This window comes from Salmo salar, unplaced genomic scaffold (assembly GCF_965601325.2).
Source record: "Salmo salar unplaced genomic scaffold, fSalSal1 ptg000136l, whole genome shotgun sequence".
Lineage (NCBI taxonomy): Eukaryota > Metazoa > Chordata > Actinopteri > Salmoniformes > Salmonidae > Salmo > Salmo salar.
Genome location: NW_027675321.1, coordinates 1,867,597 through 2,011,775, shown reverse-complemented (window position 1 = coordinate 2,011,775; position 144,179 = coordinate 1,867,597). Strand labels below are relative to the sequence as shown.

The following is a 144,179-nucleotide window of genomic DNA, read 5'->3' as shown; positions in this document are numbered from 1 at the left end:
AGAGGACATTTCTCCAAAATGTACGATCTTTGTCCCCATGTGCAGTTGCAAACTGTAGTCTGGCTTTTTTTATGGTGGTTTTGGAGCAGTGGCTTCGTCCTTGCTGAGCGGCCTTTCAGATTATGTCGATATAGGACTCGTTTTACTGTGGATATAGATACTTTTGTACCTGTTTCCTCCAACATCTTCACAAGGTCCTTTGCTGTTGTTCTGGGATTGATTTGCACCAAAGTAAGTTAATCTCTACGAGACAGAACGCGTCTCCTTCCTGAGCGGAATGGCGGCTGTGTGGTCCCATGGTGTTTAGACTTGCGTACTATTGTTTGAACAGATGAACGTGTTACCTTCAGGCGTTTGGAAATTGTTCCCAAGGATGAACCATACTTGTGGAGGTCTACAAATTTTTTTCTGAGATCTTGGCTGATTTCTTTTCATTTTCCCATGATGTCAAGCAAAGAGGCACTGAGTTTGAAGGTAGGCCTTGAAATACATCCAAATGATGTCAATTAGCCTACCAGATGCTTCTAAAGCCATAACATAATTTTCTGGAATTTTCCATGCTGTTTAATAAAGGCAAAGTCAACTTAGTGTATGTAAACTTCTGACCCACTGGAATTGTGATACAGTGAATTATAAGTAAAATAATCTGTCTGTAAACAATTGTTTCAAAAATTACTTGTGTCATGCACAAAGTAGATGTCCTAACCGACTTGCCAAAACTATAGTTTGTTAACAAGAAATTTGTGGAGAGGTTCAAAAACACGTTTTAATGACTCCAACCTAAGTGTATGTACACTTCCGACTTCAACTGTATGTGATTGACGATTAAAAATTAAATTCTGATGATGCCATGATTAAGAAAAATCATGAATGAATCATGAATCAGAATGAGTGAGAAAGTTACAGAGGCCACAACAAAACATGCTAACCTCTCACCATTACCAATAACAGAGGCTACAACAAAACATGCTAACCTCTCACCATTACCAATAACAGAGGATACAACAAAACATGCTAACCTCTCACCATTACCAATAACACAGGATACAACTAAACATGCTAACCTCTCACCATTACCAATAACAGAGGCTACAACAAAACATGCTAACCTCTCACCATTACCAATAACAGAGGCTACAACAAAACATGCTAACCTCTCACCATTACCAATAACAGAGGATACAACAAAACATGCTAACCTCTCACCATTACCAATAACAGAGGATACAACAAAACAGCTAACCTCTCACCATTACCAATAACAGAGGCTACAACAAAACATGCTAACCTCTCACCATTACCAATAACAGAGGCTACAACAAAACATGCTAACCTCTCACCATTACCAATTACAGAGGCTACAACAAAACATGCTAACCTCTCACCATTACCAATAACAGAGGCTACAACAAAACATGTTAACCTCTCACCATTACCAATAACAGAGGATACAACAAAACATGCTAACCTCTCACCATTACCAATAACAGAGGATACAACAAAACATGCTAACCTCTCACCATTACCAATAACAGAGGGGGTTTGATCTTTGTGCCTCCGTTTCTCATTTATCATCATTCACGATTCATTCATGGTTATTCATAATCATGGTAGCATCCACATGAATGTAGAAGTCACTGACAATAGAAGTGAAGTGACTCCAAAATGACAGGACATTATTTACTAATCAGTATCCATTAGGAAAAACATCATCCAAAACACAACCAAGACCAACTGCAAATGAATTCAACAAGTTAGTAGAATCACAAGCCTCACTGCAGGTGTCAGGAATCCCGCTTCCTGAGTCTGTTTCTGCCTGAGCTGACTGTTTTCTGTTTGGAGTCTAAGGGTGCGTTCAGAAACCTATCTGGTTGCCAGGCGACGAAGTTAGGCGGGAGATCTAGTGATATTATTACCCTATCTGGTTGCCAGGCGACGAAGTTAGGCGGGAGATCTAGTGATTACCCTACACCTGCATCTCATCAACCTTCTGCACACCTGGTCCTGATCATCACCTCTTCATAAGCCCTGAGCTGACATCCATTCCCTGCTGGATCGTTAGCAACGAACAGCCTCATGTTTCCTGAGCTAGTCTTGTTGTTTTGTTCTTGTTACTGGGACAACATGCTAAACTTATGCTAAACTTATGCAACATGCTAAACTTATGACTACTTTAATACACTATAAGTAATATGTCCGAATAATTACGACGTTTTCAAATGGGAGAACTACATGCATAAAGTACTTTCATATCTGATAATACTGACCTCAGAGTCTCCAGTTTACAGTGGGGATTCCCCAGTCCAGCAGAGAGCAGCTCCACTCCTGAATCCTTCAGGTCATTGTTACTTAGGTCCAGATCTCTCAGGTGTGAGGGGTTTGAACTGAGAACTGAGGCCAACACTTTACAGGATGTGTCTGTGAGTTTACAGCCAGTGAGTCTGCCAACACAGAAGAAATACAATGACAGACAGGTTGTATTAAAATGATACGCTTAGCTTCCTCTGTTTACGCTGTTACCCATTTACAAATAATGTGTTGGGTTTGACCACAGAGCTGAGACCAGAGAAGCACAGCCTTCCTCTGTGACTCCACAGCCTGACAAAGAGATCATGACTTCAAACACATTGTTAATTTAGTGTAGAAGGACAATGGCAGATGCATTTGGTTAATTCTCCTAAACAACATATATATTCTTCTTCTGTGTCCTAGAATTGTATGGTCATATTGTTATACTAATGTGAAAATCAATGCATTTATTCACACACACACACACACACACACACACACACACACACACACACACACACACACACACACACACACACACACACACACACACAGCATATAACTTTGTCCAAGTGGTGGTCAGAATGTTTGTATTACCTAGCCTGAAAAGTCAAACATGTCTGATATGAACATTGACATAAACCCTCTACATACTTGAGTTTCTCCAGTCTGCAGTGTGGATCCTCCAGTCCAGCAGAGAGCAGTCTGACTCCTGAGTCTCCTGGGTGATTGTAGCTCAGGTCCAGCTCTCTCAGGTGTGAGGGGTTTGACCTCAGAGCTGAGACCAGAGAAGCACAGCCTTCCTCTGTGACTCCACAGCCTGACAGCCTGCAACGAGATCATCATGACTTCACAAACACACTGTTAATTTAACACCAGTAGTGTAGAAGGATAATGGCAGATGCATTTGGTTAATTCTCCCAAACAACATATAGATTCTTCTTCTGTCTCCTAGAATTGTATGGTCATATTGTTATACTAATGTGAAAATCAATGCATTTATTCAATGTTTTCAATATAATATTATACACATATTATAATGCATATTTTTCTTTAACCTGAATATTTCTTCCTGATGATTAGATTTTATATGTCATTTTATGTACTCACAGAAATGCACTGGAGGCTTTGAACACTGGCAGCAGCCTCAGAAGACCTTCCTCTGATCTGGAGTATTTCTTCAGGTCAAACACATCCAGCTCCTTTTCTGAAGTCAGCAACACAAAGACCAGAGCTGACCACTGTGCAGGTGACAGGTTGGGTTTTGAGAGACTTCCTGAGCTCAGGTAGCTTTGGATTTCCTCCACTAGAGAATGGTCATTCATTTCATTCAGACAGTGGAACAGATTGATGCTCCTCTCTGGAGAGGGATTCTCCCTGATCTTCTCCTTGATGTACTTGACTGTTTCTTCATGGCTCTGTGAGCTGCTTCTTGTCTTTGTCAGTAGACCTCGTAAGTGCTTCTGATTGGACTCCAGTGAGAGGCCCAGAAGGAAGCGGAGGAAAAGGTCCAGGTTTCCCGTCTCACTGTGTAAGGCTTTATCCACAGCACTCTTGTAGAAAGTAACTTCAGGGTTGTCTTTTGTTTTCAGTTTGTTCATTAGATTCTCATTGTTGTTGATGAATGAGAGGAACACATATACAGCAGCCAGAAACTCCTGAATGCTCAGATGAACAAAGCAGTACACCTTGTCCTGGTACAGCCCACATTCCTCTTTAAAGATCTGTGTGCACAATCCTGAGTACACTGAGGCTTCACTGACATCAATGCCAGCCTCCTTCAGGTCTTCTTCATAGAAAATCAGATTGCCATTCACAAGCTGTTGAAAAGCCAGTTTTCCCAGTGACAGAATGCTCTCTTTATTCCAGTGTGGACCTGTCTCTTCTATCCCAAGATACTTTTCATTCTTCTGTTTGGTATGAAACACCACAAGGTGTGTGTACATCTCAGTCAGAGTCTTGGGCATCTCTTCTCTCTTATGTTTCAGCATGTGTTCGAGGACTGTTGCAGAAATCCAACAGAAGACTGGAATGTGGCACATGATGTGGAGGCTCCTTGATCTCTTTATGTGTGAGATGATTCTGCTGGCCAGGTCCTCATCACTGAATCTCTTCCTGAAGTACTCCTCCTTCTGTGGGTCTTTGAACCCTCGTACCTCTGTCACCTGGTCAACACACCCTGAAGGGATCTTATTGGCTGCTGCAGGTCGGGTAGTTATTCAGAGGAGAGCAGAGGGAAGCAGATTTCCCTTGATGAGATTTGTCAGCAGAACATCCACTGAGGTTGACTCTGTGACGTCCCAACAGATCTTGTTCTTCTGGAAGTCTAGGGGCAGTCGGCACTCATCCAGACCATCAAAGATGAACAGAACTTTGTACTTGTCGAAGTTGGAGATTGTTGATTGTTTGGTTTCCATTGAGAAGTTATTGAGAAGTTCAATGAAAGTATTTTCCCCTTTCATCAAATTCAGCTCCCGGAAAGGGAATGAAAATACAAATTGGACATCCTGATTTGCTTTTCCTTCAGCCCAGTCCAGAATGAACTTCTGCACAGAGACTGTTTTTCCAATGCCAGCGACTCCCTTTGTCAGCACAGTTCTGATAAGTTTGTCTTGTCCAGTTAAGGGTTTGAAGATGTCGTTACATTTGATTGCAGTCTCTGGTCTTGCTTGTTTCCTGGTTGTTGTCTCAATCTGTCTCAGCTCATGTTCATTATTGACCTCTCCTGTTCCTCCCTCTGTGATGTAGAGCTCTGTGTAGATCTTATTGAGAAGTGTTGGGTTTCCTTGTTTAGCGATCCCCTCAAATACACATTGAAACTTCTTCTTTAGATTAGATTTGAGTTCACGTTGGCAAATCACAGCAAGCTCATCTGAATCTAGAAATAACACAGAGGATATTAATATTACGTCTGTTTTAATAACTACAGTATTGTAGGACTGTTATAACATTTTAAATTAAAATCATTTATTCTCTTAACTGAATGTATAAATGTGTAAATGTTTTCATAATGCATTCCAGACTGGTGTGACTGATTATATTATTATTGGTATTATTGATGGTATTATTAATGTTGTCTCTCTCTGTCTCTCTAAATTAATCAACACAACACATCCCTTCTGCTACTTGATGAGGTCACTAGGTGTTGTGTTAAGGCTGCTACAATATCATTGAGTTACACAGCTACTTTAGCTGTACTTTAGCTACAGCTTTTAAATGTTATAAAACAGCATTCTACATGAGGCAGACAGATCTTACATTTCTCCAGTGTGTCAGCAAGCTCCTTCTGGTTCATTTTCCTCAGGACGTGCAGTGTGATCTTCAGAGCCCCCTCTCTGGCACTGCTCTCCTGCCTCTCATCTTCAGCGTCCACCACTTCCTTATCCTGCTTCTGACTCTCAAAGCCTTCTGGGAGTTCTGGACGAAGAATCCTCTTGAACATCTTCAGCTCGTTCTTCACAAATGTCATCATTTTCTCTTCAAGCATCTGAAATAAATCATGTAAATAAGTTAAGCAAGAGAAGAAATGCTTTCTCATTAACACATTAATGAATAATTGACAGATCAACTTTACTTGAGGTAAACAAAATCAAATGTTCATAACAGGATCACATACACTGAATATAGAGTCCAGGTCTGTTTGATGACTCTGGGAAGACTGACCACTGAGAATCTCTGACTCTGATCTCTCCTGTTGGTTTCTGTGGACAAAACATGAGATTACAGTACACACACACACACACACACACTGTTTTAGGACTATGAACATGGACTAAAGTAGGAGAAATGACTAGAGACAGTGTTGTTTAACACACTGACCATGACCCATGAGTTCTTCTTACCTTTGTTCAGTAGAAAAGTCTCCCTCTCTAAAGGATATAGGAGGCGCCATAGACTGCTCACTCTTCATGGACACACAGCTGGGTACAGGGGAGGCTGGTCTCTCCTGCTTGATTGGTCTTCAACACAACAGAGACAAACATTACATCTCTCATCTACTCTGATCTCAGATGGGAAACATAAGAAGAGTTTTATTCCAAAACGCTACATTTCACTTTACAGAAACGTTTGTAATTTGCCTTTATTGTTTAAAGAAATTATGAAAGAGATTGTTGTGTTTTTTCACTATCTAATCATGGCATGGGGTTGTTCAATGACAGACATGTATTTGTTTAAAATCTATCACTTGATGGTTTCATTTCAGAGAGACAAATAATGTTTTTTGCTAAATGCTATATATCTGCCTCACTCTCAGAGAAATCAGTAGTACTGCTAGGTTTAATACAGTAATAATATATATCTGCCTCTCAGAGAAATCAGTAGTACTGCTAAGTTTAACACAGTAATAATATATATCTGCCTCACTCTCAGAGAAATCAGTAGTACTGCTGGGTTTAACACAGTAATAGTATATATCTGCCTCACTCTCAGTGAAATCAGTAGTACTGCTAGATTATACACAGTCAAATATAACATAGTACTACATTTTTAATAAAGATATGTACAAATGATACATTTGTGACATCAATATATATATATTTAAAAAAATATTCAAGAAATGTATATGTGATCTGTTTGTAAAACATTTACATTTGACACTTTTGTCATTTAGCAGATGTTCTGGCAGGTTTATGGTTCCCCCCTAGACTCTCAGGAGTTAAAACACTCAGGTCAGGGAGAGTTGGAGAGGCAGGTTTATGGTTCCCCCCCTAGACTCTCAGGAGTTAACACACTCAGGTCAGGGAGAGTTGGAGAGGCAGGTTTATGGTTCCCCCCCTAGACTCTCAGGAGTTAACACACTCAGGTCAGGGAGAGTTGGAGAGGCAGGTTTATGGTTCCCCTAGACTCTCAGGAGTTAACACACTCAGGTCAGGTAGAGTTGGAGAGGCAGGTTTATGGTTCACCCCTAGACTCTCAGGAGTTAACACACTCAGGTCAGGGAGAGTTTTAGAGGCAGGTTTAGGGTGTGTTTGTATGTGTCTTTTGTGGGAGATTGTTTGTGTGCACTGCGTTTGTTTGAGCCTGCCACACTGTTGCCGTTGTGAGTATTGTTTATTGTTTTTGTTTTTTCCTGTGGATGCCTTTCGTTTTTTTCCAATTAAAAGAATGAGTATCCACATACCCGCTGCATGTTGGTCCTCCTTTCCTCAACACAACGAAATCCGTGACAGAATCTCCCACCAAACCAGGACCAAGCAGCAGAGGATCGAGGAGGAAGGATGGACGCGGGCAGAGATAAGAAGGAGCGTTTCCAGGGCTATGGAAGAGTTTAGTAAACTCGAGAGGCAGCCCCAATAATTTTTTGGGGGGGTCACAAGGGCAGTTTTGCGGGGCAAGAATGGAGCCCCAGGCAAGCTCCCCGCACTAGCATGGAGGTGCGTGTCTCCAGGCTGGCACGTCCAGTACCAGCCCCACGCACAAGGCATCTAGTGCGTAAACCCAGCCTCGCCAGTCTAAAGTTGCCAGAGCTGCCCTTCAGTCAAGAGTCGCCAGAGCTGCCCGTCAGTCAAGAGTCGCCAGAGCTGCCCGTCAGTCAAGAGTCGCCAGAGCTGCCCGTCAGTCCGGAGTCGCCAGAGCTGCCCGTCAGTCCGGAGTCGCCAGAGCTGCCCGTCAGTCCGGAGTCGCCAGAGCTGCCCGTCAGTCCGGAGTCGCCAGAGCGGCCAGACTGCCCGGATCTGCCCGAGCGGCCAGACTGCCCGGATCTGCCCGAGTGCCCCGACTGCCCTCCGGGTCTGCCAGAGTGGCCCGACTGCCCTCCGGGTCTGCCAGAGTGGCCCGACTGCCCTCCGGGTCTGCCAGAGTGGCCCGACTGCCCTCCGGCCCAGCCCGAGTGGCCCGACTGCCTGGAACGGCCAGAACCGGAGCCACCTCCGGATATAGGTGGGTTGGGGAGGGGGGGTGTAGCACAGTGCCGTCGGTGACGGCAGCCACCCTCCCTTCCCTCCCTTTAGTTTAGGGGGATTTTTTTTGTTGTTGTTTGGGTTTTTGTTCTTCTTGAGGTGCTTCCGGGGTTAGCACCTTTAGGGGGTGGTACTGTCACGTCCTGGCCAGTAGAAGGGTTCATTGTTATTGTAGGTTGGTCAGGACCTCAACACGACGAAATCCGTGACACTCAGGAGTTAACACACTCAGGTCAGGGAGAGTTGGAGAGGCAGGTTTATGGTTCCCCCCTAGACTCTCAGGAGTTAACACACTCAGGTCAGGGAGAGTTGGAGAGGCAGGTTTATGGTTCCCCCCTAGACTCTCAGGAGTTAACACACTCAGGTCAGGGAGAGTTGGAGAGGCAGGTTTATGGTTCCCCCCCTAGACTCTCAGGAGTTAACACACTCAGGTCAGGGAGAGTTGGAGAGGCAGGTTTATGGTTCCCCCCTAGACTCTCAGGAGTTAACACACTCAGGTCAGGGAGAGTTGGAGTGGCAGGTTTATGGTTCCCCCCTAGACTCTCAGGAGTTAACACACTCAGGTCAGGGAGAGTTGGAGAGGCAGGTTTATGGTTCCCCCCTAGACTCTCAGGAGTTAACACACTCAGGTCAGGGAGAGTTGGAGAGGCAGGTTTATGGTTCCCCCCTAGACTCTCAGGAGTTAACACACTCAGGTCAGGGAGAGTTGGAGAGGCAGGTTTATGGTCCCCCCCTAGACTCTCAGGAGTTAACACACTCAGGTCAGGGAGAGTTGGAGAGGCAGGTTTATGGTTCCCCTAGACTCTCAGGAGTTAACACACTCAGGTCAGGGAGAGTTGTAGAGGCAGGTTTATGGTTCCCCCCTAGACTCTCAGGAGTTAACACACTCAGGTCAGGGAGAGTTGGAGAGGCAGGTTTATGGTTCCCTCCTAGACTCTCAGGAGTTAACACACTCAAGTCAGGGAGAGTAGGAGAGGCAGGTTTATGGTTCCCTCTAGACTCTCAGGAGTTAACACACTCAGGTCAGGGAGAGTTGGAGAGGCAGGTTTATGGTTCCCCCCTAGACTCTCAGGAGTTAAGACACTCAGGTCAGGGAGAGATGGAGAGGCAGGTTTATGGTTCCCCCCCCTAGACTCTCAGGAGTTAAGACACTCAGGTCAGGGAGAGATGGAAAGGCAGGTTTATGGTTCCCCCCTAGACTCTCAGGAGTTAACACACTCAGGTCAGGGAGAGTTGGAGAGGCAGGTTTATGGTTCCCTCTAGACTCTCAGGAGTTAACACACTCAGGTCAGGGAGAGTTGGAAAGGCAGGTTTATGGTTCCCCCCTAGACTCTCAGGAGTTAACACACTCAGGTCAGGGAGAGTTGGAGAGGCAGGTTTACTGTTCCCCCCTAGACTCTCAGGAGTTAACACATTCAGGTCAGGGAGAGTTGGAGAGGCAGGTTTATGGTTCCCCCCTAGACACTCAGGAGTTAAAACACTCAGGTCAGGGAGAGTTGGAGAGGCAGGTTTATGGTTCCCCCTTGACGATCAGGCTCTGGTTGTGGGGGATGTTCAGCTTGGGGTTGTGAGGTGCTGATAACAGTCACCCGTATGGAATTCGTAAAAGAGCTGTTTCCCAAAACCATTAATAACGTTGCACTTGGAAAATGCTCGTAATCTAACACCTGCCTCAGACCACTCGTAGAACAGCTGAGTGAGTCGTTAGATGCTTTTTTACCCTCCCGCGTGACTTTATACACAGAAGATCTCAACTAAACATAGAATCACATGGTTTATCAGTCTCTCTGACCACCGATAAATTCACAACAAAGTTGTCAATGTCTTTGCAATTTATACAAACAAGCGACATATAAAATGATGCTTAAAATGAAAACCTGAGATGACTGCATTAAACAGCAGCTATAAGCCTCTTTCAAACATATTGACATACATTTCATGTTCAATCAGTTGAGTTCTGTTTTGCTACATGTAGGCTACTGTGTAATTTGGCTCAACCAACGTGAATAGAGGTGCAACCAAAAAATTCAATTGTTGAAAAGAAAAAGTTTAGAAATATTAATGTTTCAGCTTTCAATGGCCTTCCTCAGAATAATGACACAAAGGGAATGGACAAGTTCATGTCGGGCATGGGGAAGACAATTAGGGAGAAACTCTCTTCAGCTGGTGGCGCTAATGAGAGAGGGTGTGGTAGCCTATACACCTCTGGCCTGCTCGCCTCCCTACCTCTGAGGAAGCACAGTTCCGGCTCAGCCCAGTCAAAACTGTTCGCTTCTCTGGCACCCCAATGGTGGAACAAGCTCCCTCACGACACCAGGACAGCGGAGTCAATCACCACCTTCCGGAGACACCTGAAACCCCACCTCTTTAAGGAATACCTAGGATAGGATAAAGTAATCCTCCTAACCCCACCCCCCCACCCCCCTTAAAAGATTTAGATGCACTATTGTAAAGTGGTTGTTCCACTGGATATCATAAGGTGAATGCACCAATTTGTAAGTCGCTCTGGATAAGAGCCTCTGCTAAATGACTTAAATGTAATGTAAATGGTCCTCAGGGTGAGGGCTACTGTGGGCAATGTCTCCTCCTAGTGGTCAAATACAGTAATGGAACCTGTACAACTATTTGGGAGACAGGGCAAGCATAACTCAACTGCAGTATCTATAATTATTGTAAAACATTGCCATGTAACACATGTCCAATATATTAGGTATTGGAAAATAAACAAGTTCGGAGGGGTGGATATTTCAAGTGCCGTAGATATAACTGATTTAAAACCATTACTATATAATAAACAGGTCTAACACAACTGGTTTGGACAATAGTGAGCTAGTAACCTTTTCCGTCAACGAACAAGAAGTACATTTGGCTCCAAAAGCCAAAGTATGACCTTTAACAAAAACATACTATAGTCCTTCTGTAGGTTAAGACCTCTGGGGACTGAAGTATCCATAACATACTATAGTCCTTCTATAGGTTAAGACCTCTGGGACTAAACATACTATAGTCCTTCTATAGGTTAAGACCTCTGGGACTAAACATACTATAGTCCTCTAGGTGAAGACCTCTGGGACTAAACATACTATAGTCCTTCTATAGGTTAAGACCTCTGGGACTAAACATACTATAGTCCTCTAGGTTAAGACCTCTGGGGACTGAAGTATCTATAACATACTATAGTCTTTCTGTAGGTTAAGACCTCTGGGACTAAACATACTATAGTCCTTCTATAGGTTAAGACCTCTGGGACTAAACATACTATAGTCCTCTAGGTTAAGACCTCTGGGACTAAACATACTATAGTCCTTCTATAGGTTAAGACCTCTGGGACTAAACATACTATAGTCCTCTAGGTTAAGACCTCTGGGACTAAACATACTATAGTCCTTCTATAGGTTAAGACCTCTGGGACTAAACATACTATAGTCCTTCTATAGGTTAAGACCTCTGGGACTAAACATACTATAGTCCTTCTATAGGTTAAGACCTCTGGGACTAAACATACTATAGTCCTTCTATAGGTTAAGACCTCTGGGACTAAACATACTATAGTCCTTCTATAGGTTAAGACCTCTGGGACTAAACATACTATAGTCCTTCTATAGGTTAAGACCTCTGGGACTAAACATACTATAGTCCTTCTATAGGTTAAGACCTCTGGGACTAAACATACTATAGTCCTTCTATAGGTTAAGACCTCTGAGGACTAAACATACTATAGTCCTTCTGTAGGTTAAGACCTCTGGGGACTGAAGTATCCATAACATACTATAGTCCTTCCATAGGTTAAGACCTCTGTGGACTGAAGTATCTATAACATAATATAGTCCTTCTATAGGTTAAGACCTCTGTGGACTGAAGTATATATAACATAATATAGTCCTTCTATAGGTTAAGACCTCTGGGGACTGAAGTATCCATAACATACTATAGTCCTTCTATAGGTTAAGACCTCTGTGGACTGAAGTATCTATAACATAATATAGTCCTTCTATAGGTTAAGACCTCTGTGGACTGAAGTATCTATAACATAATATAGTCCTTCTATAGGTTAAGACCTCTGGGGACTGAAGTATCAATAACATACTATAGTCCTTCTATAGGTTAAGGCCTCTGGGACTAAACATACTATAGTCCTTCTGTAGGTTAAGACCTCTGGGGACTAAACATACTATAGTCCTTCTATAGGTTAAGACCTCTGGGGACTGAAGTATCTATAACATACTATAGACCTTCTATAGGTTAAGACCTCTGGGACTAAACATACTATAGTCCTTCTGTAGGTTAAGACCTCTGGGGACTAAACATACTACAGTCCTTCTATAGGTTAAGACCTCTGGGGACTGAAGTATCTATAACATACTATAGTCCTTCTATAGGTTAAGACCTCTGGGACTAAACATACTATAGTCCTTCTATAGGTTAAGACCTCTGGGACTAAACATACTATAGTCCTTCTATAAGTCAAGACCTCTGGGACTGAAGTATCTATAACATACTATAGTCCTTCTGTAGGTTAAGACCTCTGGGGACTGAAGTATCTATAACATACTATAGTCCTTCTGTAGGTTAAGACCTCTGGGACTAAACATACTATAGTCCTTCTATAGGTTAAGACCTCTGGGACTAAACATACGATAGACCTTCTATAGGTTAAGACCTCTGTGGACTGAAGTATCTATAACATAATATAGTCCTTCTATAGGTTAAGACCTCTGGGGACTGAAGTATCCATAACATACTATAGTCCTTCTATAGGTTAAGACCTCTGGGACTAAACATACTATAGTCCTTCTGTAGGTTAAGACCTCTGGGGACTAAACATACTATAGTCCTTCTATAGGTTAAGACCTCTGGGACTAAACATACTATAGTCCTTCTGTAGGTTAAGACCTCTGGGGACTAAACATACTATAGTCCTTCTATAGGTTAAAACCTCTGGGGACTGAAGTATCCATAACATACTATAGCCCTTCTATAGGTTAAGACCTCTGGGACTAAACATACTATAGTCCTTCTATAGGTTAAGACCTCTGGGACTAAACATACTATATTCCTTCTGTAGGTTAAGACCTCTGGGGACTGAAGTATCTACAACATACTATAGTCCTTCTATAGGTTAAGACCTCTGGGACTAAACATACTATAGTCCTTCTATAGGTTAAGACCTCTGGGACTAAACATACTATAGTCCTCTAGGTGAAGACCTCTGGGACTAAACATACTATAGTCCTTCTATAGGTTAAGACCTCTGGGGACTAAACATACTATAGTCCTTCTATAGGTTAAGGCCTCTGGGACTGAAGTATCTATAACATACTATTGTCCTTCTATAGGTTAAGACCTCTGGGACTAAACATACTATAGTCCTTCTGTAGGTTAAGACCTCTGGGACTAAACATACTATAGTCCTTCTATAGGTTAAGACCTCTGGGACTAAACATACTATAGTCCTTCTGTAGGTTAAGACCTCTGGGACTAAACATACTATAGTCCTTCTATAGGTTAAGACCTCTGGGGACTGAAGTATCCATAACATACTATAGTTCTTCTATAGGTTAAGACCTCTGGAGACTGATGTATCCATAACATACTATAGTCCTTCTATAGGTTAAGACCTCAGGGGACTAAACATACGATAGTCCTTCTATAGGTTAAGACCTCTGGGGACTGAAGTATCTATAACATACTATAGTCCTTCTATAGGTTAAGACCTCAGGGGACTAAACATACTATAGTCCTTCTGTAGGTTTCTGTGGACAACACATGAGATTACATCTCCTCGTGCAGGGAGTACACACACACACACAAACACACACATACACACACACACACACACACACACACACATACACACACACACACACAGGGAGGGAACGTTGTGTTTGTTTAATATTGTTTTAGGACTATAGAAATGGATAAAAGGATTAGCCTATGGATTACGAAAACAACAAAAAGAAATGTGAAAATGGGAGAGGAGAAATGACTAGAGACAGTGGTGTTTAACTCACTGACCATGACCCATGAGTTCTTCTTACCTTTGTTCAGTAGAAAAGTATCCCTCTCTAAAGTGATTAGGTTCATTCATAGACTTGTCACTCTTCATGGACACACAGCTGGGTACAGGGGAGGCTGGTCTCTCCTGCTTGATTGGGCTTCAACACAACAGAGACAAACATTACATCTCTCATCTACTCTGAGCTCAGATGGGGAAACATAAGAGTTTCATTACAAAACGCTATAAATCACTTTTCAGAAATGTTGGTAAATTATCTCATTGTTTAAAGAAATGATTAAACCACTACAAGGCTTTATAAAGACTTTTAAAGTGGGTAATTTCCACATAAAATGCACATTTGCTGTTATTTTCCCGACGTGAGAAACTGGGTCGAATTAACATGGCATCTGTAAGTGAATTCATCTTTAGATATCTAGGTGAGACAACCACATATCACAGTCAGATATACAGGATACAAATATTCCATTCCTGCTAAACAATGGATAAATAGATATCTAGGTGGATATATAGATATCTAGGTGGATATATAGATATCTAGGTGGATATATAGATGTCTAGGTGGATATATAGATATCTAGGTGGATATAAAGATGTCTAGGTGGATATATAGAATATATAGATGTCTAGGTGGATATATAGATATCTAGGTGGATATATAGATATCTAGGTGGATATATAGATATCTAGGTGGATATATAGATGTCTAGGTGGATATATAGATGTCTATGTGGATATACAGATATCTAGGTGGATATATAGATATCTAGGTGGATATATAGCGTTTTAGAAAAAAACATATTTTCATACAGATCTAAAATCTAGAACAGTTATATAGAATGTCCCCATTAGCAATCATTTCTGAATAAAAAGCATTTTAGAACATACATTCTTAAACAATATTGTCAGCTCACCTCTTAGTTTTGGTGTCATGTCCCCCAGAGACACTCATTTTAGAGGCGGGCCCCCCCTCCTCTCTCTCCCCAGAGAGACTCATTTTAGAGGCAGGGACCACCTCCTCTATCTCCCCAGAGAGACTCATTTTAGAGCACTGAGCCCTAAACAGAGAAACAGAGATCCAACATGTTGGTTGTGGTCAACAGTGACCCCTAAACAGAGATCCAGCATGTTGGTTGTGGCTAACACAGTAACAACTAAACAGAGATCCAGCATGTTGGTTGTGGTCAACACAGTGACAACTAAACAGAGATCCAGCATGTTGGTTGTGGTTAACATAGTGACAACTAAACAGAGATCCAGCATGTTGGTTGTGGTTAACACAGTGACAACTAAACAGAGATCCAGCATGTTGGTTGTGGTTAACACAGTAACAACTAAACAGAGATCCAGCATGTTGGTTAACACAGTGACAACTAAACAGAGATCCAGCATGTTGGTTGTGGTTAACACAGTGACAACTAAACAGAGATCCAGCATGTTGGTTGTGGTTAACACAGTGACAACTAAACAGAGATCCAGCATGTTGGTTGTGGTTAACACAGTGACAACTAATTATTTTATTCATTATCTCTTAGAAATAAAACCGTTTACAGACACATCCAAACAGTCAGATGATTTAATGCAATTACTTTTTCTAGCCCAATGACTACTCAAAACCCTCCCACAATGCCTGAAAACTAACTAATAGCCCCTGATAGGCCTACATCTTATTTTGGGGTGGCAGGTAGTCTAGTGGTTAGAGCGTTGGGGTGGCAGGTAGCCTAGTGGTTAGAACGTTGTGGCGGCAGGTAGTCTAGTGGTTAGAGCATTGGGGCGGCAGGTAGCCTAGTGGTTAGAGCGTTGGGGCGGCAGGTAGCCTAGTGGTTAGAGCATTGGGGTGGCAGGTAGCCTAGTGGTTAGAGCGTTGGGGCGGCAGGTAGCCTAGTGGTTAGAGCGTTGGGGCGGCAGGTAGCCTAGTGGTTAGAGCGTTGGGGCGGCAGGTAGCCTAGTGGTTAGAGCGTTGGGGCGGCAGGTAGCCTAGTGGATAGAGTGTTGGTGCGGCAGGTAGCCTAGTGGTTAGAGCGTTGGGGCGGCAGGTAGCCTAGTGGATAGAGTGTTGGTGCGGCAGGTAGCCTAGTGGTTAGAGCGTTGGGGCGGCAGGTAGCCTAGTGGATAGAGTGTTGGGGCGGCAGGTAGCCTAGTGGTTAGAGCGTTGGGGCAGTAACCGAAAGGTTGCAGGATTGAATCCCAGAGCTGACAAGGTAAAGATCTGTCGTTCTGCCCCTGAACAAGGCAGTTAACCCACTGTGTTCCCCAGTAGGCCATCATTGTAAATAAGAATTTGTTATTAACTGACTTGCGAATTAAATAAAGGTTTAAAAAAAATTATGTGTTAACCTTCAGTAGCTGTAGTATAATACTATGGTAATGAACTGAAGAGGTCTATCTAATATTAATACTATGGTAATGAACTGAACAGGTCTATCTAATATTAATACTATGGTAATGAACTGAACAGGTCTATGAATCTAATATTAATACTATGGTAATGAACTGAACAGGTCTATGAATCTAATATTAATACTATGGTAATGAACTGAACAGGTCTATCTAATATTAATACTATGGTAATGAACTGAACAGGTCTATGAATCTAATATTAATACTATGGTAATGACCTGAACAGGTCTATCTAATATTAATACTATGGTAATGAACTGAACAGGTCTATGAATCTAATATTAATACTATGGTAATGAACTGAACAGGTCTATCTAATATTAATACTATGGTAATGAACTGAACAGGTCTATCTAATATTAATACTATGGTAATGAACTGAACAGGTCTATGAATCTAATATTAATACTATGGTAATGAACTGAACAGGTCTATGAATCTAATATTAATACTATGGTAATGAACTGAACAGGTCTATCTAATATTAATACTATGGTAATGAACTGAACAGGTCTATGAATCTAATATTAATACTATGGTAATGAACTGAACAGGTCTATCTAATATTAATACTATGGTAATGAACTGAACAGGTCTATCTAATATTAATACTATGGTAATGAACTGAACAGGTCTATGAATCTAATATTAATACTATGGTAATGAACTGAACAGGTCGATGCTTGTCAACAACAGCCAGTGTTTTATTACCTGTAGCCTAATCTGACTGTTACCTTCAATCTAATGCATTCTAACATCTTACCATGGTCACACTTGATAACTGTCACGACTCCTACCGAGGGTGGCCCCTCTCCCTGTTCGGGTGGCGCTCGGTGTTCGTCGTCCCCGGGCTACTAGCTGCCACCGATCCCCTTTTCGTTTTTCTGTTGGTTATGTCTTTATTAGTTGCACCTGTGTTCATTTAGGTAATTAGTGGTGTTATTTAAGGCCGCCTCCCCACCTGTTCTGTGTGTGGGCTTGTTACGTTTTGTTTCACTGTGTTTGTGTAGTGGATCGTGTTTTGGACTTTGGGTTTTGTTACGCCCTGTTGTTTTTGGGCATTTTCTCTTTTGTGGTACTTATTAAATAGTATTGTACCAAACATTTTTCTGCCTACTGCGCCTGACTCCACACCCACAACGTCCAAGCGTTACAATAACTTCCTACTGAATTAACTCAACATGGACATTAATAGTTGCATAATAACACAAGGCTACAACAACAATAAACTGAAGTTATAGGCTATTTATTAAATCCATTTACCAGCTCCAGGTAGGCTACACAAGTGACACAAAATGATTTGCAACAACTCCTGTCATTTCAACATATTTATAGTATTAAATGGTAGGCTACAATAGCCTAGGTAGGCATAAAGATTAATAGGCTACAGTAGCCTAGATAGGCATAAAGATTAATAGGCTACAGTAGCCTAGATAGGCATAAAGATTAATAGGCTACAGTAGCCTAGATAGGCATAACGATTAATAGGCTACAGTAGCCTAGATAGGCATAAAGATTAATAGGCTACATTAGCCTAGATAGGCATAAAGATTAATAGGCTACAGTAGCCTAGATAGGCATAACAATTAATAGGCTACAGTAGCCTAGATAGGCATAAAGATTAATAGGCTACATTAGCCTAGATAGGCATAAAGATTAATAGGCTACAGTAGCCTAGATAGGCATACAGATTAATAGGCTACATTAGCCTAGATAGGCATACAGATTAATAGGCTACAGTAGCCTAGATAGGCATACAGATTAATAGGCTACAGTAGCCTAGATAGGCATACAGATTAATAGGCTACTTGATGTTCAACAGATGTTTAATTCTCCACATTTAATGTCAGTTTCATTTTGGAGTTTTTCTCATAACAGAAGCACATGATGGAGTTCCAGAACTTTCATTTCTAATTTCCACTCCAGAGACCCAATAACAGAGCATGAGTAGAAACCTCCTCATGATATGGTTTTCCATCAGCAAAGTCACATTATAACGCAGTTTAAACCACCTGCAAGGCAATTTATCTAACGCTCTCTAGAGAACCTAAAGTAGTTTTCCTGTGTTTTGTCCCCTTATCTCTAGAGAACCTAAAGTAGTTTTCCTGTGTTTTGTCCCCTTATCTCTAGAGAACCTAAAGTAGTTTTCCTGTGTTTTGTCCCCTTATCTCTAGAGAACCTAAAGTAGTTTTCCTGTGTTTTGTCCCCTTATCTCTAGAGAACCTAAAGTAGTTTTCCTGTGCTTTGTCCCCTTATCTCTAGAGAACCTAAAGTAGTTTTCCTGTGTTTTGTCCCCTTATCTCTAGAGAACCTAAAGTAGTTTTCCTGTGTTTTGTCCCCTTATATCTAGAGTCACTACAGTAGTTTTCCTGTGTTTTGTCCCCTTATCTCTAGAGAACCTAAAGTAGTTTTCCTGTGTTTTGTCCCCTTATCTCTAGAGAACCTAAAGTAGTTTTCCTGTGTTTTGTCCCCTTATCTCTAGAGAACCTAAAGTAGTTTTCCTGTGTTTTGTCCCCTTATCTCTAGAGCCCCTAAAGTAGTTTTCCTGTGTTTTGTCACCTTATTTATTGATGCGACTCAGTTCTAGAGAGTAAATATGTTTTATGGAAAAAGGGTTGTAAAATAGGTGTCTCCATAATGACAATTTAAATAGCCTACCTTATAACATGCAGGGCTACTAATTAGTTTCCACTTTTAAAACTGCTTGTTACGGAGTCTAGTTGATAGGTAATCGACTCCCCGGACTCCGTGTGTCGGGACATGAACAAGGATATTGAACTTGACATTTGTGTCTGTCTTTATTATTTATCCAACATATCATACTGAAACACTGCTGTCTATCAGCAACTCAGCTCAAGTAGCAGTTCTACTAACTAGTAATATCTCATTCCAGGTATTCATTCACATACTCTGTCCTTTAGAATAGATTATTGTTCAGAAAACTTACTTTATTTTTCAGTAATATCCATATAGTGTTTTCTGCTCTGTCATCTCAAAATGGATCCTTTACAAAATAACAAATGGACATTCTGTTCCACCCTGACAATAGTGTTTTATTGGTATCTTCCACTAGATGGCAGTAAACACCTGCTGTAACTAGACTTTTCAACAACAGTGACCACGTTTACATGCACACCAATATCCCGCTTTTATTCGGGGTACTCAAATATTCTGTTTTTAAATTGATGCATGTACACATCTTACCCATTTACTGTTGTTTCTGCTGTCTGCTCAGGCTGTTCACATATTATGTTTTCATCTGATTGTCAAAAAAATCTAATTCAAAAAGTAGGCTACCTGTGCGGTTTGATACTCTGTACTGGACTGTATAGCCTGCTGGCTACAATTTAGATACATTTCTGCTTATCATTTTCAACATTTCGTAGGCCATTTGTTTGTCAATTATAGTTTGATACATGCAGCTTCTCTTCTGGCATAAATTGTTGCCCCAGAAGACTAAATAAAGTAGTTCTCTCCAGAATAATGTTTTACATTGATAGACTAAATAAACTAGTTCTCTCCAGAATAATGTTTTACATTGATAGACTAAATAAAGTAGTTCTCTCCAGAATAATGTTTTACATTGATAGACTAAATAAAGTAGTTCTCTCCAGAATAATGTTTTACATTGATAGACTAAATAAAGTAGTTCTCTCCAGAATGATGTTTTACATTGATAGACTAAATAAAGTAGTTCTCTCCAGAATAATGTTCTACATTGATAGACTAAATAAAGTAGTGCTCTCCAGAATAATAATTTACATTGATAGAATGAATGCATTAGTTATCTACTAGTTAACACTAGTAAAATTGACGTTTAGTTTAGGGACCGGGGAGAAAACGCAATAACTCCAGAACAGTGGAAAGATTGGTCCTGTGCAAAATGTCCATATCTCATCAGTCTGAAGGGTTTTAAGGAAATGAAAAGCTGAGAAAACGATGAAACACGTTTCTGATAAGGTTGAAAATACTGTCTGCTTGCATCATATTGTAAAAGATAACACCTTACACTCTCATTCACATTATCTCAAGAGATACTGAAATAAATAATATTTATCCACCCCTAAATTATCATTTGTTGTTTCATTTAAATTCAAGAAATGCATAATTCTACAGTTAATATTATATTAGATTATAGACCTACAGTCAGTGTCCAGATTTCAGTTCATATTTTATTAGATTATAGACCTACAGTCAGTGTCCAGATTTCAGTTAATATTATATTAGATTATAGGCCTACAGTCACTACAGTCAGTGTCCAGATTTCAGTTCATATTATATTAGATTATAGGTCTACAGTCAGTGTCCAGATTTCAGTTCATATTTTATTAGATTATAGACCTACAGTCAGTGTCCAGATTTCAGTTAATATTATATTAGATTATAGGCCTACAGTCACTACAGTCAGTGTCCAGATTTCAGTTAATATTATATTAGATTATAGGCCTACAGTCAGTGTCCAGATTTCAGTTAACGTTACTATTTAATTTAACCCATTTGAATTGAAATGAGGAATATTCTGTTTATTTATGGCTACAGGGATACTCGTGAACGGGATATCTGAGAACACCGCAGTTCCGGGAGAGTAGTGGGGGAAACCATTCACCTCAGAAAGAGGGGTGATATTAATAACGTTTCCTTTCATTATGTGTTGTCGAATTCATAAAAAAATATTTTCTGCCATTGTAGTAAGGTTGTTAATACGAGAGGTCTTCAGACTTACCATTTCTGTATTATTTTCCTTGAAAGAACAAGTAGAGGGTTTTGAGTGCTTCTCCCCTATTTGGAAAGTTGGTCTGCCTGCTGTTCAGTCGGAGATATTCTGACAGGACGTCTCCTTCTGCTGGACATAAAAACTGTTTAAAACTGTATAACACTATAGTGTATCTGGAACACTGGTTCATATATCACAAAGTCAATAGTGAGTGTGACTATGTATATATTTATTGTGTATTTAAAGCATATTTCTGCAAGTTTATCAAGTGTCTGCTAGCTTAGCTAGCCATGTTAATGACGAGTTAACCAGCACCGTCAATCAGTGCACTGTAATGTCACGCTAGCTATTGCTAGCAGGGGATTTATTGGTAATTCAAGACTTCTTTATTGAAATATTAAGTCAATGTTTATTTTTTTACTACCTTAAAAGGTTTATATAAAAAGGGTGGTACTTGTGCTCTGTATTTATGGTTTAATGTCACTTCACATTGAGGGCATGTATCATTACTGTTGTTCCTATCTAACAGTTATCTTGTGTTCTACCTAACCATGTATCATTACTGTTGTTCCTATCTAACAGTTATGTTGTGTCCTACCTAACCATGTATCATTACTGTTGTTCCTATCTAACAGTTATCTTGTGTCCTATCTAACCATGTATCATTACTGTTGTTCCTATCTAACAGTTATCTTGTGTCCTACCTAACCATGTATCATTACTGTTGTTCCTATCTAACAGTTATATTGTGTCCTACCTCACCAGTGAACGTGTGGCTGTGACCGTCCTGTCAATGCCTGTCCTGGTGACTCATTTTACATTTTAGTCATTGAGCAGACGCTCTTATCCAGAGCAATTTAAAGTTGGTCCTGGTGACTCCTGGGCCCTAATTCATAAAGGAAGTGTCTCAGAGCTGATCTAGGATCAGGTCCTCCTCTCCATGTAATCTGATTCATTATGATCTAGGATCAGGTCCCCCCTCTCCATGTAATCTGATTCATTATGATCTAGGATCAGGTCCCTCCTCTCCATGTAATCTGATTCATTATGATCTAGGATCAGGTCCCCCCCTCTCCATGTAATCTGATTCATTATGATCTAGGATCAGGTCCCTCCTCTCCATGTAATCTGATTCATTATGATCTAGGATCAGGTCCCCCCCTCTCCATGTAATCTGACTCATTATGATATAGGATCAGGTCCTCCTCTCCATGTAATCTGATTCATTATGATCTAGGATCAGGTCCCCCTCTCCATGTAATCTGATTCATTATGATCTAGGATCAGGTCCCCCCTCTCCATGTAATCTGATTCATTATGATCTAGGATCAGGTCCCCCCCTCTCCATGTAATCTGATTCATTATGATCTAGGATCAGGTCCCCCTCTCCATGTAATCTGATTCATTATGATCTAGTTGTCAGAGCTAGAGTGGTGTTTGTCAGACCATGAGACATCCTGAAAATCTGTCTTCTCACAAAATCGTATGTAGAGTCTGAATGGTTTGGCCAACAAACTATTATGGTACCTCTATTGAAAGCTGAGATTCGTATGGACATGATGGTGTTCTCCGTTTCGCTCTAGGAATTACAACAAACTAACAGGGTGTAAGTCATATTAGGGGGACACAGAAAAACTTAAATTAAATAATATGAATGAAAAATGAATGAATGAATGACATTTTATTTTTGTGTCAAATCGCCAACTGGCAACCCATCCCTTATGGGGTTAATTGCCACATAAATAAACATTACAATAATTGACTGTGGTAATTAAATGATAATTCATCTTCAGTGCTCTCTGAATTGAGCATCACATGAAGAATGAAAACAACGTAAGGTAAAAATCAATACATAATAGTAAATAAGGTGATGCAAACAATAATTATATCCCTAGAGCAGTACAATAATATACACACATACATACACACTGTATATATACACATCACATACATACATACATACACACTGTATATATACACATACATACATACATACACACTGTATATATACACATACATAACATATACACTGTATATATACACATACATACATACACACTGTATATATACACATACATAACATATACACTGTATATATACACATACATACATACACACTGTATATATACACATACATACACACTGTATGTATACACATACATACATACATACATACATACACACTGTATATATACACATACATACATACATACATACATACACACTGTATATATACACATACATACATACATACATACACACTGTATATATACACATACATACATACACACTGTATATATACACATACATACATACACACTGTATATATACACATACATACATACACACTGTATATATACACATACATACATACACACTGTATATATACACATACATACATACACACTGTATACATACATACATACACACTGTATATATACACATACATACATACACACTGTATATATACACATACATACATACACACTGTATATATACACATACATACATACACACTGTATATATACACATACATACATACACACTGTATATATACACATACATACATACATACATACATACATACACACTGTATATATACACATACATACATACACACTGTATATATACACATACATACATACACACTGTATATATACACATACATACATACACACTGTATATATACACATACATACATACACACTGTATATATACACATACATACATACACACTGTATATATATACACATACATACATACACACTGTATATATATACACATACATACATACATACACACTGTATATATACACATACATACATACATACACACTGTATATATACACATACATACATACACACTGTATATATACACATACATACATACACACTGTATATATACACATACATACATACACACTGTATATATACACATACATACATACACACTGTATATATACACATACATACATACACACTGTATATATATACACATACATACATACACACTGTATATATATACACATACATACATACACACTGTATATATACACATACATACATACACACTGTATATATACACATACATACATACATACACACTGTATATATACACATACATACATACATACATACATACACACTGTATATATACACATACATACATACATACACACTGTATATATACACATACATACATACATACACACTGTATATATACACATACATACATACACACTGTATATATACACATACATACATACACACTGTATATATACACATACATACATACACACTGTATATATACACATACATACATACACACTGTATATATACACATACATACATACACACTGTATATATACACATACATACACACTGTATATATACACACACATACATACACACTGTATATATACACACACATACATATACACTGTATATATACACATACATACATACACACTGTATATATACACATACATACATACATACACACTGTATATATACACATACATACATACACACTGTATATATACACACACATACATACACACTGTATATATACACATACATACATACACACTGTATATATATACATACATACATACACACTGTATATATACACATACATACATACACACTGTATATATACACATACATACATACATACACACTGTATATATACACATACATACATACACACTGTATATATACACACACATACATACACACTGTATATATACACATACATACATACACACTGTATATATATACATACATACATACACACTGTATATATACACATACATACATACACACTGTATATATACACATACATACATACACACTGTATATATACACATACATACATACACACTGTATATATACATACATACATACATACATACATACATACATACATACACACTGTATATATACACATACATACATACACACTGTATATATACACATACATACATACACACTGTATATATACACATACATACATACACACTGTATATATACACATACATACATACACACTGTATATATATACACATACATACATACACACTGTATATATACACATACATACATACACACTGTATATATACACACACATACATACACACTGTATATATACACATACATACATACACACTGTATATATACACATACATACATACACACTGTATATATACACATACATACATACACACTGTATATATACACATACATACATACACACTGTATATATACACATACATAACATATATAGTTTCATTCTCTATTTATTTGAGGTCACAATAGTTACATACAATTTACTGGAAACCAGGTTTAGTTGGGGTTTTTTATCTCCAAAATATGAGTTACTGTAGGACTATAATAATTGTTAACAGATCTACCAAACCCAAAAGGTTTTAATTTGAGAATGTTCATTTGTATGCCTCAAATATTAAACTGTCTTAAATATTTAATGATTAGTTGAATCAGGTGTGTAAGTGCTGGTAAGAACAAAAGGATGAGAAACCCTGAGATAAACATAAAACCATATAATGTAAAAGCTCCTCCACCATCTTTACCAGACGTTTTACTGATAACATGTAGACCTACTGATTAGTTTCCACTTTGAAAACTGCTGTCTGTCAGCAACTCAGCTCAAGTAGCAGTTCTACTAACTAGTAATATCTCATTCCAGGTATTCATTCACATACTCTGTCCTTTAGAATGTATTGTTGTTCAGAAATACTTACTTTATTTTTCAATAATCTCCATATAGTGTTTTCTGCTCTGTCGTCTCAAAATGGATCCTGAACAAAAGAACAACTTTACTTTCTGTTTCAGCTCAGCCACCTCCCGAGTGGTGCAGTCCCGCCTCTTGCGTCACTGCAGTACAGTTAGAGTCCAGGCTGCATGACTGGGAGTCCCATAGGGCGGCGCACAATTGGCACAGCGTCGTCAAGGTTTGGCCGGGGTAGGCCGTCATTGTTAATAAGAATTTGTTTTGACTTACCTAGTTAAATAAAAGTGAAATAAAAATAAAATATCTTCCACTAGATGGCAGTAAACACCTGCTGTAACTAGACTTTACAGCAGTATCAATATGATATAATAAGCTAAACTGATCCGAGATCAGCTCTCCTATGAATACTGTCACAGGTTTACAGCAGCTGACAGTTGCTACTTCATCGCTACTAACTCAAACTACCTTGGTTTAAATAAAGACAATATATGTAAAGATTAAAAGGTATATAACTTATAAATCATGAGCCTCATCTTGAGGAGTATGTGATTGGATGTTATAGACCCCCATCTGAACAGTTTCTTTCCCATGCTGTGGCCCTCAATAACTGGCCACCTGGTCCATAGAGACTAAAGGACTATGCTGTGGCCCTCACCAACTGGCCCATAGAGACTAAAGGACTATGCTGTGGCCCTCACCAACTGGCCACCTGGCCCATAGAGACTAAAGGACTATACTGTGGCCCTCACCAACTGACCATCTGGCCCATAGAGACTAAAGGACTATGCTGTGGCCCTCACCATCTGGCCCATAGAGACTAAAGGACTATACTGTGGCCCTCACCAACTGACCATCTGGCCCATAGAGACTAAAGGACTATGCTGTGGCCCTCACCATCTGGCCCATAGAGACTAAAGGACTATGCTGTGGCCCTCACCTACTGGCCATCTGGCCCATAGAGACTAAAGGACTATGCTGTGGCCCTCACCATCTGGCCATCTGGCCCATAGAGACTAAAGGACTATGCTGTGGCCCTCACCATCTGGCCATCTGGCCCATAGAGACTAAAGGACTATGCTGTGGCCCTCACCAACTGGCCATCTGGCCCATAGAGACTAAAGGACTATGCTGTGGCCCTCACCATCTGGCCCATAGAGACTAAAGGACTATGCTGTGGCCCTCACCAACTGGCCATCTGGCCCATAGAGACTAAAGGACTATGCTGTGGCCCTCACCATCTGGCCATCTGGCCCATAGAGACTAAAGGACTATGCTGTGGCCCTCACCAACTGGCCGTCTGGCCCATAGAGACTAAAGGACTATGCTGTGGCCCTCACCAACTGGCCATCTGGCCCATAGAGACTAAAGGACTATGCTGTGGCCCTCACCAACTGGCCATCTGGCCCATAGAGACTAAAGGACTATGCTGTGGCCCTCACCATCTGGCCATCTGGCCCATAGAGACTAAAGGACTATGCTGTGGCCCTCACCATCTGGCCATCTGGCCCATAGAGACTAAAGGACTATGCTGTGGCCCTCACCAACTGGCCCATAGAGACTAAAGGACTATGCTGTGGCCCTCACCAACTGGCCATCTGGCCCATAGAGACTAAAGGACTATGCTGTGGCCCTCACCAACTGGCCATCTGGCCCATAGAGACTAAAGGACTATCCTGTGGCCCTCACCAACTGGTCACCTGGCCCATAGAGACTAAAGGACTATGCTGTGGTCCTCACCATCTGGCCATCTGGCCCATAGAGACTAAAGGACTATGCTGTGGCCCTCACCACCTGGCCAACTGGCCCATAGAGACTAAAGGACTATACTGTGGCCCTCACCATCTGGCCCATAGAGACTAAAGGACTATGCTGTGGCCCTCACCAACTGGCCATCTGGCCCATAGAGACTAAAGGACTATCCTGTGGCCCTCACCAACTGGTCACCTGGCCCATAGAGACTAAAGGACTATGCTGTGGTCCTCACCATCTGGCCATCTGGCCCATAGAGACTAAAGGACTATGCTGTGGCCCTCACCACCTGGCCAACTGGCCCATAGAGACTAAAGGACTATACTGTGGCCCTCACCATCTGGCCCATAGAGACTAAAGGACTATGCTGTGGCCCTCACCATCTGGCCCATAGAGACTAAAGGACTATGCTGTGGCCCTCACCAACTGACCATCTGGCCCATAGAGACTAAAGGACTATGCTGTGGCCCTCACCATCTGGCCCATAGAGACTAAAGGACTATGCTGTGGCCCTCACCAACTGGTCCTCTGGCCCATAGAGACTAAAGGACTATGCTGTGGCCCTCACCAACTGGCCATCTGGCCCATAGAGACTAAAGGACTATGCTGTGGCCCTCACCATCTGGCCCATAGAGACTAAAGGACTATGCTGTGGCCCTCACCAACTGACCATCTGGCCCATAGAGACTAAAGGACTATGCTGTGGCCCTCACCATCTGGCCCATAGAGACTAAAGGACTATGCTGTGGCCCTCACCATCTGGCCCATAGAGACTAAAGGACTATGCTGTGGCCCTCACCATCTGGCCCATAGAGACTGAATGACTATGCACTCTACGCTGCACACCGCATCAACGGGGATGTGGTGGAGGGTAAACCCACGTAAACGCACTTACGCACCTTTTATTTGTAAAATAGCGTTTCCTCAACACTGTATTTTGTTAATGATCATTTACCACTTATTATGCGTGTCCAGCGTTAAGTCTAAATTCTATCGCGGAAACCGGGCCCAGGTTGGTCAGCATGATAAAGAATCATATCTCAAGCCTACTCTGTCTATTGAATGTCTGACTACGACCTAACTTTATAATAGTTATATGTAGCCAAGACTTACCAGAGTCTGTACGTCTGTCCTTCAAATCAACACATTTATCCTACTTCTAATGTTGCAGAGAAATGTGCGCTACAGTTTCTACAGTCAGTTTGTAACGGCGTAGACTACACCCTTACTTTCACTTTATATAACAATATTAACCAGAGGGTGGCGCTAACAGTCAGTTGCATGTGACATCAGTAACTCGTGACATTGTACCGAATCTTGCTTACATTTTTTTTTATAGTCCTTCTTTGAGACATCTCTCTTACATTATTTAAGCTAAACTTATCATTTACTCGAAACCAGGTTTAGTTGTGTTTTTTTTTAATCTCCAACATATGAGTTACTGTAGGACTATAATAATTGTTAACAGATCTACCAAACCCAAAAGGTTTTAATTTGAGAATGTTCATTTGTATGCCTCAAATATTAAACTGTCTTAAATATTTAATGATTAGTTGAATCAGGTGTGTAAGTGCTGGTAAGAACAAAAGGATGAGAAACCCTGAGATAAACATAAAACCATATAATGTAAAAGCTCCTCCGCCATCTTTACCAGACGTTTTACTGATAACATGTAGACCTACTGATTAGTTTCCACTTTGAAAACTGCTGTCTGTCAGCAACTCAGCTCAAGTAGCAGTTCTACTAACTAGTAACATCTCATTACAGGTATTCATTCTCTTACTCTGTCCATTAGAATAGATTATTGTTCAGAAATACTTACTTTATTTTTCAATAATCTCCATATAGTGTTTTCTGCTCTGTCGTCTCAAAATGGATCCTGAACAAAAGAACAACTTTACTTTCTGTTTCAATCAGCCGTCTCCCCACCCTGAAAATAAAGTGTTTTATTGGTATCTTCCACTAGATGGCTTTATAACTAGACTTTACAACTATGTGTTCGGTTTCATACAGGCAGTGTCCCAGAGTTGGATTGCTGATCTAGGATCAGGTCCCCCCTCTCCATGCAATCTGATTCACTATGATCTAGGATCAGGTCCCTCCTCTCCATGCAATCTGATTCATTATGATCTAGGATCAGGTCCCCCTCTCCATGTAATCTGATTCATTATGATATAGGATCAGGTCCCCCCTCTCCATGTAATCTGATTCACTATGATCTAGGATCAGGTAACTCCTGTCCATGTAATCTGATTCATTATGATCTAGGATCAGGTCCTCCTCTCCATGTAATCTGATTCATTATGATCTAGGATCAGGTCCCCCTCTCCATGTAATCTGATTCATTATGATCTAGGATCAGATCCCCACTCTCCATGTAATCTGATTCATTATAATCTAGGATCAGGTCCCCCCTCTCCATGTAATCTGATTCATTATGATCTAGGATCAGGTCCCTACTCTCCATGTAATCTGATTCATTATAATCTAGGATCAGGTCCTCCTCTCCATGTAATCTGATTCATTATGATCTAGGATCAGGTCCCCCTCTCCATGTAATCTGATTCATTATGATCTAGGATCAGGTCCCCCCTCTCCATGTAATCTGATTCATTATGATCTAGGATCAGGTCCTCCTCTCCATGTAATTTGATTCATTATGATCTAGGATCAGGTCCCCCCTCTCCATGTAATCTGATTCATTATGATCTAGGATCAGGTCCCCCCTCTCCATGTAATCTGATTCATTATGATCTAGGATCAGGTCGCCCCTCTCCATGTAATCTGATTCATTATGATTCATCATTATGCTTTGTTTGGCTACTTGTTGTCCATTGTCTGAATAAGCCTATTGTGGTGAAATGTCAGGAACACATTTTTTAAAATGTACTTTTAATCGTTTTAGAAACGTTTAAATGAACCACATGGATTCTAACTGGGGATTCAGCTAAAACTTGTATTTTTGGGATGAAATAAATTGATACCAACAGTGGACAATTCCCAGCAAAAGCCTGGGGCTACAACTGTCAAGAGGAGAATAGGGGGAGTATTCCCCTTGGAGAACCCAGAGTGCAACACTGAAGAAAAACCTATTGGAGAATAACAACAATCTCAATCTGAAGCTCTAAAGAAAAAATAGGAATTGTGAAAATCAGGAACACCATTCTTCCTCCTGTCCACCTATTGTCCCTGTATGAATCAGGACCACCATTCTTCCTCCTGTCCACCTATTGTCCCTGTATGAATCAGGACCACCATTCTTCCTCCTGTCCACCTATTGTCCCTGTATGAATCAGGACCACCATTCTTCCTCCTGTCCACCTATTGTCCCTGTATGAATCAGGAACACCATTCTTCCTCCTGCCCACCTATTGTCCCTGTATGAATCAGGACCACCATTCTTCCTCCTGTCCTACCTATTGTCCCTGTATGAATCAGGACCACCATTCTTCCTCCTGTCCACCTATTGTCCCTGTATGAATCAGGACCACCATTCTTCCTCCTGTCCACCTATTGTCCCTGTATGAATCAGGACCACCATTCTTCCTCCTGTCCACCTATTGTCCCTGTATGAATCAGGACCACCATTCTTCCTCCTGTCCACCTATTGTCCCTGTATGAATCAGGACCACCATTCTTCCTCCTGTCCACCTATTGTCCCTGTATGAATCAGGACCACCATTCTTCCTCCTGTCCACCTATTGTCCCTGTATGAATCAGGACCACCATTCTTCCTCCTGTCCACCTACTGTCCCTGTATTAATCAGGACCACCATTCTTCCTCCTGTCCACCTATTGTCCCTGTATGAATCAGGACCACCATTCTTCCTCCTGTCCCACCTATTGTCCCTGTATGAATCAGGACCACCATTCTTCCTCCTGTCCACCTATTGTCCCTGTATGAATCAGGAACACCATTCTTCCTCCTGTCCACCTATTGTCCCTGTATGAATCAGGACCACCATTCTTCCTCCTGTCCACCTATTGTCCCTGTATGAATCAGGACCACCATTCTTCCTCCTGTCCACCTATTGTCCCTGTATGAATCAGGAACACCATTCTTCCTCCTGTCCACCTATTGTCCCTGTATGAATCAGGAACACCATTCTTCCTCCTGTCCACCTATTGTCCCTGTATGAATCAGGACCACCATTCTTCCTCCTGTCCACCTATTGTCCCTGTATGAATCAGGACCACCATTCTTCCTCCAGTCCCACCTATTGTCCCTGTATGAATCAGGAACACCATTCTTCCTCCTGTCCACCTATTGTCCCTGTATGAATCAGGAACACCATTCTTCCTCCTGCCCACCTATTGTCCCTGTATGAATCAGGAACACCATTCTTCCTCCTGCCCACCTATTGTCCCTGTATGAATCAGGATCACCATTCTTCCTCCTGCCCCACCTATTGTCCATGTATGAATCAGGACCACCATTCTTCCTCCTGCCCCACCTATTGTCCGTGTATGAATATTAGTTGGCATCTAATTGAAGAACATACTGCTTTATAGATCCCAGCCTGACAAACAATTGTCTGGACCTTACTTTGAGCACTTGCACTGGGCCTCCATAGAGTCTCCATGTGTCAAGCAGTACAGAGAAACCCCCTCTAGATGACAGCAGAGGCTCTTGGATCTACCCTGTCTATCCACCAGTTTAGTGACCTTGTTCCATCAATATGTCCATACTACTTCACAACCCATTTGAGGTCTTGACCAGCAATGTCCCAATGGGCTCAACCAAGCCGAGAGTGAGGTTCTAGAAAGAGGACTGACTTTCATACCAACTCCTAAACAGGTGGACTGACTTTCATACCAACTCCTAAACAGGTGGACTGACTTTCATACCAACTCCTGAACAGGTGGACTTTCATACCAACTCCTAAACAGGTGGACTGACTTTCATACCAACTCCTAAACAGGTGGACTGACTTTCATACCAACTCCTGAACAGGTGGACTTTCATACCAACTCCTAAACAGGTGGACTGACTTTCATACCAACTCCTAAACAGGTGGACTGACTTTCATACCAACTCCTAAACTGGTGGACTGACTTTCATACCAACTCCTAAACAGGTGGACTGACTTTCATACCAACTCCTAAACAGGTGGACTGACTTCCATACCAACTCCTAAACAGGTGGACTGACTTTCATACCAACTCCTAAACAGGTGGCCTGACTTTCATACCAACTCTTAAACAGGTGGACTGACTTTCATACCAAGTCTTAAACAGGTGGACTGACTTTCATACCAACTCCTAAACAGGTGGACTGACTTTCATACCAACTCCTAAACAGGTGGACTGACTTTCATACCAACTCCTAAACAGGTGGACTGGGAGGAGCTCCGGAGGGGATCTACACGTCTATCATAGAAGATTGAAGTTATCAGATCATTGTGAATATGAAACAGATTTTCCTCAGATACTATTTCCAAACCCCTCACATTGGGAACCTCAGTTGGAGTCAGAAACTATACAGACTCTGATACGTAGGGATGTGGCTCCCTTTTCACTATTCAGAACCAGACCTGTTTATCAGCTTAACCTTACAAATGGTTAAAAATCAAGCTCTAGAAATATAGTGATTAAACCAGCAGATAAGGGGGCTCAGATTGTTGTAATGGATAAAGTGAATATCTTCTTGAAGCCAATAGACAATAGGATCATGTTAAACACTATGTTCCATTGTCCCACTCAACACAACCGGAAAACACAAAGATTAATCCAGGAGATAAACTGTATGAGGATAAGTACATTACAGATAAACAGATGGTCTGTCTTTTTGGGCCAGATTCTCCAAGGCCTAGGCAGTTTTACTTACTGCCTAAAATACATATCTCCTGAGACGTGGGTGGTTCCCTGCGGCTGACCAATAGTAAATGATTGTGTCTCAGAGACGTGGGCGGTTCACTGCGGCTGACCAATAGGAAGTGATTGTGTCTCAGAGACGTGGGCGGTTCCCTGCGGCTGACCAATAGGAAGTGATTGTGTCTCAGAGACGTGGGCGGTTCCCTGCAGCTGACCAATAGGAAGTGATTGTGTCTCAGAATCTTACTGTATTGCTGAATATATAGACTTTTATTGCTGAATATATAGACTTTTATATCAACCCTCTACCCCAGAAACAGCCAGCTATGTTCAGGATACTGATGAATGAAGGGTTTATTACTATTGTAGTACTGACTTTAATATCAACCCTCTATCCCAGAAACACCCAGCTATGTTCAGGGTACTGATGAATGAAGGGTTTATTACTATTGTAGTACTGACTTTTATATCAACCCTCTATCCCAGAAACACCCAGCTATGTTCAGGGTACTGATAAATGAAGGGTTTATTACTATTGTAGTACTGACTTTTATATCAACCCTCTATCCCAGAAACACCCAGCTATGTTCAGGATACTGATGAATGAAGGGTTTATTACTATTGTAGTACTGACTTTTATATCAACCCTCTATCCCAGAAACACCCAGCTGTGTTCAGGATACTGATGAATGAAGGGTTTATTACTATTGTAGTACTGACTTTAATATCAACCCTCTATCCCAGAAACACCCAGCTATGTTCAGGGTACTGATGAATGAAGGGTTTATTACTATTGTAGTACTGACTTTTATATCAACCCTCTATCCCAGAAACACCCAGCTATGTTCAGGATACTGATGAATGAAGGGTTTATTACTATTGTAGTACTCTTTTTATAAACTTAGCTACTGACTTGTTCTATTGTTGTTGCATTGTCAAGAAGTTAACCTGCAAGGAAGCATTTCAGTACATAATACTTGTATTGTGCTTTATATTATTATAGATATTTTAGGGTTGCCATGGATTTCAAGCAGACAATGCCATCAGGTCCAAACCCCAAACAAGGAAATTGTAGGAGACAGGCGTGTTGGGGTTTCCTGCCAGCATGACCACCCGCTTCACTTCCTGAACATGAAAAAGGCTGAAAGGTGGGATGCAGTAATAAGGAGTTTTTTTCAGTTTCTTTTTCAGTATTTTATTTCAGTGTTGATTAATTTAGTTAATTTAGTAAATTGTATTTAGTTATTTAGTGCAGATAATGATGTACTTCTTCTGTAGTTTGTCAAATGCAGTGAACCTGCAGAGAGATGAAGGAGGGGATGAGAGGCCAGACCATCAACCTCATCTTCTTGGAGGACATTGATGCCAGATGCAGTGTCACCTGTAACTTATAAATCATCTCGAGGAGTCACCTGTGACAGTATTCATAAAGAGTAGGAGAGCTGATCTAGGATCAGTTTAGCCTTTTAGATCATAATGAATCAGATTACACAGAGAGGATTGACCTGATCCTAGATCATAATGAATCAGATTACATGGAGAGGGGGGACCTGATCCTAGATCATAATGAATCAGATTACATGGAGAGGGGGGGACCCGATCCTATATCATAATGAATCAGATTACACGGAGAGGGGGGACCTGATCCTATATCATAATGAATCAGATTAAATGGAGAGGAGGGACCTGATCCTAGATCATAATGAATCAGATTAACTGGAGAGGAGGGACCTGATCCTAGATCATAATGAATCAGATTACAAGGAGAGGGGGGACCTGATCCTATATCATAATGAATCAGATTACATGGAGAGGGGGGGATCTGATCCTAGATCATAATGAATCAGATTACATGGAGAGGGGGGACCTGATCCTAGATCATAATGAATCAGATTACATGGAGGGGGGGACCTGATCCTTGATCATAATCAGATTACACGGAGAGGAGGGACCTGATCCTAGATCATAATGAATCAGATTACACGGAGAGGAGGACCTGATCCTAGATCATAATGAATCAGATTAACTGGAGAGGAGGGACCTGATCCTAGATCATAATGAATCAGATTAACTGGAGAGGAGGGACCTGATCCTAGATCATAATGAATCAGATTACATGGAGAGGATGACCTGATCCTAGATCATAATGAATCAGATTACATGGAGGGGGGGACCTGATCCTAGATCATAATCAGATTACACAGAGAGGGGGGACCTGATCCTATATCATAATGAATCAGATTAAATGGAGAGGAGGGACCTGATCCTAGATCATAATGAATCAGATTACATGGAGGGGGGGACCTGATCCTAGATCATAATCAGATTACACGGAGAGGAGGGACCTGATCCTAGATCATAATGAATCAGATTACATGGAGAGGGGGGACCTGATCCTAGATCATAATGAATCAGATTACATGGAGAGGGGACCTGATCCTAGATCATAATGAATCAGATTACATGGAGAGCCGGATATATATAATATACCCTACTATTTTTTTATATTTAATATGCCATAAACTATTGTTTTTTTTAACAGTTTCATTAATTCATTGTAATTAACTTAATCATTATGACACACCCCTCTCTATTGTCATTGGTTGCACTAATTGCACTGTTTGTCTACATAACCTGGTTCAAGTATTGATGACATCACCCTGAAGAAGGCACAGTGATGCTGAAACGTTGGTAAATACCCAATAAATTACTGGGAGTTTATATATGGAGTGTGGGACTCTCTTTATTTTGATAGTTCATAACTCTTATGTATTTGCCATCTTTTTGTGTTTTTCAGGCAGCCTGGGAAAGAACTGAAAAAACTCACTAAAGAGTCAAGACAGAGACACCAGAAAGACCCAAGAAGACTTGGATGCAGCATCAGAGGACAGAGAGGGATGTTCAGAACTCACTCAGTCTGGTCAGTTGGTGAGGGTAGACTTGGAGGCTGCTTACCTGACATGGAGGAAGTCCCCTCTCCTCTCCCCTACCTTCCAAATACCCCCCTCCTCTCCCCTACCTTCCCTATACCCCCTCCTCTCCCCTACCTTCCCTATACCCCCTCCTCTCCCCTACCTTCCCTATACCCCCTCCTCTCCCTACCTTCCCTATGCCCCCCTCCTCTCCCCTACCTTCCCTATACCCCCTCCTCTCCCCTACCTTCCCTATACCCCCTCCTCTCCCCTACCTTCCCCTTGCCCCCTCCCTTCTCTCCCCTACCTTCCCTATACCCCCCTCCTCTCCCCTACCTTCCCTATACCCCCCCCTATTATGTTGGACCATCATGTTTATTTGTTTGAATCTTGTCTTTGTTTGTGATCAGGTTAGAAGAGAATGACTCCTCAACCCAAGAGGCCCTGGAGCAGCTGTGATCAGGTTAGAAGAGAATGACTCCTCAACCCAAGAGGTCCTGGAGCAGCTGTGATCAGGTTAGAAGAGAATGACTCCTCAACCCAAGAGGCCCTGGAGCAGCTGTGATCAGGTTAGAAGAGAATGACTCCTCAACCCAAGAGGCCCTGGAGCAGCTGTGAGAGAGCAGCAGTGTGGAAACATTTGGGGAAATTTAAAGAAGGTTTCCTGGAAAAGAGGTTTGACTGTTACGTAAAGGGTCAGAGCCACTGAGTGAACAAAATATTAAGGATACCTTCCTAATATTGAGTTACGCCTGGTCAGTTTGTCATGGAAAGAAAAGTGTCCTTAATGTTTTGTGTAAATTGCACAATAATTATACATTTATGGATTGTTTTATGTAGCCTATTGTTTTCTATTTATTCAACCTGCCATCTACCCACCTGGGGACTGAGGGTTATGAGAGAACCCCCACATCACTAGCTTCTCTTTATTCAACCTGCCATCTACCCACCTGGGGACCGAGGGTTATGAGAGAACCCCCACATCACTAGCTTCTCTTTATTCAACCTGCCATCTACCCACCTGGGGACTGAGGGTTATGAGAGAACCCCCACATCACTAGCTTCTCTTTATTCAACCTGCCATCTACCCACCTGGGGACTGAGGGTTATGAGAGAACCCCCACATCACTAGCTTCTCTTTATTCAACCTGCCATCTACCCACCTGGGGACTGAGGGTTATGAGAGAACCCCCACATCATTAGCTTCTCTTTATTCAACCTGCCATCTACCCACCTGGGGACTGAGGGTTATGAGAGAACCCCCACATCACTAGCTTCTCTTTATTCAACCTGCCATCTACCCACCTGGGGACTGAGGGTTATGAGAGAACCCCCACATCACTATCTTCTCTTTATTCAACCTGCCATCTACCCACCTGGGGACTGAGGGTTATGAGAGAACCCCCACATCACTTGCTTCTCTTTATTCAACCTGCCATCTACCCACCTGGGGACTGAGGGTTATGAGAGAACCCCCACATCATTAGCTTCTCTTTATTCAACCTGCCATCTACCCACCTGGGGACTGAGGGTTATGAGAGAACCCCCACATCACTAGCTTCTCTTTATTCAACCTGCCATCTACCCACCTGGGGACTGAGGGTTATGAGAGAACCCCCACATCACTAGCTTCTCTTTATTCAACCTGCCATCTACCCACCTGGGGACTGAGGGTTATGAGAGAACCCCCACATCACTAGCTTCTCTTTATTCAACCTGCCATCTACCCACCTGGGGACTGAGGGTTATGAGAGAACCCCCACATCACTAGCTTCTCTTTATTCAACCTGCCATCTACCCACCTGGGGACTGAGGGTTATGAGAGAACCCCCACATCACTATCTTCTCTTTATTCAACCTGCCATCTACCCACCTGGGGACTGAGGGTTATGAGAGAACCCCCACATCACTTGCTTCTCTTTATTCAACCTGCCATCTACCCACCTGGGGACTGAGGGTTATGAGAGAACCCCCACATCATTAGCTTCTCTTTATTCAACCTGCCATCTACCCACCTGGGGACTGAGGGTTATGAGAGAACCCCCACATCACTAGCTTCTCTTTATTCAACCTGCCATCTACCCACCTGGGGACTGAGGGTTATGAGAGAACCCCCACATCACTAGCTTCTCTTTATTCAACCTGCCATCTACCCACCTGGGGACTGAGGGTTATGAGAGAACCCCCACATCACTAGCTTCTCTTTATTCAACCTGCCATCTACCCACCTGGGGACTGAGTGTTATGAGAGAACCCCCACATCACTAGCTTCTCTTTATTCAACCTACCATCTACCCACCTGGGGACTGAGGGTTATGAAAGAACCCCCACATCACTAGTTTGCATGTTCTGCAGCCTTGTAAAGATAAGGAAGGGACGACTGGGAGGCAGGTTGGCATTTATTGTCATGAATCTTGCCCTGGAGGCAGGTTGGCATTTATTGTCATGAATCTTGCCCTGGAGGCAGGTTGGCATTTATTGTCATGAATCTTGCCCTGGAGGCAGGTTGGCATTTATTGTCATGAATCTTGCCCTGGAGGCAGGTTGGCATTTATTGTCATGAATCTTGCCCTGGAGGCAGTTCATCAAAGTGGTTACTAGCTGGCACAGGCACAAAGTAATACAATCCGATTTTAATCCTAACCTCAACCCTAACCACACTGCTAATCCTTCCCTTAAATTAAGACCATAAAACAAAATTATTTTCCACAGCCAATTCTGACTTTGCAGCTGACATATCTAGAGGAAATCGCACAGTTCTGCCTCCAGGTCAAGATTCATGACAAACGTCAACATGAGACAGGGAGAAGTAATGTAAAAATCAATAACAAAATTGTTTTCACAATTAACATGCTTTTTCTTGTTTCAAGTATGTTTTATTATGAAAAGTACAATATAACCATGTATACTTGTACAACTATGGAGCGTATGTCCACATATAATTGTACAATTTGTTTTTCCAACATAAAAGACAAAAAATGATCACATTGGTATTTTAACAGTGTTATTGTAAGAGTTTAAATGTTTAAACAGAGGATACATCTAAAACAGGATAAAACAAGTGCAGTATGTTGTGAGAATGTTACTTTAACGTCGACTCATAACGTCACACTATAACTTCATGGGAGTCTTGTGGAAAGACTGCATGTTGTTTTGGGTGGATTGAGTGACGGCTTCATCAACATTTTGCTGAATATTCCGGTAATATTTTCACCTCGTCGGCTGCTGACATTCATAAGGAGTTCCAGTAGTTTGTCATTTGCAGGTATTAAAAGTAATACATACATTGTAATTCCTTGTTGGATCTCTCTCACATACAGGACAGTACATACCAGTGGAGGCTGCTGAGTGGAGGACGGCTCATAATAATGTCTGGAACAGAGTGAATGAAATGGAACACATGGAAACCACGTGTTTGATACCATTCCACTTATTCCACTCCAGCCATTACAAGCCTGTCCTCCCTAAATAAGGTCCCACCAACCTCCTGTGGTACAAACACAAACAGTAAAATATATCATAAAAAATGCAAAGTGGTAAAAGATCAGAAAATATTACAAGCCTGTCACGTGTGAGTGTTCAATGTGTGTTTGTCCATTGTGTGTGTCAGTGTTTATGTGTGTGTCAGTGTGTGTGTGTTTGTCCTGTTTGAGCAGGTGGCCAGCGTGTGCCTAGTGTGTGTGTCTGTGTCAAGTGTGTGTGTGTTCAGTGTGTGTGTGTTCAGTGTGTGTGTGTGTTCAGTGTGTGTGTGTATGTCCAGTGTGTGTGTGTCTGTGTCCAGTGTGTGTGTGTGTGTGTCTGTGTCCAGTGTGCGTGTGTGTGTCTGTGTCCAGTGTGTGTGTGTCCAGTGTGTGTGTGTGTGTGTCTAGTGTGTGTGTGTCTAGTGTGTGTGTGTCCAGTGTGTGTGTGTCCAGTGTGTGTGTGTGTGTGTCCAGTGTGTGTGTGCGTGTGTGTGTGCGTGTGTGTCTAGTGTGTGTGTGTGTGTGTGTCTAGGGTGTGTGTGTGTGTGTGTCCAGTGTGTGTCTAGTGTGTGTGTGTCTAGTGTGTGTGTCCAGTGTATGTCTGTGTCCAGTGTGTGTGTGTGTGTGTCTGTGTCCAGTGTGTGTGTGTGTCTGTGTCCAGTGTCCGTGTGTGTGTGTGTCTGTGTCCAGTGTGTGTGTGTCTGTGTCCACTGTGTGTGTGTGTGTGTGTGTGTGTGTATGTGTGTCCAGTGTGTGTGTGTCCAGTGTGTGTGTGTGTGTGTGTGTGTGTGTGTGTGTGTGTGTGTGTCCAGTGTGTGTGTGTGTCCAGTGTGTGTGTGTGTCCAGTGTGTGTGTGTGTGTGTGTCTAGTGTGTGTGTGTGTCCAGTGTGTGTGTGTCCAGTGTGTGTGTGTGTGTGTCTGTGTCCAGTGTGTGTGTGTGTCTGTGTCCAGTGTCCGTGTGTGTGTGTGTCTGTGTCCAGTGTGTGTGTGTCTGTGTCCAGTGTGTCTGTGTCCACTGTGTGTGTGTGTGTGTGTGTGTGTCCAGTTATTATTTCAAGTACACTGAAGAGCCAATATAATGAACCCAAAACCCTGGATAGAGGGGCTCAGTGACTGTGGAGGTGAATGTGATCAGGTGGGTCAGTGTGTCAGAGGAGGCTCTATAGAAGGACAGAGTGCCGGCTGGCCAGTCCAGATACACTCCTACTCTGTGGGACCTGGAGGGGCGGACGGCTATGGTAGTGAGATTATTATTATGCCAGGCAGAGTAACTGTTGTCAGAGCAGAACAGACACCAGGACTTGTCATTGAATCCAAGCCAACAGTCATCACCCCATCCTCCCCTGCTGATTTCTTTATATGTCACTCCTATACCAGCCCCCATTATCCCACTCCACTCTACCTCCCAGTAACAGCGCCCAGTCAGACCCTCTCTACACAGCACCTGTTTAAGGTCCTCAAATCTCTCTGGGTGATCAGGATACGGCTGCTCCTCTATCCTCCATGTCACCTTTCTGTTCTCCTCAGACAGAGAGAGGAGTCTGTTTACTGTGTTTAGGTCCAGTGTGAGATCACAGACATCTGATGGATGAAACCAGACACAATATTAGAAATCATCATCATTCACATTAGAATGTTAATAACTCACTTTTCACTAATTAATTTAATGTAGATGTTTCTAGGTATCAAAAGGAGAAGTTAAGGTAACTGGAGACTTGTTGAATGATCATATGTTATTATGTACGGTAATATAAAACACACTTATTCACAATAATTACACACACACACACACACACACACACACACACACACACACACACACACACACACACACACACACACACACACACACACACACACACACACACACACACACACACACACACACACACACACACGTTGTCAAAGCAACTCTTTGTAAACGTTGGTGTCCCTGATTTGTGCTTCTGTAGAACTACAGATGATATTTAATATGACCAAGTCAGTAATGATGGTGGTCTTTGACTTAACTTGAATTAAGACTTATTCTTACTCATATTATTCATATAAAACACACTTATTCCCATTAACCTGTTGGGGGTAGAGGGCAGTATTGACACGGCCGGATAAAAAACGTACCCGATTTAATCTGGTTACTACTCCTGCCCAGTAACTAGAATATGCATATAATTATTGGCTTTGGATAGAAAACACCCTAAAGTTTCTAAAACTGTTTGAATGGTGTCTGTGAGTATAACAGAACTCATATGGCAGGCAAAAACCTGAGAGGATTCTGAACAGGAAGTGGCCTGTCTGACAAGTTGTTGTTCATCTTGGCTCTTTTTATTGAAGACTGAGGATCTTTGCTGTAACGTGACACTTCCTACGGCTCCCATAGGTTCTCAGAGCCCGGGAAAAAGCTGAACAATATCGAGGCAGCCCCAGGCTGAAACACATTATCGCTTTTGACAAGTGGCCGATCAGAGGACAATGGGCTTAGGCGCGTGCCCGAGTCGACCCCATGCTTTATTTTCTTTCGTCTGTTTACCTAAATGCAGATTCCCGGTCGGAATATTATCGCTTTTTTACGAGAAAAATGGCATAAAAATGGATTTTAAACAGCGGTTGACATGCTTCGAAGTACGGTAATGGAATATTTAGAATTTTTTTGTCACGAAATGCGCCATGCTCGTCACCCTTCTTTACCCTTTCGGATAGTGTCTTGAACGCACGAACAAAACGCCTCTATTTGGATATAACAATGGATTATTTGGAACCAAACCAACATTTGTTATTGAAGTAGAAGTCCTGGGAGTGCATTCTGACGAAGACAGCAAAGGTAATAACATTTTTCTTATAGTAAATCTGACTTTGGTGAATGCTAAACTTGCTGGGTGTCTAAATAGCTAGCCCTGTGAAGCCGGGCTATCTACTCAGAATATTGCAAAATGTGCTTTCACTGAAAAGCTATTTTAAAATCGGACATATCGAGTGCATAGAGGAGTTCTGTATCTATAATTCTTAAAATAATTGTTATGCTTTTTGTGAACGTTTATCGTGAGTAATTTAGTAAATTCACCGGAAGTTGGCGAGGGGTATGCTAGTTCTGAACGTCACATGCTAATGTAAAAAGCTGTTTTTTGATATAAATATGAACTTGATTGAACAAAACATGCATGTATTGTATAACATAATGTCCTAGGGTTGTCATCTGATGAAGATCATTAAAGGTTAGTGCTGCATTTAGCTGTGGTTTGGGTTTTTGTGACATTATATGCTAGCTTGAAAAATGGGTGTCTGATTATTTCTGCCTGGGTACTCTGCTGACATAATCTAATGTTTTGCTTTCGTTGTAAAGCCTTTTTGAAATCGGACAGTTTGGTTAGATTAACGAGAGTCTTGTCTTTAAAATGGTGTAAAATAGTCATATGTTTGAGAAATTGAAGTAATAGCATTTCTAAGGTATTTGAATAACGCGCCACAGGATTCCACTGGCTGTTACGTAGGTGGGACGATTTCGAAGTTAACTACACACCTGTATGCATCATGAACACAATCACACATTTCTAATATAATTTCTAATATAACACAAACGCACCACACACACACACACACTGTCAAATCAAGTCTTTGTAAACGTTGGTGTCCCTGATTTCTGCTTCTGTAGAACTACAGATGATATTTAATATGACCAAGTCAGTAATGATGGTGGTCTTTGACTTAACTTGAATTAAGACTTATTCTTAGTCATATTCTTCACAGCAGTCAACACTCACATTTTCTAAGTCCAGGTTTCATTCTGTTCTCTCCACCATGTTCCACACTGTAGCGGTAAGCAGAAAAACAGACAGTCATTGAGGGATACACCTGAACACACACACACACACACACACACGCACACGCACACGCACACGCACACACACAGTCAGCATATAACTTTGTCCAAGTGGTGGTAAGAATGTTTGTCTTAACTAGCCTGATAAGTCAAACATGTCTGATATGAACATTGACATAAACCCTCTACATACTTGAGTTTCTCCAGTCTGCAGTGTGGATCCTCCAGTCCAGCAGAGAGCAGTCTGATTCCTGAGTCTCCTGGGTGATTGTAGCTCAGGTCCAGCTCTTTCAGGTGTGAGGGGTTTGACCTCAGAGCTGAGACCAGAGAAGCACAGCCTTCCTCTGTAACTAGACAGCCTGACAGCCTGCAAAGAGTCAAATCATATTAAAATCACACTGCTATTCTTTGGTGGTGAAAATAGTGGCAGTATATTTCTTCAACATATGAAACCTTCCATATCTATTCATAAATTAATGTATCATATTATAAATTACAAATTATCAACGTTTTGCCTGCAGATAGAAACATGTATAGTACAAATATTTGAGTAGACTGACCAGACCAGTTTAAAAGCAGTATCAGTCAAAAGACAGACAGTGAGGTATCAGATTTAGATTGTATTGAGCATACAGTCCACACCATATCTATTTTGACAGTGAAGATAACATTTTAAATGTGGCTCTAAACTCCAACATTTTGGATTTCAGATCAAATGTTTCATATGAGGTGACAGTATATAATGTCACCTTTTATTTGAGGATATTTTCATACATATCTGTTCCACCATTTAGAAAAAATGAAAGCACTTCATGTATCTAGTCCCCTATTTAAAGAAGTCATATGTTTTCTGACCAATTCACTCATAGTGGCTTAAAGTAGTCACAAGTTGAGTATTTGATCCGATATTCCTTGAACGCAGCGACTACATCAAGCTTGTGACTCAAACTCGTTGATTGATTTTGCAGTTTGTTATCGTTGTGTTTTGGGTTGTGTTTTGTCCAATATTAAAATGGTGGATGATGACTGGATAATTTTCTGTCTAAGTGAGTAGATAACATGTTTCTAAACACTACTAAATTAATCCTGATGATTCCATGAATAAGAAAAATCATGAATGAATCATGAATAATAATGAGTGAGAAAGTTACAGAGGCTACAACAAAACATGCTAACCTCTCACCATTACCAATAACAGAGGATACAACAAAACATGCTAACCTCTCACCATTACCAATAACAGAGACTACAACAAAACATGCTAACCTCTCACCATTACCAATAACAGAGGATACAACAAAACATGCTAACCTCTCACCATTACCAATAACAGAGGCTACAACAAAACATGCTAACCTCTCACCATTACCAATAACAGAGGCTACAACAAAACATGCTAACCTCTCACCATTACCAATACCAGAGGCTACAACAAAACATGCTAACCTCTCACCATTATCAATAACAGATGCTACAACAAAACATGCTAACCTCTCACCATTACCAATGTATTTATTTATAAGCACCTCACATTGTGGTTACTCACTACATGGTAGATATTCCCTCAGCGAAGTATGGCAGTTCCATGCAGGTTTCCTCACCAAGTCCAAGGCAGCACAGCGACCCATGCAGACAGTACTCCTTAGTAACTGATATCCCCATGGCAACACGAACTCGTTTAGCTTCCCAAGCAATTATCTCCCGGTGTCACACGATGCTAGGCTAACCTCAAGGCTGGCTAATACCTCCACGACGAGACGGTAGCTTCAGTCTTTACTAAGTTTTAACTAAATTATAACAACTCTTTTATTAAATAAAACATGTATTTCCCTTCATGTCTTAGTAGCTATGGGTTTTGTTGTAGTTCTGTCGTCTTCTTTTATAATTTTTCTTCACCAACCGTCCTGAGGTAAAACGTCCATCCTTTCATCAACGTCTTTTTCCCTCCCGTTAACCAGGTCAACTCCCATTGGCCACAACTTAACAAGCGACCTTATTGGTCAAAACGTAAACTTCAAAGTAAAACAAACTATTCACTTATACATTAAATAAATATTTCTTCAAAAAGCATAATGCATTAACAACATTACAGTTTAGGAGCAATTCAATCATCTTTTAAATATAATACCAATTAATTATAACAAATAAACTCAATACTTGGTTCAAACAAGGGTATTACACAAACATACAGTCAATAATACAGGAGAAAAATAAGTCTATATACAATGTGAGCAAATGAAGTTAAATAAGGGAGGTAAAGGCAAAAAAAGGCCATGGTGGCAAAGTAAATACAATATAGCAAGTAAAACACTGGAATGGTAGATATGCAGTGGAAGAAAGTGCAAAGTAGAAATAATGGGGAGCAAAGGAGCTAAATAAATAAATACAGTAGGGGAAGAGGTAGTTGGGCTAAATTATAGATGGGCTATGTACAGGTGCAGTAATCTGTGAGCTGCTCTGACAGCTGGTGCTTAAAGCTAGTGAGGGAGATAAGTGTTTCCAGTTTTAGAGATTTTTGTAGTTCGTTCCAGTCATTGGCAGCAGAGAACTGGAAGAAGAGGCGGCCGAAAGACGAATTGGCTTTGGGGGTGACCAGAGAGATATACCTGCTGGAGCGCGTGCTACCGTTGGGTGCTGTTATGGTAACCAGTGAGCGGAGATAAGGGGGGACTTTACCTAGCAGGGTCTTGTAGATGACCTGGAGCCAGTGGGTTTGGCGACGAGTATGAAGCGAGGGACAGACAATGAGAGCGTACAGGTCGCAGTGGTGGGTAGTACAGTGGGGGGGAAAGTATTTCATCCCCTGCTGATTTTGTACGTTTGCCCACTTACAAAGAAATGATCAGTCTATAATTTTAATGGTAGGTTTATTTGAACAGTGAGAGACAGAATAACAGCAAAAAAATACAGAAAAAACGCATGTCAAAAATGTTATACAATTATTTGCATTTTAATGAGGGAAATAAGTATTTGACCCCTCTGCAAAACATGACTTAGTACCTGGTGGCAAAACCCTTGTTAGCAATCACAGAGGTCAGACGTTTCTTGTAGTTGGCCACCAGGTTTGCACACATCTCAGGAGGGATTTTGTCCCACTCCTCTTTGCAGATCTTCTCCAAGTCATTAAGGTTTCCAGGCTGATGTTTGGCAACTTGAACCTTCATCTCCCTCCACAGATTTTCTATGGGATTAAGGTCTGGAGACTGGCTAGGCCACTCCAGGACCTTAATGTGCTTCTTCTTGAGCCACTCCTGTGTTGCCTTGGCCGTGTGTTTTGGGTCATTGTCATGCTGGAATACCCATCCACAACCCATTTTCAATGCCCTGGCTGAGGGAAGGAGGTTCTCACCCAAGATTTGACGATACATGGCCCCGTCCATCGTCCCTTTGATGCAGTGAAGTTGTCCTGTCCCCTTAGCAGAAAAACACCTCCAAAGCATAATGTTTCCACCTCCATGTTCGACGGTGGGGATGGTGTTCTTGGGGTCATAGGCAGCATTCCTCTTCCTCCAAACACGACGAGTTGAGTTGATGTCAAAGAGCTCTAATTTGGTCTCATCTGACCACAACACTTTCACCAGTTGTCCTCTGAGTCATTCAGATGTTCATTGGCAAACTTCAGATGGGCATGTATATGTATTCTTGAGCAGGGGGACCTTGCGGGCGCTGCAGGATTTCAGTCCTTCACGGCGTAGTGTGTTACCAATTGTTTTCTTGGTGACTATGGTCCCAGCTGCCTTAAGATCATTGACAAGATCCTCCCGTGTAGTTCTGGGCTGATTCCTCACCGTTCTCATGATCATTGCAACTCCACGAGGTGAGATCTTGCATGGAGACCCAGGCCGAGGGATATTGACAGTTCTTTTGTGTTTCTTCCATTTGCGAATAATCGCACCAAATGTTGTCACCTTCTCACCAAGCTGCTTGGCGATGGTCGTGCAGCCCATTCCAGCCTTGTGTAGGTCTACAATCTTGTCCCTGACATCCTTGGAGAGCTCTTTGGTCTTGGCCATGGTGGAGAGTTTGGAATCTGATTGATTGATTGCTTCTGTGGACAGGTGTCTTTTTTTACAGGTAACAAGTTGCGGTTAGGAGCACTCCCTTTAAGAGTGTGCTCCTAATCTCAGCTTGTTACCTGTATAAAAGACACCTGGGAGCCAGAAATCTTTCTGATTGAGAGGGGGTCAAATACTTTTTCCCTCATTAAAATGCAAATCAATTTATAACATTTCTGACATGCGTTTTTCTGGATGTTTTTGTTGTTATTCTGTCTCTCACTGTTCAAATAAACCATTAAAATTATAGACTGATCCTTTCTTTGTCAGTGGGCAAACGTACAAAATCAGCAGGGGATCAAATACTTTTTCCCCCCACTGTATATGGGGCTTTGGTGACAAAACGGATGGCACTGTGACAGACTGCATCCAATTCATTGAGTAGGGTATTGGAGGCTATTTTGTAATTGACATCGCCGAAGTCGAGGATCGGTAGGATGGTCAGTTTTATAAGGGTATGTTTGGCAGCATGAGTGAAGGATGCTATGTTGCGAAATAGGAAGCCAATTCTAGATTTAACTTTGGATTGAAGATGCTTATAGTGAGTCTGGAAGGAGAGTTTTCAGTCTAACCAGACACCTAGGTATTTGTAGTTGTCCACATATTCTAAGTCAGAACCATCCAGAGTAGTGATGCTGGACAGGCGGGCAGGTGCAGGCAGCGATCGGTTGAAGAGCATGCATTTAGTTTTACTTGTATTTAAGAGCAGTTGGAGGCCACGGAAGGAGAGCTGTATGGCATTGAAGCTCGTCTAGAGGTTAGTTAATACAGTGTCCAAAGAAGGGCCAGAAGTATACAGAATAACACCAATAACAGAGGGGGTCTGATCTTTGTGCCTCTGTAACTTTCTCATTTATCATTATTCACGATTCATTCATGATTATTCATAATCATGGTAGCATCAACATGAATGTAGAAGTGTTCAGAAACATCTTCTATTCTTACTGACAATACAAGTGAAGTGACTCCAAAATGACAGGACATTATTCACCATTCAGTTTCTATTAGGAAAAACATCATCCAAAACACAACCAAAACAAACTGAAAAATGAATTCAACAAGTTAGTAGAATCACAAGCTTGATGTAATCACTGCAGGCATGGAACATGGGACTAAATACTAAACTTATGACAACTTTAATACAATATAAGTACATTTGTCCAAATAATTAAGACTTCTTCAAATGGGAGAACTACGTACAGAAAGTGCTTTAATTTCTAAACGGTAAAACAGATATGTATGAAAATACCGTCAAATAAAAGGTGACATTCTGTAAGGTCACCTAATATGAAACATCTCAAATCCAAAATGCTGGAGGATAGCACCAAATGTAAAACTGTAAGCTTCACTGTCCAAACACATATGGTGTGGACTATGTGTCCCTGGTAAACACATGTGGATCTGGTGAACAGTTATCACTTGTTGACCAACTACAGGAATACTGACCTCAGAGTCTCCAGTTTACAGTGGGGATTCCCCAGTCCAGCAGAGAGCAGCTTCACTCCTGAATCCTTCAGGTCATTGTTACTCAGGTCCAGCTCTCTCAGGTGTGAGGGGTTTGACCTCAGAGCTGAGACCAGAGAAGCACAGCCTTCCTCTGTGACTAGACAGCCTGACAGCCTGCAAAGAGTCAAATCAAATTAAAATCACACTGCTATGCTTTGGTGGTGAAAATAGTGGCAGTATAATTTTTCAAAATTTTTCAGATATCAGTGTCCTGAAACCTGCCATATCTATTCGTAAATTAATGTATCATCATTAAAAATGACAAATGATCAAAGTATTGCCTGCAGATAGAAACATGTATAGTACAAATATTTGAGTAGACTGACCAGACCAGTTTAAAAGCAGTATCAGTCAAAAGACAGACAGTGAGGTATCAGATTTAGATTGTATTGAGTATACAGTCCACACCATATCTATTTTGACAGTGAAGCTAACATTTTAAATGTGGCTCTATACTCCAACATTTTGGATTTCAGATCAAATGTTTCATATGAGGTGACAGTATACAATGTCACCTTTTATTTGAGGGTATTTTAATACATACAGTTGAAGTCAGAAGTTTACATATACCTTAGCCAAATGCATTTAAACTCAATTTTTACAATTCCTGACATTTAATCCTAGTAAAAATCCCCTGTGTTAGGTCAGTTAGGATCACCACTTTATTTTAAGAATGTGAAATGTCAGAATAATAGTAGAGAAAATGATTAATTTCAGCTTTTATTTCTTTCATCACATTCCCAGTGGGTCAGAAGTTTACATACACTCAATTAGTATTTGGTAGCATTGCCTTTAAATGGTTTAACTTGGGTTAAACGTGTCGGGTAGCCTTCTACAAGCTTCCCACAATAAGTTGGGTGAATTTTGGCCCATTCCTCCTGAAAGAGCTGGTGTAACTGAGTCAGGTTTGTAGGCCTCTTGCTCGCACACGCTTTTTCAGTTCTGCCCACAAATTTTCTATAGGATTGAGGTCAAGGTTTTGTGATGGCCACTCCAATACCTTGACTTTGTTGTCCTTAATCCATTTTGCCACAACTTTGGAAGTATGCTTGGGGTCATTTTCCATTTGGAAGACCCATTTGTGACCAAGCTTTAACTTCCTGACTGATGTCTTGAGATGTTGCTTCAATATATCCACGTAATTTTCCGCCCTCATGATGCCATCTATTTTGTGAAGTGCACCAGTCCCTCCTGCAGCAAAACACCCCCACAACATGATGCTGCCACCCCCGGGCTTCACGGTTGGGATGGTGTTCTTTGGCTTGCAAGCCTCCCCCTTTTTCCTCCAAACATAACGATGGTCATTATGGCCAAACAGTTCTTGTATTGTTTCATCTGACCAGAGGACATTTCTTCAAAAAGTACGATCTTTGTCCCCATGTGCAGTTGCAAACTGTAGTCTGGCTTTTTTTATGGTGGTTTTGGAGCAGTGGCTTCGTCCTTGCTGAGCGGCCTTTCAGATTATGTCGATATAGGACTCGTTTTACTGTGGATATAGATACTTTTGTACCTGTTTCCTCCAACATCTTCACAAGGTCCTTTGCTGTTGTTCTGGGATTGATTTGCACCAAAGTATGTTCATCTCTAGGAGACAGAACGCGTCTCCTTCCTGAGCGGAATGGCGGCTGTGTGGTCCCATGGTGTTTAGACTTGCGTACTATTGTTTGAACAGATGAACGTGTTACCTTCAGGCGTTTGGAAATTGCTCCCAAGGATGAACCAGACTTGTGGAGGTCTACAATTTTTTTTCTGAGATCTTGGCTGATTTCTTTTCATTTTCCCATGATGTCAAGCAAAGAGGCACTGAGTTTGAAGGTAGGCCTTGAAATACATCCAAATTATGTCAATTAGCCTACAGATGCTTCTAAAGCCATAACATGATTTTCTGGAATTTTCCATGCTGTTTAAAGGCACAGTCAACTTAGTGTATGTAAACTTCTGACCCACTGGAATTGTGATACAGTGAATTATAAGTGAAATAATCTGACTGTAAACAATTGTTTCAAAAATTACTTGTGTCATGCACAAAGTAGATGTCCTAACCGACTTGCCAAAACTATATAGTTTGTTAACAAGACATTTGTGGAGAGGTTCAAAAACACGTTTTAATGACTCCAACCTAAGTGTATGTACACTTCCGACTTCAACTGTATGTGATTGACGATTAAAAATTAAATTCTGATGATGCCATGATTAAGAAAAATCATGAATAAATCATGAATCAGAATGAGTGAGAAAGTTACAGAGGCCACAACAGAACATGCTAACCTCTCACCATTACCAATAACAGAGGCTACAACAAAACAGCTAACCTCTCACCATTACCAATTACAGAGGCTACAACAAAACATGCTAACCTCTCACCATTACCAATAACAGAGGCTACAACAAAACAGCTAACCTCTCACCATTACCAATAACAGAGGCTACAACAAAACATGCTAACCTCTCACCATTACCAATAACAGAGGTTACAACAAAACAGCTAACCTCTCACCATTACCAATAACAGAGGCTACAACAAAACATGCTAACCTCTCACCATTACCAATAACAGAGGTTACAACAAAACATGCTAACCTCTCACCTTTACCAATAACAGAGGCTAAAACAAAACATGCTAACCTCTCACCATTACCAATAACAGAGGATACAACAAAACATGCTAACCTCTAACCATTACCAATAACAGGGGCTACAACAAAACATGCTAACCTCTCACCATTACCAATAACAGAGACTACAACAAAACATGCTAACCTCTCACCATTACCAATAGAGGCTACAACAAAACATGCTAACCTCTCACCATTACCAATAACAGAGGATACAACAAAACACGCTAACCTCTCACCATTACCAATAACAGTGGGGGTATGATCCTTGTGCCTCTGTAACTTTCTCATTCATCATCATTCTCCATTCATTCTTATTCTTACTGACAATACAAGTGAAGTGACTCCAAAATGACAGGACATTATTCACCATTCAGTTTCTATTAGGAAAAACATAATCCAAAACACAACCAAGACAAACTGCAAATGAATTCAACAAGTTTGTAGAATCACAAGCTTGATGTTATCACTGCAGGCATGGAACATGGGACTAAATACTAAACTTATGACAACTTTAATACAACATAAGTGAATTTGTCCAAATATGTTCAACTTTTTCAAATGGGAGAACTAAATACATAAAGTGCTTTCCTTTCTTAACAGTAACACAGCTATGTATGAAAATACCCTCAAATAAAAGGTGACATTCTGTACTGTCACCTAATATGAAGCATTCTAAGTCAAATCCAAAATGCTGGTGCATAGCACCACATTTAAAACTGCAAGCTTCACTGTCCAAACACATATGGTGTGGACTATGTGTGTCTGGTAAACACATGTGGATCTGGTGAACAGTTATCACTTGTTGACCAACTACAGGAATACTGACCTCAGAGTCTCCAGTTTACAGTGGGGATTCCCCAGTCCAGCAGAGAGCAGCTTCACTCCTGAATCCTTCAGGTCATTGTTACTCAGGTCCAGCTCTCTCAGGTGTGAGGGGTTTGACTTCAGAGCTGAGACCAGAGAAGCACAGCCTTCCTCTGTGACTCCACAACCTGACAGCCTGCAACGAGATCATCATGACTTCCCAAACACACTGTTTATTTAACACCAGAAGTGTAGAAGGACAATGGCATTTGGTTTATTCTCTCAAACAACATATAGATTCATCTTCTGTCTCCTAGAATTGTATGGTCATATTGTAATACTAGATTGAATATCTGATTCAATATGTTATTCAATATAATATTATATACATATTATAATACATATTTTCTCTAAACATAATATTTCTTCCTGATGAATACTTCTTATATGTCATTTTATTTACTCACAGAGCAGCTCTGGAGACTTTGACCACTGGCAGCAGCCTCAGAAGACCTTCCTCTGATCTGGAGTATTTCTTCAGGTCAAACACATCCAGCTCCTTTTCTGAAGTCAGCAACACAAAGACCAGAGCTGACCACTGTGCAGGTGACAGGTAGGTTTTTGAGAGACTTCCTGATCTCAGGTAGCTTTGGATCTCCTCCACTAGAGAATGGTCATTCAGTTCATTCAGACAGTGGAACAGATTGATGCTCCTCTCTGGAGAGGGATTCTCCCTGATCTTCTCCTTGATGTACTTGACAGTTTCATCATGGCTCAGTGAGCTGCTTCTTGTCTTTGTCAGTAGACCTCGTAAGTGCTTCTGATTGGATTCCAGTGAGAGGCCCAGAAGGAAGCGGAGGAACAGGTCCAGGTTTCCTGTCTCACTTTGTAAGGCTTTATCCACAGCACTCTTGTAGAAAGTAACTTCAGACTCGTCTTTTGTTTGCAGTGTGTCAATTAGATTCTCATTGTTGTTGATGAATGAGAGGAACACATATACAGCAGCCAGAAACTCCTGAATGCTCAGATGCACAAAGCAGTACACCTTGTCCTGGTACAGAACACATTCCTCTTTAAAGAGCTGTGTGCACAATCCTGAGTACACAAAGGCTTCATTGACATCAATGCCAGCCTCTTTCAGGTCTTCTTCATAGAAAATCAGATTGCCCTTCACAAGCTGTTGAAAAGCCAGTTTTCCCAGTGACAGAATACTCTTTTTATTCCAGTGTGAACCTGTCTCTTCTTTCCCAAGATACTTTTCATTCTTCTGTTTGGTATGAAACACCACAAGGTGTGTGTACATCTCAGTCAGAGTCTTGGGCATCTCTTCTGTCTTATGTTTCAGCATGTGTTCAAGGACTGTTGCAGAAATCCAACAGAAGACTGGAATGTGGCACATGATGTGGAGGCTCCTTGATGTCTTTATGTGTGAGATGATTCTGCTGGCCAAGTCCTCATCACTGAATCTCTTTCTGAAGTACTCCTCCTACTGTGGGTCATTGAACCCTCGTACCTCCGTCACCTGGTCAACACACCATGAAGGGATCTTATTGGCTGCTGCTGGTCGGGTAGTTATCCAGAGGAGAGCAGAGGGAAGCAGATTTCCCTTGATGAGATTTGTCAGCAGAACATCCACTGAGGTTGACTCTGTGACGTCACAACAGATCTTGTTCTTCTGGAAGTCTAGGGGCAGTCGGCACTCATCCAGACCATCAAAGATGAACAGAACTTTGTACTTGTTGTAGTTGGAGATTCTTGATTGTTTGGTTTCCATTGAGAAGTGATTGAGAAGTTCAATCAAAGTGTTTTTGTCCCCTTTCATCAAATTCAGCTCCCGGAAAGGGAATGAAAATACAAATTGGACATCCTGATTTGCTTTTCCTTCAGCCCAGTCCAGAATGAACTTCTGCACAGAGACTGTTTTTCCAATGCCAGCGACTCCCTTTGTCAGCACAGTTCTGATACGTTTGTCTTGTCCAGTTAAGGGTTTGAAGATGTCGTTACATTTGATTGCAGTCTCTGGTCTTGCTTGTTTCCTGGTTGTTATCTCAATCTGTCTCAGCTCATGTTCATTATTGACCTGTCCTGTTCCACCCTCTGTGATGTAGAGCTCTGTGTAGATCTTATTGAGAAGTTTTGGGTTTCCTTGTTGAGCGATCCCCTCAAATACACATTGAAACTTCTTCTTTAGATTAGATTTGAGTTCACGTTGGCAAATGACAGCAGGATCATCTGAATCTAGAAATAACACAGAGGATATTAATATTACATCTGTTTTAATGTCTACAGTATTGTAGGACTGTTATAAAGATTTAAATTATCATAATTTATTCTCTTAACTGACTGTATAAATGTTTTCATAATGCATTACAGACTGGTGTGACTGATTATATTATTATTGGTATTATTGATGGTATTATTAATGTTGTCTCACTCTCTGTCTCTCTAAATTAATCAACACAACACATCCCTGCTGCTACTTGTTGAGGCCACTAGGTGTTGTGTTAAGGCTGCTACAATATCATTGAGTTACACAGCTACTTTAGCTGTACTTTAGCTACAGCTTTTAAATGTTATAAAACAGCATTCAACATGAGGCAGACAGATCTTACATTTCTCCAGTGTGTCAGCGAGCTCCTTCTGGTTCATTTTCCTCAGGACGTGCAGTGTGATCTTCAGAGCCCCCTCTCTGGCACTGCTCTCCTGCTTCTCATCTTCAGCATCCACCACTTCCTCATCCTGCTTCTGACTCTCAAAGCCTTCTGGGAGTTCTGGACTAAGAATCCTCTTGAACATCTTCAGCTCGTTCTTCACAAATGTAATAATATTCTCTTCAAGCAACTGAAATAAATCAAGTAAATAAGTTAAGCAAGAGAATAAATGCTTTCTCATTAACACATTAATGAATGATTGACAGATCAACTTTACTTGAGGTCAACAAAAACAAATGTTCATAACAGGACCACATACACTGAATATGGAGGCCAGGTCTGTTTGATGACTCTGGGAAGACTGACCACTGAGAATGTCTGACTCTGATCTCTCCTGTTGGTTTCTGTGCACAAAACATGAGATTACATCTCCTCATCCAGGGAGTGAGTGAGTACGGACAGACAAACAGACAGACATAGACAGAAAGCGGGACAGACAGTCAGAGACAGACAGACAGAAAGAGACAGACAGAGACACAGACAGACAGACAGACAAACAGAGATAGACAGAGACAGACAGAGACAGAGACAGACAGACAGACACAAACATACAGACAAAGAGAGACAAACAGACAGAAAGCGGGACAGACAGTCAGAGACAGGCAAAGACAGACAGAGACAGACAAAGACAGACAGAGAAAGACACACAGACAGAGACAGACAGAAATTAGAAAGACACATAGAAAGACAGAGACAGACACTGAAACAGAGAGACAGACAGACAGACAGACAGACAGACAGACAGACAGACAGACAGACAGACAGACAGACAGACAGACAGACAGACAGACAGACAGACAGACAGACAGACAGACAGACAGACAGACAGACAGACAGACAGACAGACAGACAGACAGAGACACACAGCCAGACACAGAGACAGATAGACAGACACACAGAAACAGACACACAGAAACAGACACACCGACAGAGAAAGACACACAGACAGACAGAAAAACAGAGACAGACAGAGACAGACACACAGACAGACAACAGACACACAGACAGAGACAGACACAGTGAGACTCAGAGACACAGACACACAGACACAGACATGCAGACACAGGAACAGACAGACAGACAGACAGACAGACAGACAGACAGACAGACAGACAGACAGACAGACAGACAGACAGACAGACAGACAGACAGACAGACAGACAGACAGACAGACAGGCAGACACAGACACACAGCCAGACACAGAGACAGATAGACAGACACACAGACGGACAGAGACAGACACACACAGAAAGGCAGACACAGACAGAGACAGACACACAGACAGAAAGACACAGAGACAGACACACAGACAGAGACAGACAAACAGACAGAAAGACACAGAGACAGACAGACACAGAGACATACACACATACATAGACAGACAGACAGAGACAGAGACAGTGAGACAGACAGACAGAGACAGACAGACACACAGACAGCGAAGACACACAGACAGAGAGACAGACACAGACAGAGACAGACACAGAGACAGAGAGACAGACAGAGAGAGACAGACACAGAGAGAGACACAGAGACAGTGAGACGGATAGACAGACACACAGACAGCGAAAGACACACAGACAGACAGAGACAGACAGACAGACACAGAGACATACAGACACACAGAAACAGACACACCGACAGAGAGACAGACAGAGACAGACACAGAGAGACAGTGAGACAGAGACACACAGACAGGCAGAGACAGAGTCAGACACACAGACAGAAACAGACACAGAGAGACACAGAGACACACACAGACAGACACAGAGACAGTGAGACAGACAGACAGACAGACAGACAGACAGACAGACAGAGAAAGACACACAGACAGACAGAGACAGACAGCGAAATACACACAGACAGAGAGACAGGCAAAGAGACAGAGAGACAGATAGACAGACAGAGAAATACACACAGACAGACAGAGACAGACAGCGAAATACACACAGACAGAGAGACAGGCAAAGAGACAGACAGACAGACAGACAGATACACAGACAGAGAGACACACACACACACAGGGAGGGAATATTGTGTTTGTTTAATATTGTTTTAGGACCATGAAAATGGACTAAAGGATTAGCCTATGGATTATGAAAACAACCAAAAGAAATGTGAAAATGTGAGAGGAGAAATGACTAGAGACAGTGTTGTTTAACTCACTGACCATGACCCATGAGTTCTTCTTACCTTTGTTCAGTAGAAAAGTCTCCCTCTCTAAACTCTATAGGTTGACGCAAAGACCGGTCACTCTTCATGGACACACAGCTGGGAACAGGGGAGGCTGGTCTCTCCTGCTTGATTGGACTTCAACACAACAGAGACAAACATTACATCTCTCATCTACTCTGATCTCAGATGGGGAAACATAAGAAGAGCTCTGGATCAGACAGACAGACAGACAGACAGACAGACAGACAGACAGACAGACAGACAGACAGACAGACAGACAGACAGACAGATACACAGACAGACGGAGATAGATACACAGACAGACAGACAGACAGACAGACAGACAGACAGACAGACAGACAGACAGACAGACAGACAGACAGATACACAGACAGACGGAGATAGATACACAGACAGAGATAGATACACAGACAGACGGAGATAGATACACAGACAGACGGAGATAGATACACAGACAGACGGAGATAGATACACAGACAGACGGAGATAGATACACAGACAGACAGACAGACAGACAGACAGACAGACAGACAGACAGACAGACAGACAGACAGACAGACAGACAGACAGACAGACAGACAGACAGACAGACAGACAGACAGACAGACAGACAGACAGCAAAATACACACAGACAGAGAGACAGGCAAAGAGACAGACAGACAGATAGACAGACAGACAGAGAGACACACACACAAGGAGGGAATATTGTGTTTGTTTAATATTGTTTTAGGACTATGAAAATGGACGAAAGGATTAGCCTATGGATTATGAAAACTACAAAAAGAAAATGGGAAAATGGGAGAGGAGAAATGACTAGAGACAGTGTTGTTTAACTCACTGACCATGACCCATGAGTTCTTCTTACCTTTGTTCAGTAGAAAAGTCTCCCTCTCTAAACTCTATAGGTTGACGCAAAGACCGGTCACTCTTCATGGACACACAGCTGGGAACAGGGGAGGCTGGTCTCTCCTGCTTGATTGGACTTCAACACAACAGAGACAAACATTACATCTCTCATCTACTCTGAGCTCAGATGGGGAAACATAAGAAGAGCTCTGGATCAGACAGACAGACAGACAGACAGACAGACAGACAGACAGACAGACAGACAGACAGACAGACAGACAGACAGACAGACAGACAGACAGACAGACAGACAGATACACAGACAGACGGAGATAGATAGACAGACAGACAGACAGACAGACAGACAGACAGACAGACAGACAGACAGACAGACAGACAGACAGACAGACAGACAGACAGACAGACAGACAGACAGACAGACAGCAAAATACACACAGACAGAGAGACAGGCAAAGAGACAGACAGATAGATAGACAGACAGAGAGACACACACACACACGGAGGGAATATTGTGTTTGTTTAATATTGTTTTAGGACTATGAAAATGGACAAAAGTTTTAGCCTATGGATTATGAAAACAACCAAAAGAAATGTGAAAATGGGAGAGGAGAAATGACTAGAGACAGTGTTGTTTAACTCACTGACCATGACCCATGAGTTCTTCTTACCTTTGTTCAGTAGAAAAGTCTCCCTCTCTAAACTCTATAGGTTGACGCAAAGACCGGTCACTCTTCATGGACACACAGCTGGGTACAGGGGAGGCTGGTCTCTCCTGCTTGATTGGACTTCAACACAACAGAGACAAACATTACATCTCTCATCTACTCTGATCTCAGTTGGGAAACATAAGAAGAGCTCTGGATCAGACAGACAGACAGACAGACAGACAGACAGACAGACAGACAGACAGACAGACAGACAGACAGACAGACAGACAGACAGACAGACAGACAGACAGACAGACAGACAGACAGACAGACAGACAGACAGACAGACAGCAAAATACACACAGACAGAGAGACAGGCAAAGAGACAGACAGAGAGACACACACACAAGGAGGGAATATTGTGTTTGTTTAATATTGTTTTAGGACTATGAAAATGGACAAGGGGGAGGCTGGTCTCTCTTGCTTGATTGGTCTTCAACACAACAGAGACAAACATTACATCTCTCATCTACTCTGATCTCAGATGGGAAACATAAGAAGAGTTTAATTCCAAAACGCTACATATCCATTTTCAGAAATGTTGGTAAATTAGCTTTTATTGTTTAAAGAAATTATTAATGAGATTGGTGTGTTTTTCACTATCTAATCATGACATGGGGTTGATCAATGACAGACATCTATCACTTAATGATTTCATTTCAGAGAGACAAATATTAATTGTGTTTTTATGTTGGATAAAAGTAGAGACTCAGAGCTAGAAAATGGTATATCAGACACTACAGTTGAGGAACAATGGAAAAGTCATTCTGCTTTGAATGATGATCAACTTGTAACATCACTTTTGAGAGAATGTCCTTTGAATGTTTTGGTACCTACTGGAGAGCTCTTCTTTGTCTACAGGGCTGTTACTTTGGCAGATAATGTCACCCATCTAAATAAATAGTTGGTATATATATAATTAACTAAATGTATGGTGTTTTTGTTTTATGTCAGTTTAATTTTGTTATGCTATAAACATTTTATTTTATTATAAGTGGTAAAAGGAACTAGAAAATGTTATATTTTGCAATTCTCAGTAATTACTACTTTAGTAAAGAATTACACATTATTCAGTACTACTGCAGTTGCTACATAATTCCAATAGATGGCAGCATAAGACCACAAATGATATTTCAGAATATTAGTTTAGTTTTCTCCCTGGATGCACCACCACTCCCCCTCACAGGAAAACTCCTGTGTGAGCTTCTTTCTGTCCCATTCCACACTGCTAATGCAAGAGGAAGGACTGAAAAAGCATTTAACAGATTACTGTGAAGTAATATAATGATGATTCATGTTTATTATTACCTGTTTTTATGCTCATGTTTGAAATTATACTTCATTACTATAACGATTATCAATAAGCCTGAACATTAATTCAGACACCTCTGGTTGAGAAAAACGTATTTTCCTGGTACATTCATTGTCAAATTCATCAACCACCATCGAGCCACTCTGTCTTCTCTCTCTAGTAGTCAACTCAGCCCCAGTAAAAAGCTGGTGTCATCACTCTGCCTTCTCTCTCTAGTAGTCAACTCAGCCCCGGTAAAAAGCTGGTGTCTTCACTCTGCCTTCTCTCTCTAGTAGTCAACTCAGCCCCGGTAAAAAGCTGGTGTCTTCACTCTGCCTTCTCTCTCTAGTAGTCAACTCAGCCCCGGTAAAAAGCTGGTGTCGTCACTCTGCCTTCTCTCTCTAGTAGTCAACTCAGCCCCGGTAAAAAGCTGGTGTCGTCGCTCTGCCTTCTCCAGGGGCATGTTGAGGTAAATTTACTAACCGAGAGGGTTGAATTATGTAATTTATTGGTGGGCTGGAAGGCGCACTCTTGTCTTTTCTATTCCGAGGTTGTTTACTCGCAATATCAGATATTAAGATTACTTTTTATAATGCATGTATACTGAGGTTGAGGTTCTGACTAGTGATAATTTACCCGGGGTTCAATACCTGCTATAGTCACTATTATTTTGCTCTCCCAAAAGCAACACAGCCCTAAAACGAGATATATAGCTAACTAAAGTCATGTTAATGAGTGACCATTTTAGAAAATCATGGGACATATAGTCTGTGGTTGCATGCTATTTTATGTCAATCATACAGCTGCTTGTAGCCTATAACTGATGCTTTGTGGTCTTATGCTGCCATCTATTGGAAATATTTAGCAATTAAAAGTTATTAATGCACATTCAGACATTGGTGAGGCAGCTGAGAATTTAAAAAAAAAATGGAATGTGTCCAGCCTACTTGAGGCGCCCCGAAAATAATATTCAAAAGTTTAGTCATTGGATACAGAGGGGTTAAACACTAAAGTTACCGTCCATCTAGTGAAGAGAGGAGAACCGGACAGAGGTAGCCAGCATCCGTCAACGAGAGAGGGAGGATAGGATAACTAGGATGCTGCTGGTAGAGTAGCTAGCTAGTTTACCTGCTGTACCGACTAGCTAGGATAACTAGGATGCTGCTGGTAGAGTAGCTAGCTAGCTTACCTAGCTGTACCGACTAGCGAGGATAACTAGGATGCTGCTGGTAGAGTAGCTAGCTAGCTTACCTAGCTGTACCGGCTAGCTAGGATAACTAGGATGCTGCTGGTATAGTAGCTAGCTAGCTTACCTAGCTGTACCGACTAGCTAGGATAACTAGGATGCTGCTGGTAGAGTAGCTAGCTAGCTTACCCAGCTGTACCGACTAGCTTGGATAACTAGGATGCTGCTGGTAGAGTAGCTAGCTAGCTTACCTAGCTGTACCGACTAGCGAGGATAACTAGGATGCTGCTGGTAGAGTAGCTAGCTAGCTTACCTAGCTGTACCGACTAGCTAGGATAACTATGATGCTGCTGGTAGAGTAGCTAGCTAGCATACCTAGCTGTACCGACTAGCTTGGCTAGCTAGCAGGACGTTCATCTGTCGTTTGTCTCGATGATGATGACGAATCCGGTGAACCACAAAATGAAACAAGGATAGAGAGTGAAAAGGATCTGGCTACACTCATACTGTCCCTGACCGTAAACCAAAAGCAAATTGAACAATAAACTTCGGTGTCTCAACACTGTAACAAACTCTGTCATTATTCCCCAAGATCACCTCAGCCAACTCTGCACGTAACCTGACAATATGTTTGGCGCCACACAGTATGGGGACGTGGACAGTTCTGTACGGGGACGGGGACAGTTCCAGAACGCGGACAAGAGCAGTGCCACACAATCAACTAAACCCAGTCTTTACAGTGGGTTACATTAGTAATATTCATTTTTCTCTATGTTAAACAAACATTTATTGCAACAATATTTTGAGATCTGGGCCCATATCCACAAAGCGTCTCAGAGTAGAAAATTGGTCGTATAAGTGCTGAGAATACAGACATTTTACACTTCTGGGTATAAATTAAAGCTATGCATGAAGTCTCTACTCCCACCTAGTCAGCAGATATTTAGGACACCTCGTGAGCTGTCCTAAGTAGTTAAGAGTTAACAGCAGGTGTCTTGATAATACTATAGAATAATGCAGCGAGTCAGTGGTTCCTGCACCACATGTAAATACTTTGGGGTAGTAAAAATATTGTTTTCTATTTCTATATGATCAATCCATTAATAATATAGACCTACATGCAACAGTATGTCTTGTGCTTTTGGAAATTATTTATGAATAATATGTATGTGTAATATTTATTTATAATATTTATGTATAATATTTATGTATGATATTTATGTGTAATATTTATGTATAATATGTATGTATAATATTTATGTATCACAAGTGATACCATGTATGTCTGCATAGCATTTTGTCTTCATTTTGGCAGATTAACTCATGCTTATTTCTGAAGATTATCTCTGGTTTTCACCCAGAGGCTAAGGAGTTGGAGCTGTGGCGGGATTTGAACCTGTGTTTGAAAGGTGGCTGGTTCGAATCCTGGGCCGAGTGCTGAAATAAACAGGTGGAATTGATCTGACCACTGGAGGGCTGCTGGGTTCACATCCTCAAAACAATCACCATTCGTTGATCAGAACTCTAGAGATTCTTCTTCACTGAACCCAAAAATATATATAACTTTTAGTGATTCCATATATTAAGGAAGTGATAGAAGCCTTTTTGGTTCTATAAGGAACCTTCTTTTCTAAGAGTGTATAATAAACACATAAACATTTGATTATTTAATTTTCTACATCATGTTATTTCAAGTTATCTCTTTGGAGCGCAACATCACGTTGTTAAAAAATTATCCTAAATTAGGCATCTCGGGTGTTCCAGCTAAACAATGGATGTATAGCGTTTTGCAATACAAAAATATTATACACAATCCTAAGCTATTAATTAAAAATCTGAGAACAGTAATATTGAAGGTACCCATTAGCAACCATTTCTGATTTAAAAACAAACGTGAACATTTTTGGAAATATCATTTTTGAAATAAACTATTAATAATTCTTAAACAAAATTGTCATCTCACCTCTTAGATTTGGTGTCATGTTCCCCAGAGAGACTCATTTTAGAGGCAGGGTCCCCCTCCTTCCTCTCCCCAGAGAGACTCATTTTAGAGACAGGACCCCTGAACAGAGATCCAACATGTTGGTTGTGGTTAACACAGTGACAACTAAACAGAGATCCAGCATGTTGGTTGTGGTTAACACAGTGACAACTAAACAGAGATCCAGCATGTTGGTTGTGGTTAACACAGTGACAACTAATTATTGATTGTCAATTGTTCTCATGTATTCATTATCTCTTAGAGAAATAAAACATTTACTAACAGACATAGAAACAGTCAGGTGATTTAATGCATCACATTAACATGTTGTTGTGACATTTCATCTCCATGGTAACTGTCAATAATAATAATAAGTCACTGTTTGTTAAGGTAGTTATACACAGAACAACAACAATAATAATAATAGTAATAATAATAATAATAATAATAATAATAATTCACTGTTTGTTAAGGTAGTTATAGACAGTACAGCAACAATAAATATAATAATAATAATAATAATAAGTCACTGTTTATTAAGGTAGTTATAGACAGTACAGCAACAATAATAATAATAATAATAATAATAATAATAAGTCACTGTTTGTTAAGGTAGTTATAGACAGTACAGCAACAACAACAATAATAATAATAATAATAATAATAATAAGTCTCTGTTTGTTAAGGTAGTTATAGACAGTACAGCAACAATAACAATAATAATAATAATAATAATAACAATAATAATAATAATAATAATAATAATAATAATAAGTCTCTGTTTGTTAAGGTAGTTATAGACAGTACAGCAACAATAATAATAATAATAACAATAATAATAATAATAATAATAATAAGTCACTGTTTGTTAAGGTAGTTATAGACAGTACAGCAACAATAACAATAATAATAATAATAATAATAACAATAATAATAATAATAATAATAATAATAATAATAAGTCTCTGTTTGTTAAGGTAGTTATAGACAGTACAGCAACAATAATAATAATAATAATAATAATAATAATAATAACAATAATAATAATAATAATAATAACAATAATAATAATAATAATAATAACAATAATAATAATAACAATAATAATAATGACAATAATAATAATAAGTCACTGTTTGTTAAGGTAGTTATAGACAGTACAGCAACAATAATAATAATAATAATAATAATAATAATAATAACAATAATAATAATAATAATAATAACAATAATAATAATAATAATAATAACAATAATAATAATAACAATAATAATAATGACAATAATAAGTCACTGTTTGTTAAGGTAGTTATAGACAGTACAGCAACAATAATAATAATAATAACAATAATAATAATAATAATAATAATAAGTCTCTGTTTGTTAAGGTAGTTATAGACAGTACAGCAACAATAATAATAATAATAATAATAATAATAATAATAATAATAAGTCACTGTTTGTTAAGGTAGTTATAGACAGTACAGCAACAACAACAATAATAATAATAATAATAATAAGTCACTGTTTGTTAAGGTAGTTATAGACAGTACAGCAACAATAATAATAATAACAATAATAATAATGACAATAATAAGTCACTGTTTGTTAAGGTAGTTATAGACAGAACAGCAACAATAATAATAACAATAATAATAATAATAATAATAATAATAATAATAATTCACTGTTTGTTAAGGTAGTTATAGACAGTACAGCAACACAAGGCCATGTCTCACACGTATTTGTATTCACTAACAGTTGACTATTTATTGTCTTTCAATCTGTTCTTTTCTAAACGTATCTGAGAATGTAGACAGAAGGGCTAAAACAGACATGATTGATCCGAGGAGGAAATTGTTGATCCTTTCAGAAAGGTTTTTTGCATCAAGTGAGAGAGGTTATATTATGTAAAGTAGACTAGGTTATAATGCATAATAGCAGTTTGTTAGTGATATGCAGATCAAGGTCTATACCTCGGCTATAGCCTACATATCATAGATGACCAGTCTAAACCTGTTCAGATCAACATAATGTTATAGTCCTACCAGTAGCAGGACAGAGAATGTACTGTATATAACCTACATATCATAGATGACCAGTCTAAACCTGTTCAGATCAACATAATGTTATAGTCCTACCAGTAGCAGGACAGAGAATGTACTGTATATAACCTACATATCATAGATGACCAGTCTAAAACTGGTCAGATCAACATAATGTTATAGTCCTACCAGTAGCAGGACAGAGAATGTACTGTATATAACCTACATATCATAGATGACCAGTCTAAACCTGTTCAGATCAACATAATGTTATAGTCCTACCAGTAGCAGGACAGAGAATGTACTGTATATAACCTACATATCATAGATGACCAGTCTAAACCTGTTCAGATCAACATAATGTTATAGTCCTACCAGTAGCAGGACAGAGAATGTACTGTATATAACCTACATATCATAGATGACCAGTCTAAACCTGTTCAGATCAACATAATGTTATAGTCCTACCAGTAGCAGGACAGAGAATGTACTGTATATAACCTACATATCATAGATGACCAGTCTAAACCTGTTCAGATCAACATAATGTTATAGTCCTACCAGTAGCAGGACAGAGAATGTACTGTATATAACCTACATATCATAGATGACCAGTCTAAACCTGTTCAGATCAACATAATGTTATAGTCCTACCAGTTGCAGGACAGAGAATGTACTGTATATAACCTACATATCATAGATGACCAGTCTAAACCTGTTCAGATCAGTTCACAGAGACCATCAGGTTTGTCGGCATGATAAGTGATCATAGCCTTATAATAGTTTGTAGGTAGTCTAGACCAACAGTACGAGAGTCTGCCCGTCTTTCCTACATACCAACACATTTATTCAATGTTACTGAGAAATATGTGCCACAGTTTCAACAGCCATTTTGTAACTGCGTAGACTACACACTTACTTTCACGTTCATATGAGGAAATCACAAAACTTCTGACAGTCACTGGTGCAGCCGCCTGTTTTCTTGCAGATGAAGTAGCTTTCACAGGCAGCTCATTCAACCAGCCTAAACAACAGTAAATACAAGATGTCAAATGGTCAAAAGTGAATCTCAATAGAGCCATATACATTAGAGAGAGGTATATTGCTGCAGATGTTGGATCTTAATTTGAGCCAGTTTGCTACACCTGGAAAATAATCCTGCAGAAACAGGACATTTGAATTATTGTGTGGATTATAATTAATGAACAGTTTTAAAATGGAAATGTGGAATTTATCATCTTCAGAAACCTTTTCTAAAGTTTAATTACACTCAAATACACTACAAGTTTAGTTTTTCTGCAACAGGGTGATCAAATTAAGATCCTACATCTGTACAGAGTTTATGTCTTTATCTGAAAAGGGCAGTTTGAGTTATTAGCAATAACATTGCAACTGTCAGCTGATGTAAACCTCTGTGATTGGATGTTATAGACCCCCATACATATCCCCATGTACAATTATGTGTACAGATGTAGGATCTTAATTTGATCACCCCCCACTGCAGAATAACTTTCCAGCAATGCAGGAAATGTAAAACTTGTAGTGAATTTTAGGTTTAAAAAGGCTTCTGAAGTTTGTAATTTCCACTTAGAAATTTCAGACTTGAGTTTTCTGTCTCAGTAGTAGTAGACTGTTAGGAGTGTTTTACTGTCATTCACTATACTAACATTACACCAACCTGTCTCAGTAGTAGTAGACTGTTAGGAGTGTTTTACTGTCATTCACTGTACTAACATTACATTTAATTTATCTACACACTTTACAATAATCCCTGGCAGGATTCTCACCTTGAAACTTCATTGCGATTTTTTTCTGTTCTGTTCTGAATATTCTGATGGGTGAGGCCTGAGCTGGAATGTGAAGCTAACTGAAGCTGGCTAGCTTTAGAAAACCAGTATATCAAGCCTGTATCATAGTATACCCCTCAGGCTACGTTCAGGTTTCAGCAAGAGGCAGGTATCAACATGTCGAGTTGTAGGCAACAACCTGGGTTGTATTCATTAGTTTACTCCACAGCCAACAGTTTTAAGATGTTAAATAAAACATAAACCGTTTACTCTAAACGCTGTACAACGTGACCTAAACGGTTTCTGTTGCGAAAAGTTTTGCTACGGTGGGCACTAATGAATACACACAACCTGTTTTTAGGAAGTGTAAGTTGTTGTTAGTCTCTCGAACAATATTTATTAGTCTCTCTTTCACACAACATACCTTCCTGAGTGAAAGGAGTTAACTGTAGATTATAAAGAGAACATGTTTGTTTGTTACTTGTTGTGTTTTAAGCCTGTTTTGAGAAGACAAGTCTATAGACCTATGATACAGTACACTCTTAGAATAAAGGGTTCCAAACGGGTCCTCCGGCCGTCCCCATAGGAGAACGCTTTTGGGTTCCAGGTAGAACCCTTCTGGCTTCCATGTAGAACCCTCTGTGGAAAGGGTTCTTCACGGAACCCAAAAGCGTTCTACCTAGTGCCAAAAAGGGTTCTACAAAGGGTTCTCCTATGGGGACAGCCAAAGAACCCTTTCAGATTGTAGATAGTGTAGGAGCGATCACCCTGGGGCACACAGATGGGCACAGAACGAATTCACCCCACGCATCTAATTTATATCCAAAACATTTTAAGGAGAGTAGGACTATTATAACACTGTCCCCCAAAAATATCATCAACTATATGAATACACACAACAATATCATCAACTATATTAATACACATAACAATATCATCAACTATATTAATACACACAACAATATCACCAACTATATTAATACACACAACAATATCATTAACTATATGAATACACATAACAATATCATCAACTATATTAATACACATAACAATATCATCAACTATATTAATACACATAACAATATCACCAACTATATTAATACACACAACAATATCATCAACTATATGAATAATACACATAACAATATCATCAACTATATTAATACACATGACAATATCATCACCTATATGAATACACACAACAATATCATCAACTATATTAATACACACAACAATATCATCAACTATATTAATACACATAACAATATCATCAACTATATTAATACACATGACAATCGTCGTCTTACCTTTTATCTCTCAATAGAAACAGAGTCTGAATGATCATTCGGTCGTTGAAAGTTGCTTTCGTTTGCTCTGCTCATTTACATATCAGGTTCTACCTGTTCTCTCTCCGAGTCCCTCTCTCTTTACAACTCTTACAATGAGCCTTGGCAAACATTCTACAACTGTCTGGAACTCTATTGGAGAGATGTAACACCATTCTTCCACAAGAAATTACATCATTTGGTGTTTTATTGATGGTAAGTTTTCAATTGTGTTGAGACTCTGACCTGTCCAATGAGCCACATTGATTAAAGAATCCTACAGTACCAAAACACCCTCTCACACACACACACACACACACACACACACACACACACACACACACACACACACACACACACACACACTCACACACTCACACACACACACACACACACACACACACACACACACACACTCACACACACACACACACACACACACACACACACACACACACACACACACACACACACACACAATGCAGTAATTAGAATCCCAGTCTACTGTACACTCCCATCCTCTGCCTCTCTCCATCACTTTCTCTGTGTTGTCTGTTGCTGTCTCTGTTGGTGAGGGTTAGGCCTACTACAATACAACATTCACAACATGACAACACAACAACATAACACCATTAAATACAGTTGGTTACTACAATACAACATTCACAACATGACAACATAACTACATAACACCATTAAATACAGTTGGTTACTACAATACAACATTCACAACATGACAACACAACTACATAACACCATTAAATACAGTTGGTTATTACAATACAACATTCACAACATGACAACACAACTACATAACACCATTAAATACAGTTGGTTACTATAATACAACATTCACAACATGACAACACAACTACATAACACCATTAAATACAGTTGGTTACTACAATACAATATTCACAACATGACAACACAACTACACAACACAACTACATAACACCATTAAATACAGTTGGTTACTACAATACAACATTCACAACATGACAACACAACTACATAACACCATTAAATACAGTTGGTTACTACAATACAACATTCACAACATGACAACACAACTACATAACACCATTAAATACAGTTGGTTACTACAATACAACATTCACAACATGACAACACAACTACATAACACCATTAAATACAGTTGGTTACTACAATACAACATTCACAACATGACAACACAACTACATAACACCATTAAATACAGTTGGTTACTACAATACAACATTCACAACATGACAACACAACTACATAACACCATTAAATACAGTTGGTTACTACAATACAACATTCACAACATGACAACACAACTACATAACACCATTAAATACAGTTGGTTACTACAATACAACATTCACAACATGACAACACAACTACATAACACCATTAAATACAGTTGAGGGTTACTACAATACAACATTCACAACATTACAACACAACTACACAACACCATTAAATACAGTTGAGGATTACTACAATACAACATTCACAACATGACAACACAACTACACAACACCATTAAATACAGTTGAGGATTACTACAATACAACATTCACAACATGACAACACAACTACATAACACCATTAAATACAGTTGGTTATTACAATACAACATTCACAACATGACAACACAACTACATAACACCATTAAATACAGTTGGTTACTACAATACAACATTCACAACATGACAACACAACTACATAACACCATTAAATACAGTTGGTTACTACAATACAACATTCACAACATAACAACACAACTACATAACACCATTAAATACAGTTGGTTACTACAATACAACATTCACAACATGACAACACAACTACATAACACCATTAAATACAGTTGGTTACTACAATACAACATTCACAACATGACAACACAACTACATAACACCATTAAATACAGTTGGTTACTACAATACAACATTCACAACATGACAACACAACTACATAACACCATTAAATACAGTTGGTTACTACAATACAACATTCACAACATGACAACACAACTACATAACACCATTACATACAGTTGGTTACTACAATACAACATTCACAACATGACAACACAACTACATAACACCATTAAATACAGTTGCTTACCACAATAGAACATTCACAACATGACAACACAACTACATAACACCATTAAATACAGTTGGTTACTACAATACAACATTCACAACATTCACAACACAACTACATAACACCATTAAATACAGTTGAGGGTTACTACAATACAACATTCACAACATGGCAACACAACTACACAACACCATTAAATACAGTTGGAATGTAGTTAGAACTCTCAAACTGTTTCCATCAAACAGAAAACAACCAGAAAGCTGGATCAACACCTTTAGATTTCTAGATGCTGCACTTTGCTTTTTCATTACCCATACAGCTGTTTAAGGTCCTACAAAGGCAGAGTGCAGTATCAGCATTTTAAGGGTCATAGGTCAGATCAGTGGTCATGGTTGATATGCATGGACTAGAAAACAAACTTTAAAGTCATTTTTCTCAGATTCACTGTTTGTGTAGATGCTGTTTGTCTTTGTAGGGCAGTAGTTCAGGTGGCTGTTTGTGTAGATGCTGTTTGTCTTTGTAGGACAGTAGTTCAGGTGGCTGTTTGTGTAGATGCTGTTTGTCTTTGTAGGGCAGTAGTTCAGGTGGCTGTTTGTGTAGACTGCCCCTTGTCTTTTCTAGGACAGTAGTTCAGGTGGCTGTTTGTGTAGATGCTGTTTGTCTTTGTAGGACAGTAGTTCAGGTGGCTGTTTGTGTAGATGCTGTTTGTCTTTGTAGGACAGTAGTTCAGGTGGCTGTTTGTGTAGATGCTGTTTGTCTTTGTAGGACAGTAGTTCAGGTGGCTGTTTGTGTAGACTGCTGTTTGTCTTTGTAGGACAGTAGTTCAGGTGGCTGTTTGTGTAGATGCTGTTTGTCTTTGTAGGACAGTAGTTCAGGTGGCTGTTTGTGTAGATGCTGTTTGTCTTTGTAGGGCAGTAGTTCAGGTGGCTGTTTGTGTAGATGCTGTTTGTCTTTGTAGGACAGTAGTTCAGGTGGCTGTTTGTGTAGATGCTGTTTGTCTTTGTAGGACAGTAGATCAGGTGGCTGTTTGTGTAGATGCTGTTTGTCTTTGTAGGGCAGTAGTTCAGGTGGCTGTTTGTGTAGATGCTGTTTGTCTTTGTAGGGCAGTAGTTCAGGTGGCTGTTTGTGTAGATGCTGTTTGTCTTTGTAGGACAGTAGTTCAGGTGGCTGTTTGTGTAGATGCTGTTTGTCTTTGTAGGACAGTAGTTCAGGTGGCTGTTTGTGTAGATGCTGTTTGTCTTTGTAGGACAGTAGTTGGCTTCCCTTGTACCTTAGTCTGCCTCCTGTCCCTCCTATCTCCATGGGTACACCTTCCTGAAAACAATGACTCCATACTTTGCTGAAACCTGTTCTGCCAGATCATGTCCTTAAAGACTAGAATGTTCCATTGTGGTTACCCACAAAGATGACAAGATAGTTCACACATTCATCATCCAGGGTTACTGTCAAACATATATGTTACATTTCTGGTTTGTCCATAACTTGTTTCCTGCTTGTAGCAGGCCGTGTTTACAGAAATCCTTTTCTATAACTAGAAGTCATGTGATTTCATGAGAATATTTTTCTGCAGTGAGAATGTAATGCAAGTCAAGCTGTCCTTGGATGTATGTCAACAAGATTTATAACCAGCATTGTTAAATTAACAGTTGTAATTAAAAAAAATCAATGCTGTAATTTTCTTTATGTTAGCTAGCTTTTTATAATGTTTTATTGTCACGGACACCAGATAGATGCAGAGAAATGTGTTGTTTTACAGGGTCAGCCATACGGCGCCCCTGGAGCAAATTAGGTGTAAGTGCCTTGCTTAAGGGCACCAACAGATTTTTACCTTGACGGCTCAGGTATTCAAACCAGCAACATATCAGTTACTGACCCACCACTCTAACCACTAGTCTATCTGACTATACCAGTTACTGACCCACCACTCTAACCACTAGTCTATCTGACCATACCAGTTACTGACCCACCACTCTAACAACTAGTCTATCTGACCATACCATACAAGTTACTGACCCACCACTCTAACCACTAGTCTATCTGACCATACCAGTTACTGACCCACCACTCTAACCACTAGTCTATCTGACCACACCAGTTACTGACCCACCACTCTAACCACTAGTCTATCTGACCATACCAGTTACTGACCCACCACTCTAACCACTAGTCTATCTGACCATACCAGTTACTGACCCACCACTCTAACCACTAGTCTATCTGACCATACCAGTTACTGACCCACCACTCTAACCACTAGTCTATCTGACCATACCAGTTACTGACCCACCACTCTAACCACTAGTCTATCTGACCATACCATACAAGTTACTGACCCACCACTCTAACCACTAGTCTATCTGACCATACCAGTTACTGACCCACCACTCTAACCACTAGTCTATCTGACCATACCAGTTACTGACCCACCACTCTAACCACTAGTCTATCTGACCATACCAGTTACTGACCCACCACTCTAACCACTAGTCTATCTGACCATACCAGTTACTGACCCACCACTCTAACCACTAGTCTATCTGACTATACCAGTTACTGACCCACCACTCTAACCACTAGTCTATCTGACCACACCAGTTACTGACCCACCACTCTAACCACTAGTCTATCTGACCATACCAGTTACTGACCCACCACTCTAACAACTAGTCTATCTGACCATACCAGTTACTGACCCACCACTCTAACCACTAGTCTATCTGACCATACCAGTTACTGACCCACCACTCTAACCACTAGTCTATCTGACCATACCAGTTACTGACCCACCACTCTAACCACTAGTCTATCTGACCATACCAGTTACTGACCCACCACTCTAACCACTAGTCTATCTGACCATACCAGTTACTGACCCACCACTCTAACCACTAGTCTATCTGACCATACCAGTTACTGACCCACCACTCTAACCACTAGTCTATCTGACCATACCAGTTACTGACCCACCACTCTAACCACTAGTCTATCTGACTATACCAGGTACTGACCCACCACTCTAACCACTAGTCTATCAGACCATACCAGTTACTGACCCACCACTCTAACCACTAGTCTACTTTGAGCACTTGCCTTGGGCCTCCACTGAGTCTCCATGTGTCAAGCAGTACAGAGAAACCCCCTCTAGATGACAGCAGAGGCTCTTGGATCTACCCTGTCTAACCACCAGTTTAGTGACCTTGTTCCATCAATATGTCCATACTACTTCACAACCCATTTGAGGTCTTGACCAGCAATGTCCCATTGGGCTCAACCAAGCCGAGAGTGAGGTTCTAGAAAGAGGACTGACTTTCATACCAACTCCTAAACAGGTGGACTGACTTTCATACCAACTCCTAAACAGGTGGACTGACTTTCATACCAACTCCTAAACAGGTGGACTGACTTTCATACCAACTCCTAAACAGGTGGACTGACTTTCATACCAACTCCTAAACAGGTGGACTGACTTTCATACCAACTCCTAAAAAGGTGGACTGACTTTCATACCAACTCCTAAACAGGTGGACTGACTTTCATACCAACTCCTAAACAGGTGGACTGACTTTCATACCAACTCCTAAACAGGTGGACTGACTTTCATACCAACTCCTAAACAGGTGGACTGGCTTTCATACCAACTCCTAAACAGGTGGACTGACTTTCATACCAACTCCTAAACAGGTAGACTGGGAGGAGCTCCGGAGGGGATCTACACGTCTATCATAGAAGATTGAAGTTATCAGATCATTGTGAATATGAAACAGATTTTCCTCAGATACTATTTCCAAACCCCTCACATTGGGAACCTCAGTTGGAGTCAGAAACTATACAGACTCTGATACGTAGGGATGTAGCTTCCTTTTCACAATTCAGAACCAGACCTTTTTTATCAGCTTAACCTTACAAATGGTTAAAAATCAAGCTCTAGAAATATAGATATATATGCGGTTGACCAATAGGAAGTGATTGTGTCTCAGAGACGTGGGCGGTTCCCTGCAGCTGACCAATAGGAAGTGATTGTGTCTCAGAGACGTGGGCGGTTCCCTGCGGCTGACCAATAGCAAGTGATTGTGTCTCAGAATCTTACTGTATTGCTGAATATATAGACTTTTATTGCTGAATATATAGACTTTTATATCAACCCAGAAACACCCAGCTATGTTCAGTATACTGATGAATGAAGGGTTTATTACTATTGTAGTACTGACTTTTATATCAACCCTCTATCCCAGAAACACCCAGCTATGTTCAGGATACTGATGAATGAAGGGTTTATTACTATTGTAGTACTCTTTTTATTAACTTAGCTACTGACTTGTTCTATTGTTGTTGCATTGTCAAGAGGTTAACCTGCAAGGAAGCATTTCAGTACATAATACTTGTATTGTACTTTATATTATTATAGATATTTTAGGGTTGCCATGGATTTCAAGCAGGCAATGCCATCAGGTCCAAAACCAAAACAAGGAAATTGTAGGAGACAGGCGTGTTGGGGTTTCCTGCCAGCATGACCACCCGCTTCACTTCCTGAACATGAAAAAGGGTGAAAGGTGGGATGCAGTAATAAGGAGTTTTTTTCAGTTTCTTTTTCATTATTTTATTTCAGTGTTGATTAATTTAGTTAATTTAGTAAATTGAATTTAGTTATTTAGTGCAGATAATGATGTACTTCTTCTGTAGTTTGTCAAATGCAGTGAACCTGCTGAGAGATGAAGGAGGGGATGAGAGGCCAGAACATCAACCTCATCTTCATGGAGGACATTGATGCCAGATGCAGTGAACCTGCTGAGAGATGAAGGAGGGGATGAGAGGCCAGAACATCAATCTCATCTTCATGGAGGACATTGATGCCAGATGCAGTGAACCTGCTGAGAGATGAAGGAGGGGATGAGAGGCCAGAACATCAACCTCATCTTCATGGAGGACATTGATGCCAGATGCAGTGAACCTGCTGAGACATGAAGGAGGGGATGAGAGGCCAGAACATCAGTCTCATCTTCATGGAGGACATTGATGCCAGATGCAGTGAACCTGCTGAGAGATGAAGGAAGGGATGAGAGGCCAGAACATCAACCTCATCTTCATGGAGAACATTGATGTCAGATGCAGCTGCATGTGCAAGTAATTCATCTTTTTTATTCAAGATCTCATTGACTTTAACATTTGAAAAGCAGTTTCTCCAACAATAGTTTTAACATGAACATTTTGTCCATAACTTTTTAGAGAAACTTTCCGGAATTGAATCATGGGACCAGATTGGTTGATCCAGTTTTCCATGCTGATGGACATGACTTGCCATGTCAGGTACTTGAACAGGATCATTAATATTATCAGTAGGTATTAATTCATATTTTATAAGGTTTTAACCAAATAACCCTTTTACCATGGTATGACATGATTTTATATTTCTAGATGAAATTCAACACCCGATATGTGGAAGGTGCTGGACTGGCAGATGGGGAGCAGATGGAGAGGCTGTGGTCGTATCTGAGGCGCTTTGGGAAGGTCACCAAAGAAATGAGGCCGTCCCATCTTATTGACCTCCTGACTGATGCACTTCTCCACCATGGGAAAACGCCAGAGGCTACGTTAGTACACTTGGAATTGTTATTCATTTACTTGATGCTGGTTGACTCTAGTGATGTTCCTAACATTTCCTGTTGTTTTGATGTAGTGGACTCTCTGCCATAGAGGGTTTCCCCAGCAACAGAAGTTGCAACAGAGGCAAACAGGGAAATTGAATAAATTGCACAGTCTCTTCCAGGTAAACCATTGTATCAATAAACTAAGCATAGAATTTCAGTATTGATTAGAAATGTTGTCACATCTGTCACTGTTGTTATGTTTTAGGAACAACACTGGACAACATTAGGGATTGGGGCAGGAATGTCAGTGTTGTTATGTTGTAGGAACAACACTGGACACCATTAGGGATTGGGGCAGGAATGTCAGTGTTGTTATGTTGTAGGAACAACACTGGACACCATTAGGGATTGGGGCAGGAATGTCAGTGTTGTTGTGTTGTAGGAACAACACTGGACACCATTAGGGATTGGGGCAGGAATGTCAGTGTTGTTATGTTGTAGGAACAACACTGGACACCATTAGGGATTGGGGCAGGAATGTCAGTGTTGTTATGTTGTAGGAACAACACTGGACACCATTAGGGATTGGGGCAGGAATGTCAGTGTTGTTATGTTGTGGGAACAACACTGGACACCATTAGGGATTGGGGCAGGAATGTCAGTGTTGTTATGTTGTAGGAACAACACTGGACACCATTATGGATTGGGGCAGGAATGTCAGTGTTGTTATGTTGTAGGAACAACACTGGACACCATTAGGGATTGGGGCAGGAATATCAGTGTTGTTATGTTGTGGGAACAACACTGGACACCATTAGGGATTGGGGCAGGAATGTCAGTGTTGTTATGTTGTAGGAACAACACTGGACACCATTAGGGATTGGGGCAGGAATGTCAGTGTTGTTATGTTGTAGGAATAACACTGGACACCATTAGGGATTGGGGCAGGAATGTCAGTGTTGTTATGTTGTAGGAACAACACTGGACACCATCAGGGATTGGGGCAGGAATGTCAGTGTTGTTATGTTGTAGGAACAACACTGGACACCATCAGGGATTGGGGCAGGAATGTCAGTGTTGTTATGTTGTAGGAACAACACTGGACAACATTAGGGATTGGGGCAGGAATGTCAGTGTTGTTATGTTGTAGGAACAACACTGGACACCATTAGGGATTGGGGCAGGAATGTCAGTGTTGTTATGTTGTAGGAACAACACTGGACACCATTAGGGATTGGGGCAGGAATGTCAGTGTTGTTATGTTTTAGGAACAACACTGGACACCATTAGGGATTGGGGCAGGAATGTCAGTGTTGTTATGTTGTAGGAACAACACTGGACACCATTAGGGATTGGGGCAGGAATGTCAGTGTTGTTATGTTGTAGGAACAACACTGGACACCATTAGGGATTGGGGCAGGAATGTCAGTGTTGTTATGTTGTAGGAACAACACTGGACACCATTAGGGATTGGGGCAGGAATGTCAGTGTCACCCTTGAGAGGCAAAAACCTGCTCTGTGCTGGGAGGAGCAATATGTTGCAATGCTCCAGCAACATACAATTGCAATGTATGTAATGCATTTCAAATGACTAAACAAAGTTGTTATTTTTCGACATGCATTATTGTATGCCCTCTGTAATCCATGTTTTATTTTCAGGGCACAGCAGGAAAGTGGAGATGGAACAGCTGGTTTTCAGCTTGTGCAGTTCGATAGGTACTTCCTCAGTTTTTAACAGTGTAATTGTTAGATCAATGAATATAATTGATCTCCCTGGTCAAAGTATTTAGAACCTTTCTGATGACAGAAAACTGAAGACGATGGAGAGGAAGAACAGCATCCTCCATCGATGGTCCCCCACCAGCAGTCTCATCCAGACTGCAGAGTAACATATTGATGATCCCCCACCAGCAGTCTCTTCCAGACTGCACTCCACAGACTGCAGAGTAACAGATTGATGGTCCCCCACCAGCAGTCTCTTCCAGACTGCACTCCACAGACTGCAGAGTAACAGATTGATGGTCCCCCACCAGCAGTCTCTTCCAGACTGCACTCCACAGACTGCAGAGGAACAGATTGATGGTCCCCCACCAGCAGTCTCTTCCAGACTGCACTCCACAGACTGCAGAGGAACAGATTGAGGACCAATCTGGAGGGAACCTTCAGTCTGCTGCTAGAACGGAGGTTCCTCTGTGGCCTGAAAATATGCAGGTTATAGATATATATTCAACAATAGGAACAAGTCAGCTCATATCAGTTCTATGATAATTCTGGGTGGTCAAACACAATAATAATGTTTATTTGTATCTGAACTTGGTTTCTGTTGCTAATGATCTATTGTTGGATGGTAATCAGAGTAATTTTATAGCAGCTTTAGGTCATTTTTTATGTATTTTTTATTTAGATTGGATTACCTTTAACATATTTTCTGTCTGTATTATCTGTTATCAATAGATGGTCAAGGTATTGATTATGTCACACTCTGACCTAGGAGAGCTGTGTTTTCTCTGTTTAGCTAGGCCAGGGTGTGATAGGTGGGTGGGCAATCTATGTTTTATTTTCTATGTTTTGGCCGGGTATGGTTTCCAATCAGAGGCAGGTGTCTTTCGTTGTCTCTGATTGGAAGCCATACTTAGGCAGCCTGTTTTTCCTTTGTCCTTGTGGGTAGTTATTTTCTGTTTAGTTGGTGAAACCTGACAGAACTGTTTTGCTGTCGTTTTGTTTGATTGTCAGAGTGTTCTGAGTAAAATAAATACAAGATGAACATCTTCCACGCTGCACCTTGGTCTACTCCTTTCAACAGCTGTGACAGATTATCTGTTATCAATCGATGGTCAAGGTATTGATTATCTGTTATTAATAGATGGTCAAGGTATTGATTATCTGTTATTAATAGATGGTCAAGGTATTGATTATCTGTTATCAATAGATGGTCAAGGTATTGATTATCTGTTATCAATCGATGGTCAAGGTATTGATTATCTGTTATTAATTGATGGTCAAGGTATTGATTATCTGTTATCAATAGATGGTCAAGGTATTGATTATCTGTTATTAATTGATGGTCAAGTTATTGATTATCTGTTATTAATTGATGGTCAAGGTATTGATTATCTGTTATCAATAGATGGTCAAGGTATTGATTATCTGTTATAAATAGATGGTCAAGGTATTGATTATCTGTTATCAATAGATGGTCAAGGTATTGATTATCTGTTATCAATAGATGGTCAAGGTATTGATTATCTGTTATCAATAGATGGTCATGGTATTGATTATCTGTTATAAATAGATGGTCAAGGTATTGATTATCTGTTATCAATAGATGGTCAAGGTATTGATTATCTGTTATCAATAGATGGTCAATGTATTGATTATCTGTTATCAATAGATGGTCAAGGTATTGATTATCTGTTATCAATAGATGGTCAAGGTATTGATTATCTGTTATCAATAGATGGTCAAGGTATTGATTATCTGTTATCAATAGATGGTCAAGGTATTGATTATCTGTTATAAATAGATGGTCAAGGTATTGCCAACTGCCTGTCCAAAAGGCCACGGTCGGTAGTAGCATAAAAACACATGTGAAGGACTACAACCTGAGGAGACGAGGTTTGTCCTCACAGCTCCTACAGGCCCTGGTGTATGAGGATGCAGTGCAGGTGGACAGCACTGATTGGTCCTGGAGAGCAGGAGGAGCAGAGGATGATGGGGAGGTTCACCTCAAGCTAAGGCTCTTGGTGCTCTTTGTGAAGAGAAGCGGTAGATTGAGGATGATGTCTTCACTGCCAAGATGTTCTACTCACATGAGCAGGAACTGATCGTGGAGGCCTTACAACATTACACAGAGCAGGAACTGATCGTGGAGGCCTTACAACATTACACAGAGCAGGAACTGATCGTGGAGGCCTTACAACATTACACAGAGCAGGAACTGATCGTGGAGGCCTTACAACATTACACAGAGCAGGAACTGATCGTGGAGGCCTTACAACATTACACAGAGCAGGAACTGATCGTGGAGGCCTTACAACATTACACAGAGCAGGAACTGATCGTGGAGGCCTTACAACATTACACAGAGCAGGAACTGATCGTGGAGGCCTTACAACATTACACAGAGCAGGAACTGATCGTGGAGGCCTTACAACATTACACAGAGCAGGAACTGATCGTGGAGGCCTTACAACATTACACAGAGCAGGAACTGATCGTGGAGGCCTTACAACATTACACAGAGCAGGAACTGATCGTGGAGGCCTTACAACATTACACAGAGCAGGAACTGATCGTGGAGGCCTTACAACATTACACAGAGCAGGAACTGATCGTGGAGGCCTTACAACATTACACAGAGCAGGAACTGATCGTGGAGGCCTTACAACATTACACAGAGCAGGAACTGATCGTGGAGGCCTTACAACATTACACAGAGCAGGAACTGATCGTGGAGGCCTTACAACATTACACAGAGCAGGAACTGATCGTGGAGGACTTACAACATTACACAGAGCAGGAACTGATCGTGGAGGCCTTACAACATTACACAGAGCAGGAACTGATCGTGGAGGCCTTACAACATTACACAGAGCAGGAACTGATCGTGGAGGCCTTACAACATTACACAGAGCAGGAACTGATCGTGGAGGCCTTACAACATTACACAGAGCAGGAACTGATTGTGGAGGCCTTACAACATTACACAGAGCAGGAACTGATCGTGGAGGCCTTACAACATTACACAGAGCAGGAACTGATCGTGGAGGCCTTACAACATTACACAGAGCAGGAACTGATCGTGGAGGCCTTACAACATTACACAGAGCAGGAACTGATCGTGGAGGCCTTACAACATTACAATAAGACTAATAGGAACTAATACTAACATTATTGAGGGCAGAAACTATGAAGAGGAGGAGGATGACTATTATGATGTCGACGATGACGATGACAACGATGGTGATATTGATGGAGGAACAGATGAATGAGGCTGAGGGTGATGACTACAACAACGATGGTGATATTGATGGAGGAACAGATGAATGAGGCTGAGGGTGTTGACTACAACAACGATGGTGATATTGATGGAGGAATAGATGAATGAGGCTGAGGGTGATGACTACAACAACGATGGTGATATTGATGGAGGAATAGATGAATGAGGCTGAGGGTGATGACTACAACAACGATGGTGATATTGATGGAGGAACAGATGAATGAGGCTGATGGTGATGACTACAACAACGATGGTGATATTGATGGAGGAACAGATTAATGAGGCTGAGGGTGATGACTACAACAACGATGGTGATATTGATGGAGGAATAGATGAATGAGGCTGATGGTGTGTTGTTTTTAACATGTCCATTGCTTTTTAATTGATGTCATTGTATTCCTCCCCTTTGTTTATAATGGTATGTTTTTTTGCTCTTTTGGGGTTGAAAGAAGCACATTTCTGTTTAATTGTTAGATGTGATACAGGCCAGTGTTGCATGTCATTTACTATTGATGTCATGGTGAGGAGAACCTGACTTGAGCCTGATATTCCCCAAGAGTCTAATGGAATAGACAGGTTTGCTTCCTCTAAAGTATTGTCTTTTTATTGACCTGTTAGTTGTGGAGTTTGTAAATATATTTTATTTAACCTTTATTTAAATAGGCAAGTCAATTTAGATTATTTTGCAAATATTGTCATGTGAATATCTAGATCACCATCATCAATGTAGATTATTGTGTAAATATTGTCATGTGAATATCTAGATCACCATTGTCATCTTTAAATAAATGAATAACTTCTGCAGCTGATTCTGCCTGGCACCCGCAAAATTTAACCGTCCAATAATGGAATTAGTAACTAAGGATTGTAGCTTTAAGGGTTCAGTATGTAGCCTACAGAGAAACACATTCAGAGATCAAGCCTTGTCATTTCAGATAAATTCACTTTGCAGGAGAGGGGAGACTGGAGGCCATGGTGGGGTCAAAGTAGCACATTTAATAAATAATTATTCTAAACAAAAACATTGTTTCTATTGAACCTGCCATACTAATAAAGGCATTTTAATCAATTATATGAAGAGTGCCTTGGTCCTCCTTTCTATTTGATGACCAACTCACCCCTTTTACCAAAGAGCACCTTCTGTCTACCAACATTTACTATTGTGTACCTTAGTAGCGCTTCCCTTCCTCCTCTTTCTACTAAACCACAAAGGGGTTAGAACTACAATTCCGGCGCCATTTCCGGTTGCCGTCGCTGGACGCGATGCAACGTGAAACAGGGAGTTGTAGTTCTTCACAGAAAGCCCAGGTGTATTCAAACCATTACAGTTTTAACATTTACATTTTAGTCATTTAGCAGACGCTCTTATCCAGAGCGACTTACAGTAGTGAATGCATACATTTCATACATTTTTATTTTCCCGTACTGGGAAAAAAATGACACACAGTTCCTCAGCATTGGAACATTTTGGAATCACAGTCATGAAACCCCCCTTAAACATATGACACAATGTTCTCACTACAACTGAGGACTCTTACAGTGGTGGACTTTATGTTAATAAATAGGTCTCAAATCAAATCAAAGTTTATTTGTCACGTGTGCCGAATGCAACAGACCTTAGAGTGAAATGCTCACTTACAGGCTCTAACCAATAGTGCGAAAAAAAAGGCATGTGTGTGTGTGTGTGTGTGTGTGTGTGTGTGTGTGTGTGTAAGTAAAGAAATAAAACAACAGTAAAAATACATTTGAAAATAAGAGTAGCAAGGCTATATAAAGACATCGGTTAGTCAGGCTTAAGACAACAACTGACATTGTTACAGAAACCAGAAGAGTTGTGAACTACAAATATGGCGCCATTTTGTAGTTTTCTTCCTTACTCTAACCCTAGCTCAGTTGATCTGCTTTATCAATGGTGCAACATTCAACCCCTCCAAAATGCCTTAATTCATTTGATGCATCCCTCACGCAGATCCACTGACCGAATCAACATTTCAATTTGTCTACAGACTCAATAGTATTTGCATTTCAAAATACAGTATTCTCATACATTTTGATAATTCTTTCTCAATAAGGGACATTCACTAAGAGGATTTGTTCAGACCAATGGGCTGCTCTAACATTTTAACACTGAGCCATGTGACTATACAGTAGCCTACATCTATAGTCTACTGTAAAATCATATGCTGCTTTAGGCTAAATACTATAGTTTTCTGTGTGTTTCAATAGGACAAATGGAAAGAGGTCCTACTGTATTCTAGATGGTGGTGTAGAGTATCTACAATGTGACCTCCCTAAATAATGGTGGTGTAGAGTATCTACAATGTTACCCTCCCTAAATAATGGTGGTGTAGTGTATCTACAATGTGACCTCCCTAAATAATGGTGGTGTAGAGTATCTTCTAGAAAAAAGAAACGCACACCTTTAAAGGCGAGGTGCTGGCTAGCGGAGTAGAACACTAGAAAATAAAGGAAAGCCGCACACTCTTAAGAGCTCAGATGCAAAAATTTAATCACCAACGTTTCGACAGCGAAGCTGTCTTCATCAGGGTATCATCAAACACTGCGAGATGAGTCATTTATATAGTGTCAAGAGACACACAGGTGTTTGTAATCATGGCCAAGTATGGCCTAATATCATTGGTTAACTCAAATATTTAAAAAAAAATGGCATACAAAGAACATACAAAAAGACAAACAAATGGATAGCATACGATCATAGCATTTGTAGTCTAAAATGTATCTAACAAACAATTACAATGGCAAAATCACAATAATCACAAGAATGGCTTCAGATCAAAGTCTATGTTGAGACCGAAGGGAGCAAGGGTCTTTAAATTAAAGATCCAGGCAGCCTCTCGTTTCAACAATAAATTATCAAGGTCACCCCCTCTCCTCGGGAGGGTGACATGTTCAATACCAATATAACGCAGAGACGAAATCGGATGGTTTGCTTCCAAAAAGTGGGCCGCAACTGGGTAAGTTAAGTTTTTGCACCTAATGGTGCTACGATGCTCTGAGATACGTACTTTTAATTCACGCTTTGTTTTACCCACATAATTTTTACCACAAGGACAAGGATAAGATAAATAACTGCCTTAGTGGAACACGTAATAACACCTTTAATTGGGATAGATTTCCCTGTTTGGGGGTGTTTGAAGGATCTACATTTATAAGTGCCATTACATTGAGCACAGCCATTACACTTGTAATTTCCATCCAGTATGGGCGCAAATAGACGTTGTTCAGGAATATCTTGGGGTGGTAAATCAGAGTGTACCAATTGGTCTCTGAGATTTCTTCCCCGCGAGAATACGACCAGGGGAAGGTCAGAAAACACATTAACGAGACTATCATCATATTTCAGAATGTGCCAATGTTTGTGAACGATTCCTTTAATTTGTTCAGAGCACTTTGAGTAGCGGGTAGTGAGAACGCAAGAATGCGTCTTTTTGCGAGACTGACCTTGAAAAAGGTCATGTCTCGTTTTGTTTTGAATTTTCTCAATGGCAGTATTAATCTGATCATTGTTGTACCCCCTCTCCTTGAACTTATCCTTTATTTTCTAGTGTTCTACTCCGCTAGCCAGCACCTCGCCTTTAAAGGTGTGCGTTTCTTTTTTCTAGGTTGATGATTTAACAGGCAGATAGAACTGGGATAGAAGCTGTTCTAGAACCTGTGGTCCAGAAACTGATTTAACAGGCAGATAGAACTGGGATAGAAGCTGTTCTAGAACCTGTGGTCCAGAAACTGATTTAACAGGCAGATAGAACTGGGATAGAAGCTGTTCTAGAACCTGTGGTCCAGAAACTGATTTAACAGACAGATAGAACTGGGATAGAAGCTGTTCTAGAACCTGTGGTCCAGAAACTGATTTAACAGGCAGATAGAACTGGGATAGAAGCTGTTCTAGAACCTGTGGTCCAGAAACTGATTTAACAGACAGATAGAACTGGGATAGAAGCTGTTCTAGAACCTGTGGTCCAGAAACTGATTTAACAGGCAGATAGAACTGGGATAGAAGCTGTTCTAGAACCTGTGGTCCAGAAACTGATTTAACAGGCAGATAGAACTGGGATAGAAGCTGTTCTAGAACCTGTGGTCCAGAAACTGATTTAACAGGCAGATAGAACTGGGATAGAAGCTGTTCTAGAACCTGTGGTCCAGAAACTGATTTAACAGGCAGATAGAACTGGGATAGAAGCTGTTCTAGAACCTGTGGTCCAGAAACTGATTTAACAGGCAGATAGAACTGGGATAGAAGCTGTTCTAGAACCTGTGGTCCAGAAACTGATTTAACAGGCAGATAGAACTGGGATAGAAGCTGTTCTAGAACCTGTGGTCCAGAAACTGATTTAACAGGCAGATAGAACTGGGATAGAAGCTGTTCTAGAACCTGTGGTCCAGAAACTGATTTAACAGGCAGATAGAACTGGGATAGAAGCTGTTCTAGTACCTGTGGTCCAGAAACTGATTTAACAGGCAGATAGAACTGGGATAGAAGCTGTTCTAGAACCTGTGGTCCAGAAACTGATTTAACAGGCAGATAGAACTGGGATAGAAGCTGTTCTAGAACCTGTGGTCCAGAAACTGATTTAACAGGCAGATAGAACTGGGATAGAAGCTGTTCTAGTACCTGTGGTCCAGAAACTGATTTAACAGGCAGATAGAACTGGGATAGAAGCTGTTCTAGAACCTGTGGTCCAGAAACTGATTTAACAGGCAGATAGAACTGGGATAGAAGCTGTTCTAGAACCTGTGGTCCAGAAACTGATTTAACAGGCAGATAGAACTGGGATAGAAGCTGTTCTAGTACCTGTGGTCCAGAAACTGATTTAACAGGCAGATAGAACTGGGATAGAAGCTGTTCTAGAACCTGTGGTCCAGAAACTGATTTAACAGGCAGATAGAACTGGGATAGAAGCTGTTCTAGAACCTGTGGTCCAGAAACTGATTTAACAGGCAGGTAGAACTGGGATAGAAGCTGTTCTAGAACCTGTGGTCCAGAAACTGATTTAACACGTGTCATCTTCCAGTGTGTGTTTGTCAATTGTGTGTGTTTCAGTGTTATGTGTGTCAGTGTGTGTGTGTGTGTCCAGAGTGTGTTTGTGTGTGTGTATCCAGTGTGTGTGTGTGTGTGTGTATCCAGTGTGTGTGTGTGTGTGTGTGTATCCAGTGTGTGTGTGTGTGTGTGTGTGTGTGTGTGTGTGTGTGTATCTGTATCCAGTGTGTTTGTGTGTGTGTATCCAGTGTGTTTGTGTGTGTGTATCAAGCGTGTGTGTGTCAAGCGTGTGTGTGTCAGTGTGTGTGTCAGTGTGTGTCCAGTGAGTGTGTGTGTCCAGTGAGTGTGTGTGTCCAGTGTGTGTGTTTATCTAGTGGGTCCAGTGTGTGTGTGTGTGTGTGTGTGTGTGTGTGTGTGTGTGTGTGTGTCCAGTGTGTTTGTGTGTGTCCAGTGTGTGTGTGTGTCCAGTGTGTGTGTGTGTCCAGTGTGTGTGTGTGTGTCCAGTGTGTTTCCAGTGTGTTTGTATGTCCGTTTGAGTGAGTGTGTGTGTGTATGGGTGTTTGTCCAGTTTGAGTGGGTGGCCAGCGTGTGTGTGTGTGCCTAGTGTGTGTGTCTGTGTCCAGTGTGTGTGTGTTTCAGTGTGTGTGTGTGTGTGTCCAGTGTGTGTGTGTGTGTGTGTGTGTGTGTGTGTGTGTGTGTGTGTGTGTGTGTGTGTGTGTGTGTGTGTGTCCAGTGAGTATGTGTGTGTGTCCATTGAGTGTGTGTGTGTGTGTTTCAGTGTGTGTGTTTCCAGGTGTGTGTGTGTGTGTGTGTTCAGAGTGTGTGTGTGTGTGTGTTCAGTGTGTGTGTGTGTGTTCAGTGTGTGTGTGTCCAGTGTGTGTGTGTGTGTCCAGTGTGTGTGTGTGTGTCCAGTGAGTGTATGTGTGTCCAGTGTCTGTGATCAGTGTGTGTGTGTTGAGTGTGTGTGTGTGTTCAGTGTGTGTTTGTGTGTGTCCAGTGTGTGTGTATGTGTCCAGTGTGTGTGTGTCCAGAATGTGTTTGTGTATGTGTGTGTGTGTCCAGAATGTATTTGTGTGTGTGTGTCCAGTGTACGTGTGTGTCCAGTGTGTGTGTGTGTGTCCAGTGTGTGTGTGTGTCCAGTGTGTGTGTGTGTCCAGTGTGTGTGTGTCCAGTGTGTGTGTGTTCAGTGTGTGTTTGTGTTCAGTGTGTGTGTGTGTGTGTTCAGTGTGTGTGTGTGTGTCCAGTGTGTGTGTGTGTCCAGTGTGTGTGTGTGTCCAGTGTGTGTGTGTGTGTGTCCAGTGTGTGTGTGTGTGTGTCCAGTGTGTGTGTGTGTGTGTCCAGTGTGTGTGTGTGTGTGTCCAGAATGTGTTTGTGTATGTGTGTGTGTGTCCAGAATGTGTTTGTGTGTGTGTGTCCAGTGTGTGTGTGTGTGTGTGTGTGTGTGTGTGTGTGTGTGTGTGTGTGTCCAGTTATTATTTCAGGGACACTGAGTCGCCAATATAATAAACCCCAAATCCTGGATAGAGGGGCTCAGGGAATGTGGAGGTGAATGTGATCAGGTGGGTCAGTGTGTCAGAGGAGGCTCTATAGAAGGACAGAGTGCCGGCTGACCAGTCCAGATACACTCCTACTCTGTGGGATCTGGAGGAGGGGACGTCTATGGTAGTGGAGTTATTATTATACCAGCTGGAGGAGGGGACGTCTATGGTAGTGGAGTTATTATTATACCAGCTGGAGGAGGGGACGTCTATGGTAGTGGAGTTATTATTATACCAGCTGGAGGAGGGGACGTCCATGGTAGTGGAGTTATTATTATACCAGCTGGAGGAGGGGACGTCTATGGTAGTGGAGTTATTATTATACCAGCTGGAGGAGGGGACGTCCATGGTAGTGGAGTTATTATTATACCAGCTGGAGGAGGGGACGTCTATGGTAGTGGAGTTATTATTATACCAGCTGGAGGAGGGGACGTCTATGGTAGTGGAGTTATTATTATACCAGCTGGAGGAGGGGACGTCTATGGTAGTGGAGTTATTATTATACCAGCTGGAGGAGGGGACGTCTATGGTAGTGGAGTTATTATTATACCAGCTGGAGGAGGGGACGTCTATGGTAGTGGAGTTATTATTATACCAGCTGGAGGAGGGGACGTCTATGGTAGTGGAGTTATTATTATACCAGCTGGAGGAGGGGACGTCTATGGTAGTGGAGTTATTATTATACCAGCTGGAGGAGGGGACGTCTATGGTAGTGGAGTTATTATTATACCAGCTGGAGGAGGGGACGTCTATGGTAGTGGAGTTATTATTATACCAGCTGGAGGAGGGGACGTCTATGGTAGTGGAGTTATTATTATACCAGCTGGAGGAGGGGACGTCTATGGTAGTGGAGTTATTATTATACCAGCTGGAGGAGGGGACGTCTATGGTAGTGGAGTTATTATTATACCAGCTGGAGGAGGGGACGTCTATGGTAGTGGAGTTATTATTATACCAGCTGGAGGAGGGGACGTCTATGGTAGTAGGATTATTATTATACCAGCTGGAGGAGGGGACGTCTATGGTAGTGGAGTTATTATTATACCAGCTGGAGGAGGGGACGTCTATGGTAGTGGAGTTATTATTATACCAGCTGGAGGAGGGGACGTCTATGGTAGTGGAGTTATTATTATACCAGCTGGAGGAGGGGACGTCTATGGTAGTGGAGTTATTATTATACCAGCTGGAGGAGGGGACGTCTATGGTAGTGGAGTTATTATTATACCAGCTGGAGGAGGGGACGTCTATGGTAGTGGAGTTATTATTATACCAGCTGGAGGAGGGGACGTCTATGGTAGTGGAGTTATTATTATACCAGCTGGAGGAAGGGACGTCTATGGTAGTGGAGTTATTATTATACCAGCTGGAGGAGGGGACGTCTATGGTAGTGGAGTTATTATTATACCAGCTGGAGGAGGGGACGTCTATGGTAGTGGAGTTATTATTATACCAGCTGGAGGAGGGGACGTCTATGGTAGTGGAGTTATTATTATACCAGCTGGAGGAGGGGACGTCTATGGTAGTGGAGTTATTATTATACCAGCTGGAGGAGGGGACGTCTATGGTAGTGGAGTTATTATTATACCAGCTGGAGGAGGGGACGTCTATGATAGTGGAGTTATTATTATACCAGCTGGAGGAGGGGACGTCTATGGTAGTGGAGTTATTATTATACCAGCTGGAGGAGGGGACGTCTATGGTAGTGGGATTATTATTATACCAGCTGGAGGAGGGGACGTCTATGGTAGTGGAGTTATTATTATACCAGCTGGAGGAGGGGACGTCTATGGTAGTGGAGTTATTATTATACCAGCTGGAGGAGGGGACGTCTATGGTAGTGGAGTTATTATTGTGACAGGCAGAGTAACGGTTGTCAGAGCAGATCAGACTCCAGGACTTGTCATTGTATCCAAGACAACAGTCCTTAACCACTCCTCTCCTGTTGATTCCTTTATATGTCACTCCTATATCAGCCCCCATTATCCCACCACTCCACTCTACCTCCCAGTAACAGCGCCCAGTCAGACTCTCTCTACACAGCACCTGTTCACAGTCCTCAAATCTCTCTGGGTGATCAGGATACGGCTGCTCCTCTCCCCTACATGTCACCTTTCTGTTCTCCTCAGACAGAGAGAGGAGTCTGTTTACTGTGTTTGGGTCCAGTGTGAGATCACAGACATCTGATGGATGAAACCAGACACAATATTAGAAATCATCATCATTCACATTAGAATGTTAACTCACTTTTCACTAATTCATTTAATGTAGATGTTTCTAGGTAACAAATGGAGAAGTTAAGGTAACTTGAGACTTGTTGAATGATCATATGTTATACTGTATGGTAATATAATACACACTTATTCACATTAATTACACACACACACACACACACACACATTGTCAGATCAACACTGTAAACGTTGGTGTCCCTGATTTGTGCTTCTGTAGAACTACAGATGATATTTAATATGACCAAGTCAGTAATGATGGTGGTCTTTGACTTAACTTGAATTAAGACTTATTCTTAGTCATATTCTTCACAGCAGTCAACACTCACATTTTCTAAGTCCAGGTTTCATTCTGTTCTCTCCACCATGTTCCACACTGTAGCGGTAAGCAGAAAAACAGACAGTCATTGAGGGATACACCTGAACTCACACACACACACACACACACACACACACACACACACACACACACACACACACACACACACACACACACACACACACACACGTCAAGCATTGATAAGAGCGTTTTCAGTGTTTGTGTCCAGTGTGTGTGAGTCCAGTGTGTGTGTCCAGTGTGTGTGTGTGTATTTGTCCTGTTTGTGTATTTGTCCTGTGTGTGTGTGTCCTGTGTGTGTGTGTGTCCTGTGTATGTCCTGTGTGTGTGTGTCCTGTGTGTGTGTGTGTGTCCTGTGTGTGTGTGTGTGTGTCCTGTGTGTGTGTGTGTGTATGTCCTGTGTGTATGTCCTGTGTGTGTGTGTGTCCTGTGTGTGTGTGTGTGTGTGTGTGTATTTGTGTGTGTGTGTCCTGTGTGTGTGTGTGTGTGTATGTCCTGTGTGTGTGTGTCCTGTGTGTGTGTGTGTGTGTGTATCCTGTGTGTGTGTGTGTGTCCTGTGTGTGTGTGTGTGTGTGTGTGTGTGTGTGTGTGTGTGTGTGTGTGTGTGTGTGTGTGTGTGTGTGTGTGTGTGTGTGTGTGTGTGTGTGTGTGTATTTGTCCTGTGTGTGTGTGTGTATTTGTCCTGTGTGTGTGTGTATTTGTACTGTGTGTGTGTGTGTGTGTGTGTGTCCTGTGTGTGTCTGTGTGTGTATTTGTCCTGTTTGTGTATTTGTCCTGTGTGTGTGTGTGTCCTGTGTGTGTGTGTGTGTGTATGTCCTGTGTGTGTGTGTGTGTCCTGTGTGTGTGTGTGTGTGTGTATCCTGTGTGTGTGTGTGTGTGTGTGTGTGTGTGTGTGTCCTGTGTGTGTGTGTGTGTGTGTCCTGTGTGTGTGTGTCCTGTGTGTGTGTGTGTGTGTGTATGTCCTGTGTGTGTGTGTCCTGTGTGTGTGTGTGTGTGTGTCGTGTGTGTGTGTGTGTGTGTGTGTCCTGTGTGTGTATGTGTGTGTCCTGTGTGTGTGTGTGTCAGAACGTTTGTCAGAACGTTTGTCTTACTAGCCTGATAAGTCCAACATGTCTGATATGAACATTGACATAAACCCTCTACATACTTGAGTTTCTCCAGTCTGCAGTGTGGATCCTCCAGTCCAGCAGAGAGCAGTCTGACTCCTGAGTCTCCTGGGTGATTGTAGCTCAGGTCCAGCTCTCTCAGGTGTGAGGGGTTTGACCTCAGAGCTGAGACCAGAGAAGCACAGCCTTCCTCTGTGACTAGACAGCCTGACAGCCTGCAAAGAGTCAAATCATATTAAAATCACACTGCTATGCTTTGGTGGTGAAAATAGTGGCAGTATAATTTTTCAACATTTTTCAGATATCAGTGTCCTGAAACCTGCCATATCTATTCGTAAATTAATGTATCATCATTAAAAATGACAAATGATCAAAGTATTGCCTGCAGATAGAAACATGTATAGTACAAATATTTGAGTAGACTGCCCAGACCAGTTTAAAAGCAGTATCAGTCAAAAGACAGACAGTGAGGTATCAGATTTAGATTGTATTGAGCATACAGTCCAAACCATATCTATTTTGACAGTGAAGATAACATTTTAAATGTGGCTCTGTACTCCAACATTTTGGATTTCAGATCAAATGTTTCATATGAGGTAACAGTATATAATGTCACCTTTTATTTGAGGGTATTTTAATACATACAGTTGAAGTCAGAAGTTTACATACACCTTAGCCAAATACATTTAAACTCCATTTTTACAATTCCTGACATTTAATCCTAATAAAAATTCCCTGGCTTAGGTCAGTTAGGATCACCACTTTCTTTTAAGAATGTGAAATGTCAGAATAATAGTAGAGAGAATGATTAATTTCAGCTTTTATTTCTTTCATCACATTCCCAGTGGGTCAGAAGTTTACATACACTCAATTAGTATTCGGTAGCATTGCCTTTAAATTGTTTAACTTGGGTTAAACGTTTCGGGTAGCCTTCTACAAGCTTCCCACAATAAGTTGGGTGAATTTTGGCCCATTCCTCCTGACAGAGCTGGTGTAACTGAGTCAGGTTTGTAGGCCTCCTTGCTCGCACACGCTTTTTTATTCTGGCCACACATTTTCTATAGGATTGAGGTCAGGCTTTTGTGATGGCCACTCCAATACCTTGACTTTGTTGTCCTTAATCCATTTTGCCACAACTTTGGAAGTATGCTTGGGGTCATTGTCCATTTGGAAGACCCATTTGTGACCAAGCTTTAACTTCCTGACTGATGTCTCGAGATGTTGCTTCAATATATCCACATAATTCTCCTGCCTCATGATGCCATCTATTTTGTGAAGTGAACCAGTCCCTCCTGCAGCAAAGCACCCCCACAACATGATGCTGCCACCGCCGTGCTTCACAGTTGGGATGGTATGACGGCTGTGTGGTCCCATGGTGTTTAGACTTGCGTACTATTGATTGAACGTGTTACCTTCAGGCGTTTGGAAATTGCTCCCAAGGATGAAGCAGACTTGTGGAGGTCTACAATTTTTTTTCTCTGAGATTTTGGCTGATTCCTTTTCATTTTCCCATGATGTCAAGCAAAGAGGCACTGAGTTTGAAGGTAGGCCTTGAAATACATCGAAATTATGTCAATTAGTCTATCAGATGCTTCTAAAGCCATGACATAATTTTCTGGAATTTTCCAAGCTGTTTAAAGGCACAGTCAACTTAGTGTATGTAAACTTCTGACCCACTGGAATTGTGATACAGTGAATTATAAGTGAAATAATCTGTCTGTAAACAATTGTTTCAAAAATTACTTGTGTCATGCACAAAGTAGATGTCCGAACCGACTTGCCAAAACGATATAGTTTGTTAACAAGAAATTTGTGGAGAGGTTCAAAAACATGTTTTAATGACTCCAACCTAAGTGTATGTACACTTCCGACTTCAACTGTATGTGATTGACGATTAAAAATTAAATTCTGATGATGCCATGATTAAGAAAAATCATGAATAAATCATGAATCAGAATGAGTGAGAAAGTTACAGAGGCCACAACAGAACATGCTAACCTCTCACCATTACCATTAACAGAGGCTACAACAAAACATGCTAACCTCTCACCATTACCAATAACAGAGGATACAACAAAACATGCTAACCTCTCACCATTACCAATAACAGAGGCTACAACAAAACATGCTAACCTCTCACCATTACCAATAACAGAGGCTACAACAAAACATGCTAACCTCTCACCATTACCAATAACAGAGGCTACAACAAAACATGCTAACCTCTCACCATTACCGATAACAGAGGCTGCAACAAAACATGCTAACCTCTCACCATTACCAATCCCAGTGGGGGTATGATCCTTGTGCCTCTGTAACTTTCTCATTCATCATCATTCTCGATTCATTCTTATTCTTACTGACAATACAAGTAAAGTGACTCCAAAATGACAGGACATTATTCACCAATCAGTTTCTATTAGGAAAAACATCATCCAAAATACAATCAAAACAAACTGCAAATGAATTCAACAAGTTAGTAGAATCACAAGCTTGATGTAATCACTGCAGGCATGGAATATGTGACCAAATACTAAACTTATGACAACTTTAATACAATATAAGTGAATTTGTCCGAATATGTTCAACTTTTTCAAATGGGAGAACTAAATACATAAAGTGCTTTCCTTTCTTAACAGTAACACAGCTATGTATGAAAATACCCTCAAATAAAAGGTGACATTCTGTACTGTCACCTAATAAGAAACATTCCACCTCATATCCAAAATGCTGGAGCATAGCACCACATTTAAAACTGTAAGCTTCACTGTCCAAACACATATGGTGTGGACTATGTGTGCCTGGTAAACACATATGGATCTGGTGAACAGTTATCACTTGTTGACCAACTACAGGAATACTGACCTCAGAGTCTCCAGTTTACAGTGGGGATTCCCCAGTCCAGCAGAGAGCAGCTCCACTCCTGAATCCTTCAGGTCATTGTTACTCAGGTCCAGCTCTCTCAGGTGTGAGGGGTTTGAACTGAGAACTGAGACCAGAGAATCACAGCCTTCCTCTGTGACTCCACAGCCTGACAGCCTGCAAAGAGTCAAATCATATTAAAATCACACTGCTATTCTTTGGTGGTGAAAATAGTGGCAGTATCATTTTTCAACATATTCAGATATCAGTGTCCTGAAACCTTCCATATCTATTCGTAAATGAATGTATCATCATTAAAAATGACAAATTATCAAAGTTTTGCCTGCAGATAGAAACATGTATAGTACAAATATTTGAGTAGACTGACCAGACCAGTTTAAAAGCAGTATCAGTCAAAAGACAGACAGTGAGGTATCAGATTTAGATTGTATTGAGTATACAGTCCACACATATCTATTTTGACAGTGAAGATAACATTTTAAATGTGGCTCTAAACTCCAACATTTTGGATTTCACATCAAATGTTTCATATGAGGTGACAGTATATAATGTCACCTTTTATTTGAGGATATTTTAATACATACAGTTGAAGTCAGAAGTTTACATATACCTTAGCCAAATGCATTTAAACTCAATTTTTACAATTCCTGACATTTAATCCTAATAAAAATTCCCTGTCTTAGGTCAGTTAGGATCACCACTTTATTTTAAGAATGTGAAATGTCAGAATAATAGTAGAGAGAATGATTTATTTCAGCTTTTATTTCTTTCATCACATTCCCAGTGGGTCAGAAGTTTACATACACTCAATTAGTATTTGGTAGAATTGCCTTTAAATGGTTTAACTTGGGTTAAACGTTTCGGGTAGCCTTCCACAAGCTTCCCACAATAAGTTGGGTGAATTTTGTCCCATTCCTCCTGACAGAGCTGGTGTAACTGAGTCAGGTTTGTAGGCCTCCTTGCTTACACACGCTTTTTAATTCTGGCCACACATTTTCTATAGGATTGAGGTCAGGCTTTTGTGATGGCCACTCCAATACCTTGACTTTGTTGTCCTTAATCCATTTTGCCACAACTTTGGAAGTATGCTTGGGGTCATTGTCCATTTGGAAGACCCATTTGTGACCAAGCTTTAACTTCCTGACTGATGTCTCGAGATGTTGCTTCAATATATCCACAATTTTCCCTCCTCGTGATTCCATCTATTTTGTGAAGTGCACCAATCCCTCCTGCTGCAAAGCACCCCCACAACATGATGCTGCCACCGCCGTGCTTCACAGTTGGGATGGTATGATGGCTGTGTGGTCCCATGGTGTTTAGACTTGCGTACTATTGATTGAACGTGTTACCTTCAGGCGTTTGGAAATTGCTCCCAAGGATGAAGCAGACTTGTGGAGGTCTACAATTTTTTTTTCTGAGATTTTGGCTGATTCCTTTTCATTTTCCCATGATGTCAAGCAAAGAGGCACTGAGTTTGAAGGTAGGCCTTGAAATACATCCAAATTATGTCAATTAGTCTATCAGATGCTTCTAAAGCCATAAAATCATTTTCGGGAATTTTCCAAGCTGTTTAAAGGCACAGTCAACTTAGTCTATGTAAACTTCTGACCCACTGGAATTGTGATACAGTGAATTATAAGTGAAATAATCTGTCTGTAAACAATTGTTTCAAAAATTACTTGTGTCATGCACAAAGTAGATGTCCTAACCGACTTGCCAAAACTATAGTTTGTTAACAAGAAATTTGTGGAGTGGTTGAAAAACACGTTTTAATGACTCCAACCTAAGTGTATGTACACTTCCGACTTCAACTGTATGTGATTCACGATTAAAAACGAAATTCTGATGATGCCATGATTAAGAAAAATCATGAATAAATCATGAATCAGAATGAGTGAGAAAGTTACAGAGGCCACAACAAAACATGCTAACCTCTCACCATTACCAATAACAGAGGCTACAACAAAACATGCTAACCTCTCACCATTACCATTAACAGGTGCTACAACAAAACATGCTAACCTCTCACCATTACCAATAACAGAGGCTACAACAAAACATGCTAACCTCTCACCATTACCAATAACAGAGGCTACAACAAAACATGCTAACCTCTCACCATTACCAATAACAGAGGGGGTTTGATCTTTGTTAGTAGAATCACAAGCTTGATGTAATCACTGCAGGTGTCAGGAATCCCGCTTCCTGAGCCTGTTTCTGCCTGAGCTGACTGTTTTCTGTTTGGAGTGTGTCTAAGGTTTCTGAACGCACCCTGTCTGGTTGCCAGGCGACGAAGTTAGGCGGGAGATCTAGTGATTACCCTACACCTGCATCTCATCAACCTTCTGCACACCTGGTCCTGATCATCACCTCTTCATAAGCCCTGAGCTGACATCCATTCCCTGCTGGATCGTTAGCAACGAACAGCCTCATGTTTCCTGAGCTAGTCTTGTTGTTTTGTTCTTGTTACTGGTTACTCACCCCCCGTTTACTCTGTCTACAGTCATCCTCCCGGAACATTCAACTCCCTTGCCTGGCCGTCGGTGGATACAGTGACTTCATTGAATCCACCCATCTACTCTCATCAACTCACCTCCGCTGCCGCTCCGTCTCCTGGATCACTCAAATTACACATCAAGACTACCAATAAATACTCACCTTCATTTTACTCACCTTGTCCTGGTCTGCTTCTGGGTTCTGTCTTAGAGAAACGTGACAGCAGGCATGGAATATGGGACAACATGCTAAACTTATGACTACTTTAATACACTATAAGTAATATGTCCGAATAGTTACGACTTTTTCAAATGGGAGAACTACATGCATAAAGTACTTTATCTGATAATACTGACCTCAGAGTCTCCAGTTTACAGTGGGGATTCCCTAGTCCAGCAGAGAGCAGCTTCACTCCTGAATGCTTCAGGTCATTGTTACTCAGATCCAGCTCTCTCAGGTGTGAGGGGTTTGACTCCAGAGCTGAGACCAGAGAAGCACAGCCTTCCTCTGTGACTCCACAGCCTGACAGCCTGACAAAGAGATCATGACTTCAAACACATTGTTAACCTGTTAGGGCTAGGGGGCAGTATTGACACTCCTGGATAAAAAACATACCCGATTTAATCTGGTTACCACTCCTACCCAGTAACTAGAATATGCATATACTTATTACATATGGATAGAAAACACCCTACATTTTCTAAAACTGTTTGAATGGTGTCTGTGAGTATAACAGAACTCAAATGGCAGGTCAAAACCTGAGAGATTCCTTTACAGGAAGTGGCCTGTCTGACCATTTCTTGAACTTCTTTTCCATCTCTATCATTTACTAAGGATCTCTGCTCTAACGTGACACTTCCCACGTCGTCCATAGGCGCTCAGAGCCCGGGAAAAAACAGAATGTCGTCATTCCAGCCCCAGGCTGAAACACATTATCGCCTTTCTCAAGTGGCCGATCAAGGGACACTGGGCTTATGCGCGTGACCCCGACCGCCCCCGCCTTTGGGATTTTTTCCTCTGTTTGCCGAAAAGGAGATTCCCTGTCGGAATATTATCGCTTTTCTACGAGAAAAATGTCGTAAAAATTTATTTTAAACAGCGGTTGACATGCTTCGAAGTACGGTAATGGAATATTTAGAATTTTATTGTCACGAATTGCGCCATGCGCGCGACACTTCTTTACTATTTCGGATAGTGTCTGGAACGCACGAACAAAACGCCGCTATTCGGATATAACGATGGATTATTTTGGACCAAACCAACATTTGTTATTGAAGTAGCAGTCCTGGGTGTGCATTCTGACGAAGACAACAAAAGGTAATCAAACTTTTATAATAGTAAATATGATTATGGTGAGTGCTAAACTTGCCGGGTGTCTAAATAGCGAGCCCGTGATGCCTGGGCTATGTACTTAGAATATTGCAAAATGTGCTTTCACCAAAAAGCTATTTTAAAATCGGACATATCGAGTGCATAGAGGAGGTCTGTATCTATAATTCTTAAAATAATTGTTATGCTTTTTGTGAACGTTTATCGTGAGTAATTTAGTAAAATGTTAGCGAATTCCCCGGAAGTTTGCGGGAGGTATGCTAGTTCTGAACGTCACATGCTAATGTAAAAAGCTGGTTTTTGATATAAATATGAACTTGATTGAACAAAACATGCATGTATTGTATAACATAATGTCCTAGGGTTGTCATCTGATGAAGATCATCAAAGGTGAGTGCTGCATTTAGCTGTCTTCTGGGTTTTGGTGACATTATATGCTGGCTTGAAAAATGGGTGTCTGATTATTTCTGGCTTGGTACTCTGCTGACATAATCTAATGTTTTGCTTTCGTTGTAAAGCCTTTTTGAAATCGGACAGTGTGGTTAGATTAACGAGAGTCTTGTCTTGAAATGGCTGTAAAATAGTCATATGTTTGAGAAATTGAAGTAATAGGATTTTTAAGGTTTTGAAAATCGCGCCACAGGCTGGCAGTGGCTGTTACGTAGGTGGGACGCAAGCGTCCCACCTAGCCCATAGAGGTTAATTTAGTGTAGAAGGACAATGGCAGATGCATTTGGTTAATTCTCCCAAACAACATATATATTCTTCTTCTGTGTCCTAGAATTGTATGGTCATATTGTTATACTAATGTGAAAATCAATGCATTTATTCACACACACACACACACACACACACACACACACACACACACACACACACACACACACACACACACACACACACACACACACACACACACACACACACACACACACACACACACACACACACACACACACACACACACGACACACACACACTGGACACACAGTCAGCATATAACTTTGTCCAAGTGGTGGTCAGAATGTTTGTATTACCTAGCCTGAAAAGTCAAACATGTCTGATATGAACATTGACATAAACCCTCTACATACTTGAGTTTCTCCAGTCTGCAGTGTGGATCCTCCAGTCCAGCAGAGAGCAGTCTGACTCCTGAGTCTCCTGGGTGATTGTAGCTCAGGTCCAGCTCTCTCAGGTGTGAGGGGTTTGACCTCAGAGCTGAGACCAGGGAAGCACAGCCTTCCTCTGTGACTCCACAGCCTGACAGCCTGCAACGAGATCATCATGACTTCACAAACACACTGTTTAGTTAACACCAGTAGTGTTGAAGGACAATGGAAGATGCATTTGGTTTATTCTCTCAAACAACATATAGATTCATCTTCCGTCAGCTACAATTGTATGGTCATATTGTTATACTAATGTGAAAATCAATGCATTTATTCAATGTTTTCAATGTGATATTATACACATATTATAATGCATATTTTTCTTTAACCTGAATATTTCTTCCTGATGATTAGATTTTATATGTCATTTTATGTACTCACAGAAATGCACTGGAGGCTTTGAACACTGGCAGCAGCCTCAGAAGACCTTCCTCTGATCTGGAGTATTTCTTCAGGTCAAACACATCCAGCTCCTTTTCTGAAGTCAGCAACACAAAGACCAGAGCTGACCACTGTGCAGGTGACAGGTTGGGTTTTGAGACACTTCCTGAGCTCAGGTAGCTTTGGATCTCCTCCACTAGAGAATGGTCATTCAGTTCATTCAGACAGTGGAACAGATTGATGCTCCTCTCTGTAGAGGGATTCTCCCTGATCTTCTTCTTGATGTACTTGACTGTTTTTTCATGGGTCTTTGAGCTGCTTCTTGTCTTTGTCAGTAGATCTCGTAAGTGCTTCTGATTGGACTCCAGTGAGAGTCCCAGAAGGAAGCGGAGGAACAGGTCCAGGTTTCCCGTCTCACTGTGTAAGGCTTTATCCACAGCACTCTTGTAGAAAGAAACTTCAGACTTGTCTCTGAACAGCGCAGAAAGGTTCCTGGACGTTGATTGCGGTTCGGCCATTAGATTCTCATTGTTGTTAATGAATGAGAGGAACACATACACAGCAGCCAGAAACTCCTGAATGCTCAGATGAACAAAGCAGTACACCTTGTCTTGGTACAGAACACATTCCTCTTTAAAGAGCTGTGTGCACAATCCTGAGTACACCGAGGCTTCATTGACATCAATGCCAGCCTCTTTCAGGTCTTCTTCATAGAAAATCAGATTGCCATTCACTAGCTGTTGAAAAGCCAGTTTTCCCAGTGACAGAATGCTCTCTTTATTCCAGTGGGGACCTGTCTCTTCTTTCCCAAGATACTTTTCATTCTTCTGTTTGGTATGAAACACCACAAGGTGTGTGTACATCTCAGTCAGAGTCTTGGGCATCTCTTCTCTCTTATGTTTCAGTATGTGTTCGAGGACTGTTGCAGAGATCCAACAGAAGACTGGAATGTGGCACATGATGTGGAGACTCCTTGATGTCTTTATGTGTGAGATGATTCTGCTGGCCAGGTCCTCATCACTGAATCTCTTCCTGAAGTACTCCTCCTTCTGTGGGTCATTGAACCCTCGTACCTCTGTCACCTGGTCAACACACCCTGAAGGGATCTTATTGGCTGCTGCAGGTCGGGTAGTTATCCAGAGGAGAGCAGAGGGAAGCAGATTTCCCTTGATGAGATTTGTCAGCAGAACATCCACTGAGGTTGACTCTGTGACGTCACAACAGATCTTGTTCTTCTGGAAGTCTAGGGGCAGTCGGCACTCATCCAGACCATCAAAGATGAACACAACTTTGTACTTGTCGTAATTGGAGATTCTTGATTGTTTGATTTCCATTGAGAAGTGATTGAGAAGTTCAATCAAAGTGTGTTTGTCCCCTTTCATCAAATTCAGCTCCCGAAAAGGGAATGAAAACACAAATTGAACATCCTGATTGGCTTTTCCTTCAGCCCAGTCCAGAATGAACTTCTGCACAGAGACTGTTTTTCCAATGCCAGCGACTCCCTTTGTCAGCACAGTTCTGATACGTTTGTCTTGTCTGGTTAAGGGTTTGAAGATGTCGTTACATTTGATTGCAGTCTCTGGTCTTGCTTGTTTCCTGGTTGTTGTCTCAATCTGTCTCAGCTCATGTTCATTATTGACCTGTCCTGTTCCTCCCTCTGTGATGTAGAGCTCTGTGTAGATCTTATTGAGAAGTATTGGGTTTCCTTGTTTAGCGATCCCCTCAAATACACATTGAAACTTCTTCTTTAGATTAGATTTGAGTTCACGTTGGCAAATCACAGCAGGATCATCTGAATCTAGAAATAACACAGAGGATATTAATATTACATCTGTTTTAATGCCTACAGTATTGTAGGACTGTTATAACATTTTAATTTATAATCATTTATTCTCTTAACTGACTGTATAAATGTGTAAATGTTTTCATAATGCATTACAGACTGGTGTAACTGATTATATTATTATTGGTATTATTAATGTTGTCTCTCTCTCTCTGTTTCTCTCTCTAAATGAATCACCACAACACATCCCTTCTGCTACTTGATGAGGTCACTAGGTGTTGTGTTAAGGCTGCTACAATATCATTGAGTTACACAGCTACTTTAGCTGTACTTTAGCTACAGCTTTTAAATGTTATAAAACAGCATTCAACATGAGGCAGAAAGCTCTTACATTTCTCCAGTGTGTCAGCAAGCTCCTTCTGGTTCATTTTCCTCAGGACGTGCAGTGTGATCTTCAGAGCCCCCTCTCTGGCACTGCTCTCCTGCTTCTCATCTTCAGCATCCACCACTTCCTCATCCTGCTTCTGACTCTCAAAGCCTTCTGGGAGTTTTGGACTAAGAATCTTCTTGAACATCTTCAGCTCGTTCTTCACAAATGTCATAATTTTCTCTTCAAGCATCTGAAATAAGTCATGTAAATAAGTTAAGCAAGAGAAGAATTGGTTTCTCATTAATACAATAATAACTTTACTTGAGGAAAACAAAAACAAATGTTCATAACAGGATCACATACACTGAATATAGAGTCCAGGTCTGTTTGATGACTCTGGGAAGACTGACCACTGAGAATCTCTGACTCTGATCTCTCCTGTTGGTTTCTGTGGACAAAACATGGGATTACGTCTCCTCATCCAGGGAGTACACACACACACACACACACACACACACACACACACACACACACACACACACACACACACACACACACACACACACACACACACACACACACACACACACACACACACACACACACACACACACACACACACACACACACACAGGGAGGGAATGTTGTGTTTGTTTAATATTGTTTTAGGACTATGAAAATGGACATAAGGATTAGCCTATGGATTATGAAAACAACAAAAATAAATGGGAAAATGGGAGAGGAGAAATGACTACAGACAGTGTTGTTAAACTCACTGACCATGACCCATGAGTTCTTCTTACCTTTGTTCAGTAGAAAAGTCTCCCTCTCTAAAGTGATTAGGTTGCTTCATAGACTTGTCACTCTTCATGGACACACAGCTGGGTGCAGGGGAGGCTGGTCTCTCCTGCTTGATTGGACTTCAACACAACAGAGACAAACATTACATCTCTCATCTACTCTGAGCTCAGATGGGGAAACATAAGAAGAGTTTCATTCCAAAACGCAACATATCACTTTACAGACTCTCAGGAGTTAACACACTCAGGTCAGGGAGAGATGGAGAGGCAGGTTTGTGGTCCCCCCCTAGACTCTCAGGAGTTAACACACTCAGGTCAGGGAGAGTTGGAGAGGCAGGTTTATGGTTCCCCCCTAGACTCTCAGGAGTTAACACACTCAGGTCAGGGAGAGATGGAGAGGCAGGTTTATGGTTCCCCCCTAGACTCTCAGGAGTTAACACACTCAGGTCAGGGAGAGATGGAGAGGCAGGTTTATGGTTCCCCCCTAGACTCTCAGGAGTTAACACACTCAGGTCAGGGAGAGTTGGAGAGGCAGGTTTATGGTTCCCCCCTAGACTCTCAGGAGTTAACACACTCAGGTCATATAGTATGTCTATAAGACCTCTGGACACACACACACACACACACACACACACACACACACACACACACACACACACACACACACACACACACACACACACACACACACACACACACACACACACACACACACAACCAGACCAAGAGAGACAGACAGACTGAAAGCGGGACAGACAGTCAGAGACAGGCAAAGACAGACAAACAGACAGACAGAGACACAGACAGAAAGATACAGACAGACAGACAGACAGAGACACAGACAGAAAGATACAGAGACACAGACAGAAAGCGGGACAGACAGTCAGAGACAGACAGACAGACAGACAGAAAGAGACAGACAGACAGACAGACAGACAGACAGACAGACAGACAGACAGACAGACAGACAGACAGACAGACAGACAGACAGACAGACAGACAGAGACACAGACAGAAAGCGGGACAGACAAACAGAGATAGACAGAGACAGACAGAGACAGAGACAGACAGGGGAGGCTCGTGTCTCCTCCTTTATTGGACTTCAACACAACAGAGACAAACATTACATCTCTCATCTACTCTGAGCTCAGATGGGAAACATAAGAAGAGCTCTGGATCAGACAGACAGACAGACAGACAGACAGACAGACAGACAGACAGACAGACAGACAGACAGACAGACAGACAGACAGACAGACAGACAGACAGACAGACAGACAGACAGACAGACAGACAGACAGACAGACAGAAAGCGGGACAGACAAACAGAGATAGACAGAGACAGAGACAGAGACAGACAGACACAGACAGACACATACAGACCAAGAGAGACAGACAGACTGAAAGCGGGACAGACAGTCAGAGACAGGCAAAGACAGACAAACAGACAGACAGAGACACAGACAGAAAGATACAGACAGACAGACAGAGACACAGACAGAAAGATACAGACAGACAGACAGAGACACAGACAGAAAGATACAGACAGACAGAGACACAGACAGAAAGCGGGACAGACAGTCAGAGACAGACAGACAGAAAGAGACAGACAGACAGACAGACAGACAGAGACACAGACAGAAAGCGGGACAGACAAACAGAGATAGACAGAGACAGACAGAGACAGAGACAGACAGGGGAGGCTGGTGTCTCCTCCTTTATTGGACTTCAACACAACAGAGACAAACATTACATCTTTCATCTACTCTGAGCTTGGTGTGTTTTTCACTATCTAATCATGACATTGGGTTGTTCAATGACAGACATGTATTTGTTTAAAAATCTATAACTTAATGATTTCATTTCAGAGAAGACAAATAATAATATTTTTTTACAAAATTGTATATATCTGCCTGCCTCTCAACTGTGACCGTTTCAATTCGTCATATGTAGCAACATTTGAAATTGTGTTTTTTACGTTGGATAAAAGTAGAGACTCAGAGCTAGAAAATGGTATATCAGACACTACAGTTGAGGAACAATGGGAAAGTAATTCTGCTTTCAAAGTTGATCAACTTGTAACATCACCTTTGAGAAAATGTCCTTTGAATTTTTTGGTACCTACTGGAGAGCTCTTCTTTGTCTACAGGGCTGTTACTTTGGCAGATAATGTCACCCATCTAAATAAATAGTTGTTATATATATAATTAACTAAATGTATGGTGTTTTTGTTTTATGTCAGTTTAATTTTGTTATGCTATAAACATTTTATTTTATTGTAAGTGGTAAAAGGAACTAGAAAATGTTATATTTTGCGATTCTGAGTAATTACTACTTTAGTAAAGAATTACACATTATTCAGTACTACTGCAGTTGCTACATAATTCCAATAGATGGGAGCATAAGACCACAAATGATATTTCAGAAGATTAGTTTAGTTTTCTCCCTGGATACACCACCACTCCCCGCGCTTCTTTCTGTCCCTTTACACACTGCTAACGCAAGAGACTGAAAAAGCATTTAGCAGATTACTGTGAAGTAATATAATGATGATTCATGTTTATTATTACCTGTTTTTATGCTCATGTTTTGAAATTATACTTCATTAATATAACGATTATCAATAAGTCTGAACATTAATTTAGTCACCTCTAGTTGAGAAAAATTGTCAAATTCATCAACCAGCATCGAGCCACTCTGTCTTCTCTCTCTAGTAGTCAACTCAGCCCCGGTAAAAAGCTGGTGTCGTCACTCTGCCTTCTCTCTCTAGTAGTCAACTCAGCCCCGGTAAAAAGCTGGTGTCGTCACTCTGCCTTCTCTCTCTAGTAGTCAACTCAGCCCCGCTAAAAAGCTGGTGTCGTCACTCTGCCTTCTCTCTCTAGTAGTCAACTCAGCCCCGCTAAAAAGCTGGTGTCGTCACTCTGCCTTCTCTCTCTAGTAGTCAACTCAGCCCCGGTAAAAAGCTGGTGTCGTCACTCTGCCTTCTCTCTCTAGTAGTCAACTTAGCCCCAGTAAAAAGCTGGTGTCGTCACTCTGTCTTCTCTCTCTAGTAGTCAACTCAGCCCTGGTAAAAAGCTGGTGTCGTCGCTCTGTCTTCTCTCTCTAGTAGTCAGCCTGTCAGCCCTGGTAAAAAGCTGGTGTCGTCACTCTGCCTTCTCTCTCTAGTAGTCAACTCAGCCCTGGTAAAAAGCTGGTGTCGTCGCTCTGCCTTCTCCAGGGGCATGTTGAGGTAAATTTACTAACCGGTAGGGTTTAATGATGTAATTTATTGGCGGGCTGGAAGACGCACTCTTGTCTTTTCTATTCCGAGGTTGTTTACTCGCAATATCAGATATTAAGATGACTTTTTATAATGCATGTATACTGAGGTTGAGGTTTTGACTAGCGATTATTTACCCGGTGTTCAATACCTGCTATAATCACTATTTTGTTGCTCTCCCGAAAGCAATACAGGCCCATTACGAGATATATAGCTAACTAAAGTAATGAGTGACCATTTTAGAAAATCATGGGACATATAGTCTGTGTTTGCATGCTATTTTATGTCAATCATATTGCTGCCTGTAGCCTATAACTGATGCTTTGTGGTCTTATGCTGCCATCTATTGGAAATCTTTAGCAATTAAAAGTTATTAATGCACATTCAGACGTTGGTGAGGCAGCTAAAAAAATTTAAAAAAAATGGAATGTGTCCAGCCTACTTTAGGCGCCCCGAAAATAATATTCAAAAGATTGGTCCTTGGATACAGAGGGGTTAAACACTAAAGTTACCGTCCATCTAGTGAAGAGAGGAGAACCGGACAGAGGTAGCCAGCATCCGTCAACGAGAGAGGGAGGATAGGATAACTAGGATTCTGCTGGTAGAGTAGCGAGCTAGCTTACCTAGCTGTACCGACTAGCTAGGATAACTAGGATGCTGCTGGTAGAGTAGCTAGCTAGCTTACCTAGATGTACCGACTAGCTAGGATAACTAGGATGCTGCTGGTAGAGTAGCTAGCTAGCTTACCTAGCTGTACCGACTAGCTAGGATAACTAGGATGCTGCTGGTAGAGTAGCTAGCTAGCTTACCTACAGTGGGGGGAAAAAAGTATTTGATCCCCTGCTGATTTTGTACGTTTGTAATGTTATATAATGATTTGCATTTTAATGAGGGAAATAAGTATTTGACCCCTCTGCAAATCATGACTTAGTACTTGGTGGCAAAACCCTTGTTGGCAATCACAGAGGTCAGATGTTTCTTGTAGTTGGTCACCAGGTTTGCATACATCTCAGGAGGGATTTTGTCCCACTCCTTTTTGCAGATCTTCTCCAAGTCATTAAGGTTTCGAGGCTTACGTTTGGCAACTCGAACCTTCAGCTCCCTCCACAGATTTTCTGTGGGATTAAGGTCTGGAGACTGGCTAGGCCACTCCAGGACCTTAAAATGTGCTTCTCCTTGAGGCACTCCTTTGTTGCCTTGGCTGTGTGTTTTGAGTCATTGTCATGCTGGAATACCAATCCACGACCCATTTTCAATGCCCTGGCTGAGGGAAGGATGTTCTCACCCAAGATTTGACAGTACATGGCCCCGTCAAATGATGCGGTGAAGTTGTCCTGTCCAGAAAACACCCCCAAAGCATAATGTTTCCACCTCCATGTTTGACGGTGGAGATGGTGTTCTTGGGGTCATAGGCAGCATTCCTCCTCCTCCAAACACGGCGAATTGAGTTGATGCCAAAGAGCTCCATTTTGGTCTCATCTGACCACAACACTTTCACCAGTTGTCCTCTGAGTCATTCCGATGTTCATTGGCAAACTTCAGACGGGCATGTATATGTATTCTTGAGCAGGGGGACCTTGCGGGCGCTGCAGGATTTCAGTCCTTCACGGCGTAGTGTGTTACCAATTGTTTTCTTGGTGACTGTGGTCCCAGCTGCCTTGAGATCATTGACAAGATCCTCCCGTGTAGTTCTGGGCTGATTCCTCACCGTTCTCATGATCATTACAACCCCACGAGGTGAGATCTTGCATGGAGCCCCAGGCCAAGGGATATTGACAGTTCTTTTGTGTTTCTTCCATTTGCGAATAATCGCACAAAATGTTGTCACCTTCTCACCAAGCTGCTTGGCGATGGTCTTGTAGCCCATTCCAGCCTTGTGTAGGTCTACAATGTTGTCCCTGACATCCTTGGAGAGCTCTTTGGTCTTGGCCATGGTGGAGAGTTTGGAATCTGATTGATTGATTGCTTCTGTGGACAGGTGTCCTTTTTACAGGTAACAAGCTGCGGTTAGGAGCACTCCCTTTAAGAGTGTGCCCCTAATCTCAGCTCGTTACCTGTATAAAAGACACCTGGGAGCCAGAAATCTTTCTGATTGAGAGGGGGTCAAATACTTATTTCCCTCATTAAAATGCAAATCAATTTATAACATTTCTGACATGTGTTTTTCTGGAAAGTTTTGTTGTTATTCTGTCTCTCACTGTTCAAATAAACCTACCATTAAAATTATAGACTGATCCTTTCTTTATCAGTGGGCAAACGTACAAAATCAGCAGGGGATCAAAAACTTTTTCCCCCACTGTGGCTGTACCGACTAGCTAGGATAACTAAGATGCTGCTGGTAGAGTAGCTAGCTAGCTTACCTAGCTGTACCAACTAGCTAGGATAACTAGGATGCTGCTGGTAGAGTAGCTAGCTAGCTAGCTTATCCAGCTGTACCGATTAGCTTGGATAACTAGGATGCTGCTGGTAGAGTAGCTAGCTAGCTTACCTAGCTGTACCGACTAGCTAGGATAACTAGGATGCTGCTGGTAGAGTAGCTAGCTAGCTTACCTAGCTGTACCGACTAGCTTGGCTAGCTAGCAGGACGTTCGTCTGTCGTTTGTCTCGATGATGATGACGAATCCGGTGAACCACAAAATGAAACAAGGATAGAGAGTGAAAAGGATCTGGCTACACTCATACTGTCCCTGACCAAAAAGCAAAAATCTAATTGAACAATAAACTTCGGCGTCTCAACACTGTAGTGAACTCCGTACGGGGACGCGGACAGTTCTGTACGGGGACGGGGACAGATCCAGAACGCGGACATAAGCAGTGCCACACAATCAACTAAACCCAGTCTTTACAGTGGGTTACATTAGTGATATTCATTTTTTATTATTATGTTAAACAAACATTTATTATAACAATATTTTCAGATCTGGGCCCATGTCCACAAAGCGTCTCAGAGTAGAGAATTGGTCATATAAGTGCTGAGAATAAAGACATTTGACACTTATGGGTATAAATTAAAGCTATGCATGAAGTCTCTAGTCCTACCTAGTCGGCAGATATTTAGGACACCTCGTGAGCTGTCCTAAGTAGTTAAGAGTTAACAGCAGGTATCTTGATAATACTATAGAACAATGCAGTGAGTCAGTGGTTCCTGCACCACATGTAAATACTTTGGAGTCGTAAAAATAATGTTTTATATTTCTATATGATCAATCCATAAAATGTCCGGGTGCTGGAAAAAACAGGAGGAATTGATCTGACCACTGGAGGGCTGCTGGGTTCACATCCTCAAAACATTCACCTTTCATTGGACCTGTGGCTGAAAGGTGGCTGGTTTGAATCCCGGGCCGGGCGCTGGAAAAAACAGGAGGAATTGATCTGACCACTGGAGGGCTGCTGGGTTCACATCCTCAAAACAATCACCATTCGTTGATCAGAACTCTAGAGGTTCTTCTTCACTGAACCCAAAAATATATATCACTTTTAGTAATTCCATATATTAAGGAAGTGATAGAAGCCTTTTTGGTTCTATAAGGAACCTTCTTTTCTAAGAGTGTAAAATAAACAAGTTTTTCTTTAGATTATTTAATTATCTACATCATGTTATTTCAAGATATCCCTTTGGAGCGCAACATCACGTTGTTAAGAAATTATCCTAAATTGGGCATGGCTTTAAAATGGGCAATTGAATGCATCTAGGGTGTTCCAGCGAAACAATGGATATATAGAGTTTTGCAATAAAACATTTTTTATACACAATCTAAAGAAATTCATAAATAATCTGAGAACAGTAATATTGAAGGTACCCATTAGCAACCATTTCTGATTAAAAAACAAATGTGAACATTTTTGGAAATATCATTTCTGAAATAAACTATTCATAATTCTTAAACAAAATTGTCATCTCACCTCTTAGATTTGGTGTCATGTTCCCCAGAGAGACTCATTTTAGAGAACTGACCCCTAAACAGAGATCCAGCATGTTGGTTGTGGTTAACACAGTGACAACTAAACAGAGATCCAGCATGATGGTTGTGGTTAACACAGTGACAACTAAACAGAGATCCAGCATGTTGGTTGTGGTTAACACAGTGACAACTAAACAGAGATCCAGCATGTTGGTTGTGGTTAACACAGTGACAACTAAACAGAGATCCATCATGTTGGTTGTGGTCAACACAGTGACAACTAAACAGAGATCCAGCATGATGGTTGTGGTTAACACAGTGACAACTAAACAGAGATCCAGCATGTTGGTTGTGGTTAACACAGTGACAACTAAACAGAGATCCAGCATGTTGGTTGTGGTTAACACAGTAACAACTAAACAGAGATCCAGCATGTTGGTTGTGGTTAACACAGTAACAACTAAACAGAGATCCAGCATGTTGGTTGTGGTTAACACAGTGACCCCTAAACAGAGATCCAGCATGTTGGTTGTGGTCAACACAGTGACAACTAAACAGAGATCCAGCATGTTGGTTGTGGTCAACACAGTGACAACTAAACAGAGATCCAGCATGTTGGTTGTGGTTAACACAGTAACAACTAAACAGAGATCCAGCATGTTGGTTGTGGTTAACACAGTAACAACTAAACAGAGATCCAGCATGTTGGTTGTGGTTAACACAGTGACAACTAAACAGAGATCCAGCATGTTGGTTGTGGTTAACACAGTGACAACTAAACAGAGATCCAGCATGTTGGTTGTGGTTAACACAGTGACAACTAAACAGAGATCCAGGTTGTAGGTTGTGGTTAACACAGTGACAACTAAACAGAGATCCAGCATGTTGGTTGTGGTCAACACAGTGACAACTAAACAGAGATCCAGCATGTTGGTTGTGGTTAACACAGTAACAACTAAACAGAGATCCAGCATGTTGGTTGTGGTTAACACAGTAACAACTAAACAGAGATCCAGCATGTTGGTTGTGGTTAACACAGTGACAACTAAACAGAGATCCAACATGTTGGTTGTGGTTAACACAGTGACAACTAAACAGAGATCCAGCATGTTGGTTGTGGTTAACACAGTGACAACTAAACAGAGATCCATCATGTTGGTTGTGGTCAACACAGTGACAACTAAACAGAGATCCAGCATGTTGGTTGTGGTCAACACAGTGACAACTAAACAGAGATCCAGCATGTTGGTTGTGATTAACACAGGGCCAACTAATTATTGTAGGTCAATTGTTCTCTTTTATTCATTATCTCTTAGAAATAAAACATTTACTAACAGACATAGAAAGACACATCCAAACAGTTAGGTGATTTAATATTTTTCACAATTTCTCCATGTAGTGGAACTAATAATAATAAAACAATTTAACAACAACAATATAATATTAATAAGTCACTTTCTCTTTTAATAATTTCTCTCATTCTAGTGTGTTGCTTTGTTCAACAGGTATGATATAATTATGCTGTTACTGAATTCAGTTCATAATAACAATGTTAAGAAAAGTATGTTCAGTGGTTTCATACCAAATTACACAGGAAGCAGGAGCTCATTGTAGTTTAGAAAACAACAAATGTTCTGATATTCTGAAAGATGATTTAGAACTATGATACATTAAAATTTTTACAAATTGTAAAATAATCACGATAAACAAATCGTATAATACGATATATGAACAATATGTTTTTGAATTTGACTTGCCTACGCCCAGTTAGCGCCATTTTGTATGATTGAACTGTCACATAACTGTCCCAGGTGAAATGGACTTTTAGATCTGAGTGTTTTACTGTCATTCAGTATAATAAAATAAAACCATACATTTAATTTCTCTACACACTTTACAATAATCACTGGGAAGATTCTTACCTTGTAGCCTGAATTCACAACCAGAACATGTCAAGTCATTGAGATATTTTCCGTTGGGCTGAGAGAGCACCTTCCTGATAACAAGTGGCTCTGTATCTATGTTCTAGGTACAGTCGATCTTTGGATGCAATAATATCTGGTCAAAGTCTAGTGACACAACACCATAGTATATCATAAACATAACAGCAGTTGGCCAGAAAAGGCCATGACATACTATAAAACAGGGTTCATCAACAACACCATAGTATATCATAAACATAACAGCAGTTGGCCAGAAAAGGCCATGACATACTATAAAACAGGGTTTGTCAACTAGATTTGGCTTCGGGTGTCACGGTTGTCATAGAGAGGAGCGGACCAAAGTGCAGTGTGATTATCGTTCCACATATTTTATTGAACTGTGAAACTATGCAATACATACACATAACCTAAAGAACAAAAAAACAACAAACCGTGATGCAGAGGTGAAACATACACTACTCAAAAACAATCTCCCACAAACCCAGGTGGGAAAAACACCTACTTAAGTATGATCTCCAATTAGAGACAACGATGACCAGCTGCCTCTAATTGGAGATCATCCCAAACAAAACCCAACATAGAAATACAAAACTAGAAAACAACATAGAAAAACTAAACTAGAAACCCCCCTGTCACGCCCTGACCTACTCTACCATAGAAAATAACAGCTTTCTCTGGTCAGGACGTGACATCGGGAGAATGTTTTTCTGAGTTAAAGTGGGCGGGCCAGAACATAATTAGCGTATAATATTAGCACAATTAATAGGCCTACACTACAAATTTAACAACATGTTTAACACATTTGATTAGTACATAGTACATTCAGTGACAATAAAATAATTTAGATCTGATAAAATCATAAAATCACCAATATCTCTATTCAATTATAACTTTTTGTTTATTTCTCTGTGTGTTGATTGGTGGGGAAAAACAGGTCTACGTAGCCTACTGTAGTCTACACTACTTTATTAATATCAACATTCATTCAGAACAATGAGCTTGATAGCAAGAGAACATGTCGTTCTCAAAAAGTAACAAAAATGCATGGTGACAGTTTTGGAGGAATTGGCTACAGACAAGTCTATGGATAGCATAATTGCGTCTGTCAAACAGGTGCCCCTGTCTGTGACATCAGCCGGACGCCGTGTCTGTGCTCTGGCGGATGATGTGCATAGGATTGTTCTGGAGGGGCTCAGTCAGGCTGAGCATTTTCCCCTGGCTATTGATGAGAGTACTGACAACACCGATGTAGCACAGTTGTGTGTATATGTCCGTTATTTTCATGGGAAGGACACACCACCGGGGACGTTCCCCTGGAAGGACACACCACCGGGGACGTTCCCCTGGAAGGACACACCGCCGGGGACGTTCCCCTGGAAGGACACACCGCCGGGGACATCCTATTCACAAAGCTGGAACAATTGTTTACGTAGCATGGCCTGTCATTCGAAAAAGTCAACTTTGTGATCACCGTCAGGGCTCCTGCTATGGTGGACAGACACAGGGGCCTGGTCAGCAGGTTGAAGGAAATCGCCCCACAAATGAATGGCTTGCATTGTCTCATCCATCAGAGTGTGAAACCCTCTCTCTATACTGCACGAGGGAGAGAGTCTCCTCCAGGAATTTATGACCTGAGATAACAGAACCTGGGTGAGAGAGAGGGGGATGGAGGGAGAGAGAGGGGAATGGAGGGAGAGAGAGGGGGATGGAGGGAGAGAGAGGGGGATGGAGGGAGAGAGAGGGGAATGGAGGGAGAGAGAGGGGGATGGAGGGAGAGAGAGGGGGATGGAGGGAGAGAGAGGGGAATGGAGGGAGAGAGAGGGGGATGGAGGGGGAGAGAGGGGGATGGAGGGAGAGAGAGGGGGATGGAGGGAGAGAGAGTGGGAAGGAGGGAGAGAGAGGGGGATGGAGGGAGAGAGAGGGGGATGGAGGGAGAGAGAGGGGGATGGAGGGAGAGAGAGGGGAATGGAGGGAGAGAGAGGGGGATGGAGGGAGAGAGAGGGGGATGGAGGGAGAGAGAGGGGGATGGAGGGGGAGAGAGGGGGATGGAGGGAGACAGAGGGGGATGGAGGGAGAGAGAGGGGGATGGGGGAGAGAGAGGGGGATAGAGGGAGAGAGAGGGGGAAGGAGGGAGAGAGAGGGGGATGGTGCTCGCTATACCCAATGAGGGCAGCAGCTGACCACCATCGTTGTTGTAGTCATCACCATTCCTTTTATGTGCTAACAATGTTTGGATCAACTTCCACCTGTGAGTCCTCCTTTTCCTCTATGAATGCAATCGACTCACGACAGGAACCGGCTTTCACATAAGGCAACCGAGGACTGCCTGCTCATCAACATCACATCCCTCTCACCTGACATCCACAAGATCGTGTCCAAGGGGAAATGCAACTTTTCCCATTAAGTAAATAACTTAGTATTTAATAAATAGTCATATAGGCTACTAACATTATAGTAATTATTATTATTATTATTATTATAATTGTTATTATTGTTATTATTATTATTGTGATTATTAGTGCTGATCAATGGCTATTTTAGGTGTCATGCTGACAGTATTTTCTGTTTGTTTTATCGTTACAGGAGCAGGTCATCCCAGACTCCTGATACAGGGCTATAGACACTCAGGTTACTCTGGTCACTCTGATACAGGGCTACAGACTCTCAGGTTACTATGGTCACTCTGGTACAGGGCTACAGACACTCAGGTTATCCCAGACTCCTGATACAGGGCTACAGACACTCAGGTTATCCCAGACTCCTGATACAGGGCTACAGACACTCAGGTTACTCTGGTCACTCCTGATACAGGGCTACAGACACTCAGGTTACTCTGATACAGGGCTACAGACACTCAGGTTACTCTGGTCACTCTGATACAGGGCTACAGACACTCAGGTTATCCCCAGACTCCTGATACAGGGCTACAGACACTCAGGTTACTCTGGTCACTCTGATACAGGGCTACAGACACTCAGGTTACTCTGATACAGGGCTACAGACACTCAGGTTATCCCAGACTCCTGATACAGGGCTACAGACACTCAGGTTATCCCCAGACTCCTGGTACAGGGCTACAGACACTCAGGTTATCCCCAGACTCCTGGTACAGGGCTACAGACACTCAGGTTACTCTGGTCACTCTGATACAGGGCTACAGACACTCAGGTTACTCTGGTACAGGGCTACAGACACTCAGGTTACTCTGATACAGGGCTACAGACACTCAGGTTACTATGATCACTCTGGTACAGGGCTACAGACACTCAGGTTACTCTGGTCACTCTGATACAGGGATACAGACACTCAGGTTACTCTGGTCACTCTGGTACAGGGCTACAGACACTCAGGTTATCCCAGACTCCTGATACAGGGCTACAGACACTCAGGTTACTCTGGTCACTCTGGTACAGGGCTACATACACTCAGGTTACTCTGGTCACTCTGATACAGGGCTACAGACACTCAGGTTATCCCCAGACTCCTGATACAGGGCTACAGACACTCAGGTTACTATGGTCACTCTGATACAGGGCTACAGACACTCAGGTTACTCTGGTCACTCTGATACAGGGCTACAGACACTCAGGTTACTCTGGTCACTCTGATACAGGGCTACAGACACTCAGGTTACTCTGGTCACTCTGATACAGGGCTACAGACACTCAGGTTACTCTGGTCACTCTGATACAGGGCTACAGACACTCAGGTTACTCTGATACAGGGCTACAGACACTCAGGTTACTCTGGTCACTCTGGTACAGGGCTACAGACACTCAGGTTACTCTGGTCACTCTGGTACAGGGCTACAGACACTCAGGTTACTCTGGTCACTCTGGTACAGGGCTACAGACACTCAGGTTACTCTGGTCACTCTGATACAGGGCTACAGACACTCAGGTTACTCTGGTCACTCTGATACAGGGCTACAGACACTCAGGTTACTCTGGTCACTCTGATACAGGGCTACAGACACTCAGGTTATCCCAGACTCCTGATACAGGGCTACAGACACTCAGGTTATCCCAGACTCCTGATACAGGGCTACAGACACTCAGGTTATCCCAGACTCCTGGTACAGGGCTACAGACACTCAGGTTACTCTGGTCACTCTGGTACAGGGCTACAGACACTCAGGTTACTCTGGTCACTCTGATACAGGGCTACAGACACTCAGGTTATCCCAGACTCCTGATACAGGGCTACAGACACTCAGGTTACTCTGGTCACTCTGATACAGGGCTACAGACACTCAGGTTATCCCAGACTCCTGATACAGGGCTACAGACACTCAGGTTATCCCAGACTCCTGATACAGGGCTACAGACACTCAGGTTATCCCAGACTCCTGGTACAGGGCTACAGACACTCAGGTTACTATGGTCACTCTGGTACAGGGCTACAGACACTCAGGTTACTCTGGTCACTCTGATACAGGGCTACAGACACTCAGGTAATCCCAGACTCCTGATACAGGGCTACAGACACTCAGACACAGACATCACCTGTTTTTCTTAAATTATTGTTTTATGTAGGATGCTGCCTTTTTGGCCATGTTGCAGTTGTAAGTCGGCCTAATAAATAAATACAAATCCCTCTTCTATCAGGCCATTTTATTTTCTTGTGAAAGATGCTGTTAAGCCACATAGCCTAGCTCAGCCAGTTAAGTTATTTATATGGGCCTTCGCCCCCACACAGCCTAGCTCAGACAGTTAAGTTATTTATATGGGCCTGCGCCCCCACACAGCCTAGCTCAGACAGTTAAGTTAATTTATATGTGCCTTCACTCTGAAGAAATAGACTCCAATTAAGCCCTCTTGTTGTTTTTAAAGTCAAATTAAAAGGAAGATTATTGTTGAAATGAATTACTTGACTGGTGTAGTTTTCTCCACCTGTTGATTGGCGCCACTTGCATAACAAGTTAGCTATATTATCAGCACCAGGTGCTGTTCACCTCCTATTGATTGTGCTGCTATATTTTCAGCACCAGGTGCTGTTCACCTCCTATTGATTGTGCTGCTATAATATCAGCACCAGGTGCTGTTCACCTCCTATTGGTTGTGCTGCTATATTTTCAGCACCAGGTGCTGTTCACCTCCTATTGATTGCGCTGCAGTTGCCGCTTTAGGTTTCAGCCCCATAAAATGGTCCTCTACCTGCTTTATTAGTCTCCTACATTCTCTCCTCTTGAATGAAGTTAAAATGTAACTTGTGCATTATTTAGGGAGGTCACATTGTAGAGTCACTACACCACCATTATTTAGGGAGATCACATTGTAGATACTCTACACCACCATTATTTAGGGAGGTCACATTGTAGATACTCTACACCACCATTATTTAGGGAGGTAACATTGTAGATACTCTACACCACCATTATTTAGGGAGGTCACATTGTAGATACACTACACCACCATTATTTAGGGAGGTCACATTGTAGATACTCTACTCCACCATTATTTAGGGAGATCACATTGTAGATACTCTACACCACCATTATTTAGGGAGGTCACATTGTAGATACTCTACACCACCATTATTTAGGGAGGTAACATTGTAGATACTCTACACCACCATTATTTAGGGAGGTCACATTGTAGATACTCTACACCACCATTATTTAGGGAGGTCACATTGTAGATACACTACACCACCATTATTTAGGGAGGTCACATTGTAGATACTCTACACCACCATCTAGAATACAGTAGGACCTCTTTCCATTTGTCCCTTTGAAACACACAGAAAACTATAGTATTTAGCCTAAAGCAGCATATGATTTTACAGTAGACTATAGATGTAGGCTACTGTATAGTCACATGGCTCAGTGTTAAAATGTTAGAGCAGCCCATTGATCTGAACAAATCCTCTTAGTGAATGTCTCTTAATAAGAAAGAATTATCAAAATGAATGAGAATATTGCATTTTGAAATGCAAATACTATTGAGTCTGTAGACAAATTGAAATAGTGATTCGGACGTCAGTGGATCTGCGTGAGGGATGCATCAGATGAATTAAGGCATTTTGGAGGGGTTGAATGTTGCACCATTGATAAAGCAGATCAACTGAGCTAGGGTTAGAGTTAGGAAGAAAACTACAAAAAGACGCCATATTTGTAGTTCACAACTCTTAAGCCTGACTAACCGATGTCTTTATATAGCCTTGCTACTCTTATTTTCAAATGTATTTTTATTGTTGTTTTATTTCTTTACTTACCTACACACACACACACACACACACACACACACACACACACACACACACACACACACACACACACACACACACACACACACACACACACACACACACACACACACACACACACACACACACACATACCTTTTTTTTCGCACTATTGGTTAGAGCCTGTAAGTAAGCATTTCACTCTAAGGTCTGTTGCATTCGGCGCAAGTGACAAATAAACTTTGATTTGATTTGAGACCTATTTATTAACATAAAGTCCACCACTGTAAGAGTCCTCAGTTGTAGTGAGAACATTGTGTCATATGTTTAAGGGGGGTTTCATGACTGTGATTCCAAAATGTTCCAGTGCTGAGGAACTGTGTGTCATTTTTTTCCCAGTACGGGAAAATAAAAATGTATGAAATGTCTGCATTCACTACTGTAAGTCGCTCTAGATAAGAGCGTCTGCTAAATGACTAAAATGTAAAATGTAAAACTGTAATGGTTTGAATACACCTGGGCTTTCTGTGAAGAACTACAACTCCCTGTTTCACGTTGCATCGCGTCCAGCGACGGCAACCGGAAATGGCGCCGGAATTGTAGTTCTAACCCCTTTGTGGTTTAGTAGAAAGAGGAGGAAGGGAAGCGCTACTAAGGTACACAATAGTAAATGTTGGTAGACAGAAGGTGCTCTTTGGTAAAAGGGGTGAGTAGGTCATCAAAAAGAAAGGAGGACCAAGACACTCTTCATATAATTGATTAAAATGCCTTTATTAGTATGGCATGTTCAATAGAAACAATGTTTTTGTTTAGAATAATTATTTATTAAATGTGCTACTTTGACCCCACCATGGCCTCCAGTCTCCCCTCTCCTGCAAAGTGAATTTATCTGAAACGACAAGGCTTGATCTCTGAATGTGTTTCTCTGTAGGCTACATACTGAAACCTTAAAGCTACAATCCTTAGTTCCTAAACCCATTATTGGACCATTAAATGTTGCAGGAGGGTCACGACTTCCGCCGAAGTTCGGGCAGCGTTCGACCTCATCGATCCACTTTTCATTTTCCATTTGCTTTGTCTTTTTCTTACACACCTGGTTTCAATTCCCCAATCAAATCAAATCAAATCAAATTTATTTATAAAGCCCTTCGTACATCAGCTGATATCTCAAAGTGCTGTACAGAAACCCAGCCTAAAACCCCAAACAGCAAGCAATGCAGGTGTAGAAGCACGGTGGCTAGGAAAAACTCCCTAGAAAGGCCAGAACCTAGGAAGAAACCTGGAGAGGAACCAGGCTATGAGGGGTGGCTAGGAAAAACTCCCTAGAAAGGCCAGAACCTAGGAAGAAACCTAGAGAGGAACCAGGCTATGAGGGGTGGCTAGGAAAAACTCCCTAGAAAGGCCAGAAACTAGGAAGAAACCTAGAGAGGAACCAGGCTATGAGGGGTGGCTAGGAAAAACTCCCTAGAAAGGCCAAAACCTAGGAAGAAACCTAGAGAGGAACCAGGCTATGAGGGGTGGTCAGTCCTCTGCTGGCTGTGCCGGGTGGAGATTATAACAGAACATGGCAAAGATGTTCAAATGTTCATAGATGACCAGCAGGGTCAGATAATAATAATCACAGTGGTTGTCGAGGGTGCAGCAACAGGTCAGCACCTCAGGAGTAAATGTCAGTTGGCTTTTCATAGCAGATCATTGAGAGTATCTCTAGTATCTCAATGACTTGTTCATTATTTAACCCTCTGTTCCCCCATGTTGGTTTGTGAGTGATTGTTTGTTTGTAATACGGTCCGTTATTGTGGGCTCGTTTATTGCATTGTGTTTGTGATGATTTTGAGTAAATTACGTTTTATTACTCACATCTGCTGTCCTGCGCCTGACTCCTCTACACCAGCTACACACAGGCCATATTACAAGGAGCCAGGCGGCATCAGCTGCAGAAGTTATTAATTTATTTAAAGATGACAATGGTGATCTAGATATTCACATGACAATATTTACACAATAATCTACATTGATAATGGTGATCTAGATATTCACATGACAATATTTACACAATAATCTACATTGAGTTGCCTAGTTAAATAAAGGTTAAATAAAATATATTTACAAACTCCACAACTAACAGGTCAATAAAAAGACAATACTTTAGAGGAAGCAAACCTGTCTATTCCATTAGACTCTTGGGGTATATCAGGCTCAAGTCAGGTTCTCCTCACCATGACACCAATAGTAAATGACCTGCAACAATGGCCTGTATCACATCTAACAATTAAACAGAAATGTGCTTCTTTCAACCCCAAAAGAGCAATAAAACATACCATTATAAACAAAGGTTCAGGAATACAATGACATCAATTAAAAAGCAATGGACATGTTAAAAACAACACACCATCAGCCTCATTCATCTATTCCTCCATCAATATCACCATCGTTGTTGTAGTCATCACCCTCAGCCTCATTAATCTATTCCTCCATCAATATCACCATCGTTGTTGTAGTCATCACCCTCAGCCTCATTCATCTATTCCTCCATCAATATCACCATCGTTGTTGTAGTCATCACCCTCAGCCTCATTCATCTGTTCCTCCATCAATATCACCATCGTTGTTGTAGTCATCACCCTCAGCCTCATTCATCTGTTCCTCCATCAATATCACTTTCTACTTTTAAACTCGGACAAAACAGAGATCCTTGTTCTAGGTCCCAAGAAACAAAGAGATCTTCTGTTGAATCTGACAATTAATCTGGATGGTTGTACAGTCGTCTCAAATAAAACTGTGAAGGACCTCGGCGTTACTCTGGACCCTGATCTCTCTTTTGAAGAACATATCAAGACTGTTTCAAGGACAGCTTTTTTCCATCTACGTAACATTGCAAAAATCAGAAATTTTCTGTCCAAAAATGACGCAGAAAAATTAATCCATGCTTTTGTTACTTCTAGGCTGGACTACTGCAATGCTCTACTTTCCGGCTACCCGGATAAAGCACTAAATAAACTTCAGTTAGTGCTAAATACGGCTGCTAGAATCCTGACTAGAACCAAAAAGTTTGATCATATTACTCCAGTGCTAGCCTCCCTACACTGGCTTCCTGTTAAGGCAAGGGCTGATTTCAAGGTTTTACTGCTAACCTACAAAGCATTACATGGGCTTGCTCCTACCTATCTTTCCGATTTGGTCCTGCCGTACATACCTACACGTACGCTACGGTCACAAGACGCAGGCCTCCTAATTGTCCCTAGAATTTCGAAGCAAACGGCTGGAGGTAGGGCTTTCTCCTATAGAGCTCCATTTTTATGGAATGGTCTGCCTACCCATGTGAGAGACGCAGACTCAGTCTCAACCTTTAAGTCTTTACTGAAGACTTATCTCTTCAGTAGGTCCTATGATTAAGTATAGTCTGGCCCAGGAGTGTGAAGGTGAACGGAAAGGCTGGAGCAACGAACCGCCCTTGCTGTCTCTGCCTTGCCGGTTCCTCTCTTTCCACTGGGATTCTCTGCCTCTAACCCTTTTACAGGGGCTGAGTCACTGGCCTACTGGCCTAAAATTCCTAAAACATAACAACAGTGACAGATGTGACAACATTTCTAATCAATACTGAAATTCTATGCTTAGATTATTGATACATTGGTTTACCTGGAAGAGACTGTGCAATTTCTTCCATTTCCCTTTTTGCCTCTGTTGCAACTTCTGTTGCTGGGGAAACCCTCTATGGCAGAGAGTCCACTACATCAAAACAACAGGAAATGTTAGGAACATCACTAGAGTCAACCAGCATCAAGTAAATTAATAACAATTCCAAGTGTACTAACGTAGCCTCTGGCGTTTTCCCATGGTGGAGAAGTGCATCAGTCAGGAGGTCAATAAGATGGGACGGCCTCATTTCTTTGGTGACCTTCCCAAAGCGCCTCAGATATGACCACAGCCTCTCCATCTGCTCCCCATCTGCCAGTCCAGCACCTTCTACATATCGGGTGTTGAATTTCATCTAGAAATATAAAATCATGTCGTACCATGGTAAAAGGGTTATTTGGTTAAAACCTTATAAAATATGAATAAATACCTACTGATAATATTAATGATCCTGTTCAAGTACCTGACATGGCAAGTCATGTCCATCAGCATGGAAAACTGGAACAACCAATCTGGTCCCATGATTCAATTCAGGAAAGTTTCTCTAAAAAGTTATGGACAAAATGTTCATGTTAAAACTATTGTTGGAGAAACTGCTTTTCAAATGTTAAAGTCAATGAGATCTTGAATAAAAAAGATGAATTACTTGCACATGCAGCTGCATCTGACATCAATGTCCTCCATGAAGATGAGGTTGATGTTCTGGCCTCTCATCCCTTCCTTCATCTCTCAGCAGGTTCACTGCATCTGGCATCAATGTGTTCCATGAAGATGAGGTTGATGTTCTGGCCTCTCATCCCCTCCTTCATCTCTCAGCAGGTTCACTGCATCTGGCATCAATGTCCTCCATGAAGATGAGGTTGATGTTCTGGCCTCTCATCCCCTCCTTCATCTCTCAGCAGGTTCACTGCATCTGGCATCAATGTCCTCCATGAAGATGAGGTTGATGTTCTGGCCTCTCATCCCTTCCTTCATCTCTCAGCAGGTTCACTGCATATGACAAACCACAGAAGAAGTACATCATTATCTGCACTAAATAACTAAATTCAATTTACTAAATTAACTAAATTAATCAACACTGAAGTAAAATACTGAAAAAGAAACTGAAAAAAACTCCTTATTACTGCATCCCACCTTTCACCCTTTTTCATGTTCAGGAAGTGAAGCGGGTGGTCATGCTGGCAGGAAACCCCAACACGCCTGTCTCCTACAATTTCCTTGTTTTGGGTTTGGACCTGATGGCATTGCCTGCTTGAAATCCATGGCAACCCTAAAATATCTATAATAATATAAAGTACAATACAAGTATTATGTACTGAAATGCTTCCTTGCAGGTTAACCTCTTGACAATGCAACAACAATAGAACAAGTCAGTAGCTAAGTTAATAAAAAGAGTACTACAATAGTAATAAACCCTTCATTCATCAGTATCCTGAACATAGCTGGGTGTTTCTGGGATAGAGGGTTGATATTAAAGTCAGTACTGCAATAGTAATAAACCCTTCATTCATCAGTATCCTGAACATAGCTGGGTGTTTCTGGGATAGAGGGTTGATATTAAAGTCAGTACTACAATAGTAATAAACCCTTCATTCATCAGTATCCTGAACATAGCTGGGTGTTTCTGGGATAGAGGGTTGATATTAAAGTCAGTACTACAATAGTAATAAACCCTTCATTCATCAGTATCCTGAACACAGCTGGGTGTTTCTGGGATAGAGGGTTGATATTAAAGTCAGTACTACAATAGTAATAAACCCTTCATTCATCAGTATCCTGAACATAGCTCGGTGTTTCTGGGATAGAGGGTTGATATTAAAGTCAGTACTACAATAGTAATAAACCCTTCATTCATCAGTATCCTGAACATAGCTGGGTGTTTCTGGGATAGAGGGTTGATATTAAAGTCAGTACTACAATAGTAATAAACCCTTCATTCATCACTATCCTGAACATAGCTGGGTGTTTCTGGGATAGAGGGTTGATATTAAAGTCAGTACTACAATAGTAATAAACCCTTCATTCATCAGTATCCTGAACATAGCTGGGTGTTTCTGGGGTAGAGGGTTGATATAAAAGTCTATATATTCAGCAATAAAAGTCTATATATTCAGCAATACAGTAAGATTCTGAGACACAATCACTTCCTATTGGTCAGCTGCAGGGAACTGCCCACGTCTCTGAGACACAATCACTTCCTATTGGTCAGCCGCAGGGAACCGCCCACGTCTCTGAGACACAATCACTTCCTATTGGTCAGCCGCAGGGAACCGCCGACGTCTCTGAGACACAATCATTTACTATTGGTCAGCCGCAGGGAACCGCCCACGTCTCAGGAGATATGTATTTTAGGCAGTAAGTAAAACTGCCTAGGCCTTGGAGAATCTGGCCCAAAAAGACAGACCATCTGTTTATCTGTAATGTACTTATCCTCATACAGTTTATCTCCTGGATTAATCTTTGTGTTTTCTGGTTGTGTTGAGTGGGACAATGGAACATTGTGTTTAACATGATCCTATTGTGTATTGGCTTCAAGAAGATATTCACTTTATCCATTACAACAATCTGAGCCCCCTTATCTGCTGGTTTAATCACTATATTTCTAGAGCTTGATTTTTAACCATTTGTAAGGTTAAGCTGATAAAAAAGGTGAGGTTCTGAATAGTGAAAAGGAAGCCACATCCCTACGTATCAGAGTCTGTATAGTTTCTGACTCCAACTGAGGTTCCCAATGTGAGGGGTTTGGAAATAGTATCTGAGGAAAATCTGTTTCATATTCACAATGATCTGATAACTTCAATCTTCTATGATAGACGTGTAGATCCCCTCCGGAGCTCCTCCCAGTCCACCTGTTTAGGAGTTGGTATGAAAGTCTGTTCACCTGTTTAGGAGTTGGTATGAAAGTCAGTCCACCTGTTTAGGAGTTGGTATGAAAGTCAGTCCACCTGTTTAGGAGTTGGTATGAAAGTCAGTCCACCTGTTTAGGAGTTGGTATGAAAGTCAGTCCACCTGTTTAGGAGTTGGTATGAAAGTCAGTCCACCTGTTTAGGAGTTGGTATGAAAGTCAGTCCACCTGTTTAGGAGTTGGTATGAAAGTCAGTCCACCTGTTTAGGAGTTGGTATGAAAGTCAGTCCACCTGTTTAGGAGTTGGTATGAAAGTCAGTCCACCTGTTTAGGAGTCGGTATGAAAGTCAGTCCACCTGTTTAGGAGTCGGTATGGAAGTCAGTCCACCTGTTTAGGAGTTGGTATGAAAGTCAGTCCACCTGTTTAGGAGTCGGTATGGAAGTCAGTCCACCTGTTTAGGAGTTGGTATGAATGTCAGTCCACCTGTTTAGGAGTTGGTATGAAAGTCAGTCCACCTGTTTAGGAGTTGGTATGAAAGTCAGTCCACCTGTTTAGGAGTTGGTATGAAAGTCAGTCCACCTGTTTAGGAGTTGGTATGAAAGTCAGTCCACCTGTTTAGGAGTTGGTATGAAAGTCAGTCCACCTGTTTAGGAGTTGGTATGAAAGTCAGTCCACCTGTTTAGGAGTTGGTATGAAAGTCAGTCCATCTGTTTAGGAGTTGGTATGAAAGTCAGTCCACCTGTTTAGGAGTTGGTATGAAAGTCAGTCCTCTTTCTAGAACCTCACTCTCGGCTTGGTTGAGCCCAATGGGACATTGCTGGTCAAGACCTCAAATGGGTTGTGAAGTAGTATGGACATATTGATGGAACAAGGTCACTAAACTGGTGGATAGACAGGGTAGATCCAAGAGCCTCTGCTGCCATCTAGAGGGGGTTTCTCTGTACTGCTTGACACATGGAGACTCAGTGGAGGCCCAGTGCAAGTGCTCAAAGTAGACTAGTGATTAGAGTGGTGGGTCAGTAACTGGTATGGTCTGATAGACTAGTGGTTAGAGTGGTGGGTCAGTACCTGGTATAGTCAGATAGACTAGTGGTTAGAGTGGTGGGTCAGTAACTGGTATGGTCAGATAGACTAGTGGTTAGAGTGGTGGGTCAGTAACTGGTATGGTCAGATAGACTAGTGGTTAGAGTGGTGGGTCAGTAACTGGTATGGTCAGATAGACTAGTGGTTAGAGTGGTGGGTCAGTAACTGGTATGGTCAGATAGACTAGTGGTTAGAGTGGTGGGTCAGTAACTGGTATGGTCAGATAGACTAGTGGTTAGAGTGGTGGGTCAGTAACTGGTATGGTCAGATAGACTAGTGGTTAGAGTGGTGGGTCAGTAACTGGTATGGTCAGATAGACTAGTGGTTAGAGTGGTGGGTCAGTAACTGGTATGGTCAGATAGACTAGTGGTTAGAGTGGTGGGTCAGTAACTGGTATGGTCAGATAGACTAGTGGTTAGAGTGGTGGGTCAGTAACTGGTATGGTCAGATAGACTAGTGGTTAGAGTGGTGGGTCAGTAACTGATATGTTGCTGGTTTGAATACCTGAGCCGTGAAGGTAAAAATCTGTTGGTGCCCTTAAGCAAGGCACTTACACCTAATTTGCTCCAGGGGCGCCGTATGGCTGACCCTGTAAAACAACACATTTCTCTGCATCTATCTGGTGTCTGTGACAATAAAACATTATAAAAAGCTAGCCAACATAAAGAAAATGACAGCATTGATTTTTTTTAATTACAACAGTTAATTTAACAATGCTGGTTATAAATCTTGTAGACATTCATCCAAGGACAGCTTGACTTGCATTACATTCTCACTGCAGAAAAATATTCTCATTAAATCACATGACTTCTAGTTAGAGAAAAGGATTCCTGTTAACACGGCCTGCTACAAGCAGGAAACAAGTTATGGACGAACCAGAAATGTAACATATCTGTTTGATAGTAACCCTGGATGATGAATGTGTGAACTATCTTGTCATCTTTTTGGGTAACCACATTGGAACATTCTAGTCTTTAAGGACATAAACTGGCAGAACAGGTTTCAGCAAAGTATGGAGTCATTGTTTTCAGGAAGGTGTACCCATGGTGATAGGAGAGACAGGAGGCAGACTAAGAGCAAAGTTAGCCACCTGAACTACTGTCCTACAAAGACAAACAGCATCTACACAAACAGCCACCTGAACTACTGTCCTACAAAGACAAACAGCATCTACACAAACAGCCACCTGAACTACTGTCCTACAAAGACAAACAGCATCTACACAAACAGCCACCTGAACTACTGTCCTACAAAGACAAACAGCATCTACACACACAGCCACCTGAACTACTGCCCTAGAAAAGACAAGGAGCAGTCTACACAAACAGCCACCTGAACTACTGCCCTAGAAAAGACAAGGAGCAGTCTACACAAACAGCCACCTGAACTACTGCCCTAGAAAAGACAAGGAGCAGTCTACACACACAGCCACCTGAACTACTGCCCTAGAAAAGACAAGGAGCAGTCTACACAAACAGGCCACCTGAACTACTGCCCTACAAAGACAAGGAGCAGTCTACACAAACAGCCACCTGAACTACTGCCCTACAAAGACAAGGAGCATCTACACAAACAGCCACCTGAACTACTGTCCTACAAAGACAAGGAGCAGTCTACACACACAGCCACCTGAACTACTGCCCTAGAAAAGACAAGGAGCAGTCTACACAAACAGCCACCTGAACTACTGTCCTACAAAGACAAGGAGCAGTCTACACAAACAGCCACCTGAACTACTGCCCTAGAAAAGACAAGGAGCAGTCTACACACACAGTGAATCTGAGAAAAATGGTTTCAAGTTTGTTTTTTAGTCCATGCATATCAACCATGACCACTGATCTGACCTATGACCCCTAAAATGCAAAAGAAAAGTGCAGTATCTAGAAATCTGAATGTGTTTATCCAGCTTTCTTGTTGTTTTTCTGTTTGATGGAACTAGTTGAGAGTTCTGTGTTATTTCTTATTTTATGTACCTTTATTTCACCTTTATTTAACCAGGTGGCCAGTTGAGAACAAGTTCTCATTTACAACTGCGACCTGGCCAAGATAAAGCAAAGCAGTGTGACACAAACAACACAGAGTTACACATGGGATAAATGTCACGTCCTGACCAGTAAAAGGGGTTATTTGTTATTGTAGTTTGGTCAGGGCGTGGCAGGGGGGTGTTTGTTTTGTGTGTTTCGGGGTTTTGATGTATGTTCTATATTTTCTATTTCTATGTTTATTCTAAGTTTCTCTTTCTATGTTGTGTTTTTTCAATGACCTCCAATTAGAGGCAGCTGGTGGTTGTTGTCTCTAATTGGAGGCCATATTTAGTGTGTTCGTTTTCACTTGTGTTTGTGGGTGGTTGTTTCCGGTTTAGTCTGTGCACCTTACTGGGCTGTTATCGTCGTTATTTTGTTTGAGTTTGTTTGAGTTTACCTTCAATAAATACTAAGATGAGCAATATACCCGCTGCATATTGGTCCGATGATTTTTCCTCTTCAGACGATGAAGTTTATGACAATAAACCAACGTACAGTCAATAACACAATAGAAAGGTCTATATACAGTGTGTGCAAATGTAGTAAGATTAGGGAAGGCAATAAATAGGCCAGAGGGGAAAAATAATTACAATTTAGCAATTAAACACTGGAATGATAGATGTGCAGAAGATGAATGTGCAAGTAGAGATACTGGGGTGCAAAGGATAAAGGAAATTACAAAATGGGGATGAGGTAGTTGGTTGGGCAATGTACAGATGGGCTATGTACAGGTGCAATGATCGGTAAGCTGCTCTGACAGCTGATGCTTGAAGTTAATGAGGGAGATATAAGTCACCTGCTTCAGTGATTTTTGCAGTTCGTTCCAGTCATTGGCAGCAGGGAACTGGAAGGAAAGGTGGACAAATGAGGAGTTGGCTTTGGGGGTGACCAGTGAGATATACCTGCTGGAGCACGTGCTACTGGTGGGTGCTGCTATTGTGACCAGTGAGCTGAGATAAGGCAGGGCTTTACCTAGCAAAGGCTTATAGATGACCTGGAGCCAGTGGGTTTGGCGATGAATATGAAGTGAGGGCCAGCCAACGAGAGCATACAGGTCGCAGTGATGGGTAGTATATCGGGCTTTGGTGACAAAACGGATGGCACTGTGGTAGACTACATCCAATTTGCTGAGTAGAGTGTTGGAGGCTATATTGTAAATGACATCGCCGAAGTCAAGGATCGGTAGGATAGTCAGTTTTACGAGGGTATGTTTCACAGCATGAGTGAAGGATGCTTTGTTGCGAAATAGGACGCCGATTCTAGATTTAACTTTGGATTGGAGATGTTTGATGTGAGTCTGGAAGGAGAGTTTACAGTCTAACCAGACACCTAGGTATATGTAGTTGTCCACATATTCTAAGTCAGAAGCGTCCAGAGTAGTGATGCTGGACGGGCGGGCAGGTGCAGGCAGCGATCGGTTGAAGAGCATGGGTTTAGTTTTACTTACATTTAAGAGCAGTTGGAGGCCACGGAAGGAGAGTTGTATGGCATTGAAGCTCGTCTGGAGGGTTGTTAACACAGTGTCCAAAGAAGGGCCAGAAGTATACAGAATGGTGTCGTCTGCGTAGAGGTGGATCAGAGAATCACCAGCAGCAAGAGCAACATCATTGATGTATACAGAGAAAAGAGTCGGCCCGAGAATTGAACCCTGTGGCACCCCCATAGAGACTGCCAGAGGCCCGGACAACAGGCCCTCCGATTTGACACACTGAACTCTATCTGAGAAGTAGTTGGTGAACCAGGCGAGGCAGTCATTTGAGAAACCAAGGCTGTTGAGTCTGCTGATAAGAATACGGTGATTGACAGAGTCGAAAGCCTTGGCCAGGTCGATGAAGACGGCTGCACAGTATTGTCTTTTATCAATGGCGATTATGATATCGTTGAGGACCTTGAGCGTTGCTGAGGTGCACCCATGATCAGCTCTGAAACCAGATTGCATAGCGGAGAAGGTACGGTGGAATTCTAGATGGTCGGTGATCTGTTTATTAACTTGGCTTTCGAAGACTTTAGAAAGGTAGGGTAGGATAGATATAGGTCTGTAACAGTTTGGGTCTAGAGTGTCACCCCCTTTGAAGAGGGGGATGACCGCTTTCCAGTCTTTAGCGATCTCAGACGATACGAAAGAGAGGTTGGACAGGCTAGTTATGTAGTTGTGTTTTCATGTTTTGAATGTTGTATTGTAGTAGGCCTAACCCTCACCAATTATTCTGGTGATGGAGAGAGACACCAGACAAGACACAGAGACAGCAACAGAAGAATAGGATATGATGGAGAGAGACACCAGACCAGACACAGAGACAGCAACAGAAGAATAGGATATGATGGAGAGAGACACCAGACAAGACACAGAGACAGCAACAGATGACACAGAGAAAGTGATGGAGAGAGGCAGAGAAGGGGAGTGTTGAGAAGACTGTAGTACTTATAGCTGCTATAGGGGTTCTAATTACTGCACTGTTTGTGAGTCTGTATGTGTGTGTGTGTGTGTGTGTGTGTGTGTGTGTGTGTGTGTGTGTGTGTGTGTGTGTGTGTGTGTGTGTGTGTGTGTGTGTGTGTGTGTGTGTGTGTGTGAGAGAGTGAGAGGGTGTTTTGGTACTGTAGGATTCTTTAATCAATGTGGCTCATTGGACAGGTCAGAGTCTCAACACAATTGAAAACTTACCATCAATTAAACACCAAATGATGTAATTTCTTGTGGAAGAATGGTTTCACATCCCTCCAATAGACTTCCAGACAGTTGTAGAATGTTTGCCAAGGCTCATTGTAAGAGCTGTAAAGAGAGAGGGACTCGGAGAGAGAACAGGTAGAACCTGATATGTAAATGAGCAGAGCAAACGAAAGTAACTTTCAACGACCGAATGATCGGTAAGACGGTAAGACGACGATTGTTATGTGTATTAATATAGTTGATGATATTGTTGTGTGTATTAATATAGTTGATGGTATTGTTGTGTGTATTAATATAGTTGATATTGTTATGTATATTAATATAGTTGATGATATTGTTGTGTGTATTAATATAGTTGATGATATTTTTGGTGGACAGTGTGATAATAGTCCTACTCTCCTTAAAATGTTTTGGATATAAATTAGATGCGTGGGGTGAATTCGTTCTGTGCCCATCTGTGTGCCCCAGGGTGATCGCTCCTACACTATCTACAATCTAAAAGGGTTCTTTGGCTGTCCCCATAGGAGAACCCTTTGTAGAACCCTTTTTTTGGTACTAGGTAGAACACTTTTGGGTTCCGTGAAGAACCCTTTCCACAGAGGGTTCTACATGGAAGCCAGAAGGGTTCTACCTGGAACCCAAAAGCGTTCTCCTATGGGGACGGCCGGAGGACCCGTTTGGAACCCTTTATTCTAAGAGTGTACTGTATCATAGGTCTATACACTTGTCTTCTCAAAACAGGCTTAAAACACAACTAGCAACAAACAAACATTTTCTCTTTATAATCTACAGTTAACTCTTTTCACTCAGGAAGGTATGTTGTGTGAAAGAGAGACAAATAAATATTGTTCGAGAGACTAACAACAACTTACACTTCCTCAAAACAGTTTGTGTGTATTCATTAGTGCCCACCGTAGCAAAACGTTTGGCAACAGAAACCGTTTAGGTCACATTGTACAGCGTTTAGAGTAAACGGTTTATGTTTTATTTAACATCTTAAAACTGTTGGCTGTGGAGTAAACTAATGAATACAACCCAGGTTGTTGCCTACGACTCGGCATGTTGATACCTGCCTCTTGCTGAAACCTGAACGTAGCCTGAGGGGTATACTATGATACAGGCTTGATATACTGTTTTTCTAAAGCTAGCCAGCTTCAGTTAGCTTCACATTCCAGCTCAGGCCTCACCCATCAGAATATTCAGAACAGAACAGAAAATAATCGCAATGAAGTTTCAAGGTGAGAATCCTGCCAGGGATTATAGTAAAGTGTGTAGATAAATTAAATGTAATGTTAGTATAGTGAATGACAGTAAAACACTCCTAACAGTCTACTACTACTGAGACAGGTTGGTGTAATGTTAGTATAGTGAATGACAGTAAAACACTCCTAACAGTCTACTACTACTGAGACAGGTTGGTGTAATGTTAGTATAGTGAATGACAGTAAAACACTCCTAACAGTCTACTACTACTGAGACAGGTTGGTGTCAGTTTAATCATATAAATGGAGCAGACTGGACGTGGTCAAGTCAAATTCAATATATCAATATTCAGATATTATACTTCGACATTTTACATTTCATATGATAATGTAATTATATCATAGTTCCACTATAATGTAGTGATCCTCTACATTTCATATGATAATGTAATTGTATCATAGTTCCACTATAGTGTAGTGATCCTCTACATTTCATATGATAATGTAATTGTATCATAGTTCCTCTATAGTGTAGTGATCCTCTACATTTCATATGATAATGTAATTGTATTATAGTTCCTCTATAGTGTAGTGATCCTCTACATTTCATATGATAATGTAATTGTATCATAGTTCCTCTATAGTGTAGTGAGCCTCTACATTTCATATGATAATGTAATTGTATCATAGTTCCTCTATAGTGTAGTGATCCTCTACATTTCATATGATAATGTAATTGTATCATAGTTCCTCTATAGTGTAGTGATTCTCTACATTTCATATGATAATTTAATTGTATCATAGTTCCTCTATAGTGTAGTGATCCTCTACATTTCATATGATAATGTAATTGTATAATAGTTCCTCTATAGTGTAGTGATTCTCTACATTTCATATGATAATGTAATTGAGCCACTTCACAATTCCAACTAAGTGACCCAATTGGTGCCAATGGCGCGATGCGTAGGTTGTTGGCCTTTTACATGTGCGACCTGGGTTCACTTCCCTGCCCAGCTGTTTGCTACATTGGTGTCAGAAGTGGTATGGTGTCTGTGAGAACATCAGAATGGACCGGATGTGTGAGGGGTCTGAGTAGTCGAAGCACGGGACTAATTAACATACTGATACTGGGTTAACCCTATTTATACTGATACTGGGTTAACCCTATTGATATTGATACTGGGTTAACACTATTGATACTGATACTGGGTTAACACTATTGATACTGATACTGGGTTAACCCTATTGATACTGGGTTAACCCTATTGATACTGATACTGGGTTAACCCTATTGATACTGATACTGGGTTAACCCTATTGATACTGATACTGGGTTAACCCTATTAATACTGATACTGGGTTAACACTATTGATACTGATACTGGGTTAACACTATTGATACTGATACTGGGTTAACCCTATTAATACTGATACTGGGTTAACCCTATTGATACTGATACTGGGTTAACCCTATTGATACTGATACTGGGTTAACCCTATTAATACTGATACTGGGTTAACCCTATTAATACTGATACTGGGTTAACACTATTAATACTGATACTGGGTTAACACTATTAATACTGATACTGGGTTAAACCTATTAATACTGATACTGGGTTAACCCTATTTATACTGATACTGGGTTAACCCTATTAATACTGATACTGGGTTAACCCTATTGATACTGATACTGGGTTAACCCTATTGATACTGATACTGGGTTAACACTATTGATACTGATACTGGGTTAACCCTATTGATACTGATACTGGGTTCACACTATTAATACTGATTCTGGGTTAACCCTATTGATACTGATACTGGGTTAACCCTATTGATATTGATACTGGGTTAACACTATTGATACTGATACTGGGTTAACACTATTGATACTGATACTGGGTTAACCCTATTGATACTGATACTGGGTTAACCCTATTGATACTGATACTGGGTTAACACTATTGATACTGGGTTAACCCTATTAATACTGATACTGGGTTAACACTATTGATACCATAATGGGTTAACACTGTTGATATTGATACTGGGTTAACCCTATTGATACTGATACTGGGTTAACCCTATTGATATTGATACTGGGTTAACACTATTGATACTGATACTGGGTTAACACTATTGATACTGATACTGGGTTAACCCTATTGATATTGATACTGGGTTAACACTATTGATACTGATACTGGGTTAACACTATTGATACTGATACTGGGTTAACCCTATTGATACTGATACTGGGTTAACCCTATTGATACTGATACTGGGTTAACACTATTGATACTGGGTTAACCCTATTAATACTGATACTGGGTTAACACTATTGATTCCGATACTGGGTTAACACTGTTGATACTGATACTGGGTTAACACTATTGATACTGATACTGGGTTAACCCTATTGATACTGATACTGGGTTAACCCTATTGATACTGATACTGGGTTAACACTATTGATACTGGGTTAACCCTACAAATACTGAAACTGGGTTAACCCTATTTATACTGATACTGGGTTAACCCTATTTATACTGATACTGGGTTAACCCTATTAATACTGATACTGGGTTAACCCTATTAATACTGATACTGGGTTAACCCTATTGATACTGATACTGGGTTAACACTATTTATACAGATACTGGGTTAACCCTATTGATACTGATACTGGGTTAACCCTATTGATACTGATACCGGGTTAACACTATTGATACTGATACTGGGTTAACCCTATTGATACTGATACTGGGTTAACCCTATTGATACTGATACTGGGTTAACACTATTTATACTGATACTGTGTTAACACTATTGATACTGATACTGGGTTAACCCTATTGATACTGATACTGGGTTAACACTATTGATACTGATACTGGGTTAACCCTATTGATACTGATACTGGGTTAACACTATTGATACTGATACTGGGTTAACACTATTTATATGTTAAGGGCTCTAACATTGGAACAAAACTATTTGTCTCCCTCTTGATGTTGCTTGCAGTTCCTCTCTCTCTTCCTGCATTCCTCTAACCCCTCCCTCCCTCCCTCTAACCCCACCCCTCTGGCAGAACCAGGAAATCCATCCCCCTTCACAAACTGTCTTCTGAGGAAACGAAACTGATCTGAGTCTCTGTCTCGTCTGTCTGTGTGAGAGTGAACAACCGTCCAAATGGCTCAACAGGGAGTTCTGCTGGACCAGGACCAGTTCTGTTGTTCTGTCTGTCTGGATCTACTGAAGGAACCAGTCACCATCCCCTGTGGACACAGTTACTGTAGGAGCTGTATTGAGGGCTGCTGGGATCAGGATGTTCTGAAAGGGGTCTATAGCTGTCCTCAGTGCAGACAGACCTTCACTCCAAGGCCTATTCTGACAAAAAGTAACCTATTGGCTGAGCTGGTGGAGAAACTGAAGAAGACAGGACTCCAGGCTGCTCCCCCTCCTGCTCTGTGCTATGCTGGACCTAGAGATGTGGCGTGTGATTTCTGCACTGGGACCAGAAAGCAGAAAGCCCTCATGTCCTGTCTGGTGTGTCTGGCCTCTTACTGTGAGACTCACCTCCAATCTCACTACGAATCTCCTGCTTTGAAGAGGCACAAGCTGGTCAAAGCCACCGCACAACTACAGGAGAAGATCTGCTCTCATCATGACAAACTGCTGGAGGTTTACTGTCGTACCGATCAGCAGTGTATCTGTTATCAGTGTACAATGGATGAACATAAAGGCCATGATACAGTGTCAGCTGCAGCAGAGAGGACTGAGAAACAGGTAAGACCAGAACAACTTATTGGTGACTGTCTGATAAACAAAGAATTCAAGATACAGTAGGAACTAAGGCTGTTTGAATATGAGATCATTGAAATGAAATGAATCCTCAGCAGAACAAATATGAACACAAACCTTGAGTATATAGATATGTCAACCCAGATTCTCCAGATGTATCACCATTTTATAATGTCAAAGACTATTATCATTCTGAATGCCCTTTTATGAGTCCAAAGTTCAGTCTCAACCCGTTGATACATGTAGTCCTACCATAAAAACTATAATCATTCACATAGCAACAAATAAATATCATTTAGTAAATGGACCATCCATTTTTTAGACCTTCCTCTCTATGGGCCCTATGTCACATTACTATACTATTGATCTACTGGACTAATAAAGCTTGATAGCTCATTGAAGAGTGATTCTCCACAGAGGCAGCTGGGGATGAGTCAGCAGAAGGTCCAGCAGAGATTCCAGGAGAGAGAGAAGGAGCTGAAGGAGCTCCAACAGGCTGTGGAGTCTCTCAAGGTGAGTATTGTTGACCAGAGGAGACACACCATTTCACCTGTCTCCTCCAGTCAGAGAGAGAGAGAGAGAGAGAGGTAGAGGGGCCCCTATCCAATCCCACTGACCCCACTGTTGGGAACAGGTTGTCACTGCTGAGGCAGTGAAGAAAGTAGAGGAGGATGGGTCAAGGCTGAGGGATCCTGAGAGGATCCCTGTGAGTAGTAGATCTGTGACAGCACAGAGGGATGGGCCAAACAGTGATATATGCTTCAGTAAGGTTGGCTTCTTAGTGTTCATAGCAAATGGTTATCAACTGTACCGCAGAAATGGAATGTAAATCACAGAAAAAAATATGTTTTGGTGGCAGCTGCAGAGAAGTATTTGGTCATACTAGATTTGACATCAGAAGAGTTCCAGGGTGTGTTGAGTGGTGGTGTCCCGTCCTCCCAGGTCGTTGGCCTGGTGCAGGAGCAGATAGGGTCAAAGTAGTGGAATGGGGTAGTGGGTTTTAATGAGTGTAGGGTTAGTTGGCCTGGTGCAGGAGCAGATAGGGTCAAAGTAGTGGAATGGGGTAGTGGGTTTTAATGAGTGTAGGGTTAGTTGGCCTGGTGCAGGAGCAGATAGGGTCAAAGTAGTGGAATGGGGGTAGTGGGTTTTAATGAGTGTAGGGTTAGTTGGCCTGGTGCAGGAGCAGATAGGGTCAAAGTAGTGGAATGGGGTAGTGGGTTTTAATGAGTGTAGGGTTAGTTGGCCTGGTGCAGGAGCAGATAGGGTCAAAGTAGTGGAATGGGGTAGTGGGTTTTAATGAGTGTAGGGTTAGTTGGCCTGGTGCAGGAGCAGATAGGGTCAAAGTAGTGGAATGGGGTAGTGGGTTTTAATGAGTGTAGGGTTAGTTGGCCTGGTGCAGGAGCAGATAGGGTCAAAGTAGTGGAATGGGGTAGTGGGTTTTAATGAGTGTATGGTTAGTTGGCCTGGTGCAGGAGCAGATAGGGTCAAAGTAGTGGAATGGGGTAGTGGGGTTTTAATGAGTGTAGGGTTAGTTGGCCTGGTGCAGGAGCAGATAGGGTCAAAGTAGTGGAATGGGGTAGTGGGTTTTAATGAGTGTAGGGTTAGTTGGCCTGGTGCAGGAGCAGATAGGGTCAAAGTAGTGGAATGGGGTAGTGGGTTTTAATGAGTGTAGGGTTAGTTGGCCTGGTGCAGGAGCAGATAGGGTCAAAGTATTGGAATGGGGGTAGTGGGTTTTAATGAGTGTAGGGTTAGTTGGCCTGGTGCAGGAGCAGATAGGGTCAAAGTAGTGGAATGGGGGTAGTGGGTTTTAATGAGTGTAGGGTTAGTTGGCCTGATGTTGTCATTAGCTTATTGGGTTGAAAGGCTGTGAGGTTGAGCATCCCACTGCTACTGTTCTAGATGACTGTTGGGAATATACTAGTAGACAAGGCAGTGGTTTTGGTTGGACAGTTGGAAAGCTTGCTGATGAGAGTAGTTTCAGGGAGTTGGAGGTTGGCCCTTTCTGTGGTGATAGGAGATGTTCCTCCATGGTTACTCCCAGATCCTGTTGTTGATCTAACCTTGGTAGACAAAAGGAAAGATTGGGTCAGAAGTCAGTGATAAAGGGAAACTGGTTGACAATTACATTGGTAGAAGTTGTTATGCTTTTTTTTACCTCTTTTCACAGATGGATCCAAGGGCCCAGATAGTGGGCCCACAGGAGCAGGTGTTTACCTTCCTGAATGTGATGTGCAGATATGTAGAAGACTAACAGATGAACTGTCAGTGTACTCAGTTGAACTGTTGGTGATAATAGTTGTCCTCCAGTGGGTGGAGGACGTACAGCCTGTTAGAGTTATAGTATCCTCAGATTCTCTGTCTGTATTGAATAGTTTATCATCTGGTAAATCTATTAGGAGTGACCTACTATTGGAGGTATTAATGTTATTATGGAGAATTGAGAGAATGGGTCTAGTAGTGAGATTCTGCTGGGTCCCAGCACATTCAGGTGTGGAATGGAATGAAATTGTAGACTAGTTAGCTAAAATAACTTTAAAACAAGATCTAATATATATTAATGTTCCACTGGGTAGAGGTGAGGACAAATGTGAGATCAGAGCCGTTTTGATAGATGTGTGGCAGAAGAGATGGGAGTCTGAGCACAAGGGACGGCATTTATATGCCCTCCAAAGAAAGGTCGGTGGACCAAGGTTCAAAGGTCAGATTAGGAAGGAAGAGGTGGTGTTTCCTCGATTGTGTTTAGGACCTTGTACATTGAACTGGTCCTTCCATCTGGTTGGCAGCATGTGAATGGTTTGTGTCTGGAGGGTATTGTCAATGAAACGGTGGAGCATGTGTTGTTATATTGTTGTAAGGATGTTGAAGAGAGGGAAAGATTGAAGTGTAGGGTCATTGAGGTTGGACGGGGTTGGATGGGGGGTTGGAAGGGATTTGGGGGATGGGGGAGGGTCTATTAGAAGTTAGTAGGGATCTTTTTTATTTTCTCAGAAGTACTGAGTTAGGTAGGAGGATTTAGAAATGGTGTAAACCGTGATTGAACACACTCCAGCACAGTAGGAGGCGCCACGCTCCTTTAACGTTGGTTTGAGGACCGCCATTATACCATAGAAGAAGAAGAAGAAGTTGGTAACGTGAGGTTTTGTCGTTCGTAAAGAGTGCAGCTATTCTTTTGCCTATTTTCCAAATGTATTTTGTCATGGTGGGAGGGTTTGTTTATCGGTTTCCTCTGTTTATCGGTTAGAGTTGAGGGGGGAGTAGGGTAGTTTGATGTCCTCAACCGAGTGGAGAAGAAACGCTGTCTCTTCAGGTGCGTTGTGGAGAATGGTGTGGAGGAATTATTGATCCTGGTCGGTGAACAGGTGGGAGAGGAACATATACACTCTGTATCCAGAATGAACAAGGCGGTGGTTGTGGTAATGTAAAAGGTGAGTCTTGTTACCCGGCTAGTTACCAGTATGATTTATGTGAGGGGTTGTGTTGGTGCTGATTTCGACAAGAGTAGTGGTGTCTAATCTGCCTCCGTTTATTACCACCGAACAGATCCGTTAAGAGTTGGTTCGTTTTGCTAAATGTGGAAGTGGTTTTCTGAACGAAATTCAAGGTTAAACAGGGGAGGGGTGGTACACAGGGTTTGTTAGCACACAGGAGCCCAGTGATATAATATTATATATATATAATATTACTATATGTCCCAGCTGTTTGCTGTGGTTTTGAAGTAATTCTCTTCCAGCCCGCGTTAACCTTGTAGGTTTACCTCAGGTAACTTATTAACTATCCTTGTAGGTTTACCTCAGGTAACTTATTATTAACTATCCTTGTAGGTTTACCTCAGGTAACTGATTATTAACTATCCTTGTAGGTTTACCTCAGGTAACTTATTATTAACTATCCTTGTAGGTTTACCTCAGGTAACTTATTATTAACTATCCTTGTAGGTTTACCTCAGGTAACTTATTATTAACTATCCTTGTAGGTTTACCTCAGGTGACTTATTATTAACTAGGTTACAGCTACTTGGTGAGGAAGCTCAATGTTCACCTGGTTATAGATTGTAGTGTCCTACAGGGATGGTTGGCGCAAAGCCTTCAAACGTTAAACATGTTCTGGTCATGGTTAACTGTATATCTATATTTTTTATATATAAAAAGGTGTAAATTCTCAACAAATCGCATGTCCCTGTTCTCTTTTTCAAGATGTGGCCGATTTAAACAGTCAGAAGAAAGAATAAAAAGAAATAACCTTATTTTATTTGTTTCTAAATGGCTGCTGGGTAATATGATAATCGTTGAAATCTGTTGGTTCGTAGACATCAAATAGAGAGAATGCTGCGCAGGTTCACTGAGTTGTAAACCTAATGGATAGGTGGAGATCATTGATTTGTAGCTCTGACTCAGTTGCTACCTCAGATTATGAGCCTATCAAGTGTGGTGAATGAGGTATGTAGTTCCCACAGAAGACCACAGGGAGGAGCAAGAGAGATATAAACCCATACAGTTTATCTCTTTAAATACCCTGAACCTAACAATCAATCTAATGTATTTATAAAGACCTTTTTACGTCAGCAGATGTCACAAAGTGCTGTACAGAAACTCTAACCCTACGTATAACCTGTTTTATCCTGAACCCTAATTCTAGGGTAGGGTAGCCTAGAACCCCTTTAGAAACTATTATAGTAATAATATTATGTTAGTAAATACCATTATAGTACTAAATAGGTTCTATTGTTATTTTTTAAATAAAACCTATGTATAGTACTTACCATTTAACTGTGTTTTGTTATTTTATTATATTTATTATTTAGAGGAGTCTGTCTAATTAATGAAAAGTTAAGTTATTGCCAGACTTTTTAATGAAACCTTTATTTAACCAGGCAGGTCAGTTAAGAACAAATTCTATTTACAATGACGGCCTCCTGGGGACCAGTGGGTTAACTGCCTTGTTCAGCGGCAGAACAACAGAGTTTTACCTTGTCAACTCTGAGGTCGTCCCATTGTTTCCGAAAGGGGAAAGTTTTTACCAATTGTTGGTAGTTAAAACGTAAACCAGTTATTATTATAATACAGTTTTTATGGCTTGGTCCTAAGAACAGGTTTTAGTGGTAAATTAAAAGGTAGTTTTTTTTGGTGCCATTTATGGAAAACTGAATTGGGTTTGTGGCTGGATCAGCAGCTCTTCATCATGCGGCCGGAGAGACTCAATACAACAGGGGTCTCTGATTTCTATGCTGCAGTACTGAGGGCCTGGCAGCTGCTGAGACCCACACGAGAGGAGGGGGGGGTGGTGCCTGGGCCGTGGGTCTGGGAGGAACCACTGATCACTGGGTTTGGTGGACCTGGAGAGCAGGGTGGCAGCGTTCTGACTCAAAGCAGCACAGAGGCTACTGTACCGTACGGAGGTGGGCTTAGCGGGAGGGAAGGGGCATCAGTGACAGGGGGTTGTGTATTAACTAACTGCTATCTCTCTCTCTCTCTCTCATCTCTCTGTCTCTCTCTCTCTGTCTCTCTCTCTCTGTCTCTCTCTCTCTGTCTCTCTCTCTGTCTCTCTCTCTCTCTCTCTCCTCTCTCTCTCTGTCTCTCTCTCTCTCTCTCTGTCTCTCTCTCTCTCTGTCTCTCTCTCTCTCTGTCCTCTCTCTCCTCCATGTCTCTCTCTCTCTCTCTGTCCCTCTCTCTCTCTCTCTCTCACTCTGTCCCTCTCTCTCTCTCACTCTCTCTCTCTCCTCTCTCTCTCTCTCTGTCCCTCTCTCTGTCCCTCTCTCTCTCTCTGTCCCTCTCTCTCTCTCTGTCTCTCTCTCTCTCTCTCTGTCTCTCTCTCTCTCTCTGTCTCTCTGTCTGTCCCTCTCTCTCTCTCTCTCTCTCTCTCTCTCTCTCACTCTGTCTCTCACTCTCTCTCTCTCTCTCTCTCTCTCTCTCCTCTGTCCCTCTCTCTCTCTCACTCTCTCTCTCTTTCTCTGTCTCTCTCTCTCGCTCTCTCTGTCCCCTCTCTCTCTCTCTCTCACTCTGTCCCTCTCTCTCTCTCACTCTCTTCTCTCTCTCTCTCTCTCTCTCTCTCTGTCCCCTCTCTCTGTCCCTCTCTCTCTCTCTCTGTCTCTCTCTCTCTCTGTCCCTCTCTCTCTCTCTCTGTCTCTCTCTCTGTCTCTCTCTCTGTCTCTCTCTCTGTCTCTCTCTGTCTCTCTCTCTGTCCCTAGTTGAGAACAAGTCCTTTATTTAACCAGGTGGGCTAGTTGAGAACAAGTCCTTTATTTAACCAGGTAGGCCAGTTGAGAACAAGTCCTTTATTTAACCAGGTGGGCTAGTTGAGAACAAGTCCTTTATTTAACCAGGTGGGCCAGTTGAGAAACAAGTCCTTTATTTAACCAGGTGGGCCAGTTGAGAACAAGTCCTTTATTTAACCAGGTGGGCCAGTTGAGAACAAGTCCTTTATTTAACCAGGTAGGCCAGTTGAGAACAAGTCCTTTATTTAACCAGGTGGGCTAGTTGAGAACAAGTCCTTTATTTAACCAGGCAGGCCAGTTGAGAACAAGTCCTTTATTTAACCAGGTGGGCCAGTTGAGAACAAGTCCTTTATTTAACCAGGTAGGCCAGTTGAGAACAAGTCCTTTATTTAACCAGGTGGGCTAGTTGAGAACAAGTCCTTTATTTAACCAGGCAGGGCAGTTGAGAACAAGTCCTTTATTTAACCAGGTGGGCCAGTAGAGAACAAGTCCTTTATTTAACCAGGTGGGCCAGTTGAGAACAAGTCCTTTATTTAACCAGGTAGGCCAGTTGAGAACAAGTCCTTTATTTAACCAGGTAGGCCAGTTGAGAACAAGTCCTTTATTTAACCAGGTGGGCCAGTTGAGAACAAGTCCTTTATTTAAACAGGTAGGCCAGTTGAGAACAAGTCCTTTATTTAACCAGGTTGGGCCAGTTGAGAACAAGTTCTCATTTACAACTGCGACCTGGCCAAGATAAAGCAAAGCAGTGTGACACAAACAACAACACAGAGTTACACATGGAATAAACAAACGTACAGTCAATAACACAATAGAAAAGTCTATATACAGTTGTGCAAATGAGGTAAGATAAAGGAGGTAAGTTAATAAATAGGCCGTGGTGGCGAAATAATTACAATTTAGCAATTAAACACTGGAGTGATAGATGTGCAGAAGATGAATTTGCAAGTAGAGATACTATTAACTAACTGCTATCTCTCTGTCCCTCTCTCTCTCTCTCTCTCTGTCCCTCTCTCTCTCTCTGTCTCTGTCTCTGTCCCTCTCTCTGTCTCTGTCTCTGTCTCTCTCTCTCTCTCTGTCTCTGTCTCTCTCGCTCTCTGTCCCTCTCTCTCTCTGTCCCTCTCTCTCTCTGTCCCTCTCTCTCTCTGTCCCTCTCTCTCTCTGTCCCTCTCTCTCTCTGTCCCTCTCTCTCTCTGTCCCTCTCTCTCTCTCTGTCCCTCTCTCTCTCTCTCTCTCTCTCTCTCTCTCTCTCTCTCTCTCTCTCTCTCTCTCTCTCTCTCTCTGTCTCTCTGTCTCTCTCTCTCTCTCTGTCCCTCTCTCTCTCTGTCCCTCTCTCTCTCTGTCCCTCTCTCTCTCTCTGTCCCTCTCTGTCTCTCTCTCTCTCTCTCTCTCTCTCTCTCTCTCTCTCTCTCTCTCTCTCTCTCTTAACAGCGCTCTGCACAGGCAGCAGTGGAGGACAGTGATCAGATCTTTACTGAGCTGATCCGCTCCATTGAGAGAAGGAGCTCTGAGGTGAAGGAGCTGATCAGAGCCCAAGAGAAGGATCAAGTGAGTGAAGCTGAAGGAGTCCTGGAGCAACTGAAGCAGGAGATAGCTGAGCTGAGGAAGAGAAGCACTGAGCTGGAGCAGCTCTCACACACAGAGGATCACATCCATTTCCTCCAGGTAACTAAACTGTCTTGTTACATGTGATATGAAATGAACTTCATGTGAAACTATTCATCTCAATCATTATGTTGTCCTCTCTCTCTCTGTCCCTCTCTCTCTCACTCTCTGTCCCTCTCTCTCTCTCTCTCCCCTCTCCTTCCTCTCTCTCTCTCTGTCCCTCTGTCCCTCTCTCTCTCTGTCCCTCTCTCTCTCTCTGTCCCTCTCTCTGTCCCCCTCTCTCTGTGTCCCTCTCTCTGTGTCCCACTTTCTGTGTCCCCCTGTCCCTCTGTCTGTGTCCCTCTGTCTGTGTCCCCCCTCTCTCTGTCCATCTCTCTCTCTGGCCCTCTGTGTCCCTCTGTGTCCCTCTCTCTGTGTCCCTCTCTCTTTGTCCCTCTGTGTCCCTCTGTCTCTCTGTGTCCCTCTCTCTCTGTGTCCCTATGTGTCCTCCTGTCCCTCTGTCTGTGTCCTCCTGTCCCTCTGTCTGTGTCCCCCTGTCCCTCTGTCTGTGTCCCCCCTCTCTCTGTGTCCCTCTCTCTGTGTCTCTCTGTCCCTCTGTGTCCCTCTCTCTGTGTCCCTCTGTGTCCCTCTCTCTGTGTCCCTCTCTCTGTGTCCCTCTCTCTCTCTCTCTCTGTCTCTCTCTCTGTCTCTCTCTCTGTCTCTCTCTCTCTCTCTCTCTCTCTCTCTCTCTTTCTCTCTCTCTCTCTTTCTCTCTCTGTCTCTGTCTTTCTCTGTCTCTCTCTGTCTCTCTCTCTCTCTCTCA

General features: G+C 41.5%; 3 protein-coding genes and 2 long non-coding RNA genes across 5 annotated transcripts; 1 reads left to right on the top strand and 4 right to left on the bottom strand.

The window, feature by feature from the left end:
- Positions 1-40,067: 40,067 nt before the first annotated feature.
- LOC145866957 (uncharacterized) lies at positions 40,068-45,770 on the bottom strand. The gene is made up of 3 exons (XR_014383179.1): positions 45,365-45,770; positions 44,012-44,185; positions 40,068-43,806 (listed from the first exon to the last, which is right to left on the bottom strand). It is a non-coding gene; the product is annotated as an uncharacterized LOC145866957 (long non-coding RNA).
- Positions 45,771-52,792: 7,022 nt separating this feature from the next.
- LOC145866956 (NLR family CARD domain-containing protein 3-like) lies at positions 52,793-57,972 on the bottom strand. Its single transcript, XM_082971016.1, has 4 exons — positions 55,772-57,972; positions 55,414-55,642; positions 53,269-55,039; positions 52,793-52,997 (listed from the first exon to the last, which is right to left on the bottom strand). The coding sequence occupies exons 3-4, from the start codon at positions 54,198-54,200 to the stop codon at positions 52,808-52,810; spliced, it is 1,122 nt and encodes a 373-aa protein (XP_082827142.1). The 5' UTR covers positions 54,201-55,039; positions 55,414-55,642; positions 55,772-57,972; the 3' UTR covers positions 52,793-52,807.
- A 5,752-nt stretch (positions 57,973-63,724) lies between these two features.
- Positions 63,725-112,171, bottom strand: LOC123732121 (uncharacterized). Its single transcript, XR_014383163.1, has 3 exons — positions 112,089-112,171; positions 66,707-66,811; positions 63,725-63,823 (listed from the first exon to the last, which is right to left on the bottom strand). It is a non-coding gene; the product is annotated as an uncharacterized LOC123732121 (long non-coding RNA).
- Positions 84,079-91,153, bottom strand: LOC145866955 (uncharacterized). Its single transcript, XM_082971015.1, has 2 exons — positions 90,681-91,153; positions 84,079-90,303 (listed from the first exon to the last, which is right to left on the bottom strand). Exons 1-2 carry the CDS (start codon positions 90,757-90,759, stop codon positions 88,058-88,060), a joined length of 2,325 nt encoding a protein of 774 aa, XP_082827141.1. The 5' UTR covers positions 90,760-91,153; the 3' UTR covers positions 84,079-88,057.
- Positions 112,172-134,682: 22,511 nt separating the features above from the next.
- Positions 134,683-143,479, top strand: LOC145866954 (E3 ubiquitin/ISG15 ligase TRIM25-like). Its single transcript, XM_082971014.1, has 3 exons — positions 134,683-135,546; positions 135,979-136,074; positions 143,204-143,479. Exons 1-3 carry the CDS (start codon positions 134,950-134,952, stop codon positions 143,462-143,464), a joined length of 954 nt encoding a protein of 317 aa, XP_082827140.1. The 5' UTR covers positions 134,683-134,949; the 3' UTR covers positions 143,465-143,479.
- The last annotated feature ends 700 nt before the right edge of the window (positions 143,480-144,179 follow it).

Excerpts from the sequence above, each read along its gene's own strand:
- LOC145866954 (XM_082971014.1), top strand. The coding sequence starts at position 134,950 with ATGGCTCAACAGGGAGTTCTGCTGGACCAGGACCAGTTCTGTTGTTCT. Across the intron at positions 135,547-135,978 it reads CAGAGAGGACTGAGAAACAG|AGGCAGCTGGGGATGAGTCA; the intron begins GTAAGACCAGAA and ends GATTCTCCACAG. Across the intron at positions 136,075-143,203 it reads AGGCTGTGGAGTCTCTCAAG|CGCTCTGCACAGGCAGCAGT; the intron begins GTGAGTATTGTT and ends CTCTCTTAACAG.
- LOC145866955 (XM_082971015.1), bottom strand. The coding sequence starts at position 90,759 with ATGACTGTCTGTTTTTCTGCTTACCGCTACAGTGTGGAACATGGTGGA. Across the intron at positions 90,304-90,680 it reads GAAACCTGGACTTAGAAAAT|ATGTCTGTGATCTCACACTG; the intron begins GTGAGTGTTGAC and ends TTCATCCATCAG.
- LOC145866956 (XM_082971016.1), bottom strand. The coding sequence starts at position 54,200 with ATGTGCCACATTCCAGTCTTCTGTTGGATTTCTGCAACAGTCCTTGAA. Across the intron at positions 52,998-53,268 it reads AAAGTCTCCAGAGCTGCTCT|GCTGTCAGGTTGTGGAGTCA; the intron begins GTGAGTAAATAA and ends ATCTCGTTGCAG.